Source organism: Notolabrus celidotus, chromosome 7 (genome assembly GCF_009762535.1).
Source record: "Notolabrus celidotus isolate fNotCel1 chromosome 7, fNotCel1.pri, whole genome shotgun sequence".
Taxonomy (NCBI): domain Eukaryota; kingdom Metazoa; phylum Chordata; class Actinopteri; order Labriformes; family Labridae; genus Notolabrus; species Notolabrus celidotus.
In genome coordinates, this window is record NC_048278.1 from 36,340,598 (window position 1) to 36,473,165 (window position 132,568).

At 41.2% G+C, this 132,568-nt stretch overlaps 8 protein-coding genes and 2 long non-coding RNA genes across 10 annotated transcripts in view; 9 read left to right on the forward strand and 1 right to left on the reverse strand.

The window, feature by feature from the left end:
• Window positions 1-378, reverse strand: part of LOC117815600 (B-cell receptor CD22-like) — a 2,585-nt gene extending 2,207 nt beyond the window's left edge. The window contains exon 1 of the mRNA XM_034687409.1: window positions 87-378. Coding sequence (XP_034543300.1) covers window positions 87-378 — 292 coding nt within the window. The remainder of the gene's footprint in view (window positions 1-86) is intronic.
• Window positions 379-15,751: 15,373 nt separating this feature from the next.
• On the forward strand, window positions 15,752-53,813 carry LOC117815601 (B-cell receptor CD22-like). Its single transcript, XM_034687410.1, has 10 exons — window positions 15,752-15,953; window positions 16,484-16,744; window positions 17,134-17,397; window positions 17,943-18,212; window positions 18,690-18,959; window positions 36,618-36,878; window positions 46,535-46,616; window positions 46,724-46,784; window positions 53,098-53,300; window positions 53,440-53,813. The coding sequence occupies exons 1-10, from the start codon at window positions 15,752-15,754 to the stop codon at window positions 53,522-53,524; spliced, it is 1,959 nt and encodes a 652-aa protein (XP_034543301.1). The 3' UTR covers window positions 53,525-53,813.
• Window positions 26,616-31,794, forward strand: LOC117815947. Its single transcript, XR_004631871.1, has 3 exons — window positions 26,616-26,720; window positions 30,823-30,902; window positions 31,653-31,794. It is a non-coding gene; the product is annotated as an uncharacterized LOC117815947 (long non-coding RNA).
• Window positions 53,814-61,589: 7,776 nt separating the features above from the next.
• LOC117815602 (B-cell receptor CD22-like) lies at window positions 61,590-69,135 on the forward strand. The gene is made up of 8 exons (XM_034687411.1): window positions 61,590-61,644; window positions 65,556-65,915; window positions 66,028-66,234; window positions 66,378-66,644; window positions 66,726-66,983; window positions 68,419-68,679; window positions 68,844-68,931; window positions 69,027-69,135. Exons 1-8 carry the CDS (start codon window positions 61,590-61,592, stop codon window positions 69,133-69,135), a joined length of 1,605 nt encoding a protein of 534 aa, XP_034543302.1.
• Window positions 69,136-78,398: 9,263 nt separating this feature from the next.
• LOC117815603 (protein turtle homolog B-like) lies at window positions 78,399-80,943 on the forward strand. The gene is made up of 5 exons (XM_034687412.1): window positions 78,399-78,600; window positions 79,184-79,402; window positions 79,742-80,095; window positions 80,355-80,582; window positions 80,678-80,943. Exons 1-5 carry the CDS (start codon window positions 78,399-78,401, stop codon window positions 80,941-80,943), a joined length of 1,269 nt encoding a protein of 422 aa, XP_034543303.1.
• Window positions 80,944-81,436: 493 nt separating this feature from the next.
• On the forward strand, window positions 81,437-85,455 carry LOC117815951. The gene is made up of 4 exons (XR_004631875.1): window positions 81,437-81,526; window positions 81,630-81,687; window positions 85,172-85,269; window positions 85,362-85,455. It is a non-coding gene; the product is annotated as an uncharacterized LOC117815951 (long non-coding RNA).
• A 1,187-nt stretch (window positions 85,456-86,642) lies between these two features.
• LOC117815605 (junctional adhesion molecule A-like) lies at window positions 86,643-105,092 on the forward strand. Its single transcript, XM_034687414.1, has 8 exons — window positions 86,643-86,661; window positions 93,864-94,211; window positions 94,302-94,511; window positions 96,552-96,821; window positions 99,281-99,365; window positions 99,450-99,513; window positions 104,292-104,470; window positions 104,615-105,092. Exons 1-8 carry the CDS (start codon window positions 86,643-86,645, stop codon window positions 104,676-104,678), a joined length of 1,239 nt encoding a protein of 412 aa, XP_034543305.1. The 3' UTR covers window positions 104,679-105,092.
• Window positions 105,093-106,951: 1,859 nt separating this feature from the next.
• Window positions 106,952-114,012, forward strand: LOC117815606 (B-cell receptor CD22-like). Its single transcript, XM_034687415.1, has 9 exons — window positions 106,952-106,973; window positions 111,275-111,300; window positions 111,469-111,622; window positions 111,715-111,921; window positions 112,019-112,309; window positions 113,308-113,419; window positions 113,534-113,591; window positions 113,699-113,796; window positions 113,889-114,012. The coding sequence occupies exons 1-8, from the start codon at window positions 106,952-106,954 to the stop codon at window positions 113,783-113,785; spliced, it is 957 nt and encodes a 318-aa protein (XP_034543306.1). The 3' UTR covers window positions 113,786-113,796; window positions 113,889-114,012.
• Window positions 114,013-118,267: 4,255 nt separating this feature from the next.
• On the forward strand, window positions 118,268-120,065 carry LOC117815608 (sialoadhesin-like). Its single transcript, XM_034687416.1, has 4 exons — window positions 118,268-118,341; window positions 119,126-119,482; window positions 119,579-119,788; window positions 120,022-120,065. The coding sequence occupies exons 1-4, from the start codon at window positions 118,272-118,274 to the stop codon at window positions 120,063-120,065; spliced, it is 681 nt and encodes a 226-aa protein (XP_034543307.1). The 5' UTR covers window positions 118,268-118,271.
• A 4-nt stretch (window positions 120,066-120,069) lies between these two features.
• LOC117815609 (B-cell receptor CD22-like) lies at window positions 120,070-126,909 on the forward strand. The gene is made up of 8 exons (XM_034687417.1): window positions 120,070-120,286; window positions 122,104-122,364; window positions 122,833-123,102; window positions 124,552-124,812; window positions 126,059-126,146; window positions 126,221-126,278; window positions 126,369-126,454; window positions 126,539-126,909. The coding sequence occupies exons 1-7, from the start codon at window positions 120,070-120,072 to the stop codon at window positions 126,441-126,443; spliced, it is 1,230 nt and encodes a 409-aa protein (XP_034543308.1). The 3' UTR covers window positions 126,444-126,454; window positions 126,539-126,909.
• Window positions 126,910-132,568: the final 5,659 nt, after the last annotated feature.

The window sequence follows — 132,568 nt, forward strand, 5'->3', positions numbered from 1 at the left end:
ATGTCATGCTCATGACCTGCTGCGTAGAGTCAACACAGAAGTATAAACTAGCCTGTAATGTCTGCAGGTGACTGTAGATTTCTTACCCGACACAATGCTCAGATGTAAGGTGGAGTTCTGACGTCCCATTATGTTCTGAGCTTCACAGGAATAATTCCCACTGTGTTCAGCTCTGAAGTCAGTGATGTTGAAGACCGGTCCTACAGCTTTTGGTGAGTCTTCATTCTCCTTGTACCAGGTGTAGTTAGCTGCTGGGTTAGCATCACCGCTGCAGGTCAGATTCACTGAGCTGCCCTCCACTATCTCAGCAGAGGGACTCACTGACACAAAGGGAAGCTGTGGAGCATCTGGAGGAGGAAACACAAACAAATTCAACATTTAGATCCAGGTTTTACACAGTGGCAGTTTTTATAGACATGACTGAAGACTGTCAGACTGCGGTGACATATCACGCTTTTTTCATCAATATATATTGGTCTAAGAGGTCCCCAAAACATGTCTTTAAAGTTTAGCTCAAAAAAACACTTTGAAATCAGATTTTGGTCTGCCTGATAACCCCTCTTCTTTAGTCCTCCTCAGAACAGTCTGTTTTCTCTCTGACCACGCCCCCTCAGGAAGTGGATGTGCCTCGGCTGTCCAGCACGTTGATCTAATGTTTACATGTTGACTGAATATACACGGCTGCTCACAGATAGCGTTACTTCAACCCTCTGAATCTGATCCAGAATCTAATCCTGACGGAGAGGAGCCTGTAGCAGGACCTTTCTGAAGGATTGGTCACAGATTTAGTGTTTCTTGTTGTTTTATTTATCAGTATGTCGACGTGTGTCTTGGTACACAGCTACAGCTACAGTTATGAACATGTAGCTATGTGGCTATGCTAATTAGCGCTAGCACTTATCCATGACAAATAAAAATCATCCACTAGATCTTCAAATCTGCAGACGTGGGGAGTAAAACCGACCTCTGCCAGAAAGGCAGCAGGACCTTTTCTGAAGGATTGGTCACAGATTTAGTGTTTCTTGTTGTTTTATTTGTCAGTATGTTGACGTGTGTCTTGCTACACAGCTACAGCTACAGCTACAGCTATGAACATGTAGCTATGTGGCTATGCTAATTAGCGCTAGCACTTATCCATGATAAATAAAAATCATCCACTAGATCTTCAAATCTGCAGACGTGGGGAGTAAAACCGACCTTTGTGTTTATTAAGACAGCCTACAACTAGCATGCCTCCCTCCTAAGCTCCTTGTTAGCACACATTTGTGCAGGGAATGAAAAACGGAGGAGGGATTCAGTATTATTTTATACAGTCTATGGGCTGAACAAGCTCCGAGCTCTGACTCTGTGACAGACCGGATATTGTTGTTACGTAACAAAAACACGGAAGTCTGAAACGGCTCGTTTCACACACATTTACAGAAAGGTGTAGAAATCAGAACAGGGGCAGAATGGATTCTTTTCATTCTCGGGGGGTTTGTAGACAGGGACACATATTTCAGGTAAAGAACCATTAAAAAGTCAATTTTTGCATGATATGTCACCTTTAAATAATACAAAAAATAGAAATATGGAATTCTGCTTGGAGAATTGTTGCATTGTGTATCTACATGTATATTTACAGAGAGTATTTATCTGACAGGTATGACACTGTTATGGTTTAGTGTTCATCAGAGTGACAGCCTGGGGGAAGAAGCTGTTCTTATGGCGGGTTGTTTTGGCGCACAGTGATCTGTAGCGCCTGCCGGAGGGGAGGAGTTTGAAGAATTTGTGTCCAGGGTGTGAGGGGTCAGCGGTGATGCTACCTGCCCGTTTCCTGGCCCGGGACCGGTACAAGTCCTGGATGGGGGGCAGGTCGACACCGATGATTTTTTCTGCAGTCCTTATAGTCCGCTGCAGTCTGTGTTTGTCTAGTTTGGTTGCAGAGCGAAACCAGACAGTGATGGAGGTGCACAGAACAGACTGGATGATGGAGGTGTAGAACATGATCAGCAGCTCCTGGGGCAGGTTGAACTTCCTGAGCTGACAGGAAGTACATCCTCTGCTGGGCCTTTTTTCTGATTGTGTCTATGTGGGAGGTCCACCTCAGGTCCCGGGAGATAGTGGATCACAGGAACCTGAAAGAGTCCACAGTAGACACAGTGCTGTTCAGGATGGTGAGGGGGGGGGCTTCTCCTGAAGTCCACTGTCATCTCTACCGTCTTGAGCGGGTTCAGCTCCAGATGGTTCTGACTACACCAGAGTGCCACCTGTTCCACCTCCTGTCTGTAAGCAGACTCGTCTCCGTCCTGGATGAGACCGATGACGGTGGTGTCGTCTGCGAACTTCAGGAGTCTGGTCAGAACTGAAGAAGCCTGTCGGAGGAGAGGTGAAATGTCCTCCAGAATCAAATCAAGTCCAGCTGCCTTTTCGGATCAAGCTTTGAATTACCATGACCTGGACACTGCTGCTGTCTTTCAAACAGAAGGCTTCAGGTTCTAATCCTGAATCTGTACCACTATATAATTCTTCTTAATGGTCAGACACCTTCGTATCTGAAAGAGCTCATAGTGCCTTATTACCCCTCTAGAACACTATGCTCCCAACATGCATATAATAAAGCTTACATGAAAACGCTAGACTAAATAAATGGGTCCTTAATTAACTTTTAAATATCCAAATCAGCAGCGAGTGTGTTGGTTATCTTTCTTCTCTCTCTGCCAGGTACTTCATATCCTCATTTTCATCGTAGGGAATTTAGCTCAGGGGATTTATTTATTACACCTACCAAGAACAGACTATCTGTTTATCTGTCTGTGTGAGAGATTAAGAGTATTACACAGTCAGATTAGTTTAGCATAACTTAAGCTTTCATTGTGCATCTGACTGATTCAGTAACTTAATAAGTAATCTATGAGTGTCAGTATTTTTATTATAAGGAAAGATCTTTTAATCAAGGGAACCAAGCTTTGCACATGCATTGACTTTCGTCTTCATGTCTGTGATGTTTCGATTCTCTCTTTATGGTTAACCATTCTCTCTTTCTAACAATAGAAGCACAGTTTCATTTCGTGCCCACACGTCTGAGGTCTGAGGTCTGAGGTCTGACGTCTGAGGTCTGAGGTCTGTGGTCTGTGGTCTGCGGTTCTCTTTCTCTAAACTCTGCACTACTCTGACCACAGAGAGGAAACAACAGAACACCTCACACACTCTCAGTAAGCTGCATGTGCACTCATGTCTAACAGCTCGTCTTTGGCCTTTAAATCTCTGCATTCGCTTTGTCTAAATGCAGAAAGACATTTTATGATTTTAGATTCATCTTTGCCTGTACTTTAAGGCAGTGGTGTACTCAGAGGGTGGGGGGGGGCAGCCATCATGTGTGAAATAAATGTGCTATAGTGCCCTCTTGGATTCCACTGTAGTATATTAAACATTAAAAATGGACTTCTCTGGTGCCCTTTCAGAGGAAAATGCATTAAAAAGTGCCCTCTGGATTCCACATAAATGTATAAAACATAAAGAAAAGTGTCCTCTCGAAGCCCCTTACAGTTTTTCTCCATTTTCTGAAAGCATGCCTCATACTCTCAGAACTCTAATATGACCGTGAGTTGTAGTTACAATAATAATGTAATATAATAATAATAATAATAATAATAATACATTTTATTTATATAGCGCTTTTCACAGAACTCAAAGACACTTTACAAATAGCACACAATAAAAGACACAATAAAAGAAACAAGTTAAAAACACAGTGGAAATAAAAACATTAACAGTTAAAAGCAGTTCTGAAGAGGTGTGTTTTGAGGTGGGATTTGAATGTTTGGAGGTCAGTGGAGTTGCGTATGTGTGTGGGGAGGGAGTTCCAGAGGGCAGGGGCAGCAATGGAGTAAGCCCTATCGCCCCAGGTTCAGTGCTTGGTCCTACAGGGTGGGGAGAGGAGGTTTTCATCAGAAGAGCGGAGAGCACGGGAGGGGTTGTGAGGGTGAAGCAGGTCAGTGAGATAGGAGGGCTTTGTAAGTCAGGAGGAGGACTTTGAAGTGAATGCGTTGGGGGACAGGAAGCCAGTGGAGGTTTTGGAGGACAGGGGTGATGTGATCACGGGAACGGGAGTATAACATAATATAATATGGCAAAGATAATTATATAATACAATATATTATGCATATATAGCATGCAGCAGCAGTCAAGAGAGTTAGTTTGGGATGAGATGATGGAATGTGACAGACAATGCAGGGATGGTGTGGATCTGTTCATCTGAATGAAATGATTGATGAAATGAATGCTGTGAAATGTAAAGATTCCACTGTCAAAGAGAGGCATGTGGGGTTTCATGTTATTATTGGAATAGGACTGAAGTTACATGAGGAGGATGTGGTGTAGAGAGGAAGAGGAGGAAGAGGAGGAGGAGGAGGAGGAAAAGAGCACTACGCGGAAATAAAGTGGACTCTGCAGCGCCAGGCCAGACTGCAGCTCCAGATCCACAGACCGTTCATTTAAAAGTAAAAGTAAAAAAGACAGGAGGAGCTACAAACGAAACTGTGCAGAACACGGATGTTAAGAGAGGATTAACACGGAACACGTGGTGGATACCTCCCACTTTCAACAGAGCGTGCGCTACAGGACTCCACGGCCTTCAAACTAAGTCTTTAAAGTGGATTTCTTCCCCTCCCTGGTGTTGGTGAGATCTTTACCTTCTTGGTGTTTTCTGGTATACCAGTATGAGATCGATCGCCTCTCCTGTGATGGGTGACTTCAGTTCTTTATTGAGGAACTGAAGGGTTTTTGTTTCGGGGGACTGACGGAGGACGGCTGCAGATTTCGGGTAATCTCGGGGGATTTAAAAGACTGAAAACACTCTAAAAAGATAACTGTTGTTTATTTAAATCCATATTTCGTTAGATTAGGACTCTTAGTTTATTTTAAATCTATAAAGATGTAATTTAAATCGTAATTTTTGGAGTAATTTAATTTTTATTTGCCGAGGAGAGCTGAGTCTCTTCCCTGTTTACACACGGTTTCCACATTTAATACAGTGATAATAATATTTATTCGTTTAGCACTTTTCAAAACAGGGTTAGAGAGTGCTTTACAAACTAGGAAGAAACTAAAAGACATTACAAGAGAATAGTGAGGAGGACCATGATTAAAAGTTTAAGACAAAAAGAAGAAGGGAGGGGACAGCAAAAAAACAAAGTGACAGAAAGGTTAAGACTAGGGATGACCACAATTAATCCATTAGCGATTAATTGATTAAGAAATTACTCGAAACACACATTTTTGTTATCAATTTTCCGTCACGTGGAACAAACATCATGTGGTCTCATATTACACTCATCTATCAGGGAGGTGTTTGAAGTTTAAAGCATGTTTGGATGTGAATCAGCTGTTTAAAGGTGTTGCGCAGAAGCGGAGACGCTCAGCTGGCGGCTGCGGCTGTGCGTCAGGTCTCCACGTGCGCTTTTTAAAAGAGGATCAATACAAAACTGCTGCCAACAACAACACGGACACAAAGGTTGACAGCTTTAAACAGGATATTTCCCACCTTTGGATACAAAGGCAACAGACAGGTGGGAAATTCAGGTACGCTATGTTTGCAGATCAGCAACATCAGAGCCGTCTGGGCTTTTCTCCAGCTGGACTGATTCTGACCCGGTTGCGCTCCTGGCTGACACCTGACCGAATACACATGTTTATTTTTCTCAATAAGAACGAGGAGACAGAAAACTGGACACTGTGAGTCTGAAGTACTTTTCTGTTAGTATTATGAGCCTTCACTTTATAATATTATGTCCGCGGAGAATATTTCAATGAGCCTGATCGTTGATATTCTGCGTGTCAAACGTGTGCCCGTATTCAATCCTGTCAGTTTTATGCATTTTGTTGCTGTAGAAAATATAATTTAGGGGGAAAACAACCTATTTGGGATTTTTTTTGACGTGAGAATAATAATGTTTTTTTTTATCAATTAATCGATAATTGATTGTTAACATTTCCAAAAATCGATCACGGAAAATACTTAAAATGTACATCCCTAGTTAAGACTATCAACAAATTAATAAAACATTATAAAACAACGTTGGGAGACTAATAATAACAAAAAATAAAACATTTATTTATTTATTATTTTTGTATTATTTTAACCATTATTTGAATCTTTGCTTCAACATATATGTATCTTATTTAATTGTTTATTTATTTATTTTATTCACCTGATCTTGTTATTTTTAACTTTTCTTTCCACTATTAATTATACTTTATTGATTTTATTTTATTTTTAAGTATTTCATTTATAATCCTGCCTTTTCTAATTTTACCATTGCTGTTGTTTTCTGTCTCTCTGTTATTCTGTGAAGCACCTTGGGCTGCATGTTTTTATGTATGAAAGGTGCTTTTATAAATAAAGTGTATGAGTTGAGAATTTAAACAATTAAAAGATTAGGAATATTAAATGTAAAGATATATAACTACAAAATATTAAATAAATAAAAAAGCCGCCAGTGATATCAGCCTGAAAAAGAATAAAACACCTTAAAACACATTAATCAATAGAAATGTGTTTTTAAAAGAGGATAAAGAAGCTTGTTGGAGCTATTTGTAGTAGTAGTATTAGTTGTTAGATTTATCTAAAACTTTTCTTTTTATAACTCAATAAAGTAAGATTTTTGGGGTTATATTTTTTGTTAGTCACTTGTTTAGTACATTTAGATTTTTTGTATATTTATTGTTTATTTTGTTTGTTTTTGTTTGTTTGGTAATCACGAACTGTGGGCACCGGAGGTTATTTAGGTAGGTAGGTGGCAGAAGGCCGGCATGCACCAGCATGGGCCTATGGTTTTTTACCAGCGCAAGAGAGGCAGCAGGAGCCGTGATTTTCTTTGTTCCTTTTGTTTGCTTGCTTCCATCAAAATAAACCATTGAAAACCGCTGAACCTCTGCATGGACATTAGACTTCTTTTGCCTGCGTACATCACATCCCCACCGTGCATCAGTGACCCTTTGATTAAGTTTAGTTAAAGTTTGAGTTTGATACTTTAATTATTCTTTGAGTTTTTTATGACAAATGGCCACTACAAGCTAATCTGATCTCCTCAGGGAGGTTGTTCCAGAGCAGCTCTGACAGAAAAGGCCCGGCCCCCTTTGGTCTTCAGCCTCAACTGTGGGATGACTAGCAGAGCCTTGGCTGAGGACTTCAGGGTACGACCGGGCACTTAGGGGGGGGAGGAGATCAGAAATGTGCTTGGGTGCAAGACCAGAGCGTGCTTTAAAAGTCAACAATGCCAATGAAGGGAAGCTAAACAGGAGGGATGTGGTCTCTCTTTCTGGCTCAATTAATTATCCCTTAACTGCAGAATGGAAAAATGTTAAAATTAGCTTAAAGAATATAACAATAATGATAAATAGTATTATTCATGGTATGAAAGATTGGGTTCTTAACTGAATGGAAAGTGTAAGTGTTGCCTTGGCCTTCACTTTGGAGATGGTACTAGGGCTAACTCCAAATAATGCTGCAACTTGGTATTGCTGAACACCAGCTTGAAGTTGCCTTATTGCACGGGTGCTATCCAGATCAGTCAAACATGGCATGCCAATTCTTGGAGCAGACACCTACCGACCACTGTAGCAGCGCCCTTGCTCACACCTCACATCTGGGGTTGCCAGAAGCTCAAAACAAGAGTCAATAGCAACAGCAGAATAAGCTGTTTGGCATTGGCAGTAAAGATTAGGGAAATTTACCATGGGCGCAACCCACATACTCAGCTCTGCTGCTCATCCCACAAATGCACGGTCCTTACAAATGTGGCGCCATTTAATAGAGTAATAAACAGGCTTTCCATTGGTGTAAGATTTAATGCAAAGAAGCATCGTGACAACAAATAAATAATCTACCAAAAACAATATACATATTACTTTTTGTGCTATGTTTAGTTCAGCTTGGCATCTAGACTCCTCGAGTGTGCACTTTTCTAGATTTTATGCTGCATATGATTCCAAGCATGCAAACCAATAGAAGATATATCAGTTCTCTTCCCTCTTTTCCAAGGGTTAGCAGTGGCCGAGCCAGACGGTTTTGACCTGGGTGGCCAGACTGGGGCACTGACTGTTAAGGGGGGGGCCGGGCGTGGAAAACATTAGGGGCTTACCCCAAACCTAGGAGGGTTACCTCCAATAATCACATCTACTTTAACTTCTTTTTAAATAATAATTTAACAAATGTTACATTTCAGTACGACAAATCCCGTTCACTTAAGATAAAGTTTATTGCGGCATACAGTATTGTGTTTGGCGTATGGGCTCTGAACCTCATTACTCAGCATACATTATTTAAATGCAGACATTTAGGAGCAATGAGATAGGACTAACCCCGCTCGGAGCCCGCAGGTGGATGCCGGGGAGGAGGTGGGTACAAAGTTTGCACACAGCACTGAGCAGGACAGCAGGAGCACTTGCAAAGCAGAGGCAGAGACAGAGACGGGGAGACATGCAGCTTAAATAGACCGCCAAATGAGGATGTTGAGATCAGCTAGGGAGGATGATGACGTGTCAGTATGACTGAGCGCAGCTCAAGTTGTCTGCCTGAACTAGCTTGCAGGCGGCGCTCCATTTCTGTAGATTTCTAACATTAACATAACAAATGTAACTTGACAGAGTACAACATTTAAGTCTGCTGAACTGAACTCTTTAAGGACTCAAAATGAAGATGATTGTCCAAAGTCAAAGCATCAACAAATATAATATTCAAATGCAAATAAACTACTGTCTCTGCAGCTTGTTAAAACACAACAACACAACAGCTAATTTGAATATAAGTAAAGCCTCTGACATGGCAACTAGCCAATCATGTTTAAGAATTTAAGGGTGGCCACTGGGATGGCCAATCAGTTTTCAGAGGTGGCCATGGCCACCCCCTGGCTCCGCCACTGAGTGTTAGGAGTGTTCAGTGTTTTCCCCAAGCAGCAAACTCCGGTCTCAAACGATGAAGCCAATGCGGAAGTGCTATCAACTGCAATACATTGAAAATCCGCTTGAGGCTGGCTGCAGAAACACCGGAAACCACATTGATATGAATGGGAAGAAGACGATCTTTGCAGCATTAATAAACATGTTTACAGCCTGGTTCAAAAAACGGCTTAGCCCTACAAAGCTAATCTCTCTAATGGCACACACTGTACGGGGGGTGAATTTTTTTCTAACGTGATGGTTCAGAAGATATTAAGATTACGAGTTTTCAATCAATCAATCAAGCTTTATTTATAAAGCACCTTTCATACAAATAAAATGCAACCCAAAGTGCTTTACAGCGATTGAAAACAAGAAAGAAGCAGAAATGAAACAATGCTAAGACATTTTAGTGGAAGATAATAATAATGATAATAATAAAACTAATAAAAATACAAATTAAAAATAAGAACAACATAAAAATAAAATAAAATAGAGACCAATGCACACCAAAATAAAATATGTGTAATTAAAATAAGTTAAAGCATCAAAATTAAGAAATAAAAATAGTTAAAATAAATAGATTTAAAAGGTAAGGATAAGAGTTGAAAAATAAAACTAAGGCTGAAAAATATCAATAAAACTGAGTAGATAAATAAAATTAAATAAATGAATGAATAAATACATAAAAATAGAATAAGATAACAGTTAAAATTACTAGTGAGTTTTGCCCAAATAAGGATATGACTGACGTGACTCCCGGTCGGGAACACACAGCCATTGGCTAAGAGGCTCACACTACGTCACACTCTGCCTAGTTGAGTTCCACATTACCAATATGGCTGCTGCCGTCGATTTGCTTTAAAACAGCTCTCAGGAACAGATGGGTGACGTCACGGATACTACGTCCATATCTTATACAGTCTATGGTTCTGACCAGACTGGGGAAGAGCTTGAAGATATACAGCTCTGGAAAAAATGAAGAGACCACTGCAAAATTAACAGTTGCTCTGATTTGACTATTTATAGGTATGTGTCTGAGTAAAAATAACATTTTGGTTTAATTCTATAAACTACTGACAACATTTCGCCCAAATTCTAAATAAAAATATTGTCATTTAGAGCATTTATTTGCAGAAAATGACTGATGGTCAAAAATAACAAAAAAGATGCAGTGTTTTCAGACGTCAAATAATGCAAAGAAAACAAATTCATATTCATTTTTAAACAACACAATACTAATGTTTTAACTTAGGAAGAGTTCAGAAATCAATATTTGGTGGAATAACCCGGATTTTCACAGCTTTCATGCGTCTCAAATAAGGATATGACTGACGTGACTCCCGGTCGGGAACACACAGCCATTGGCTAAGAGGCTCACACTACGTCACACTCTGCCTAGTTGAGTTCTGCATTACCAATATGGCTGCTGCCGTCGATTTGCTTCAAAACAGCTCTCAGGAACAGATGGGTGACGTCACGGATACTACGTCCATATCTTATACAGTCTATGGTTTTCCCCCATGCATCATCACAAAAATGTTTTGAGTTCTGCATATTTAGACTGGTTATGAAGTATAACTGTAGCTGTTAGTGGTGCATCTGAAGGAGTCAGTGGTGTAAGAGTTGAGTGATGATGTTAGACAAGATGACACCTTCCATAAAAAGAGAGCTAAACTTTGCACATGCATTAAGTGTGTGATGTGTGATGTTTCCATTCTCTTTGTAGTGAACAGTTAAAACCTTTCTAAGAAAAACTTACAGTAAGCAAAGTGTTGATTCGTCTTCACACATCTGTGTTCTACAGGTCTCTTTGTCTCTCTCAGCACTTTTCTGAACAGAGGGAGAAAAAATAAAAGAACACTCCAATAATGAAGAAGCACTTCTAGTCTAGTGAGTTCCTGACCAGGGAGCAAACAGTTTGTCGTTGGCCGTATAAGAAGTTCATCACATAACACCCTAAAGTAAATTCAGTCATGATTTCATGACCCCTGCCTCACTCTAAGGGTCTGACCGATGTGCAGATTCAACACGCTGTGGGTCCAAAGTTGTGTCTTTGTCACCAAGCAACTTCTCCTCTGCTGCAGCTGCTGACTTCACACCTTTCATCGTAACTTTTGTCTGTTTCTTTTGTTCCAACTCTGAAATGATTGCAACTTCAAATGCTTTGAAATAAAGTTACTTGATATATTTGTCCTAATCCTAGTTAACCAACATTACAAGGCCATTGCTTACAAAAAAGCCTCATGTCTTGATGCCAGTCAGTAACTTGGTTCATGCATATTAAACACAGGAAGAGGAAGGAAGGCTGACGAGTTTATCAGCCTGACTTCTTCCTGCTTATGACCACAGAGGAGCGTTTTCTGTAGAGACAACATCTTCTCCCGGCTGTAAGTAGAATTCTTATTTGATATGATTGATATTTATCTGCACAGGTTATGTACAGTCCTTCTGATGATATTTATTTGCTCTGAAGTCACACAGGGATGAGAAGAGCAGCTATGAGCCTGAAAGCAGCAGCGAGTGTGTTGGTTATCTTCTTTCCACATCAGTACTGTTTATCCTCATTTACATTGCAAGGCTTTTATTACACTTACTCGGAGCTTGCTTCTTCTTTTGTGACATTAAAGAGTTAACTCCTTGAGTGTGCACTTTTCTAGATAAATGTTACATATGATTATAAATAATGCAAACCAATAGATGATATAAATAATCATCTTTTTTCTCTCTTTTTTTGTATCAACACATTTATAAGTGTTCGGATGTGTTCAGTGTTTTCCCCCATGCATCTTCTCTGCATCCTTTTACATGAAGATGTTTTGAGTTCTGCATATTAAGACTAGTTATAACGTATAACTGGATATCATAGTGTTGCATCTGAAGGAATCAGTTGTTTAAGAGTTAAGATATAATGCCTGACCAGATAACACCTACTTAAAAAAGGGAACTAAACTTTGCACATGCATTAACTTTTTCGCTGACGACGTGGATGTTTACATTATCTGTTTTGTGAGTCGTTAAACTGTTTTTTCAAGTATCATTTAAAGCAAGCAAAGTGTTTTTTTGTCCTCCCACATCTGTGTTCTACAGTTCTCTTTGTTTAAACTCAGCACTAATCTGACCACAGACTGAACAGAGAGGCAACAATACAATAACATGTTAAAACAAAAGCTGTAAAGGAATGGTAGAATACCTGCAACCGTCGTCTAGACGTGAACTCAGATCACAGCACTGTGTACATCAGCACAATACATTCATACAAGCAGTTTAACTGCACAATACTACTACTGATTACAGTATGATTTTATGTCCTCAGTAAAATCCCAAGGGACTCCTGAAGTGCAGAGTGAATGTTAAGGCTGATTTATACTTCTGCGTCGAATCGACAGAGTAGCCTACGCCGGGGGTCCACACAACTCCCGTACCTACGCAGAGGCCTACGTACGTAGCTGACGTGCGCCTCCTCCAAAATGTAACTACCCATAGAATTGACGCGGACCGCAAGCCCTGTGATTGGCCCGCTCGGCGGCATTGTGTTTCCCACATTTACAGCACTTCCGGGATCCCCGCTCATCGGCTGTGTATTTCATCTCCTCCTCTCTATTCTTCATGTTATCATGTCTGTATGATAAACAGCAACATGTATCAGCTGTAGATTAAAGGTGACATATCACACTTTTTTCATCAATATATATTGGTCTAAGAGGTCCCCAAAACATGTCTTGAAAGTTTACGCTCAAAAAAACACTTTGAAATCAGATTTTGGCATGCCTGACAAACCCTCTTCTTCAGCCCTGTTCAGAACGGTCTGTTTTCTCTCTGACCACGCCCCCTCAGGAAGTGGATGTGCCCACGTTGATCTAATGTTTACATGTTGGCTGCTTACAGACAGCGTTACTTCAACCCTCTGAATCTGATCCAGAATCTGATCCTGATGGAGTGGCGCCTGCAGCAGGACCTTTCTGAACCATTGGTCACAGATTTAGTGTTTCTTGTTGTTTTATTTGTCAGTATGTCGACGTGTGTCTTGGTACACAGCTACAAACATGTAGCTATGTGGCTATGCTAACTAGCGGTAGCACTTATCCATGATAAATAAAAATCATCCACTAGATCTTCAGATCTGCAGACGTGGGGAGTAAAACCGACCTTTGTGTTTATGAAGACAGCCTACAACTAGCATGCCTCCCTCCTAAGCTCCTTGTTAGCACACATGTGTGCAGGGAATGAAAAACGGAGGAGGGGTTGAGTTGTATTTCATACAGTCTATGGGGTGAACAAGCTCCGAGCTCTGACTTCCTGTTACAGACCGGATGGCGTTGTGACGTATGAAAAACACTGAAAACTTACAGAAAGGTGGAGAAATCAGAACAGGAGCAGAATGGATTCTTTTCATTTTCAGGGGGTTTGTAGACAGGGACACATATTTCAGGTAGAGAACCATTAAAAAGTCCATTTTGCATGATATGTCACCTTTAACATAACACACTCTGACTCTCTGTGGAAAAGGAAACAGAGATCGTTGCCGGGCCGGAAGGAGGCAACCGAACTATCAGAGAAACCACGCTGCCCTCAAGCGTTTCGGCTGAGAACTGCTGAGCGACACGGACACATCGACGCACAACTATGTGGGGCTCATGTCTGCGTCAACCCCAGCTGTGTTGGGGCGACGCAGTGGTATAAATCAGCCTTTACATTCCTCGACAACAAAACATTTGAATATTTGTGGGGTTGTGTGACTGAGGTCACCCTAAGGGGTCATTTTCTGTATACTTTCAAACCCTACACCTGTTACTGATATCCAATCATGTGGCATCTTTAATGTTAAAATCATTCACCTTGAATCTCTACAAGCCTACTTGCTCATCGTTTGATTTCTTACTGAAAGCTGAGCTGAAGCACTCCATTAGCTGAACCCCAGACAAGAAGTGTCTCCTTTTTCAGTGTCCTATTTAGGATGAGCTGAGAGTAATTGATATGACTTATATAGCGCTTTTCTAAGTACTCAAAGCACTCGTATCAGAATATCCGCTGAATGTCAGCTGATATAAAGACAACTCTTAATCAATGTCAGTATTTGAGAAACAACCCTTTAGAGCTAGTGTGCATCCCATGACACCCCAAAGTGAATGGACTTGAGCTTTCTGCAAAACCAGGTTAGATCTGCTGCACTCTGAGATCCAGCCAGCCAACACGCAGATTGAACATGTTTTTCCCCAAAGTGTCACTGGTGCCTCTCTAGTAGCTCTGTCTTTTTGTACCTCCACAAGCAGCACATTCTTCTTTGCTGCAGCTGCTGATTTAACACCTTTCTTTGCTTATTTTCACACGTTTTATCATACCTAATGTTCAGTACTTTTGTTCCTGCTCTGTAATGAGTGCATCTTGTTATGCACTTGATTGAAATGAAGTTACTTGATATATTTCTCCCATTCTTTGTCAACCAATATTATAAAGTCCAGATACTGCTTACAAAAAGCCTCATTACTTGATGTCACCGTGTAACTTGGTTCATGCATATTAAAAGCAGGAAGAGGAAGGAAGGCTGACAAGTTTAACACCCTGACTTCTTCCTGCTTATGACCACAGAGGAGCGTCTTCTGTAGAGACAACATCTTCTCCCTGCTGTAAGTAGAATTCTTCTTTGATATGATTGATATTTATCAGCACAGGTTATGTACAGTCCTTCTGATGATATTTATTTGCTCTGAAGTCACACAGGGATGAGAAGAGCAGCTATGGGCCTGAAAGCAGCAGCGAGTGTGTTGGTTATCTGTCTTCTCTCTCTGCCAGGTACTTCATATCCTCATTTTCATCCTAGGGCATTTAGCTCAGGGGATTTATTTATTACACCTACCAAGAACAGGCTTTATCTGTTTTTACTCTTTGTTAGATTTAATGTTTGATATTCTGCATGCTGGCAGATCATAATTTTTTTTTACAAATCAGTTTGTGTTTAATACCTTTACACATGCAGCAACATCTGAGAGATTAGGAGTATTGCACGGTCAGATTAGTTTTGCATAACTTAAACTTTCATTGAGCATCTGAAGGATTAAGTAACTAAAGAAGTAAGCTATAATTGTTAGTATTTCTTTCATTACAAAACAAGATAAAATCTATTAATAAAGGGAACCAAACTTTGCAGATGCATTGAGCTCATTCCCCTGACGTATGTGTGATGTTTCCATTCTCTTTAAGGTGAACAGTTATTCTAAATATAACTAACAAAAGTGTCATTTGTCCTTACACGTCTGTGGTCTGATGTTCTCTTCCTTTAAACACTGCACTGCTCTGACCACAGAGTGAACAGAGAGGAAACAACAGAACACTTCTGACGCTCAATAAGCTGCATTTACACTCATGTCTAATGTTCCTGATCTCAAAGCAAACAGTTTGTCTTTGTCCTTTAAATATCTTCATTCACTTTGACTAAATGCAGGAATAAACCCTTAAAAGTAATAATCCAGTGATGGAAAATATAACTCTCCCTGAGACATGTTTTTTTTTTTATCAAAGAGACTTCTTTGTATTTTAGATCTGCATGGAGAAGCTTCATAGACAAGTAGTTTTGGGAAATGTATCAGAGATCTAGAAAGTATCTGTAAAAGTGTAAGACTCTTTTTGTCTCTCTGATGTTCCAAGTTTGATCGTGTTTCCTGTGCTCTGTGTTTCAGTGGTTAGGGGAGAGGATGACTGGGGAGTGACTTACTCTTCTCATCAGATCTGTGCCTTAAAAGGATCAACAGTGAACATACCCTGCACCTACACGTATCTATCAACAATAAATAATCAAACTACTGAAGTTCAAAGCAGTTTGTGGTTTACTAAAATGAGATCCTCTACACCTGTGGATCTGAAAAAAGACTCAGACTACTCAGGTCGTGTGGAGTATCGTTTCACTAGGAACTACTGCACTCTGAGAATCAAAGACCTGAGAGAGAGAGACTCAGCTCAGTACAAGTTCAGGTTCACAACAAACCAACAAGGTGGGAGTCTTACTGGTGAACCAGGAGTCACTTTGACTGTCACAGGTAATATTTTTTACATCAACATTTGTTCCAGTTCTATCTCAGTCTGTATGTTTGCATGTGTGGACTTAAATAGTTTTCTTAATCTTTCCAGACCTGCAGGTGCAAGTGACAAGATCATTAGACCAGGCAGAGCTGAAGTGTCACAGCAGCTGTAATGTGGCTGATAGTCGTTCATATGTCTGGTACAGAAATGGACAGAAAATGGCTGCAGAGACATCTTCTCTTAGAGTCCGTGTTCATTATTCCAACAGTTATACCTGTGCTGTTAAAGGACATGAGGATTACCACTCTGCTGCAGTCTGTGAGTTTCCTCCACACTGACAGTAAAGACATTCTGTCACTTTTCTTTTGTTTGAACTGTTCTCTACTTGATTTTAACTTCCACTTTGAAAACTCCTGATTTTAGTGAAAATAAATGTATAAGAACTCTTTATCTAATACTCTGCAGTATTATTCATGGTATCAAAGTTTACTATGTAGTGACTTTTTAACTGATTGAAAAGTGTCTGTGTACATTTTGTTTTGTGCAGATGCTCCAAAGATTCCCTCTGTGTCACAAAGTCCCCCTGGTGAGGTGATGGAGGACAGTCCAGTGACTCTGACCTGCAGCAGTGATGCTAACCCAGCAGCTACTTATACCTGGTACACGGTGAACGATGGTCAACTTCCCACTAAAGGAGCCCAGCTTGTCTTCAGGTCCATCCAGTCCTCTGACTCTGGACAGTATTACTGTGAAGCTGAGAATGAGCTGGGAAAGGGGCAGTCTCAAATCATCTCCATTAAAGTGAAATGTGAGTTTAACTATTTGTTCATTGGCAGCAAATTTTCTTAAACTAAATAAAACCCTTCAAACACAAACATGCTCACTCCATTAAGCCCTGTATCAGATTTTCAATGATAACCAGATGTATGTTTTGAGTGTAATCACTTGATGAGAGAGTTGTTTTGTGTATTGAACCATGAATGATCTATTGTTATCTGCAGTTCACAAAGTCTGCCATGAGGCAGTCCAATGTCTACAATGTGTACAATGTAGTTGTAGTTTCTCCTATGAGCTTGAAGGAGAGGAGGAGGAGAACAAAAATGAGCTCTGACTGTTTGTTGTTATTTGGCACCTCTTGATATCACTAAATCCTCCACACAGGTCATTCAAGTATTTATTTTATATTATCTCCTCCAGATGCTCCAAAGTCTTGTTCTGTGTATGTGAGTCCAAATGGTGAAATCACTGAGGGCAGTTCAGTGACTCTGACCTGCAGCAGTGATGGTTACCCTGCACCTGAGTATACCTGGTACAAGGAGTCTGGTCGTGGACTTCAACGTAAAGGATCAGAGCTAGTCTTCAGTAAGATTCAGTCCTCTGACTCTGGAAGGTATTACTGTGCAGCTAAGAATGATCAAGGGAGGGGGAGTACATCTGGATACACCAAGATTGATGTGAAATGTAAGTGAAACATTTTATTTTCAAAAAAAAAAAAAAATTACTGTTTATTGACTTAATTTACTGATCTTATGTGCTTCCTTCACCTCTATCCACTTTATATACACAGTCTGTAACTTTATGACACTGAGCATCTAAGATAAATGACAGAAACGTTCATTGACTCATAATTTGAACACATATTTATCTATTTTGATTAATTGAATGGTCATATTTAGCTGGATGATGGTTTTATTAACATTAAGCAAGAAACTAATGCAGTGTGTGATTGTCTGTAATGTGTGATCAAAGACAAAATCTGAACCCAGACCCTACAAGTGGAGAGAATAGATTATTTAAATTTAGCCATTTTAAAAAGACTAAGGTTATACTCATGTGTACTCCATTACTTCATATTCCTCAGTATTCTGCCTATTGGATACTGAAGTTTGTTTTTGTGAGAAACAGGCTCAACTGAAAACATTTCTATTACCTTCACAGTTTGTTTTAAAATGAAACTTTAAACATTTAAATGTCTAAATGATATAAAAACATGTTTTCTCCTCCAGATGCTCCAAAGATTCCCTCTGTGTCAGTGAGTCCTTCTGGTCCGATAGTGGAGGGCAGTTCAGTGAATCTGACCTGCAGCAGTGATGCTAACCCAGCAGCTACTTATACCTGGTACAAGAAGAACGGCAACAGGGGAGTTCAACAACTCAGTAAAAACACACAGCTTGTCTTCAGGTCCATCCAGTCCTCTGACTCTGGAGAGTATTCATGTGAAGCAAAGAACAAGCTGAGGACAACAAGATCCAACTCCATCTCTATTGATGTGAAATGTGAGTGAAACAGATCATATAGAAAACATACATTAAGATAATAACTGTCAGCATCATGAAGCTTTCTTTGCTGATCATACCTGATTGTTCTGTTGTTTTATAGTATTTGCTCACATCTAGATTAACCTGACGCCTTAGTGTTTTCAACATAAACACATGTTCCCTGTTAGTCAGTGATTCACTGGTTAGATAGAGTAATGTTTATAGGTGGAGGCTGTAGCAGGTGGATAAACAATCTTCACATTTGATGTTTACATGTTTTCCATCTGTTTAGAATTCAAATTTTACAGCAGCTGTAGTCTGGGAGGATCTTCAACATTTACAGAAGATATTAAAGACACTGAGTCTTAGAGGACATGAGGATTAATTAGTCACTGCTGTTACATGAGTTAAAAGACTATTTCTTATTTTTTCTATGTAATCAATATGAAAAGAATTCATTAATGTTTTAAAGAAAGATTTTTTTTTAACCTCCAGATGCTCCAAAGCTTCCCTCTGTGTCAGTGAGTCCCTCTGCTGAGATAGTGGAGGGCAGTTCAGTGACTCTGACCTGTAGCAGTGATGCTAACCCAGCAGCTAGTTATACCTGGTACAAGGAGAATGGAAATAAAGACCCTCACCTTTCAAGAAATGGACCACAACTTGTCTTCAGTTCTATCCAGGCTTCTGACTTTGGACAGTATCACTGTAGAGCTGAGAACAAGCTGGGGAGGAACACATCTGAACACATCACTGTTAATGTAAAATGTAAGTAAAATTTAATTTTAAAATGAAAATAATTTTTTTATGTCAAAAACTCTGCCACACCTCAGACTCATATAACGTGACTTGTTTATTTGTTTCTTTCTTTTGTTCATGTCCTTTCTTTGCTTCATTTTTTTCATACACCTCCAGATGCTCCAAAGCTTCCCTCTGTGTCAGCGAGTCCCTCTGCTGAGATAGAGGAGGGAAGATATGTGATTCTGACCTGTAGCAGTGATGCTAACCCAGCAGCTAACTACACCTGGTACAAGGAGAATGAAGACTCACCAAAAGCTGTAGGACCGGTCTTCACCATCACTGACCTCAGAGCTGAACACAGTGGGAATTATTCCTGTGAAGCTCAGAACTCAAGAGGACGTCATAACTCCACCTTACTTCTGATTGTTGTGACAGGTCAGATATTCATCATTAAATGTTCACTGCACTACACCTGAACAGATTCACATTTTAATAATAAGTCGGAACTCAAAACTGACTGAAAGAAAAGAAATGATTGAAGGAGAAACCTCCATGGTGTCAGACTCTGACTGAATGAGTATCACTCTAATCCTACCTGTGAAGTGTCTCATATACCTTTCTTTAATTCTAGGGAACTCAACATTAATAATGAATATCATGAAGCTGACTCTGATGCTCCTTATGATGACTCCTCTGCTTGTCCTGACTCTGTGGATGAGGTAAAACCACATCAAATCATCAGTTGAAGCACTTATCACTTATTGATCACCTTGAAATGGTTTCTTTAATCCAGGAAGAAGAAAACTCTGAACTCCACCACCAAACCAAATGAACCTGCAGAGATGATAGAGGTGAGACAGAGAGAGAGAGACTTTCCCTACATAACTGTTATGATAACTTGAACTAAAACATCATCATCTGTCATCAGCTGGACTCTGGTTCTGAGTATGAGAACGTCTTAGCCGTCCCTGCAGCACAGACAGAAGACGCAGAGGAGCAGGAAGACCTGGTGTGAAGTCCAGAGAGGTGAGAGCCTCCTGCACTGAAGACAACAGACTGAGTTCAGATTCATGGTCTCAGGTACAACTGTAACTCTAGTTGTATTCCTTTTTCTTCAGATGCAGCTGAACCAGAGGAAGAACTCACTGTGGAGGATGTGGAAACATTTACCTGAATGCATTTAGTGTTCTGCAAGTTCCCACTAAAATTGAGCTCACTGAAAGTTCAGTTCACAAAGACTAAAATGAACTAGTTCAAATAGTTACTTCTTATCAATTTTGAACTAAGTTCATGGTCCCAAAAATGAACGTTCATTTTTTCTTAGTTGCGCATAAATTATTAGAAAAGCCTTTTATGTTTCCATGATAAGAGAAGTATTCTACTACAGAATCAGAGATAGACATTAAGTTCAACATCCAAGAAAGTCACAAGTCAACATGGGATTTAATCTGCTGCTTTGAAAACTTCAAAACACACATGTAATGATCATTTGTTGGCTGAATATTTGGCTATAGGTTTCAACTTTAACACCCATTAAAAAGGGTGAGATGGTTTTAACATCCCCTAAAGTAAAAGGGGCTAAGGGTAAAGAAACACTGAACAAACACAAACAGTGAATTATTCTCCATTATCAGAAAGCTACACCTCTCTAAAACCATACTAGTTATTGCCTGTTGGGATCCGTCCTGATGCGTTCATAAAACTCCAAATGTTCACAAGAGCTAGCTTCATCAGCAACGCTAACTACATCTGAATTTGTAGCAGCATAATCCACGCCAAGTGCCGTAAATTTGACTTCAGCTGCCGTAAAACACCGGAGTTAACTACGCTCACGAACCTGTTGATGAGTTACAAGTACTAACATACACTTTGTTAGATGTTCAAATGTTCAGAGTTTCTGTGGCTGATTCAAATAAAAGCCAGTTTTCACAACAAGTCAAGGCCTGTAGGACAAAGCTGTGAAACATTAGTGTGTAACATGCTTTTGAATGGACTTCAAACTATATGCTTTTTAGGTTAGTTTGCTAAGGAATGTTTAATCTACTAACAATTAAGACCAAAAAAATGACAGTACACTCTTTTTTTTGTCTTCTTTCCAATATTCTCAGATTTTATGTGTAAGGATGAAATGTGTCAGTTTATTTTGATGTAGGATGTTTATAAAACAAGAGATGCACAACTTTTTACTGAAGAAGCTCAAGACCTTTCATTTATGTTGGATCTTCAAACCAGGTTTTAGTTTTCTTTCATTCTTCAGTCTTATATCAAGCTGAGTATATTTTTTTAACCGCTTAAATAATTAAAGCTTGTGCAACCCATAACTTTGATCGTACATCCAGTTGTCACCTTTGCAGGACTGTATGTCAAAGATACTGATGAACAAAGTTAACTGTGGATCAGGGAAGAGCAGAGGATTCTAGAGGGGAATATTCACAATATTGCTTTTTTTTCCTTCCAAATATTTAAATAAATATGCCCGGAATGTTTGTTTTGTTTGTTTTTATTTGTCCATTCATCACATTAAATTGTAAATAGCTCTCTGTTGTCTGGATCAGTCTTTGTCTGTTTTAAAACTGCTTTCGTTGAACTATTTATTTAAAAACCTCGCTTAGATCCCAACACTCTTGACAATTCCAGATCTCTTTTCAAACTCGTGTTTTTAGCTAACATCCTGGAAAAAGTAGTTTTCAATCAACTTAATGCTCCTTTTAATTCATAATAATCTATTTGAAATATTCCAGTCTGGCTTTCGATCTCTCAATGGCACGGAGACAGTTCTTCTAAAAGTTTGTAATGACCTCCTGTTAACTGAAGATGCTGGTTACAGCTCCATCCTGGTTCTTTTGGACCTTAGCACTGTGTTTGACTCAATAGATCATAGCATAGTAATTGTGAGACTGGAGAAGTGGGCAGGTAAGTGATGTGAACCTTGAATTGGTTCAGGTCTTACATGGAAAACATATGTTTTGCAGTGTCAACAGCTGTTTTAGTTTCATCTTCAGCAAATCAATCCCATGGGGTTCCACAGGGTTAAGTTCTGGGTCCAGATGTTTTTTCAATTTACATGTTTCCTCTCTGTAAGATAATTCGTAATTATGTCCATTATCACTGCTTTGCTGATGACACGCAACTTTACATCCCAATTAGACAAACATAATAACTCTCTCTAACTGTCTAGCAGAAATAAGATCATGGATGTCAGACAACTTTTTAAAACTGAATGAGTGTCGGCTTTAACAAGAACCAAAATGTTCACCCCAATTTTATCTCGTCTTCATTGGCGACCTGTTGAATTAGGGACTTCTAATCACATTTAAGACCCCACATGGACTCTCCCCTTCCTATGCCATGAGCTTTTATCCCTGTATGAGCCAGAGCAAGGATGACAAGAGCAGCTTTGACTTTGAAAGCAGCAGCAAGTGTGTTGGTTATCTGTATTCTCTCCGTATCAGTACTGTATGTTCTAGTTTACATCACAAGGCTTTATTACGCTTGCACAGAGCTGGCTTCTTTTTATATATATATTAAAAACTACACTCCTTGAGTGTGCACTTCTCGATTTTCTGTTGCATATTATTCCAAAAAATGCAAAACAATAGAAGATATTTTCATTTTCTTTCCTCTTTTCTAAATGTTAGGATGTGTTCAGTGTTTCCCCCCATGCATAATCTCTACATCCTTTTACATGAAGATGTTTTGAGTTCTGCATATTTAGACTGGTTATGATGTACAACTGGAGCTGTTAGTGCTGCATCTGAATGATTCAGAATTTTATATGACTTAAGAGATGCTGTCAGACAAGATGACACCTATAAAAGGAGAACTAAACTTTGCACATGCATTAAGTGTGTGATGTGTGATGTTTCCATTCTCTTTGTAGTGAACAGTTAAAAGCTGTCTAAGAAAAACATACAGTGTCTCTACGGGTCTCTTTGTCTCTCTCAGCACTTTTCTGAACAGAGAGAGAAAAAATAAAAGAACACTCCAATAATGAAGAGATGCACTTCTAGTCTAGTGAGTTCCTGACCACGGAGCAAACAGTTTGTCGTTGGCCGTATGGAAGTTCATCACATAACACCCTAAAGTAAATCCAGTCATGATTTCATGACCCCTGCCTCACTCTGAGGTCTGACCGATGTGCAGATTCGACACGCTATGGGTCCAAAGTTGTGTCTTTGTCTTTATGCACCTAAAGGCTGATTTATACTTCTGCGTCTCCCCTACGCAGCAGGGGCTGACGCGGATATGAGCCCCACAGGCTTGCGCGTCGATGTGTCCGTGTCGCGCAGCAATTCTCCGCCGAAACACTAGAGGGCAGTGCGGTCTCTCTGATAGCCGGTCGCCTGCTTCCGGTCCCGCTACGATCTCTGTTTCCTTTTCCACAGAGATTCAGAGCGTGTTATGTTAATCTACAGCTGATACATGTTGCTGTTTATCATACAGACACGATTACATGAAGAATAGAGAGGAGGAGATGAAATACACGGCCGATGTGCGGCCGATGTCCGGGATCCCGGAAGTGATATGAATGCGGGAAAGACAAAGCTGCCGAGCGGACCAATCACAGAGCTTGCGGTCCGCGTCGGCTCTACGCGTAGTTACATTTTGGAGGAGGTGCACGTCAGCTACGTGCGTAGGCCTCGGCGTAGGTACGGGAGCTACGCGGACCCCCGGCGTAGGGTACGCCGTCGATTCAATGCAGAAGTATAAATCAGCCTTAAAGACACACCAAGCAACTTCTCCTCTGCTGCAGTTGCTGACTTCACACCTTTCATCGTAACTTTTGTCTGTTTCTTTTGTTCCAACTCTGCAATGATTGCAACTTAACCCTCTCATGCATGACTTATGAATACCTCATTCAGGGTTTTTTTTCTGTGCTTTTGACCATATTTAGACATTTTTTTTCAAAGAGATTTTCATATGTGTGCTTCATCCAGCTGCCTACAGACCTTGGTTTCCGGTCTACCACTGTGCTCTGAGGTTTATCACTGGTTGTAGCCGCCTCACCCACCACTGCGAATTGTACACTAAAGCTGGCATGCCTTCCTTAAATGTAAGGAGATATACACACTGGATGACTCTGGTTTATAAGGCTCTCCTTGGCTTGGCTCCTACTTATTTAGGCACTTTTCTCCAGAGAACTGGAAGCCGTTATGCCCTACGATCAAATGACATTTTGCATCTTTCTACTCCTCGTGTTCGAACTGAAACGGGAAAAAAAGCATTCAGTGTCTCTGCCCCCTCTGCTTGGAATGCCCTCCAATCTGAACTGAAACTGTCAGCATTTGTTTCATTGGAAGCTTTCCCCTCTATCTTAAGAAAACGACAACGGAAATCCTTCGAGCAGTGCCTGTGTTCTTAAACTGTAACTGTAAAATAACTTCGGCACTTTATTTTATCAAATTGCTTGTATTTTATATTTTAATGTTTGTTGTCGTTGTTATCTGTCTGTTTTGTTTACTATGACGTGTGTTGCTGCCTCTCTTGGCCAGGTCACCCTTGCGAAAGAGGTCTCGATCTCAATGGGTCTTTTATCTGGTTAAATAAAGGTTAAATAAAAATATGTCCACCAGAACAAGATCGCGAATACAAGCGGCCGAAATGGGCTTTCTCCGCAGGGTGGCTGGGCTCAGCCTTAGAGAGAGGGTCAGGAGCTCAGACATCCGGGAGAGGCTCAAAGTAGAGCCGCTGCTCCTCCGGATCGAGAGGAGCCAGATGAGGTGGTTCGGGCATCTGGTTAGGATGCCTCCCGGGCGTCTCCCTGGGGAGGTGTTTCGGGCATGTCCGACTGGGAGGAGGCCACGGGGAAGGCCCAGGACACGCTGGCGAGACTATGTCTCTCAGCTGGCCTGGGAGCGCCTCGGTATCCTCCCAGAAGAGCTGGTGGAAGTGGCCGGGGAGAGGAGTGTCTGGGCTTCCCTGCTGAGACTGCTGCCCCCGCGACCCGGACCCGGATAAGCGGAAGAAGATGGATGGATGGATGTCCACTGGAGTGGACACCATGCGTTCTGGTTTACGAAAATATCCTGTATCAATAATAATACAGTAATAACAGGGTTACTGTGTTTATTTGTATCCTGTATGGCTTTCTATCACACTCTGCTATTGAGCAATACAAAACATAAAGATATAAAAATGGCTGCAATCATGTTTTAACAACAGAAATATATTAACTTATAGCCAAAAAGAGTGACTGATGATGAAGTATTGGAACAAATTGGAGCTGAAATATAGCCAGTGATGCATGTCCACTTCAGTGGACAGATGATTAATAAGAATTTCCTACTAATCTAAAATCCATACTTTGAAAATGTAAGAATAATATGACTCCTAAGATTGTACTTGATGCTACAATATTTCTTTTTACCTGCAAGGCTCCCCTAAAATAGAAGGATTGAACAGATATTCAGGCGGATCTTGGCATTTCTGATTGGCTGTCGGCCATATTGGATTGGAGGGGGAAAAATGCACATAGAGTGGCTGCTCATTAGTTGACATTGTATAGAATGATGCACTAGTTGCCACTGTAGTGACTGATGCACAACTTTACCATCAAAACCAATCTATATGCAAGAGTTGTTTTTTGAATAGCTACCCATAGGAAAATAAATTTAGAGAGGAGATCTCAAAAGTGTTTCATTGATGTCTCCTAGACAACAATGAGATCTGTTTGAAAGCAAAATGAGTCTATAGCTTATGTCTCCTGTTTCTCATTCTTGCCTCCAGAAAAAAAGTTGTAAAAAGCTTAGTCTCCCTTTCAGTTCAAAAGGAGATCTCGTCAGAATTTGAAATGATTCTCAGGTATTTCTCAAGTGTTGTGACTCCTTTTGAGCTCAGGTGGAGAAATCAGGGAGCTCTCTCAATCTAACCTCATCCATTTGTTTTTGTCAGACTCAGTTTTTGTGTCTCAAGTTGAGCTCAGATGGAGCAAAGAAAGAGCCTGAGCTCATCTTTTCATGAACATTTATAGTGCCCTGCAAAATTAAGATTTCAATGTATTTGTCCACAAACTTACAATTCTCATTAAAACATTCGAACCACTTCAAGATCAGATATTTAGATGTGAAATGATCTCTTCTTTGACTTCACAATATGGTCCTTCCTTTACAAGTCTGTTTGGAACAAAACAACTTCACAAAGATTTAGTGGATTTGAGAGAAATTGCAAAAGATAGAGATTTCATACCAGGTATAACCGACCATTTATTTAAAATATGGGCCGCAAAAGGGCTGACCAGATTTAGCCAGATTGTTACAATTAAAGGGGTGGATTCTTTAGGGCGCTGGTGGCCTAGCAGTCTAAGCGTCCCAAATACAGAGGCTACAGTCCTCTCTCATGAGATCTCTCATTTAAGTCTCAAATAAGACTCATGTCATGGTCTCAACTATTTCTCCTCGTGAATTTTAGGAGAAACCAATGAGAACAATTTGAAACTTGAATGAGGCTGAAGTGAGAATCTCAATTTTGTCTCTGGAGACTTAGAAGAGAAAGCCTTGAACAGTCACATTTTCCTCTGGGTGTCCACTGTAGTTACCACTATGCATGAAAGGGTTAAAATGCTTTTTAATAAAGTTACTTGATATATTTGTCCTAATCCTAGTAAACCAACATTACAACGGCCAGATATTACTTATAAAAAGCCTCATGTCTTGATGCCAGTCAGTAACTTGGTTCATGCATATTAAAAGCAGGAAGAGGAAGGAAGGCTGACGAGTTTATCAGCCTGACTTCTTCCTTCTTATGACCACAGAGGAGCGTCTTCTGTAGAGACAACATCTTCTCCCTGCTGTAAGTAGAATTCTTATTTGATATGATTGATATTTATCTGCACAGGTTATGTGAAGTCCTTCTCCTGATGTGTTTGATTTTCTATGAAGTCTTACTGGGATGAGAAGAGCGGTTATGAGCCTGAAAGCAGCAGCGAGTGTGTTGGTTATCTTCTTTCCACATCAGTACTGTTTATCCTCATTTACATTGCAAGGCTTTTATTACACTTACTCAGAGCTTGCTTCTTCTTTTGTGATATTAAAGAGTTAACTCCTTGAGTGTGCACTTTTCTAGATAAATGTTACATATGATTATAGAGGTTGCAAACCACCTAGTTCAGGCAAGCAACTCGCTCTGCACTGATCATCCTCTCTATTAGCTGATCTCCACATCCTTTCATTCTGTGCTCTATTTAAGCTTCAGGACTTCCTGTCTCTGTCTCAGCCTCTGCCTTACCAGTGCTCCTGCTGCATGCAAACTTTCAACCCCATCTCCATACCAGAATCCATCTGTAGGCTCCAGGGGGGTTAGTCCTATCTCTTTACTCCCCATGTCTCACTATAAGTAGCTCTGTGAGGAGTAATGAGGTGCCTATAGACGCCAGACACAAATAGACAGTAAATATGATAGACTTTTAATTTGATGCAAACTCTTTCCGGGCATGGTGTGTCTGTCTCCAAGCTGATAATTCATGTTATGTTGAACCATCACTGATTAATCATGACATGTTTTAAAATAGTATTATATTAAAGACAGTTCTTGTTAAAAAAAAAAAAAAAAAAAAAAAAAAAAAGAGGTTGCAAACCAATAGATGATATAAATAATCATCTTTTTTCCCTCTTTTTTTGTATCAACACATTTATAAGTGTTTGGATGTGTTCTATGTTTTGCATCTTCTCTGCATCCTTTTACATGAAGATGTTTTGAGTTCTGCATATTAAGACTAGTTATGATGTAAAACTGGATATCATAGTGTTGCATCTGAAGGATTCAGTAGTTTAAGAGTTAAGATATAATGCCTGACAAGATAACGCCTACTAAAAAAAGGGAACTAAACTTTGCACATGCATTAACTTTTTCGCTGATGTCAGTGTGATTTTCCATTCTCTTTTTGATCAACAGTTAACAGCTTTTCTAATTTAAACTTACAGTAAGCAAGGTTTTTTTTTGTCCTCAAACATCTGAGTTCTACAGTTCTCTTTGTTTAAACTCAGCACTAATCTGACCACAGACTGAACAGAGAGGCAACAATACAATAACATGTTAAAACAAAAGCTGTAAAGGAAGAGTAGAATACCTGGTACAGCTGTAACTGTCATACCAATGAACACAAACTACAAAATACTGACATTATTGGTGCAAACTTGATGTTGTGGAGTTTAACTCTCACTCCAACTCCCATTCAGAGGTTTGCGATGGCACCCAGTGTGGAAAAACCTCCATGTGAGCATGCAAACTGAAGGGAAGTGGGTAGGAAGAGGTTGTAACAGCCCAATTCCACCAGATCTGTGTCTGGTCCGTCTCCGATCAATCATGGCACTGGATCTGATAGGTTTCTATTCTAGTCTGTGTTAACTTCCACTGGATCTGTTCTGTTGCGTTCCGGCTGCGTCTCTGATCCGGCAGGTTGGAGCCCTCCGGATCAGATACACAAGACTTCTGTCTTTGCCGGATGCCGGAGCACGACGCATCAATCTCAACAGAGTAGATGGAGTGGGACAGGAAGTCAGGGGTCACCAAAACAAAATGAAAACACCCGGTTAATTTTCTGAATAAAAGACTCTGTGTTATCACCAGATCGTATTTCACTTAACTACAACAACAAACCAAAGTCATGATGAGCGGAGCCAGGCCTGGAGTCAACAGGTCAGAGGTTTTCAGAGGACCAGAAAGACAACATGGATGAGGAGAGGAGGAGGAGGAGAATCCTTGATTCAGTGATTACTGTAGGAAAACCTTGGTCACATGACTCCAGCTGTCCAGGTGTCCGGCGGTCCTGCTCTGTGCTCTGTTCTAAAAAAACGCAACTGGTGGATGTTGAGAAAGAGAGAGCAAGGAGACAAACTGCAGCAGATCAGAGACGGACCGGATACACATCTGGTGGAAGTCCAATGTAAGGAGTGGACTGAGAAAGTGCTGTGAAATGAGAAGCTTTACAGGAAGAGTAGAATACCTGGTACAGCTGTAACTGTAGTCTACACAAAAACTCTCAGCAGTAAAATCCCATGAGACTTCCAACGTGCAGATCCATATTAAAAAACAACAAACATTTTTTGGGGTTGTCTTAGTTACCCAGAGGAAAATTCTACTGCTCAAGGCTTTCTCTTCTAAGTCTCTGGAGACAAAACTGAGATTCTCACTTCAGCCTCATTCAACTTTCAAATTGCTCTCATTAGTTTCTCCTAAAATTCACTAGGAGAAATAGTTGAGACCATGACATGAGTCTTATTTGAGATTTAAATGAGAGATCTCATTAATGGCTTATTTTCTTCCCTTTTTTAAATTATATTTTTGGCCTTTTTGCCTTTATTTGACAGGACAGCTGAAGAGAGACAGGAAATGTGGGGAGTAGTGAGCGGGGGAAGACATGCAGGAAATGGTCAACCAGCCGGGAATGAAACCGGTGACCCCTGCGATGAGGACTGTAGCCTCTGTATGTGGGACGCTTAGACCGCTAGGCCACCAGTGCCCAAAAGAGTCTACCCGTTTAATTGTAATAATCTGGCTAAATCTGGTCAGCCCTTTTGCGGCCCATATATTAAATAAATGGTCTGTCATACCTGGTGTATCAAATCTCTATCTTTTGCAATTTCTCTCAAATCCACTAAATCTTTGTGAAGTTGTTTTGTTCCAAACAGACTTGTAAAGGAAGGACCATACTGTGAAGTCAAAGAAGAGATCATTTCACATCTAAATATCTGATCTTGCAAGTGGTTCAAATGTTTTAATGAGAATTGTAAGTTTGTGGACAATTACATTGAAATGTTAATTTTGCAGGGCGCTATAAATGTTCATGAAAAGATGAGCTCAGGCTCTTTCTTTGCTCCATCTGAGCTCACCTTGAGACTCAAAAACTGAGTCTGACAAAAACAAATGGATGAGGTTAGATTGAGAGCTCCCTGATTTCTCCACCTGAGCTCAAAAGGAGTCACAACACTTGAGAAATACCTGAGAATCATTTCAGATTTTGACCAGATCTCCTTTTGAACTGAAAGGGAGACTAAGCTTTTTACAACTTTTTTTTCTGGAGGCAAGAATGAGAAACAGGAGACATAAGCTATAGTCTCATTTTGCTTTCAAACAGATCTCATTGTTGTCTCGGAGACAGAAATGAAATACTTTTGAGATCTCCTCTCTAAATTTATTTTCCTATAGGTAGGCCTCTCTAAGGGGTCATTTTAAGTAATATTGTGTATTTATGTCAAAGCCTACAGCTGTCCCTAATATTCGATCATGTGGCATTTTTAATGTTGAAATCAGTTACCCTGAATCTTTACAACTCAATGTGCATCACATGACACCCCTAAATACATCCATTCATGATTTCTGCAAAAATCATGAATGGATCTGCTGCACTCTGAGATCCAGCCAGCCAACATGCAGATTGAACATATTTTTCCCCAGAGTGTCACTGGTGCCTCTCTAGTAGCTCTGTCTTTTTGTACCTTCACAAGCAGCACATTCTTCTCTGCTGCAGCTGCTGATTTAACACCTTTCTTTGCTTATTTTCACACCTTTTATCATAACTAATGTCCATTACTTTTGTTCCTACTTTGCAATGGTTGCATCTTAGTATGCACTTGATTGAAATGAAGTTACTTGATATATTTCTCCCATTCTTTGTCAACCAATATTATAAAGTCCAGGTATTGCTTATAGAAATCATCATGTCTCAATGCCAGTCAGTAACTTGGTTCATGCATATCAAAAGCAGGAAGAGGAAGGAAGGCGAGACGAGACGAGTTTATCACCCTGACTTCTTCCTGCTTATGAACACAGAGGAGCGTTTTCTGTAGAGACAACATCTTCTCCCTGCTGTAAGTAGAATTCTTCTTTGATATGATTGATATTTATCTGCACAGGTTATGTACAGTCCTTCTGATGATATTTATTTGCTCTGAAGTCACACAGGGATGAGAAGAGCAGCTATGAGCCTGAAAGCAGCAGCGAGTGTGTTGGTTATCTGTCTTCTCTCTCTGCCAGGTACTTCATATCCTCATTTTCATCGTACGGCATTTAGCTCAGGGGATTTATTTATTACACCTACCAAGAACAGGCTTTATCTGTTTTTACTCTTTGCTAGATTTAATGTTTGATATTCTGCATGTTGGCAGCTCACAATTTTTTTTCACACATGCAGCATCTATCTGCAACTATTTAATAAACATTATAGAGATTAGGAGTATTACACAGTCAGATTAGTTTTGCATAACTGAAACCTAAATTGTGCATCTGAAGGATTTAGTAACTAAAGAAGTAAGCTATGATTGTTAGTATTTCTTTCATTACAAAACAAGATAAAATCTATTAATAAAGGGAACCAAACTTTGCAGATGCATTGAGCTCATTCCCCTGACGTATGTGTGATGTTTCCATTCTCTGTAAAGTGAACAGTTATTCTAAATATAACTAACAAAAGTAGCAAAGTGTCATTTGTCCTCACACGTCTGTGGTCTGAGGTTCTCTTCCTTTAAACTCTGCACTACTCTGACCCCAGAGTGAACAGAGAGGAAACAACAGAAACAAATGCAGAAATAAACCCATAAAAGTCAATCCAGTGATAGAAAATATAACTCTCCCTGAAACATGTTTTTTTTGTATCAAAGAGACTTCTTTGTATTTTAGATCTGCATGGAGAAGCTTCATAGACAAGTGTATGTAAGGTTATAACTGTTTATGTCTGTCTCTCTGATGTTCTAAGTTTGATCGTGTTTCCTGTGCTCTGTGTTTCAGTGGTTAGGGGAGAGGTTGTCTGGGGAGTGACTTACTCTTCTCATCAGATCTGTGCCTTAAAAGGATCAACAGTGGACATACCCTGCACCTACACATATCCATCAACAATAAATCATCAAAGTACTGAAGTTAAAAGCAGATTGTGGTTCAATAGTAAGAGTTCCTCTACACCTGTGGATCTGAAAAAAGACCCAGACTACTCAGGTCGTGTGGAGTATCATCTTCATGAGAGTGACTGCACTCTGAGAATCAAAGACCTGAGAGAGAGAGACTCAGCTGAGTACAAGTTCAGGTTCACAACAAACCAACAAGGTGGAAGTCTTACTAGTGAACCAGGAGTCACTTTGACTGTCACAGGTAACATTTTAGTTTCAACATTTTTCCAGTTCTATCTGAGTGCTTATGTTTGCTTGTTTGGGCTTAAATGATTTACTTCGTCTTTCCAGACCTGCAGGTGCAAGTGAAAATATCCCTGACCCCGGCAGAGCTGAAGTGTCACAGCAGCTGTACTGTGGCTGATAGTCCTTCATATGTCTGGTACAGAAATGGACAGAAACTGGCTTCAGAGTCATCTTCTCTTAGAGTCCGTGTTCCTGATTCCAACAGGTATACCTGTGCTGTTAAAGGACATGAGGATCACCACTCTGCTGCAGTCTGTGAGTTTCCTCCACACTGACAGTAAAGACATCCTGTCACTTTTCTTTTGTTTGAACTGTTCTCTACTTGATTTTAACTTCCACTTTGAAAACTCCTGATTTTAGTGAAGAACTCTTTATCTAATACTCTGCAGCATTATTCATTGTATCAACGTTTTATTATGTGTCTTTTTAACTGATTGAAAAGTGTCTGTGTACATTTTGTTTTGTGCAGATGCTCCAAAGATTCCCTCTGTGTCACAAAGTCCCACTGGTGAGGTGATGGAGGGCAGTCGAGTGACTCTGAACTGTAGCAGTGATGCTAACCCAGAAGCTACTTATACCTGGTACAAGGAGAACGACGGTCAACCTCACACTAAAGAAGCCCAGCTTGTCTTTAGGTCCATCCTGTCCTCTGACTCTGGACAGTATTACTGTATATCTGAGAATGAGCTGGGGAAGACGTGGTCTCAAATCATCTCCATTAAAGTGAAATGTGAGTTTAACTATTTGTTCATTGGCAGCAAATTTTCTTAAACTGAATAAAACCCTTCAAACACAAACATGCTCACTCCATTAAGCCCTGTATCAGATTTTCAATGATAACCAGATGTATGTTTTGAGTGTAATCACTTGATGACAGAGTTGTTGTGTGTTGAACCCAGAAGGATCTCTTTTTATCTGCAGTTCACAAAGTCTGCCATGAGGCAGTACAATGTTTCTATAGTGAACCAAGACAAACCAAATGCTGACTCTAGAGACGCCTTTTGTTGTCTTCACATGTTTTATGACCAGTGTAGTTTCTCTTATGAGCTTGAAGGAGAGGAGGAGGAGAACAAAAATTAGCTCTGACTGTTTGTTATTTGGCACCTCTTGATATCACTAAATCTTCCACACAGGCCATTCAAGTATTTATTTTATATCTCCTCCAGATGCTCCAAAGTCTTGTTCTGTGTCTGTGAGTCCAAATGGTGAAATCACTGAGGGCAGTTCAGTGACTCTGACCTGCAGAAGTGATGGTTACCCAGCACCTGAGTATACCTGGTACAAGGAGTATGATCATGGACATCACAGTAAAAGATCAGAGCTCGTCTTCAGTCAGATTCAGTCCTCTGACTCTGGGAGGTATTACTGTACAGCTAGGAATGATGTAGGGAGTGGGAGTACATCTGGATACACCAAGATTGATGTGAAATGTAAGTGAAACATTTTATTTTAAAAGCAACATTCAACTGATTACTTTTTTTTAAACTTAATTTTCTGATCATATGTGCTTCTTCTTCACCTCTATCTGCTTCACATACACAGTCTGTAACTTTATGACACTGAGCATCTAAGATAAATGACAGAAAGTTTCATTAACTCATAATTTGAACACATATTTATCTATTTTGATTAATTGAATGGTCATATTTAGCTGGATGATGGTTTTATTAACATTAAGCAAGAAACTAATGCAGTGTGTGATTGTCTGTAATGTGTGATCCAAGAGAAAATCTGAATCCAGACCTTACAAGTGGAGAGAGAATAGATGATTTAAATTCAGCCACTTTAAAAAGACTAAGGTTATACTCATGTGTACTCCATTACTTCATATTCCTCAGTACTCTACCTATTGGATACTGAAGTTTGTTTTTGTGAGAAACAGGCTCAACTGAATACATTTCTATTACCTTAACATTTGAATCTCTAAATGATATAAGAACATGTTTTCTCCTCCAGATGCTCCAAGGCTTCCCTCTGTGTCAGTGAGTCCTTCTGGTCTGATAGAGGAAGGCGGTGCAGTGACTCTGACTTGTAGCAGTGATGCTAACCCAGCAGCTACATATACCTGGTACAAGAAGACTGGAAATCAAATACTTCAAACTGACAGCAGAAGCAGAAAATATTTCAGGTCCATCCAGGCCTCTGACTCTGGAGAGTATTACTGTACAGCTGAGAACGAACTGGGGAGTAAAACATCTCAATCAGTTTTCATTAATGTAACATGTGAGTAAAACAGCTCATTTATAACATCACATTTCTAAAGCCTGTATAATTAATATTGTAAGTTACTGATTTTAAGCTGGTCTGTTCAGGGCTTTCAGGTCTTAAAGGTGACATATCACGCCTTTTTCATCAACATATATTGGTCTAAGAGGTCCCCAAAACATGTCTTTAAAGTTTATGCTCAAAAAAACACTTTGAAATCAGATTTTGGTCTGCCTGAAAAGCCCTCTTCTTCAGTCCTCTTCAGAACAGTCTGTTTTCTCTCTGACCACGCCCCCTCAGGAAGTGGGTGTGGCCTCTGCTCTCCAGCACGTTGATGTAATGTTTACATGTTGGCTGAATATACACGGCTGCTCACAGACCCGCGTTACTTCAACCCTCTGAATCTGATCCAGAATCTGATCCTGACGGAGAGGCGCCTGCAGCAGGACCTTTCTGAACCATTGTTCACAGATTTAGTGTTTCTTGTTGTTTTATTTATCAGTATGTCGACGTGTGTCTTGGTACACAGCTACGGACATGTAGCTATGTGGCTATGCTAATTAGCGCTAGCACTTATCCATGACAAATAAAAATCATCCACTAGATCTTCAAATCTGCAGACGTGGGGAGTAAAACCGACCTTTGTGTTTATTAAGACAGCCTACAACTAGCATGCCTCCCTCCTAAGCTCCTTGTTAGCACACATGTGTGCAGGTAATGAAAAACGGAGGGGGGATTCAGTATTATTTTATACAGTCTATGGGCTGAACAAGCTCCGAGCTCAATGGCAGAATGGATTTTTTTCATTCTCGGGGGGTTTGTAGACAGGGACACATATTTCAGGTAGAGAATCAATAAAAAGTCCATTTTGCATGATATGTCACCTTTAAGAAATCTTGTCACTAAACATGTGTTGTTCTACTTTTATGGTCAATCTTCAAGACTTCATCTTTCTGGATGCATTAAGGCTTCACTTTGTGTCAGCTGGTCAAGTGGAAGAAACTTCTCCTCACCTCCACACTAACCTTTGTTTTATAGCTCTGGTTATTAACCTCTAAGAGTTCACATTTGACTTCACCTGCAGTCTGGGAGAATCTGAAACCTGGACAGAAAACAGTGAAAGATACCAATTCTTTAAGGACATGATGACAGGGGCTCTCTGTCACTGTTTATTTACTTCACTGTCATAGTCTGAAATAAAGAGTCAGGGACATCAGTCATGAACACAGTGTGTGAAAGGCTGTAATATATAACTCAAGTAATGAAAGGAAATAATGAACCCAGAATTAAGAGATGGAGGAAAATGAGATTATAAGATTTGAGCCGTTCCGATTGTTCTGAGATAAAAGGTTACTCAAGTGTACAGCATGTCCTCGTGTTGGTGGAGAGAATGTCAGAGGTGTAACATAAGATTTAGAGATGATGTAGTTAATTTATCAGTTCCATTACATTTGTGTTAAAAGATTTAAAGATTAATACGTGTATAGCGACTACTTAGAGCAAAAAGCCCCTGAGAGGCTGACGCTGGGCCCAGTTATTGTCAGACGCGCTAAAGCAAAAAACACTATGCACAAAAGTAAGTTTAACCTTTTAGTACCAGAAAAGGATGATAAACTCATGATAAAGTGCACAAACAAAAATAGGAAAAGTAAGTGATAAATAAGCGTAAAGCAAGCGCAAAGCAAGCGGTCAACAAAAAGTACGGAGACCCAGCTCACCCCCTCTCCCTACCTGCCAAACAAAGGAACACAGGTGGCCTAAATGAACTCAGTATCCCCGCCCCTAACACATGACCCATAAATAACCTAATTAACTAATCCCACAATAAACTATATTGTAAACAAACACCATAATAACACCACAAAAAGTATACAAACAATATCCTACCCTAAACCTCAAAATAACATAATATAAACACTTGAACTCCCTTCATGGCTCCAACAACGTGATTTATTATTACCATTTGTTTCCCCAGATGCCCCAAAGAAGACCTTGGCGTCGGTGAGTCCCTCTGGTGAGATAGTGGAGGGCAGTTCAGTGACTCTGACCTGCAGCAGTGATGCTAACCCAGCAGCTAACTACACCTGGTACAAGGAGAATGGAAATACAGACCTTCAACTTTCAAGAAAAGGACCACAGCTTCATTTCAGTTCTATCCAGGCCTCTGACTTTGGACAGTATTACTGTACAGCTGTGAACAAGCTGGGGAGAAGGACATCTGATCTCATCACTGTTGATTTAAGCTGTAAGTAAACCAGCTAATAAGAAAAGCTACATAACAATGACGCCTTCATGGAACGTGTTTCATATAAAAAAAACTCTGCTCTTTGCTTCATTTCATTTTTTCATACACCTCCAGATGCTCCAAAGCTTCCCTCTGTGTCAGTGAGTCCCTCTGATGAGATAGAGGAGGGCAGTTCAGTGAATCTGACCTGCAGCAGTGATGCTAACCCAGCAGCTAACTACACCTGGTACAAGGAGAATGAAGACTCACCAAAAGCATCAGGACAGATTTTTACTATCGGCAGCTCAGGACCTGAACACAGTGGGAATTATGTTTGTCTTGCTGCAAATGTCAAGGGACATCATAACTCCACTTTACATCTGACTGTTGTAGCAGGTAAGTTTCACACTGACTACTTCATGAGTCATAACATGCTAACTGAGTCAGATTAAACAATCCAGGGGAGATATGTGAATCAGACCTGCAGCAGTCATGCTAATCCAGCAGCTACTTATACCTGGTAGAAGGAGAATGAAGACTCCTTAAAAGCATCAGGACTGGTCTTCACCATCACTGACCTCAGAGCTGAACACAGTGGGAATATTTCTGTGAAGCGCAGAACTCGAGAGGACGTCATAACTCCACCTTACTTCTGATTGTTGTGACATAAAATATTCATCATTTGATTTCCACCTGCATCCTCACAAATGTTCACTGCACTACACCTGAGCAGATTCACATTTAAATAATAAGTCGGAACTCAAAACTGACTGAAAGAAAAGGAATGATTGAAGGAGAAACCTCCATGGTGTCAGACTCTGACTGAATGAGTATCACTCTAATCCTACCTGTGAAGTGTCTCATATACCTTTCTCAATTTCTAGGGAACTCAACATTAATAATGAATATCTTGAAGCTGACTCTGGTGATCCTTATGATGACTCTTCTGCTTGTCCTGGCTCTGTGGATGAGGTAAAACCACATCAAATCATCAGTTGAAGAACTTATCACTTATTGTTCACCTTGAAATGGTTCCTTTAATCCAGGAAGAAGAAAACTCTGAGCTCCACCACCAAACCAAATGAACCTGCAGAGATGATAGAGGTGAGACAGACAGAGAGACTGCTGAAAAAACTTTCCCTGGAACACTGTTATGATAACTTGAACTAAAACCTCATCGTCTGTCATCAGCTGGACTCTGGTTCTGATTATGCAAACGTCTCAGCCGTCCCTGCAGCACAGACAGAAGACGCAGAGGAGCAGGAAGACATGGTGTGAAGTCCAGAGAGGTGAGAGCCTCCTGCACTGAAGACAGCAGACTGAGATCAGATTCATGGTCTCAGGTACAACTGTAACTCTAGTTTTATTCCTTTTTCTTCAGATGCAGCTGAACCAGAGGAGAGCGAGGCTGTGGAGGATGTGGAAACATTCACCACGACATCCAGCTTTACATTTCAACCACATCCATCACCGCTGCTTCCCACACCACCCTCACAAACTGCCTCACTGAAATAAACTCCTGAATGCAAACAAACTTCCTCAAACTCAATTGTAATAAATCCGAAATTCTTATCATCGGCCCAAAATCCCTCACTTCCACCTGCTCGGACTTCTCACTCACTAATGATAAATCCACTGTTTCAGCATCCACCCACATCCGTAACCTTGGCATCATTTTCGATCAGTCCCTCAACTTTCAACAACACATTAACAATATTTCAAAAACGGCTTTCTTCCACCTCAAAATCATCGCCCGTCTCCGCCTCTCCCTTTCCTTCACTGCCGCTGAAACTCTCATCCACGCCTTCATCACCTCAAGACTCCATTATTGCAATAGCATCCTCTACGGTTCACCCATCACCCTCTTCAACAAATTACAATACATACAAAACTCAGCTGCACGCCTCCTCACTCATACCCGCTCCAGAGACCACATCACCCCAGTCCTCCAGAACCTCCATTGGCTTCCCATCACCTCCAGAATACAAGATCCTCCTCCTCACCTACAAAGCACTCCATAATCTAGCTCCCTCCTACCTCACCGACCTTCTGCAGCCATATAATCCCTCCACCAACGGCAACTTCCTCACCCCTCTCACCAAACCCAAGCACCGAACCTGGGGGGACAGGGCCTTCTCTGTCGCTGCCCCCACGCTCTGGAACTCTCTCCCCCAACACCTCAGATTCTCTCCCTCACTCACCAACTTCAAATCCGGACTCAAAACCCGCCTATTTAGAAAGGTTTTTAACCTATCATTGATGCATTTTTGTTTTGTCTTGTTTTGCTGTCTTTGCTTTCTTGCACCGTTTTCCTTTGCTTTTCTATTGTATAATTTATTTTCTTGTAAAGTGTCTTGGAGAATCTTTTAAAGCGCTTTTTTAAATAAAATGTATTATTATTATTATTATTATTATTATTATTATTACCTGAATGCATCACATACTTCATGGAGGGTTTTCATTTGACACTTTGTTTAGAGGTGAAAATGTTCAGTTTCTGCAGCTGATTCTAATAAACAGCCAGCTTTCACAACACGTCAAGGACTGTGTGAAAAAGCTGGGAAACATGAGTGTGCACCATGCTTTGAAATGTTGACTCATTTCCATCATTCTCAAATTGTATATATATAAGGATGAAATGTGTCACAGTTTGTTGTGTTTTAGTATGTTTGTGAAACAAGGGATGTATGTAGTTTTTACTGAAGGAGCTAAAGAGCTTTCATTTATGTTGGAGCTTTAAATCTCTGTTGTCTTTTTTAATTTCTTCACAGCATCGAGCAGCACAGTCAACAATTTATTCTGTATATAACTTATTCTGTGAGCTCTATGTCATTTAACTTAAGCTGTTTTCAACATTTCAGTTATCATCATTTACTGTCGTTTTTTATAACCATAATCATTTGTTCATATTGACTTCATCATATATTTCTATTAAATCTTCACAGAATCACTGAGTGCTTGTCTTTGTGTTCTTTTTGAGAGAAAAATAATCTACAGAAGCCACCAGCTTCATTTTTAACGCTAATCCATTCATAATTTATTTTAATTGTATATATAAGGATGAAGTGTGTCACAGTTTGTTGTGTTTTAGTATGTTTGTGAAACAAGGGATGTATGTAGTTTTTACTGAAGAAGTTAAAGAGCTTTCTTTTATGTTGGAGCTTCTTTTTTAATTCTTCAGAGCATTGAGCAGAAGGTTTTTTTTGGCCACTCTAAAGGCTGATTTATACTTCTGCGTTGAATCGACGGCGTACCCTACGCCGGGGGTCCGCGTAGCTCCCGTACCTACGCCGAGGCCTACGCACGTAGCTGACGTGCACCTCCTCCAAAATGTAACTCCCCGTAGAGCCGACGCGGACCGCAAGCCCTGTGATTGGTCCGCTCGACGGCTTTGTCTTTCCCGCATTCACAGCACTTCCGGGATCCCGGACATCGTCCGCACATCGGCCATGTATTTCATCTCCTCCTCTCTATTCTTCATGTAATCATGTCTGTATGATAAACAGCAACATGTAGCAGCTGTAGATTAACAGAACACGCTCTGAATCTCTGTGGAAAAGTAAACAGAGATCGTAGCGGGACCGGAAGCAGGCGGCCGGCTATCAGAGAGACCACACTGCCCTCAGGCGTTTCGGCGGAGAATTGCTGCGCGACACGGACACACCGACGCACAAGTATGTGGGGCTCATGTCCGCGTCAGCCCCTGCTGCGTAGGGGCGACGCAGAAGTATAAATCAGCCTTAAGAATACAACTCCATTCATCATAGCCCATAGGAAAATAAATGTAGAGAGGAGATCTCAAAAGTGTTTCATTTATGTCTCCTAGACAACAATGAGATCTGTTTGAAAGCTAAATAAGACTATAGCTTACGTCTCCTGTTTCTCATTCTTTCCCTCCAGAAAAAAAGTCTCAGCTTAGTCTCCCTTTCAGTTCAAAAGGAGATCTGGTCTAAATCTGAAATGATTCTCAGGTATTTCTCAAGTGCTGTGACTCCTTTTGAGCTCAGGTGGAGAAATCAGGGAGCTCTCTCAATTGTCTCAATCTAACCTCATCCATTTGTTTTTGTCAGACTCAGTTTTTGTGTCTCAAGGTGAGCTCAGATGGAGCAAAGAAAGAGCCTGAGCTCATCTTTTCATGAACATTTATAGTGCCCTGCAAAATTAACATTTCAATGTAATTGTCCACAAACTTACAATTCTCATTAAAACATTTGAACCACTTGCAAGATCAGCTATTTAGATGTGAATTGATCTCTTCTTTGACTTCACAATATGGTCCTTCCTTTACAAGTCTGTTTGGAACAAAACAACTTCACAAAGATTTAGTGGATTTGAGAGAAATTGCTAAAGATAGAGATTTCATACAAGGTATGACCGACCCTTTATTTATAATATGGGCCACAAAAGGGCTGACCAGATTTAGCCAGATTATTACAATTCAAGGGGTGGATTGGCAGAAGCGCTGGTCGCCTTGCAGTCTAAGCGGCTACAGTCCTTGTCACAGGGGTCGCCGGTTCGAATCCTGACCGGTCAACCATTTTCTGCATGTCCTCTCCCGCTCACTACTCCCCACATTTCCTGTCTCTTTTCAGCTGTCCTGTCAAATAAAGGCAAAAAGGCCAAAAATATATTTAAAAAAAGAGAAGAAAATTAGCCATTAACAAGATCTCTCATTTAAGTCTCAAATAAGACTCATCTCATGGTCTCAACTATTTCTCCTAGTGAATTTTAGGAGAAACTAATGAGAAACCAATGAGAACAATTTGAAACTTGAATGAGGCTGAAGTGAGAATCTCAATTTTGCCTCCAGAGACTTAGAAGAGAAAGCCTTGAGCAGTAAAATTTTCCTCTGGGAGTCTGCAACACCACTAAATGTAATACCAGCACAAATTCAATTAATTAAAAAAAAAAACATTTTTAAAATGATTTGAGTCCCCTTTGTCAGGATTTACAAAGTTCTAGTTTAGTTCTAGTTTAGTTTAGAAAACTTTAAAATCCTCCAAGAGGCAATTTGTGGTACAGCACAGCTTTAAGAAACACAACAACATGAAAGGTACATCAGACAAACAACAACATGATCCAAACAACCCAGAGTAGCTGTTTCACAGTAATATTCATTGCTAGCCTAATTTAAACAACAATCACAGTTTTGAGAAACAATCCCTCTGAGCCAGTTTTCATCAGCCTAAAGTAAGAAACTTTAGGCCAGGTTGGCCTTACTCCCACTCTGAGATCTGGCCAACGTGCAGATTCAACATGCAGTGTCAGTGGTTCCTCTCTTGTATCTTTGTCTTTTTGCACTTATAGACAGCCCCGGAAACTCCGTCTCTGCTGCAGTTGCTGACTTAACACCTTGAGCTGTATTTTCACACCTTTCATCGTAACTTCTGTCTGTTTTTTTTGTTCCAACTTTGCAATGATTGCAACCTTGACATGCATTTAAATGCAAAATTGAATAACATGATGTATTTGTCCTTTTCCTCGTCAACTAAAATAAAAAGGGCCAGTTATAGCTTACAAAAAAACATGTTACTTGATGTCACCGCGTAACTTGGCTCATGCATATCAAAAGCAGGAAGAGGAAGGAAGGCGAGACGAGTTTAACACACTGACTTCTTCCTGCTTATGACCATAGAGGAGCGTCTTCTGCAGAGACAACATCTTCTCCCTGCTGTAAGTAGAATTCTTCTTTGATATGATTGATATTTATCTGCACAGGTTATGTACAGTCCTTCTGATGATATTTATCTTCTCTGAAGTCACACAGGGATGAGAAGAGCAGCTATGAGCCTGAAAGCAGCAGCAAGTGTGTTGGTTATCTTTCTTCTCTCTCTGCCAGGTACTTCATATCCTCATTTTCATCGTAGGGCATTTAGCTCAGGGGATTTATTTATTATACCTACCAAGAACAGGCTTTATCTGTTTTTACTCTTTGCTGTATTTATGTTGGATATTCTGCATGTTGGCAGATCATCAGTTTGTGTTCAATGTTTTCACACATGCTGCATCTATCTACAACTTTTTAATAAACATCTGAAAGAATAGGAGTATTACACAGCCAGGTTAGTTTTGTAAAACTGAAGCTTTAATGTTGCATCTGAAGGATTTAGTAACTAAAGAAGTAAGCTATGATTGTTAGTATTTCTTTCATTACAAAACAAGATAAAATCTATTAATAAAGGGAACCAAACTTTGCAGATGCATTGAGCTCATTCCCCTGACGTATGTGTGATGTTTCCATTCTCTCTTTATGGTTGTTAACTGTTTGTCTTACTAAGAACACAAGCAAAGTTTAATTTCATGCCAACACGTCTGTGGTCGGCAGCTCTCTTCCTTTTAACATTGCACTACTCTGACCACAGAGTGAACAGAGAGGAAACAACAGAACACTTCACACGCTCTCAATAAGCTGCCTTTACACTCATGTCTAATGTTCCTGATCTCAAAGCAAACAGTTTGTCTTTGTCCTTTAAAAATCTTTATTAACATTGTCAAAATGCAGAAATGTTAAAGTCATAATCCAGTGATGAAGACTGTAACTTTCCCTAAGACATGTTTTTTTTTGTATTAAAGAGACTTCTTTGTATTTTAGATCTGCATGGAGAAGCTTCATAGACAAGTGTATCTAAGGTTATAACTTTTTATGTCTGTCTCTCTGATGTTCTAAGTTTGATCGTGTTTCCTGTGCTCTGTGTTTCAGTGGTTAGGGGAGAGGTTGGCTGGGGAGTGACTTACTCTTCTCATCAGATCTGTGCCTTAAAAGGATCAACAGTGGACATACCCTGCACCTACACATATCCATCAACAATACATCGTCAAGCTACTAAAGTTGAAGACAGATTGTGGTTTGCTAAAAAGAGATCCTCTACACCTGTGGATCTGAAAAAAGACTCCGCCTACTCTGATCGTGTGGAGTATCGTTTCACTCGGAACGACTGCACTCTGAGTATCAAAGACCTGAGAGAGAGCGACTCAGCTCAGTACAAGTTCAGGTTCACGACAAACCAACAAGGTGGAAAGTTTACTGGTGAACCTGGAGTCACTTTGACTGTCACAGGTAACAGTTTTCACTGTAAAACTTTTCTTCATAGTTTCAGTATCTGTGAAAAAAGTATTTGAATCTCTGTGTTTGTATTTGTGAATTGCATGTTCCAGTTTTAATAACATATAATTTCTTCCCCCATCCAGACCTGCAGGTGCAAGTGACAAGATCATCAAACCAGGCAGAGCTGAAGTGTCACAGCAGCTGTAATGTGGCTAAAAGTCCTTCATATGTCTGGTACAGAGATGGACAGAAAATGGCTGCAGAGAGATCTTCTCTTAGAGTCCGTGTTCCTGATTTCAACAGGTATACCTGTGCTGTTAAAGGACATGAGGATCACCGCTCAGCTGCAGTCTGTGAGTTTCCTCCACACTGACAGTAAAGACATTCTGTCCCTTTTCTTTAAGTGAATGAAAAGTTTCTGGAGCATCTCTGTCTCCGACTCCGTCTGTGAAGGCTCCACTCACCATGAAGCATTAAAGCCTTACATCTTGTCAGTGAGTCACTGGTGAGAGAGGATTAGGGTTATAGATTGAGGCTGAAGCAATCTTCACATGTGTTGTTTACCTGTGTTTTTCAGTCAGGGAGGGTCTGCAATATTTACAGAGGATAATAAAGTATACTGATACTTACATGATAGGATTAACAAGTCATTGCTGTTAAAATACTGAATTTCTTATTTTCCCTTTGTAATGCATATTATAAGATTTAAATAACGTGTTTAAAAAAATATTTGTATTTCCCTGCAGATGCCCCAAATCTTCCCTCTGTGTCAGTGAGTCCCTCTGCTGAGATAGTGGAGGGCAGTTCAGTGACTCTGACCTGCAGCAGTGATGCTAACCCAGCAGCTAACTACACCTGGTACAAGGAGAATGGAAATCCAGACCTACAGTCTCTAGGAAAAGAACCACAGCTTGTCTTCAGTTCTATCCAGGCCTCTGACTTTGGACAGTATTACTGTACAGCTGAGAACAAGCTGGGGAGAAACACATCTGATCTCATCACTGTTAATGTAAAATGTAAGTAAACCAGCTAATAAGAAAAGCTACATAACAATGACACCTTCATGAAACATGTTTCATATAAAAAAAACTCTGCCACTCATAAGAATTATATCAAACAGGTGTGTTTATTTTATTTAGTTGTTAGTTGTTCTTTGCTTCATTTTTTTCATACACCTCCAGATGCTCCAAAGCTTCCCTCTGTGTCAGTGAGTCCCTCTGATGAGATAGTGGAGGGCAGTTCAGTGACTCTGACCTGTAGCAGTGATGCTAACCCAGCAGCTAACTACACCTGGTACAAGGAGAATGAAGACTCACCAAAAGCATCAGGACAGATATTTACTATCGGCAGCTCAAGACCTGAACACAGTGGGAATTACGTTTGTCTTGCTGTAAATGTCAAGGGACATCATAACTCCACTTCACATCTGACTGTTGTAGCAGGTAAGTTCAGCTTTTCAGAATATTAATAAGCAGCAAAAAGAGACATTGTTGAAATCATTGATAGCAGATGATGATCTTATACGATTGAAAGAAAGGAAAGAGAAAATGTAAAGCCGGTTGATGATTGACCTTTTGGCAGATGAAAATTGAACTTTGGTGGCCTGCCCCTGTGTTTATTGTGTGCTGGAAACACTACATTAAATCTCAACAATGACACAAAGTATTGCAAACAAACTGACATGCACTCTATTTAAAGGTGACATATCACGCTTTTTTCATCAAAATATATTGGTCTAAGAGGTCCCCAAAACATGTCTTTAAAGTTTATGCTCAAAAAAACACTTTGAAATCAGATTTTGGTCTGCCTGAAAATCCCTTTTCTGCAGCCCTCCTCAGAACACTCTGTTTTCTCTCTGACCACGCCCCCTCAGGAAGTGGATGTGGCCTGGGCTCTCCAGCACGTTGATCTAATGTTTACATGTTGGCTGAATATACACGGCTGCTCAGAGATCACGTTACTTCAACCCTCTGAATCTGATCCTGATGGAGAGGCGCCTGCAGCAGGACCTTTCCGAAGGATTGGTCACAGATTTAGTGTTTCTTGTTGTTTTATTTGTCAGTATGTAGACGTGTGTCTTGGTACACAGCTACAGCTACGACATGTAGCTATGCTAACTAGCGCTAGCACTTATCCATGATAAATAAAAATCATCCACTAGATCTTCAAATCTGCAAACCTGGGGAGTAAAACTGACCTCTGCCAGAAAGGCAGCCATACCTTTCTGAAGGATTGGTCACAGATTTAGTGTTTCTTGTTGTTTTATTTGTCAGTATGTCGACGTGTGTCTTGGTACACAGCTACAGCTACAGCTACAGCTACAGCTACAGCTACAGCTACAGCTACAGCTACGACATTTAGCTATGCTAACTAGCGCTAGCACTTTTCCATGGTAAATAAAAATCATCCACTAGATTTTCAAATCTGCAGACGTGGGGAGTAAAACCGACCTTTGTGTTTATTAAGACAGCCTACAACTAGCATGCCTCCCTCCTAAGCTCCTTGTTAGCACACATGTGTGCAGGGAATGAAAAACGGAGGAGGGGTTGAGTTGTATTTTATACAGTCTAAGGGCTGAACAAGCTCCGAGCTCTGACTTCCTGTTACAGACCGGATATTGTTGTGACGTAACAAAAACACTGAAAACTGAAACGGCTCGTTTCAGCACACATTTACAGAAAGGTGGAGAAATCAGAACAGGGGGAGAATGGATTCTTTTCATTCTCGGGGGGTTTGCAGACATGCCAGGGACACATATTTCAGGTAGAGAACCATTAAAAAGTCCATTTTGCATGATATGTCACCTTTAAGGTGCCACTGCTCAAGCATGTCCTCCATGGTGGTCTGAACTTAGTCACTATGTGTGATCTGTGAAAGCTTTTAGCTTGTAGCACTGGGAGGTTGAACTCATGTCCAACAATGTCAGATTTAAGAGTGACATCATTTGGGGTGCCATTTCTTAATTAACTGTCTTTTTGTTTTTTTAATTCAATCACTTTTTTTTCAGGTCCACGGAAACTGATAGCTGCGGCCACAGTCCCCGTCATCATGATCATTCTCATTCTCACCTGTGTTGTCATATGGATCATGTGAGTAATTAAATTCCTCCATATGATGGTTCAACTTTAACATGAAATCATTTCAGCACACACAGGACGACCATGGTTTAATTATTATGATGAATGTGTCTGACTAGGAAAAAGAGGACCTGTAAGCAACAGTCTGAGCCCAGAGAGAGACCAGACAACAGTGAACAGGTGAGGAAATTCATACATTCATGAAATATAGTTATTTGAACACTTGATGTGTGACTTTGAGGTCCACACTTCTCAATAAAAGTTACCCTGCTGTTTATCTACCTTTATAAACTTCCTAAAGTATCCAAAAGTATTTTCCTTTGCTTTCTCTATCATGTTGGCATCAGGCTCAAAACATCCTTGTTGGTGTTCACGCATGAACTGACAGACTTCTGAAAGTCTCAGCACAAGTAAACTGAGAACTTTGGAGGTATTGTGCTTTCATAGACATGAACCCAAATAATAATAATAATAATAATAATACCTAAGTTTTATATAGCGCTTTTAAATAACTCAAAGACGCTTTACAAGAGAGACAAATAAATAAATAAATACAAATAAAGACATACAAGACAAGCAGACGACAAGGGAAGAGGTGGAATAATGAATGTGTGGGGAATGCCTGTTTGAAAAGGTAAGTTTTTAACTGTTTCTTAAATGAAAGAAGTGAGTCAGAAGCACGGATGTGTGGGGGGAGAGAGTTCCAGAGGGTGGGGGCGGCTATGGCAAAGGCCCGGTCCCCCAAGGTACGGTGCTTGGATTTAGTAATGGGAGGGAGGAGGTTGGAGTCAGAGGATCGGAGGCGGCGGGAGGGGTGGTAGTACTGGAGAAGGTCAGTGAGGTATGGGGGGGGGGGGGGGGGGGGGGGGGGGGGCAGGTTATTGAGGGATTTGTACGTGGTGAGCAGGATCTTGAATTGGATGCGCTGTTTTACGGGGGGGGCAGTGGAGCTGTTGAAGAACAGGGGTGATGTGGTCTCTGGAGCGGGAGTGGGTGAGTAGCCTGGCAGCAGAGTTCTGTACGTATTGTAGTTTTTGTAGATGGGAGGAGGGAAGACCATACAGGAGGCTATTGCAGTAGTCGAGTCGTGAGGATATAAAAGCATGAATTAGGGTTTCAGCAGCGGATTTGGAGAGAGTGGGACGGAGGCGGGCGATGTTGCGGAGGTGAAAGAAGGCAGTTTTGGAGATGTGACGGATGTGGGGTTGGAAGGAGAGAGTCTGATAGAAGATGACGCCAAGGTTCTTGATCTGAGGGGAGGGGGTGACTGAGTGACCGTCTATGGAGAGCTTGAAGTCCTGGGTGGAGGGTAGGAGGGATTTGGGGCCGATGATGATGATTTCAGATTTGTTACTATTGAGTTTTAGAAAATTGGTGGTCATCCATGATTTTATTGCAGATAGGCAGGTGGTGAGGGTGGAAACAGTGGCAGCGCTGATTGTTTTGGTGGAAAGGTAGAGTTGGGTGTCGTCGGCGTAACAGTGAAATTGGAGTCCATGATGGCGAATGATGTGACCAAGGGGTAGGATGTACAGAATGAAAAGGAGGGGACCAAGCACCGAGCCTTGAGGGACACCATGGGTTACTGAAATGGAGTGGGATGAGCAGTTGTTAATGGAGATGAATTGCTGTCTGTCTAAAAGACTTAAATCTTGGCCTTCTTCTTGAGATGCTGGTTTGTGATTTGTGAGAAAATGGGGGTATTTTTTACCCTACTTTTTCAAATCATCAATGTATGAAGCAGCAATGATAAAGGACCCAATTGCAGGCAAGTGAGCACAAAGCCAGAGTTCAAGTCTATTTTTAGGTGAATATCACATAGAGCTGATTTTAAACCACTAGATTTATGTTGCAAACTTCTGTTAAAACAGAAATCTGGATGCATTGCGCTAAAGTGCTGCAGGGTTCCCATGCGTCCTGGAAAACCTGGAAAACCTGGAAAACAGTTGACCAGTTTTGCAGTACTGGAAAACACCTGGAAAATGGGAGAAAAAGTAAAATGTCCTGGAAAATCACATATAGTCCTGGAAAATGATTCCAACATGGCTGCGTTTGACCTGACCCTATTAACAAAACACATCCCCATTCATTGAAAGTTGAGTGCACGCTGTGCTGGAACAGACAGCGACACTGCACAACTTTTTTCACATCTTTTCTCCTTCACTTCATAATCATGCATTCACAGAAAACGGGGGTATGTTGTTTATGTTTTATGGTACATTTGGCTCAATTAACGTACTCTAGCTCAGTTGTTCTCAAAGTGGGGTCCTGGGACCTCTGGGGGTCTGCGAACCATAGCGTGGGGGTCCGTGAAATAATTTGAATACATTTCTAGTAAATCATTGTCATTACAAAACAGCATACACACCATTGTTATGATACCATTTGGTGGCTCAAAGGGATATGTGAGTCTTGTGACTGTTAATTTTCTGAAAGCGTTTAAGGTCAATTACTTGAAAAGTCTAAATGCTGTCATGTTGAGTCCACAAGGAATAAAATGACCCTCTGTTTTAAAGTATACAAGTGGTGTTTACTTGATTCAAATTGAAGTGTTATCTGTTTATCACTATGGTACAGGTCTGAAGTATTTACATTGATACGTTTTACAATACAAATAGTTCCAAGGGCAACTAAGAGTGCAAATGGTAGAAAGCATGTGCTTTAGTGATGGGAAGTTGGGCTCTTTTCAGAGACCCGGCTCTTTTAACTCAGCTCCCAATAAGAGCCGGTTCTTTCGACTCCCGACCGGCTCTTAATTTAGGATCTTTTGTAGCCGTATATTTTACCTTAATTTTGCGTTAATGGTTTGTGTTAAAAACCCTTTTACGTACAGTGTTTTTATGAGAAGCCTTATAATTGCCCAACTGTGTGCATTTATTCTGTTACAAAATCTTTATCACCCTGATCCTAGGGTTATGATTAGAGTTAGGGTTTTGATAAGGGTAAGGGTTGTGATTAGGGTTATGATTAGGGTTGTGGTTAGGGTTAGGGTTGGGGCTAGGGTTAGGGTTGTGTTTAGGGTTAGGGTTGTGGTTAGGGTTAGGGTTGGGGCTAGGGTTAGGGTTGTGTTTAGGGTTAGGGTTGTGATAAGGGTTATGATTAGGGTTGTGTTGAGGGTTAGGGTTGTGATTAGGGTTATGATTAGGGTTGTGTTTAGGGTTAGGGTTGTGATTAGGGTCAGGGTTAGGGTTGGGGTTAGGGTTAGGGTTGGGGTTAGGGTTATGATTAGGGTTAGGGTTGTGATTAGGGTTATGATTAGGGTTGTGTTTAGGGTTAGGGTTGTGATTAGGGTTAGGGTTGGGGTTAGGGTTATGATTAGGGTTAGGGTTAGGGTTAGGGTTATGATTAGGGTTGTGTTTAGGGTAAGGGTTGTGGTTAGGGTTAGGGTTGGGGTTAGGGTTATGATTAGGGTTAGGGTTGTGATTAGGGTTATGATTAGGGTTGTGTTTAGGGTAAGGGTTGTGGTTAGGGTTGGGGCTAGGGTTAGGGTTAGGGTTGGGGTTAGGATTAGGGTTAGGGTTGTGATTAGGGTTATGATTAGGGTTTAGGGTTAGGGGGTTAGGGTTAGGGTTGGGGTTAGGGTTAGGGTTATGATTAGGGTTATGATTAGGGTTGTGTTTAGGGTTAGGGTTGTGATTAGGGTTAGGGTTGGGGTTAGGGTTAGGGTTAGGGTTGTGATTAGGGTTAGGGTTGTGATTATGGTTAGGGTTAGGGTTGTGATTAGGGTTAGGGTTATGATTAGGGTTAGGATTAGGGTTGTGATTAGGGTTTAGGGTTAGGGGGTTAGGGTTAGGGTTGTGATTAGGGTTAGGGTTAGGGTTGTGATTAGGGTTAGGGTTAGGGGGTTAGGGTTAGGGTTGTGATTAGGGTTAGGGTTGTGATTAGGGTTAGGGTTAGGGTTGTGATTAGGGTTAGGGTTGTGATTAGGGTTAGGGTTGTGATTAGGGTTAGGGTTGTGATTAGGGTTAGGGTTAGGGTTATGATTAGGGTTAGGGTTGTGATTAGGGTTAGGGTTAGGGTTGTGATAAGGGTTAGGGTTGTGATTAGGGTTAGGGTTAGGGTTGTGATTAGGGTTAGGGTTAGGGTTGTGATTAGGGTTAGGGTTAGGGTTGTGATTAGGGTTAGGGTTGTGATTAGGGTTTAGGGTTAGGGTTGTGATTAGGGTTAGGGTTAGGGTTGTGATTAGGGTTAGGATTAGGGTTAGGTTTAGAACCAGCACTAAACTTAAGCATATAGAACCAGAACGAAACTCATGCAAACAGAAACCAGAATCAAACTCAACCAGAACCGTACCAGGACCGAACCAGAACCGAACCAGAACCGAACCAGAACCGAACCAGAACCGAACCGAAACCGAACCGTACCAGAACCAAACCAGACTTGAACCAGAACCAAACCAGAACCGAACCGAACCAGACCCGAACCAGAACTGAACCAGAACCAGAACCATACCAGAACCGAACCAGACCCGAACCAGAACCGTACCAGATCTGAACAAGAACCGAACCGAACCAGAACCGAACCGAACCAGACCCGAGCCAGACCCGAACCAGACCCGAACCAGAACCGAACCAGAACCATACCAGAACCAGAACCGAACCATACCAGAACCGAACCAGAACCGTACCAGAACCGAACCAGATCCATACCAGAACAGAACCAGACTTGAACCAGACTTGAACCAGAATCGAACCAGAACCGAACCAGAACCAAACTCAAGCAAACTGAACCAAAACCAGAACCAAACTCAAGCAAACAGAACCAGAACCAACTCAGGTAAACAGAACCAGAACCAAACTCAAGCAAACATTATTAACGTCTTCAGGTTGGCATTGAGAAAAATCAGATGCCTCAGCTTGGATGGGCTGGTCCGATTTCTCCTCTCAGTTAGTATTTGCCCGGTCTTCAAGAAGGCTCTCTCTGAAGGAACAGATGAAGCCACGATACACAGCCTCCCCTCCATCACCTGTATCCTATATCCTCACATATGATTGGCTGCATGGCCGCCATGCTGACCAATCAAAACAAAGTTCTGCTGTGAGCAGAGCTGGGGCTGAGCACTGAGAGAGCTAAGCAGGGAAAGGAAAAAACTGGGAGCCGGCTCTCTCTCGATGCGAGCCGGCTCTTCTGATTCACTATAAAGCATCGACTCTCAGAGCCGCAGCTTTTGATCATGACACATCGCTAGCTAACAGAAGTACTTTCAGCCATGAGCCTGTTCAGAGACAATTAGGAAGAAAAGGAAATGCGGACAAACAACCACCGAGAAAAGTGCTTTACATCGGTTCACCAGAGGAAGTGAAAACTTCATGTCTGCAACGATATTGTGGTTTCTTCTGAGATTACGCTCGAGAACTGAAAACACATCTGACACATATTGGTAGCCACTGGATTTGAATACAGGAAGTGTTCTGGTTAATGTTTTCAGTCTGAGTAGTACTGACAAATCTCACATCGGCATGCTTTAGTGTCTGCAGGAAAACAGTCTGTATGGTGGAACTCTGACCACAGTAGTATTCTGACTGCCAACTATACAAGCAAACAAATATTTTTAAAGTTGTTTTCCCCTCCTCTTGAAGACCGGGCCTGACAAAGATTGCATTTTTGCTTTTTATAAATCTCCATCAGGATGTTAATGTTTAGTCATCCATGACTAAAAGCAAGCCAAGAGACGCACATCTTCAAACAAATACAATACGACTACACGTTAAAAGATGTTCACACACTCTGCAGCTGTAGCTCAGTGGTAGAGCGGGTCGTTTCTCAATCAGAAGGTCGGTCGGGGGTTTGATCCCAGGTCCTGCTGTCCACATGGCAAAGTGTCCCTGAGTAAGACATTTAACCTCAAACTGCCTGGTGGCTGTGCCAGCGGTGTGTAAATGGGATTAGTTAATACTGTACTTTACAAAGCTGCCTGTGCCACCAGTGTATATATGAGTGAGTGTGACAGGTACTGAACATAGACTATATAATAAATGGACGTAGTATCCATGACGTCACCCGTCTGTTTCTGAAGCGCTGCTTATCATTGCCGGCTGCCATATTGGAAATGCTTGAGGGTTATATAGTCAATAGTTTGAGGGATCACAGAACTGAGAGAGTTTTGATACAGATGGTATCTGTTTGATCACTTAATAATGGAAGCCAAGAGAGACACTGAAATTCACTTGTTGAGGAGAAGAAGGAAGTGACTGGAGACCACTGGAGAAATAAAATACTGAGGAGGCCAACATGACACAACCCAAGGCTTTCCCAAACTTCAACACTGCTTTGAGAGGAAATAATACAATTATTTAGCGTCTTCTGTGAATAACCAGGAACCATTACAACACTAACAGCTTTGATTTTTAAGTTTCTAGTTGTTTTGATATTTTTACTTTACCTTTCTGTGAAATCTTAACTTCTGTCTTTGTTAGTGACCCGAGCTGAAACTTCTGTCTTTCAAAAGTCCTCCCACAAAGGAAAAATCTTCTCATCTGTTCAATGTGCACAGATCCAACTGGCAGAGCAGCAGAATGATCTTCGCTATGTGACTGTTCACTTTGCTGAAAATCAGGAGGATCCTGTTTACTCCAACATCAAACCAGATAAACCCAAAAGAAACAAGAAAACAAAGAAGGAAGAAGAAGAAGAAGAAGGAGGGATGATGGTTGAGTACTCTGCTGTTAGATTTAACACCGCCAGAACAGCCCAGAGGTAAGCAACTCCTCACAGAACGTTAACTTACATCGTAATTATTATGAAAACTCTTGTTTATGACTTTAATGTGATCACTGTTGGGCTGTAAACATTCAATCTGAACACCCTATTTATTTCATGTTTCTCTTAAAACCAGCGGTCAGGAAACTGTGGAGGATTCAGCTGCATTGTACACTACAGTCAACAAACCCACCAAAGTACATGGACGCAGAAACCTCTAGTCTACTTCATCCTTTGAATCCTGATAAGAAGTCACTCTGAGCATCAAACTCAAGATCATTCGGACATTGTAAACAGTAAGGCCTGCTTTGCTTTGACTGTGAACGGACAAGGAGAATCATCTTTATATGTTTTCTCCTTTTGCTCTGAAATAGTCTTACCAAGTTTTACATTCCAGTTAAGCAATCTCTCTTTTTATTTAAAAAAAATCTATTTCTGACTTTTTATCTTGAATACATTTTTATATTGCTCTGAAAAATGAGTAGATGTTAATAAACATATAGAACACCATGCATTGTTGCATTATATTAATTGGTGTTGAAGGATGGGGTTAGGGAAAAGGGGTTTTACTGGCTGTTTTCATGACTTCCCTCCATACATGGATGATGACTTTAACCTGTTTCAATACTTTCATTTTCATTAACAGCAGCTAACAGTAGTGATGGGAAGTTCGGCTCTTTTCAGAGAGCCGGCTCTTTCGACTCCCTGTTTGAAAACCCTTTTACGCACAGTGTTTTTATGAGAAGCCTTATAATTGCCCATTTTTGGGCATTTATTCTGTTCCAAAACCTTTCTTACTTTTGTTTAGTGTTTTAATCAAACTTTTTTATTGCACGATTTAACAAAGAACTGCGAACAAATCCACAGAACAGAACCAGAACCAAACTCAAGCAAACAGAACCAGAACCAAAACTAAACCCAAGCAAACAGAACCAGAACCAAACTCAAGCAAACAGAACCAGAACCAAACTCAAGCAAACAGAACCAGAACCAAACCCAAGCAAACAGAACCAGAACCCAACTCAAGCAAACAGAACCAGAACCAAACTCAAGCAAACAGAACCAGAACCAAACTCAAGCAAACAGAACCAGAACCAACTCAAGCAAACAGAACCAGAACCAAACTCAAGCAAACAGAGCCAGAACCAACTCAAGCAAACAGAACTAGAACCAACTCAAGCAAACAGAACCAGAACCAAACTCAAGCAAACAGAACCAGAACCAAACTCAAGCAAACAGAGCCAGAACCAACTCAAGCAAAGAGAACCAGAACCAAACTCAAGCAAACAGAACCAAACTCAAGCAAACAGAACCAGAACCAAACTCAAGAAAACAGAACCAGAACCAACTCAAGCAAAGAGAACCAGAACCAAACCCAAGCAAACAGAACCAGAACCAACTCAAGCAAACAGAACCAGAACCAACTCAAGCAAACAGAACCAGAACCTAACTCAAGCAAACAGAACCAGAACCAATTCAAGCAAACAGAACCAGAACCAAACTCAAGCAAACAGAACCAAACTCAAGCAAACAGAACCAGAACCAAACTCAAGAAAACAGAACCAGAACCAACTCAAGCAAAGAGAACCAGAACCAAACCCAAGCAAACAGAACCAGAACCAACTCAAGCAAACACAACCAGAACCAAACTCAAGCAAACAGAGCCAGAACCAACTCAAGCAAACAGAACCAGAACCAAACTCAAGCGAACAGAACCAGACTGGATCAAACATTATTAAAGTCCTCAGGTTGGCATTGAGAAAAATCAGATGCCTCAGCTTGGATGGTCTGATCCGGTTTCTCCTCTCAGTGAGAATTTGCCCGGTCTTTGAGAAGAACCCTAACCCTAACTCCCTCAGAAGGAACAGATGAAGCCACGATAAACAGCCTCCCCTCCATCACCTGTATCCTATATCCTCACATGTGATTGGCTGCATGTCCGCCATGCTGACCAATCAAAACAAAGTTCTGCTGTGAGCAGAGCTGGGGCTGAGCACTGAGAGAGCTAAGCAGGGAAAGGAAAAAACTGGGAGCCGGCTCTCTCTGGATGTGAGCTGGCTCTTCTGATTCACTATAAATTATCAACTCTCAGAGCCGCAGCTTTTGATCATGACACATCACTAGCTAACAGAAGTACTTTCAGCCATGAGCCTGTTCAGAGACAATTAGGAAGAAAAGGAAATGCGGACAAACAACCACCGAGAAAAGTGCTTTACATCGGTTCACCAGAGGAAGTGAAAACTTCATGTCTGCAACGATATTGTGGTTTCTTCTGAGATTACGCTCGAGAACTGAAAACACATCTGACACATATTGGTAGCCACTGGATTTGAATACAGGAAGTGTTCTGGTTAATGTTTTCAGTCTGAGTAGTACTGACAAATCTCACATTGGCATGCTTTAGTGTCTGCAGGAAAACAGTCTGTATGGTGGAACTCTGACCACAGTAGTATTCTGACTGCCAACTATACAAGCAAACTAATATTTTTAAAGTTGTTTTCCCCTCCTCTTGAAGACCGGGCCTGACAAAGATTGCATTTTTGCTTTTTATAAATCTCCATCAGGATGTTAATGTACAGTAATCCATGACTAAAAGCAAGCCAAGAGACGCACATCTTCAAACAAATACAATACGACTACACATTAAAAGATGTTCACACACTCTGCAGCTGTAGCTCAGTGGTAGAGTGGGTCGTTTCTCAATCAGAAGGTCGGTCAGGGGTTTGATCCCAGGTCCTGCTGTCCACATGGCAAAGTGTCCCTGAGTAAGACATTTAACCTCAAACTGCCTGGTGGCTGTGCCAGCGGTGTGTAAATGGGATTAGTTAATACTGTACTTTACAAAGCTGCCTGTGCCACCAGTGTATATATGAGTGAGTGTGACAGGTATGACAGGTACTGAACATAGACTATATAATAAATGGACGTAGTATCCATGACGTCACCCGTCTGTTTCTGAAGCGCTGCTTATCATTGCCGGCTGCCATATTGGAAATGCTGAACTCAACATAACTGCGTCTGTGAAGTAAAGAGGCGGGCCTTTAGCCTTTTCGCTCACAGCTACAGTGTTCCCGCCTGTCAATCAAGTCAGCCACGCCAAGTGGTGGACAGTAACAAAGTAAATTTACTTGAGTACTGTACTTAAAGCTGGGGTTGGTAGTCTCGGAAAACCAGCATGAATTTGAATGTAGCTTTTCCTCATGACTCCGTCTAACCCCTCCCCTCCTCCCTCGGAGCTCCTCCAAAACGACGCCCCCCCGCTCACATGCACGAGCGCCGCTGATTCTCAACCATATGATGGTGACTGATTCAAAACCGGTCCTCACCAAAACATTATCATAGTGAAAGTTAAAAACACAAACAAACATGGCTGCTGTTAGCACTCACAACTGTCATGCTAGCATTATCCAGTTGTACCGGTGACACGATATCAGGAGAAAAGTTATAACACATATATAACACTGTAACAGCTCTACTGTTTGTTAAACGTGTTCAGTGTAGATGTTCTTAATTCCTACAGTGTTGACGGTCAGTGAAGGCATCAGGAGAGGTGTAGAGTGTGCGAGTGGGAGAGAGGAGAGGAGAAGTTTTTCATTCATTCAAACATTGATTGTTGTTTTGTTGGTTGGCGTGATCACAGCCGACAGTGACCGGTTATTAAAGATCAACGTGTTCACCAATCGGCTCGTCATCACTACAGCGTCCGGACGGACGCTACAGTACATCTACATTTTCTGTAGGACTTACTGAACGTCATTTATTATTCTGCTTGTTGGTGAGAGCTTTTTAGACTCTGATCCGGACTACAGTCCTGAGCAAAGCACCTCATCAGGTCAGAGGGGACAGGCCCGAGGACGAGCGAGAGGGGCAGTCAGTAGAGTCAGGGGAAGTAGAGGCAGGAGACGGGGACTCAGAGGAGTGCACGCCGGGGAAATGTACGCGCAGGAGGAGGGCAGAACGGCTGGACGGGATTTGATTGGTTTAAAATTTGGGGAGCCAAAAAACGGTGATTGGTTGGTGTTTTCCCAGGTTTACTCCGGCTGTAGATAGCAGTTTTTTTCCACTCTTTTTTATGAACACATCATGTAATGATTGCCATCAGGACATAAAGATCATTTTAACCAGTATAACAAAAAGTGTATCTAAATCTGATTACCAACCCCAGCTTTAAGTACATCTTGTGAGTATCTGTACTTTACTTGAGTATTATTTTGGGGGAAAACCTATTACATTTACCTAGTTACTCACTACTTTTGCTTTGACGTCAGCTCATGAATTTCCTTCTCTTTTCTGAAATCAGATCCCTAAGACTGTAAATGTGTTTGTAGAGGTGGTAATGATTTTTTAAGTTCTCCACCTAGGCACCCATGTCCATATCTTTAGCCTGTTTTAGAGGTTTTAGAAATGAAGAATGATACGTATCGTTTAAAATGTTCTCCCTGTTTCCCACTCTGCACAAACGTACAAACATTCACAGTCCAACCTGAGAGAGCGTGTTGAGCTACGTAACATTTGTTTCATGCCAGATGAACATTTCAAACTAAGTTGTCTGTGCTTGAAGTTACTTAGCTGCTGTTTTTATTCCGTGGTATAGTTTTTAGAGATTTCAAGTATTGGTTTCTAAATAAACATAATGTAACATAATGTACTCCTATGTATTCTTGACTTCAGTTATGTATTGTGAAAATATCTTTAGAAATTTTTGAAGAAGTACTTTGAATACTTAAAGGTGACATATCATGCAAAATGGACTTTTTAATGGTTCTCTACCTGAAATATGTGTCCCTGTCTACAAACCCCCCGAAAATGAAAAGAATCCATTCTGCCCCTGTTCTGATTTCTCCACCTTTCTGTAAATGTGTGCTGAAACGAGCCGTTTCAGACTTCCGTGTTTTTGTTACGTAACAACAATATCCGGTCTGTCACGGAGTCAGAGCTCAGAGCTTGTTCAGCCCATAGACTGTATAAAATAATACTGAACCCCTCCTCCGTTTTTCATTCCCTGCACACATGCGTGCTAACAAGGAGCTTAGGAGGGAGGCATGCTAGTTGTAGGCTGTCTTAATAAACACAAAGGTCGGTTTTACTCCCCACGTCTGCAGATTTGAAGATCTAGTGGATGATTTTTATTTATCATGGATAAGTGCTAATGCCAGTTAGCATAGCTACATAGCTACATGTCGTAGCTGTAGCTGCGTACCAAGACACACGACTACATACTGATAAATAAAACAACAAGAAACACTAAATCTGTGACCAATCCTTCAGAAAGGTCCTGCTACAGGCGCCTCTCCGTCAGGATCAGATTCTGGATCAGATTCAGAGGGTTGAAGTAACGTGATCTCTGAGCAGCCGTATATATTCAGCCAACATGTAAACATTAGATCAACGTGCTGGAGAGCCGAGGCACAGCCACTTCCTGAGGGGGCGTGGTCAGAGAGAAAACAGAGTGTTCTGAGGACTGCTGAAGAAGAGGGTTTTTCAGGCAGACCAAAATCTGATTTCAAAGTGTTTTTTTGAGCATAAACTTTAAAGACATGTTTTGGGGACCTCTTAGACCAATATATATTGATGAAAAAAGCGTGATATGTCACCTTTAAGTATTTTCAAAAGCAAGTACTTCAGTACTTTAACTCAAGTAATAATTTGAGAGAGCAACTTTCACTTATATTGGAGTAATATTTAACCAGGAGTATCTTTACTTTGACGTAAGTAATGAAGCTGTGTACTTTGTCCACCACTGACCACTTCCTTACTTGGGAAAAACTTGTCAGTTAAAATCTACAAAAACACCAAGTTATAAAAAAAATTACCCCCATATAGTGTGTGCTTATAGAGAAATAAGCTATTCAGACCTAATCCGTTTTTAAACCAGGCTGTAAACATGTTTATTTCTGCTGTAAAGATCGTCTTCTTTGAATGGGTGTGTATGTGGTTTTCAGTGTTTCTGCAGCCAGCCTCTAGTGGACGCTCCATGAACTGCAGTTTATAACACTTCAGCATGGGCTTCATATTTTAAGACCGGATGTTGCCGCTTGGTACTGAACAAGCTCTTTGAGTGTGTGGAATCTTGATTAATATCCTCTATTATAATCATGCATTTTCTTTTCAATATAATCATGTTTTTCTTATTATGCTCATGTATTCTTCTTTTAACAATTATATTCATATGTTTTCCATTTTATATGTTTTATTGAAGAAACCAGCAAATAGTAAGGCATAAGGCCAGAGATCTGTGCAGATCTCTGAATAAAGGTGAGACTGAGGTCAGAGCCCCAGCTTCTGCAAGATTCAATGTAGGTTCAGCTTAGAGGTGGAAAAGTTCATCTATTTATAAGTTGTATTGCAAAGATCAAAGAACCAATCCTAGCTTTATATTACATTTAAAGCTAAGCGAAGGGGATTTTTGGTAACTATGCTAAATGTGTTGGTAGATAAAAGAGCCGATGTACGCTTTTAAGAGTTGTTGATATGTGCTTTTGATAACCGAATGTCATAAGATGAATAGGAATATCAATCAATCAATCAATCAATCTTTATTTGTATAGCGCCAAATCACAACAAACGTTATCTCAAGACGCTTTTACAAACATAGGAGGTCTAGACCACTCTATGTCAAATTATGAACAGAGACCCAACACCAAGACAGGGTAAGACTCAGTCTGACCCCACCTTAATCCATCATGAGCATTGCACATCGCAGTATTTAGCTAGTTACAGTGGTGAGGAAAAACTTCCTTTTAACAGGCAGAAACCTCAGGCAGAACCAGACTCATGTTAGACAGCCATCATGCCTCGACTGAGTTGGGTCTGGAAAGACAGATAGAGGGGAGTAAGAGAGAGAGGTGATAGTGATGAGACGAGTCGTAGAAGCTGTTGCTGCTGGAGTCCAGCACGTCCGTATCAGCTGGAGTCCAGATCGTCCACAGCAGGAGGACGTCTACGGCAGCTCAGAGGAATCTACGAGACAATGGTGCTCAGGGACTCCAGAAAGGTCTATGGTTAGTAACTTTAATGGGACAGGCAGAGTTAAAGTAAGTGATGAAGGGGTTGGGGGGAAGAAGGTGAGCTAGGATCCCAGTGTCAGTGTGCCAGTTCCCCCGGCAGTCTAGGCCTATAGCAGCATGACAAAAGCTGGTCCAAGCCTGATCCAGCTTAACTATAAGCTTTATCAAAAAGGAAAGTTTTAAGTCTACTCTTAAAAGTGGTAATATGTGCAGACGTGCGCTTTTTGAAAATCACTAGACCAAAGTAAATGTCCCTGTTGCTTCCTGAGTATTGTATTTACCCGACATGACCTTTGTCTCACCCTTGATTGCAATTCACCCACACCTGTTCCCCCCCCCTTTTTTTCCCCCTTTCTTTTCTTTTTCCTTACGTATAAACAACTGTATTAAAGGTCACACGTACACATGTTTTCCCCCCTCCCTTTTTCCTCCCTTATTTTTGAAGAACTATAAAGTATTGATCATCTCTGTCACTCAGCGGAGAACTTCAGATGCTCTTGAGTATGCTGTAACTTCTCTCTCATGCTGCATGAATAAACTCTGTGTGTAAACTTTGATACTGAGTTCGAAGCCTCATTTCTGGTCACTGCTCCGCTGGACGATCACCTCACGGCTGGGTCACCCCACCACAAGTGGCCAGAAGACTGGAGGAAGCACTATAAAAATCTAGTTCATTCACCATTTTTTTTCCTCTCTGTTTTATGAAGATGTGTCCACTCACATGTCAAAGCAGATGAAAATGCATGTGAAAGCATGCCAGGCCAGCAGGTGGTGGAAATGTGTATCCAGTCTGTCACATTTAACACCATTAAAGAACATTCTGCACATGTGTATTGAGTGTCCCAATAAATGTGTGAATCAGGTCATTTAGCCAGCAAAGCCCTGGTTGTACGTCTTTTTGATAACCCTGCTCCATTATCAGCCATGAGGACAAAACATTATATCAAAAGGAAATTAACTAAACGTTAGCAGCAAAGCAGGTTTAGTGCCAACAGGCTGTAACTTGAGTTAATCTCTTGACTTTAAACTGATGTGTTTTTTGAACTGGCCCATCCTTGATGTTAATCAACTAGAGAGGAAGGAAATGTAGTCATGTGACGCCCTGATATCCGTCTTCTGCTCTCTGAAACACATCTGCAAAGACGTCGTGCTTCATCATTGTAAGTTAAATACTTCATCATTAAGTCTGATGCTTTTTATTTTAACTTTAGTGTAGTTACTTCTATAACTCTTTGTGGTTTATTCTCTAAGGTCACAGAGTCAGATGAGAGGAGCAGCGATGAGTTTGACTGCAGCAGTGAGCGGATCTGTCGTCTTCCTTCTCTTCGTGTCAGGTACGCTAAATGTGCAGTTTTTGGTGTATCTCAAACGTGACAGATTTTAGGATTGTCTCTTTTCATCCAGGATTTGTAACTGTTGTTTTTTTTGTTAAGTCTGCTCAGCACTATCACATGCTCTGAACTAAGGGTATTATGGGTGTTATTTGAGGGTGTTTCCATCAGTATTGACGTCTGTTTTTATGTCTTTGTGTTGTAAAAATGTTGCATTATCAATATTAGTGATGGGAATACAGTTCTTTTGGCTGGGCTCACTACAAAGAGCCGGCTCTTTCAGCTCCCATGTGGCTCCTCAGATTTTTTCTTGTTTGAATGACTGTATTACCTAAAATAATGTTAAATGATATGTCAAATGAATTACTAATGTAAAAAAACATACATTATATCAGATGTATTGTGTATCATTTAAAAGGCTTTATTTATATTCTCAACACAGAGCAGAGTTCTACAGAAATTAAATTATAAAGTACAAAAACAAGACTCATCTCAAGTAGACAAAAAGGTCCGATCTCTGATGTCTGTATATTATTTATAAACTTTTGAACACCTTCATTAACAGCAGGTTCCCTTCACTGTCTTTATTCTTCACTTATTGCACTGATGGATAAACAGTTCTAATGTCCATGACCTGGATGACTGAGATCCTTCACAGACACTTCTAATGTGCAGGTTTTTTGTGGACCCAGATTGATGACATTTTCACCTTACACAGTCTACACTCTGCCTTTAAACTGTCTATGCCGTTTAAATGTGTCTAAAGTTTACTGTGTTTCCTGCAGTCACTCGTTTTCACACCTTTCCAGTGCGTTCTCTGTCTGTCGCGCATGTTCTCCCTCTCGTCTCCCTCCTGTTGGTGCTCACTGTGCTGTGTGTGTCTGTAACCCCTCCCCTCCCTGTTCTGCTCAATGTAGACACGTGATTGGTCAAGACGCCACCATGTCTTGACCAATCACGTGAGCCTTTAACAAAAAAAGACGAGAGAAAGAAAAAAAAAAAGGCTCCCATCGTTCACTTCAAAGAGCCGGCTTTTAGACCCGGATCGTTCCAACCAACACATCACTAATCAATATCAAATATAAATGAATAATATGTAGTTAGCTTTAAGGATAGTTCTTATGTTTGTGATGGATTCCTAGTCCTAGTGAAAACAAGTTAAACCATGCAACTAAGTACACATGCTTTTTAATTTCAAGAGCTCTTACCAGCAGCAGAGCGTCTGTGGTTTCTGTGATGAGGTGATAACTTTCTATCAGCAGGAACTTTGTAGATATGTTGAAATGTGCAGCATTCAGAATCAATCTGATTAAAGATTTCAAATTCACAGTTTTCATAAACGCTGAATAAAGTGATCAGATTAAGGTGTGTGTGAACATGCGTCAGTCCTTTTTGAGCTGAAATGTTCTCCAGTTTAATGTGTCTAAAATTACTGAAGAAGATGCTTCCTCCACATGCTCCTCTTAAAAAAAGTTATATTTAAAAGCAAAGCTATTTTGCCACACACCTCTGCATGTCGCTCCCTCCACAAGAGATTGCATTGTCCTCCTCTCATGTGGGTATATGTTTTGAACTTGGTTTATTTTTTTAGAGTCTCTGGTAAGAAAAGTTGTTGACTGCAGATGAATTTTGCTTTGCTGCTCCATTCCAGCAACAACAAGAGTGGAAACTTGTACTAATAGTTTTACCCCAACCAGGAAGACATGACCACATGTCCTAGGTTTTTGTCCGATCAACTCCAAACGATGTGCATTCTATAGTAGACACATTAAAGATGAAAATTTGTCAAACAGAATTTCCTTCATCAAAAATTGTGGGCGTGGCAGAGGGTCAAAGTTGGAGCTTTTTTTGGCAATCTGCCAAAACTTAAAACCTCAGTAACTCACATGCAATGTTGGAGCAGGACCAAATTTCAATATTTTGGTGGTCCCGTGAAAAAACTCCCAAAATTGGCTCATTAGCGCCCCCTTCAGTTTGCAAATTTCAAAAGGCTAGCCCTTCAAGACAGTTGAAGATACATGCATGATATTTGTTTTGCATATGTATCATGCCAAGACCTACAAAAAAGCCTCTTGACGCCATAGTGAAATCCTAACAGGAAGTCAGCCATTTTGATTTGAAATCCTCACACCCGATTCGCAAGGGTACGAAACAGTATTTAAACAGACTTTTCCTACAATTTTGCTCCGATCAAGTCCCAACCATGCACATTCAATAGTAGACGCATTGAGGATGCAATGAAGTCAATGAATGTGGGCGTGGCAGAGGGTCAAAGTTGGAGGTTTTCTTGGCGATCTGCCAAATACTTAAAACCATTATATCTCTCACATACAATGTTAGATCAGGACCAAATCATTCATGCATGATAAGTGTGCACGTCTGAATGCATCTGAATGCAAATATTCACTTATATCTTATAACGCCCCGTACTGGCAACAGGAAATCACGTTTACTTTGTGATGTATAGCTCCTCCTCTTTTGAATGTTACTCATCTAATGTGCTCAGAAAAGCTCTTCACACCTCCATTAAGCATCACTGCTCACACTGTGACCTGTCATTAAGGGGCGTGTCTCTGGTGACGCCTCAAACTATGACGTCTCGCCATGAAACTAAAACATTTATACTTCAATCATACAGCATTCATTCTCATTCAAATTTCAAGGTGCACCCCTCAACACACCTATGGGTTATTTTCTCTGATACAGTCATAGCACCACCTTCTGGAAATACATGGTACCGACTTTTACATACAATCTCAAATCTCTTCCAAATTTGACATATTTCATCGCGGTCCCAGCCTGAACTCATCTACATATTCAGTTTGCTCATAGGACTAGCGCCACTTGTTGGACACAAGAGGTATTTCCTGTAATAAAGTGTTTTTAACTGTCTAGTCAAAAGCAGTACTACAACGTACGCTGTGCTTCAAACTGCACAGGTATGCTCACAGTTTGAGCCGAGGCCTTATTAAGGTCGAGTTTGTCTGTACCTGCAGCACAGTAACGGCTTGTGCGAAGGCAGGTTGTGCTGCACATGAGGCGGTTGTTGCAGGTGTGCGAGGGCTTGTTCCATGCTGCTTGCAGCTTTCATTTAAATTTCCTTTTTTTATTCCAGCCTGTAAACTGCATGATAGGTTACAGCTACAACATAGCATTAAAATCAGGCAAATAATCTTTAGTCAGCACGTGTTTTTGTGACAATTTGGTAAACATGATCTGTAATAGGATGTCTGATGGTTTATGATAGTGAAGCTAGTCAAATATCATATTGATTCACTTTGCATCTTTAACCCTCCTGTTATGTTGTGAGTCAAATTGACCCTTTATACAGTTAAAACATCTAAAAAAAAAATGTAAAAAGTATTTTTTCAATATGAAACGTCTTTGCTTGGCTTAATTGGTGAAATCAACATATAAAATTAAAATGGTTCATTTCACATTTTAGGCAATATATGCCTTCCAAACCAGCTAAAAACAGCCTAAAAATCTGGGCAGCATGTGACAGAGGAGGTGTTTCCTGTAAATGTATCAACATCACTTCATTAAAAAAAAAAATCAAAAAAAAAAAAAAAAATCTATGTCTATTTAGGTCTTTCCAATGTACATTAAAAAAATTTGAATGTGAATTTTCATTAAAAACAAGTGAGTTATCCTCATTGAACCATGATCTGTGAGAATAAAGAACACCATTGCACCAAATATTGATTTAAATGGTTAGTAATGGAGTTAATAATGAGATTAAAAAAAAATGTTTATTGGGATTTTTTCAAAGTTCTGACACTTCTGGATAATTAAACACGCCCCGGGTCAAATTGACCCAGGAACATTATAGCTGTTCCTGAGAAAGGAACATAACAGGAGGGTTTAGTAATGTTTAATTGTTATAAATGTTGTTTCTTTCTCTTTTGTTTCAGTGGTACAGGCTCAGGATGACTGGGGAGTGACTTACCCTTCTCTTCAGATCTGTGCCTTAAAAGGATCCACAGTGGAAATACACAGCACCAACACATATCCATCATCCACAATCCATGACCCGAATATTACAGTTGAGGAAATACTCTGGTTTACAAAACTGAAAGATAAAGAGCCGTTAGACCTGAGGGTGGACTCAGATTACACTGGTCGTGTGCAGTATGTTTGGGATGAACGCATCTGTACTCTGATCATCAAAGACCTGAAAGAGAACGACTCAGCTGAGTACAAATTCAGTGCCAAGACAAACCAACCAAATGGAAATGTTACTGGTGAACCTGGAGTCACTTTGAAAGTCACAGGTGACATTTTCATACCAATCATTCCCACATACTGTAATTATCAAGGAAAGACTGATTCCTTCGTTATTAGCCGTCGTGTATAAAATTGGACTTGTTTTATTCACATTTCTAGATCTGCAGGTGAATGTGTCGGGATCAACAACTCATGCAAGGCTGACGTGTCACAGCAGCTGTGAGGTATCTGATAATCCGTCGTATATTTGGTTCAGAAATGGAAAGGAGATCTACAGAGGCTCTTCTTTTCGAGCCCCTGTCAATGAAGACAACACATATCACTGCGCTCTTCAAGAACATGAAGACTACCCCTCTCCTGCAGTGTGTGAGTTTTCCCTTTCTTAACATAAACTCCACCATACAGTTCATGGATTGAATGTCAACTGTGATATTTTAAAGGAGTTTCTATTCATTTTACACATTTTAAAAGTTTCCATCTCACATGAAAATGCTTGTTTCCTCCTTCAGATCTTCCAAAAGATGCCTATGTGTCACTAAGTCCCTCTGATGACATCGTAGAGAGAGAATCAGTGAATCTCACCTGTAGCAGTGATGCTAACCCAGCAGCAGAGTACACCTGGTACAAGAAGAACAGCCGTAGACAGCATCCTTTAGTGACAATAGTACAACCGAACTTCACATCCATCAAAACCTCTGACTCTGGAGAGTACTTCTGCACAGCTGACAACGGGCTGGGGAGTATAGCCTCTGGATCCGTCTTTATTGATGTGCAATGTGAGTGAAACAGCTCAGTAATAGCAGCAAATAGCTTACAATGTCAATACGATACTAAGACTCCCTTTTTACCCCATTCAGATGCCCCCCAAGAGACTTTGGCGTCAGTGATTCCCTCCTCTGAGATAGTGGAGGGCAGGTCAGTGTATCTGGTGTGTAGCGGTGATGCTAACCCTGCAGCTAGTTATACCTGGTACAAGGAGACAGGAAAACGGAGAAGCAAAGTCTTGCCATCTTACTTCCTTTCTATCAAGTCGTCCGACTCTGGAAAGTATTACTGTGAAGCCGAGAACAAGCTGGGGAACAAGACATCAAGACGCGTCATTATTGATGTGGAATGTGAGTGAAACTGGTCCTTTAAAACGCTACATTAAGATCATAGCTGACAGCGTTTTGAGGCTACCTACTTTTTTCTTTCATTTCAGTTTTGGGTAATTTATGAGTGACCACCTAACGTCAGTGATAAGGCAGCACATTGGCATTAGATGAGTAAAGTTTAATTCATCGGATTTAGTGAGCCGCTACGTGACATCCAACTTGTCGTTTAGGGCATTATTAAAAAGAAGATGACGTTCAACTCTGATCTGTACGGTGCTACATGATGAGGCAGAGCTTAGAGCAATCGGGTGTTTGTCTAGTTTAGGTGTTGCTGTGCTTTCGAGTACTGTTGTCGTCAGTTGCTCCCATAAGCCAAAGGATTTTTAAGGGCGGGGTTGAAAGAGGAAAGAAAGAAAGAAAGAAATGTACTTTATTAATCCCCTGGGGGAAATTCAATTTTTCCACTCATGTTATTTTTTGGTCACGCTACATGCACAGTTTGGTGTATATACATACAATTTAATGCACAAAAATGCAGTGGACATGCACTTAGGGAGAGATGTCAGAGTGAGGATGCTGCCATCAACCAGCGCACCCCTAGCAGTTGGGGGCTCGGTGCCTTGCTCAAGGGCACCTCGGCACTGCCCAAGCAAGAGAACCAGCACCTCTCCAGCCACCAGTCCACCTGCCACACTTCGTCCATGCTGGGACTCGAACCGGCGACCCTCCGGCTGCCAAGCCAAGCCCCCATGAACTGAGCTACTCATGAGCCCAAAAGGGGGGCATGATGAAGAATGGGAGCCTTCTTAGCCTAACCCTGCCCCTTACAATGCGGCAACAGCTTCTACGACTCATCTCATCACTATCACCTCTCTCTCTTACTCTCCTCTATCCCTCTTTCAAGACCCAACTCGGTCGAGGCATGATGGCTGTCTAACATGGGTCTGGTTCTGCCTGAGGTTTCTGCCTGTTAAAAGGAAGTTTGTCCTCGCCACTGTAACTAGCTAAATACTGCGATGTGCAATGCTCATGATGGATTAAGGTGGGGTCATACAAATAAAGATTGATTGATGATTGATTGATTTGCAATGGTAAAGAAGGCAGATCTGTTACAGCCAGAGCATCTTTGCAAGAGCGTACAGTTTGCTACTACTAATGAATGTAAACAGGAACAGACAGAGAAGGAAACCAGATACAGGCGGTCCTTTAAGCTTGGAAAGTTAGAATAAATGTATGACTCTACCTTAGTGGGGCCTCCGGAACTGGGACGCTTGCACTCAGGAAACACTCGTTACGCAACTTCACTGTCTCTTTAAGACTTCTCGTGTTCAGCATGAATGTGATTGAAGTGATAAGATGCTATCGTTGCAGCCTTGGTGTTAGGCCCTTTTGCATTTTATACAAAAGATTAAAATGCCTATATCGTGTCAAATCGAAGAATTGTTTCCCCCTCCAGATGCTCCAAGGCTTCCCTCTGTGTCAGTGAGTCCCTCTGCTGTGATAGTGGAGGGCAGTTCAGTGATTCTGACCTGTAGCAGTGATGCTAACCCAGCTGCTGGTTACACCTGGTACAAGGAGAATGAAGACAAACCAAAAGCATCAGGACAGATCTTCAACATTAGTAACTTCAGAGCTAACAACAGTGGGAATTACTACTGTGAAGCCCACAATAAGAGAGGGCGTCATAGCTTCAACTTCCGTCTGACTGTAGCTTCAGGTAAGCTAATAGTTGAATTGTTTTCACCTGCATCAGACCAGATTCACGTGTTTCTATGTACGATCTTATAACTGAGGAACAGACGAGTTAACACAAAGTATGAAAAGGATATATCATATTTATCCTGCCCGTCAAGAGCCTCATACTGCTCTTTTTATTTCTAGGGATCTCAACATTCAAAATAAATATCACCAGGTTAATGCTGTTGGTCTTGGTGTTGATTCCTCTGCTTCTCCTGCTTCTGTGGATGAGGTGAAACTTAAGAAATCATCAATTCAATCACGTCTCTTTTATCATTTTCATCACATGCTTTGCTTCAAGGTTCACGACTTTGTTGTTTTTTTTAGTCGATCCTGGATGAAGAAAACTCTGAGCTCTGCAACTGAACCGGCTGATCCTCCAGAAATGATAGAGGTGAGAGAGACAGAAGTGATGAAGATGCAAAAAAGCATTTAAGATTTAAATGAAACGTTCAGAGTAATTGAATGAATAAGATTGAATATCTTTTAGAATAGATTTTAAGATTATTTTATTGGTTTTTAAAGCTCTTAATGGTCTTGGCCCTTCTTATTTATCAGATTTGCTTTTATCATATGAGCCAGTGAGAGCCCTCAGGTCTTCAGGTAGTGGACTTTTAATTGTACCAAACGTAAAAACTAAGACCCACGGTGAGGCAGCTTTTTATTATCACGGCCCACGCCTGTGGAACACCCTGCCTGAGGATCTGAGGGCTGCACAGAGCATAAATATTTTTAAAGGCAAACTCAAGACCGACCTTTTTAGTTTTGCTTTTAAACTAAGTTTTATTTTTATTCTTAACAGTTTTATCAATTTATTTATTTATTTATTTTAAGTCTCACATCTTATTTTTTTTTTAATGGTTTAATATTTTAGTCTTTTATCATCTTAGAAATGTATTTTACTTTGGTGATTTTAATTTCCTGTTTTGAGTTTTAACATCTTATTTTACCTCCAGTGTTTCCTCATTAAGATAACATGAGAGCGTTTCCTCAGTTCGTTCAGCAAATTATTTAGATTTTTTATTTATTTATTTTATTGTTTTTATTACTATTGTTGCATATTGTGTTGTTAACCTTAGTATTGTGGGGTGGGTTTGGGGTCGGGGCTAGGGGTGGGATCTATTTCTTAATTTATTCTATTTTGAGTTGTTTTTCTTGTACAGCACTTTGTGTTACAATGTCATTGTATGAAAAGCGCTCTATAAATAAAGTCTGATTGATTGATTGATATATTTCTAAAATAACTCTCATCCTCTGTCATCAGTTAACCTCTGGGCCAAAGTGTGAGAACACCGCACACATTGAAGACGGAGAGGAGCAGGACGACGTGGTGTGAGGTTCAGTCAGGTCAGAGCCTCCTGGATAAAGCAAGCAGACTTCAGATTCATGGTCACAATTCGAACTATAACTTTATTTTTTTTCATGATTTCCTTCAGATGCGTTTGAGACAGAGGCGGGACAGTGGATTGTAGAGCGAGGCTGACGGCCAAATTCCACCAGATCCATGTGCGGTCCGTCTCTGATCCGTCACAGCACCGGATCTGATAGGTTTCTATTCTAGTCAATGTGTTAAAGGGGACATATCGCGCTTTTTTCATCAACATTTATTGGTCTAAGAGGTCCCCAAAACATGTCTTTAAAGTTTATGCTCAAAAAAACACTTTGAAATCAGATTTTGGCATGCCTGAAGAGTCCTCTTCTTCATTCTTCATCAGAACACTCTGTTTTCCCTCTGACCACGCCCCCTCCGGAAGTGGATGTGCCTCGGCTCTCCAGCACGTTGATGTAATGTTTACATGTTGGCTGAATATACACGGCTGCTCAGAGATCGCGTTACTTCAGCCCTCTGAATCTGATCCTGACGGAGAGGCGCCTGTAGCAGGACCTTTCTGAAGGATTGGTCACAGATTTAGTGTTTCTTGTTGTTTTATTTATCAGTATGTCGACGTGTGTCTTGGTACACAGCTACAGCTACAGCTATGAACATGTAGCTATGTGGCTATGCTAACTAGCGCTAGCACTTATCCATGATAAATAAAAATCATCCACTAGATCTTCAAATCTGCAGACGTGGGGAGTAAAACCGACCTCTGCCAGAAAGGCAGCAGGACCTTTTCTGAAGGATTGGTCACAGATTCTGTGTTTCTTGTTGTTTTATTTGTCAGTATGTCGACGTGTGTCTTGGTACACAGCTACAGCTACGACATGTAGCTATGTAGCTATGCTAACTAGCGCTAGCACTTATCCATGATAAATAAAAATCATCCACTAGATCTTCAAATCTGCAGACGTGGGGAGTAAAACCGACCTTTGTGTTTATTAAGACAGCCTACAACTAACATGCCTCCCTCCTAAGCTCCTTGTTAGCACACATTTGTGCAGGTAATGAAAAACAGAGGAGGGGATTCAGTATTATTTTATACAGTCTATGGGCTGAACAAGCTCCGAGCTCTGACTCCGTGACAGACCGGATATTGTTGTTACGTAACAGAAACACGGAAGTCTGAAACGGCTCGTTTCACACACATTTACAGAAAGATGTAGAAATCAAAACAGGGACAGAATGGATTTTTTTCATTCTCGGGGGGTTTGTAGACATGCCAGGGACACATATTTCAGGTAAAGAACCATTAAAAAGTCAATTTTGCATGATATGTCACCTTTAACTTCCACTGGATCCGCTCCATTGCGTTCTGAAGTCAGGCACCAAAACAAAATGAAAACATCTGGTTAATTTTAAGAATAAAACACTCTGTGTTGTCACCAGATCGTATTTCACTTAACTACAACAACAAACCGTCATGATGAGAGGAGCCAGGCCTGGAGTCAACAGGTCAGAGGTTTTCAGAGGACCATGAATGAGAAGAGGAGGAGGAGAATCCTTGATTCAATAATTCAGGGAAATACCTTGCTCACATGAAAACACAGCTGGTTGTTGTTGACAGATGAGAGAGCATGGAGCCGGACCACAGCGGATCGGAGACAGACCGGACACGGATCTGGTGGAAGTCCAATATAAGGAGGATTTGGGGGAACCAAAATGAAGAAATCTTTCAACCAAACCAGATACCTGACGTAAAATGTCCACATTTTGTTCTGAATTCAACCCTTCAACTAAATCAACTTAGAAGTGGAACTATGCAACAACTTGAACTGAACATTTAGAATACAAAAGAGTAAGCAGGAATAATTAGTCGTGTGTTAACGGGATGTGATGTAATCCTGATTCTTGCATGATGTTGTAGGACTACACTGAAGAAGCCTGAAATTAAGACACATGAGGCAAAGGTGCCTCTGAAAGCTGTATGTAAATACTGATCGTAACCGAAAACAATCAACAGTAGTGATGATAGCACTGGATTGGTCTGATTGGTTGTGGCTATTTCAGTCATTAAAGTAGGTTTTCTTTATAACTAACTTCAGTTATATTCACTTTTTGCAATATGTGCAGTCATGCTTTCTTGGCATATTAGTCAAGCGTTAGTCTTTTGAGTTCATTTGATCAAATGTGTAAATAGATTAAATTAATAGTATGCTTTAAAGCTCCTGTGAGGAGTTTTTAACTGTTTATGTAACAGACTTAAAAATTAATATTGATGTCTCTTTATGAGCTTTAAAAGCAATCAAGATCATCAGGAATGAGGCTGATCATTTTTATAACGTTATTTTTAATGCCTAAAGCTGCTGTCGCGGGGTAGCCTCTGTGTTGCAAAATTGTATTCACCAATCTTCATTCTTCTACCCTTATCTCATCCATTTATCCCATGCTGGTGTTATTATGTAACCATTAACATTGTAACCATATTACCTGTTCATTATGCAAATAAATACTCCATCTACAAGTCACTGTCTGTGCGTACTCTTTCCAAAAAGAATCCACATCACTGATGGAGAGTTTAATAGCTCAGATTATGTAATAGTTTGCTCCAAACTGATACTATAAAGTAAAAAGGTTGTATTTTCTGTCAAATGATTTGGTGCAATTCATAGTTCAGAAGCGATCATTTGCTCCTTATTTTAAATTTTTTTTAATTCAAAAAGTTGTGTTGAAATATTAAAGTGACAAGTCTGTTAATCTTTTCTTTAATCTGACCCTTCACATGTTTCTCTTTCCTCCACAATAAGATATGAGTTTTTACAAGCGTCATCTTGTTTATCAGCCACCAGAGGGAGTAAATCCTGTCACACATCACCCAGCACCCTAGAGTGAGACTTGTTTAAAGACGCTCTCTTTAAGCATCTTGCACTGAAGTGATTCTTAATATTTCTGGGGCTGTTTAATTTCGTTAATAATTCATCAGCTGACTTGTTTTGTCATCTCTAAAGTTGCGATAGAGATAGTGTGATAGTGCTTAGGTCTCAGGTAGTGGGAGGTTGCTTAAGTCTGAGGTAGTGGGAGGTTGCTTTAGTCTGAGATAGTGAGAGGTTGGTTTGGTCTGAGATAGTGAGATGTTGGTTTGGTCTGAGGTAGTGAGAGGTTGCTTTAGTCTGAGATAGTGAGAGGTTGGTTTGGTCTGAGATAGTGAGAGGTTGCTTTAGTCTGAGGTAGTTGGAGGTTGCTTTAGTCTGAGATAGTGAGAGGTTGCTTTAGTCTGAGATAGTGAGAGGTTGGTTTAGTCTGAGATAGTGAGAGGTTGGTTTAGTCTGAGATAGTGAGAGGTTTCTTTGGTCTGAGATAGTGGGAGGTTGGTTTGGTCTGAGATAGTGAGAGGTTGGTTTGGTCTGAGATAGTGAGAGGTTGCTTTAGTCTGAAGTAGTGGGAGGTTGGTTTGGTCTGAGATAGTGCTTTGGTCTGAGGTAGTGGGAGGTTGCTTTAGTCTAAGGTAGTGCTTTGGTCTGAGGTAGTGGGAGGTTGCTTTGTACTGAGGTAGTGGGAGGATGGTTTGGTCTGATGTAGTGGGAGGTTGCTTTAGTCTAAGTTAGTGGGAGGTTGGTTTAGTCTAAGTTAGTGGGAGGTTGGTTTAGTCTAAGTTAGTGGGAGGTTGGTTTGGTCTGAGGTAGTGAGAGGTTGCTTTAGTCTAAGTTAGTGGGAGGTTGGTTTGGTCTGAGATAGTGGGAGGCTGCTTTAGTCTGAGGTAGTGGGAGGTTGGTTTAGTCTAAGTTAGTGGGAGGTTGGTTTGGTCTGAGATAGTGAGAGGTCTGAGGAAGCGAGAGGTTGCTATGGTCTGAGATAGTGAGAGGTCTGCGGTAGTGGGAGGTTGGTTTGGTCTGAGGTAGTGGGAGGTTGCTTTAGTCTGAGATAGTGAGAGGTTGCTTTAGTCTGAGGTAGTGGGAGGTTGCTTTAGTCTGAGGTAGTGAGAGGTTGGTTTGGTCTGAGGTAGTGGGAGGTTGCTTTAGTCTGTTCAACCCCAGCATCTTTTTTTAAAACTACATTTGGTTTAAATGTCGAATTTAAAAACACGACTGCAGGGTAGTGTATGTGCTGAAAGTTCAGCCTCTGTTAATACACAGTACAGAGCGAACACAGGAAGAGACTGACTGCAGGCAGGTTTCTACTGAAGTCACAACAGGGGACAAACAGGAAGTGGGTGACCACAGCTGCAGTCCTGCTAGCAGGTGTGAAAATATGAACACCTCTTTAACTGGGTCTAAAAAGACTTATTCTTTTCATTATGTCTAAAATCATACTTGTTTTCAAGTTCAAAAGAAACAAACCAGAAATTAAAGAAATATAAAACCTAAAATAGTAACATGATTAAGATGAGTCTTGCATCTTGAGTAGTTTTGCAGACATTGTGAATGTGATATATCATGGATCATTATGTTATGGTTGAAAGTAAGATAATAATATTTAATAGTATTGTTAAGGTGTTAGTGGGAGGTTGCTTTAGTCTGAGATAGTGGGAGGTTGCTTTAGTCTGAGGTAGTTGGAGGTTGCTTTGGTCTGAGGTAGTGGGAGGTTGCTTTGGTCTGAGGTAGTGAGAGGTCTGAGGTAGTGGGAGGTTGGTTTGGTCTGAGATAGTGAGAGGTTGCTTTGGTCTGAGGTAGTGAGAGGTCTGAGGTAGTGGGAGGTTGGTTTGATCTGAGGTAGTGAGAGGTCTGAGGTAGTGGGAGGTTGGTTTGGTCTGAGATAGTGAGAGGTTGCTTTGGTCTGAGGTAGTGGAGGGTTGGTTTGGTCTGAGATAGTGAGAGGTTGGTTTGGTCTGAGGTAGTGGAAGGTTGGTTTGAAGGTTGGTTTGAAGTTGGTCTGAGATAGTGAGAGGTTGCTTTGGTCTGAGGTAGTGAGAGGTTGCTTTAGTCTGAGGTAGTTGGAGGTTGCTTTGGTCTGAGGTAGTGGGAGGTTGCTTTGGTCTGAGGTAGTGAGAGGTCTGAGGTAGTGGGAGGTTGGTTTGGTCTGAGATAGTGAGAGGTTGCTTTGGTCTGAGGTAGTGAGAGGTCTGAGGTAGTGGGAGGTTGGTTTGGTCTGAGGTAGTGAGAGGTCTGAGGTAGTGGGAGGTTGGTTTGGTCTGAGATAGTGAGAGGTTGCTTTGGTCTGAGGTAGTGGAGGGTTGGTTTGGTCTGAGATAGTGAGAGGTTGGTTTGGTCTGAGGTAGTGGAAGGTTGGTTTGAAGGTTGGTTTGAAGTTGGTCTGAGATAGTGAGAGGTTGCTTTGGTCTGAGGTAGTGAGAGGTCTGAGGTAGTGGGAGGTTGCTTTTGTATGAGGAAGCGAGAGGTTGCTCTGGTGTTCTCACCGTAGTGCGTCTGCATAAGCACAACATTCTTCTACTGTACAGTGTGTCTCACTTGCAAATTTCAGTTTGCAGTTGTTGTCAATGGGCCTCTGTTCAACCCCAGCATCTTTTTTTAAAACTACATTTGGTTTAAATGTCGAATTTAAAAACACGACTGCAGGGTAGGGTATGTGCTGAAAGTTCAGCCTCTGTTAATACACAGTACAGAGCGAACACAGGAAGAGACTGACTGCAGGCAGGTTTCTACTGAAGTCACAACAGGGGACAAACAGGAAGTGGGTGACCACAGCTGCAGTCCTGCTAGCAGGTGTGAAAACATGAACACCTCTTTAACTGGGTCTAAAAAGACTTATTCTTTTCATTATGTCTAAAATCATACTTGTTTTCAAGTTCAAAAGAAACAAACCAGAAATTAAAGAAATATAAAACCTAAAATAGTAACATGAGTAAGATGAGTCTTGCATCTTGAGTAGTTTTGCAGACATTGTGAATGTGATATATCATGGATCATTATGTTATGGTTGAAAGTAAGATAATAATATTTAATAGTATTGTTAAGGTGGTGGGTTGTGTATGATGAAGTTCAGTGACAGCAGTCTACATGAAGATACTGAAGTCATCTTTGTAACCTGCGTTTGGTGTGTGCTTCACAAAGACGATCGAAACTGTGAAGAGGGAGGAAGTGGGGTGTATTTTAACAGCCCATCTCTGTCTCCTGCTCACACGCCTGACCATAAACGAGCGTAACAAGTCAAGACAACTCTGAACTGGAAGCATCTGATGCGATACATCTTGTGGATTTTTATCAATCTTCTTTTATGTTAATAGCTTTTGAACCCACACAGAGGTGAAAGGAGAAGCTATGAGTTCAACAGCAACTAAGAGTGGATTAGTCATCTTCCTTCTCTCTATAACAGGTAACGACGTCTCCATTTTCAAATCAAATCTGAAGAGGAAGTCTTTTAAGCCTTTGTCTTTGCTGAAGTCTCTGTAAGCTGACTCAATGCATCTTTAGAACAAGTTTTATAGCTGATAAAAGTCCTCAGATAAGCCTTTTTTATAGACAAAAAATAGGTTGTGTGTTTTTTATGGCAGCAGTTTATAAAAGTTTTATCTCAAGCCACTTTACAATAAGAGCAGGTCAAGACTGTACTCTTTTTTATATTATTCACAGAGACCCAATATTAATTCATCATGGTAAAGGAACTTTGCAACATTTAGCAACGAACAACGGAGAGGAGAAACTTTGTTTAACAGACAGAAACCTCGAGCAGAACCAGACGCATGTTTAACACTCACCTGCTGCAGCTGTGTCGAGCTTACAGGAAGAGAGACGAATAGAGACACGAAAATAGAGGAACAACAAAAGAAACCACAACAACAGATACAACACATTCATGGCTACAATGGCAACATAGTAAAAGTCAAAAGTATGAGTGGTATAAGCAGGAACAGGAAGTATGACAATCCACTGATCAGCCTGTTAGAAACATCAACCACTATCATGCTGTTAAAACAGGAAGGAGTGATAATGTTGATAATATCAGCTAAGGTTGAGCAGCTGTAAGATGCATTAACATTTACAGTAATGATACTAAAGGTAAGACTGATATTTATATTTGTAGCAGCTGAAGTCAGGCACGACCAACAGGCCATCTTTAGCAACGATCCAGAAGAACCTCAAGAACTCCTGGGAAGATCTAAAGTAACTCTAAAGGGACACGGAGTTTCAAAGTTATTGACATACAAACAGATAGAGGAGAGAGAGACAGGAGCTTAGTGTGCTAGTTCCCTGGCAGTCTAAGCCTATAGCAGCATAACTATGAGCTAGTTCAAGCCTTAGCCAGCTCTAACTATAAGCTTTACAAAAACGAAAGTTTTAAGTATACTCTCAAAAGTAGAGAGGGTGTCTGCCTCCCAGACCCTGACTGGTAGATGATTCCAAAGGAGAGGGTCCTGATAACTGAAGGCTCTACCTCCCATACTACTTTTAGAGACTTTTGACAAACGTTAATAAGTTTGTAAGAAATATAAAAAAGTGTAGACACAGATACAAACTAAAATCATTATTTATTATTTAAAAAAATGTCTAATTAGTAACAGAAAAAGACAGACAGTGAGGACAGCTCAAATCCCTAGCAGTCTAAGCCTATAGCAGTACAACAAAGGGGCTAGTCCAAGTCTACAAACCAGAGTCAGCCCTGTCTATAACCTTTATAAAAAAAGGAAAGTTTTAAACCTTTTATGGCAAGCACAGACAAAGAAGTGCAAAGGAGTGTAGTTGGGACAAATATGACCTGTTTTGGTCCTGCCACCTTTTTCTCGAGAGTACAAGTTCTCAGACGTGTGGGAGAATCTTTAGAGACATGTAAGAACAGGGTGATAATAATGGATAGCAATAATCCAGCATTGAAGTCACACATCGGATTCTGCAGAAAAATGCATGATCTGTCAGAACAGGACTGGAGCTCAGTATCATCAGGGTCTGGCTTCTGTTTGTAGTCCTCGTAGTGATGTTGGCTACAGCGATTCAGCAGGCTTGAGCATTAATACAGCCTGTATGTGAATCAAAATGGGCAGAAACAATCTGCCATGATGCTTCTCTGCACCCATCAGCAGTCATCTAACCACAGTTTAGTTCTAACGCTTGTCTATTAATAGATATCTGCATGCAACAAACACAGGATGTCCCTAGAAGTTGGTAGATGCTTCCGGATTGAGAAGTACCACATGCATGGTCTAGGTTTCCAGCATGTTTCTAAGACAGGATGGGCCTGAGTTCTTTTCTCTTATCATGATTTACATCAGCCTCCATAAACAATCAAAATGAATAGTCAAGGTCATGATTATAGTTTCTAATCTGCTTTCTGTTACAGTGGTACACGGTCAGCATGGCTCAGGAGTGACTTACTCTTCTACTCAGATCTGTGCCCCTAAAGGATCAACGGTGGACATACCTTGCACCTACACATATCAACCCAGATGGAATGAGCGTGCTGTGGTTGTTGAAGCTTTCTGGTTCAGAGAAATGAATGGAAATGACCCTGTGGACCTGAGATCAGACTCAAACTACACAGGTCGTGTGGAGTATCACTTTCATGTGAACGGCTGCACTCTGAGAATCAAAGACCTGAGAGAGAGCGACTCAGCTGAGTACAAGTTCACACTGAGAACAAACAAACCGGATCAGAGCTTGACTGGGTCACCTGGAGTTTCTTTGTCTGTCACAGGTAAGATCTTTAACTGAGTGTCCTTATGAAGATCTAAGCTCATCTAAAGCACAGATATAGGTGACAGACTGAACCAGCTGTCTTAGTACCCTGATCTAGTCTTGGTTCTGGTATTCAGACAGCTGTTTGTGCTGGTCCTGACGATGGCATCACACTGAAATGACTGAATCATAAGAGGTGCCTTTTAGATCAGAGTACTCTCATCGTATCAACCAACACGAACTGAAAAGCACAGAAGCACAGTTCAGTTGTACAATTTGTTGAACAGATTTTCCTAAAAAAGCACACCTCAAGTGTTTTCATGCTGCAACTAACAGCTCTGATTATGATTAAAACCACTTACAAATGCTAACACATTGCATACCTATATAAGATGTAAACATAGACTCTGTGGTCTGCAGTTTTGAAGCCTAAGGTATGATGGCCAGATCTTGGATAAGATAAGAGGGTGGATATCAAAGAGTTAGCAGACATTAGGCATAGACATCAGACATGTAACTAAGCAGTGTTGTTCCTTTACAGTCACCAGAATATCTTTTTACTGTTAATCAAAGATTTTTTTTATCCTGGCTCAAACATCCAGCTCTACAGGTGCAGGTGACCAAAGTTGACTGGAATGCTGGCACTGCAGAGCTGAAGTGTCACAGCAGCTGCAGTCCAACTGGTCAGCTGTCCTACATCTGGTTCAAGAACGGAGAGAAGATTCAGACAGAAACATCTTCGGTTTCAGGATCCTTTGATTCTTTAAACAGCTACACCTGTGCTCTGAAAGGACATGAGGATTCTCCTTCTCCTCCAGTGTGTGAGTTTAACATCACCACCTGCTGGTGCCTGGAACCGGACTGTTTACTTTGACTGCTCACAATTCAGCAGCAGCCGGTGGCTCAATAATCTCTGAGAGTTTTAGTGGAGAGTTATAGTTAATGTCCTGTGAGAATGTGAGATGTGTTGTTTTTAAAAAACACAACTAAAAAGTTTGACTGCTAACAGCCAGTGACTGTTTCCTCTTAGCTTTGCTTTAACAATACAAGCTTGAGCATGAATTTAAAACATGTGCATTAACAACCATTTAGCAGGTCTACATGTGAAGGTAATTTATTTTTCCAACACAAAATCAAAAAGACTTTCTTTATTATTTTAGGTGTCTATGGTGGATCCTGCAACAGGGTGATGTACAACAAGAGGAGGATCTGTGCCCTAAAAGGCTCATCAGTCAACATTTCATGCACATACTACAGTCATTGGGCTCCTAATTCAGTCTTTTGGTTCAGTCCTGCACGTAGTCATCACTGGCAGACTCAAACACAGCCTGAGGACCTAAAAGCAGACTCCCAGTATGCAGGCCGTGTTCAGGTCTTTGAAACACAGAGACGACGCTCCACTCTGATCATCTCTGACCTGAGAGAGAGCGATTCAGCAGAGTATCGCTTTAAGTTCAAACGACTGAACTCGGAATGGGGGAACAGTTTCCCTGGTACAACTCTGACTGTCACAGGTACTGAAGAACACACCTGGTACAGCAGCACCATGCAAGCTTTTACCACCTTCTATTAAGGCTCCTTTCCCTCAGTTTTGATTATTAAGCTGAATACACTTCACTCATGACAAATTCTTTGATTCTATGATTCAAACTTTTGTTTGTGTTTGTTGAAGTCACTGAAGTCTTGAACTAAGACGCTCTAACTACAAAGATTACAATGTAAGCACTGTCACAGTCATCTGTTGATATGTTGTGTTGTTCCTCATGTGTCCAGCTCTGCAGGTGCAGGTAACCTCAGTAACAGTCCACCAGGATTACACTGAAGCAGTGCTGAGGTGTCACACCAGCTGCTCTCCTGCTGGTGACATGTCATACATCTGGTTTAAGAATGGAAAGGAAATCCAGAATGAGGAAAAGTCCTCTCATGAGGACCGGTTTTCCCCAGGAGACTTCATCTCTTGTGCTGTGAAAGGACTTGAGAAGTCTGTCTCTCCCTCAGTGTGTGAGTTTGCTCTGCTTTCTGAGAACTGTTTTCTTTGCATCACAGCATTAAGGGCATCTGGGTCTTATATTTGTTTCTCCACCTTCCTACTTTAGATGCTCTGAAGGCTCCCTCTGTGTCTGTAAATCCTCCTGGTGAAATAACGGAGGGCAGTTCAGTCACTCTGAACTGTAGCAGTGATGCTAACAGAGAAGCTAACTACACCTGGCTCAAGAGGAACCAAACACTGCCCAGAGAAGAACCACAGCTTGTCTTCAGTTCCATCCAGCCCTCTGACTCTGGAGAGTATCGCTGTACATCTGAGAACGAGCTGGGAAAGAGAACATCTGAACCCGTCTTCATTGATGTCAAATGTGAGTAAAAAACAAACAACCTACAAGTCTGAATGATGAGGTTATAAATTCAGTTTTGGGGGGGGTAGGTGCTAGAGTAGGTAGCATCACTGTTGTCATTACCTGGAGCTTGCATGTACGGAGCCTGGGTCTGTTGAACGTGGCAGTACTGCATGGGTTGGGTTATTAAACTGGGGTGGATGCTGGTGGATGCTGGTGGATGCTGGCATGGAGTGGGGTTGCTCTGGGACGCCAGAGTTATCTGTTTGGTGTCTCCGAGGTGTCATGGGCCTGAATAAAGGAGCCCACTTGATAACCTCAGTGATATGCTGTCCCTCGCTTCGGATTAGATTAACATATTGATAAAGATCTTATAAATGAAGGACAGCAAAGGAGAACTTCAGGGAGGAGCCTCCATCATGTCAGACTCTGAACTAATGACTAACAATTATCATCCTTAAATGTCAAAGTGATTTATCTTATCCTACCAGTAAAGTGTCTCAAATATCTCTCTTTAATTCTAGATGAATCAACATTAATAATGAACATCATCAGGTTGACTCTGTCTGTCCTGATGCTGATTCCTCTGCTTCTCTTGACTCTGTGGAGCAGGTAAAACCATGACAATCCATCAGATCAATCATCTCAGTTTCTAGTTTTAAATCTGTGCTCTTCATTTTTAAATTTTGATTTATTGCCTTTGGATTTAATCCAGGAAGAAGAAAACTCTGAGCTCCACCTGTGAACCGAATGAACGTGTGGAGGTGATAGAGGTGAGAGAGAGAGAGAGAGAGACAGAGAGAGAGAGAGAGAGAGAGAGAGAGAGAGAGAGAGAGAGAGAGAGGCCTGACTGACTAAACCTTTCTACAGAGGCGTTGAAAGATTTAACACATCGGTGCCTTCAAATGGGCTTGTGTTTAACGTGATCACGAGAAATGGCCATATGATGTTGGAGCCCATGGACTCCAGTTTGACACAGATACATTACGTTATTTTGTAACTGATGGGGTCTGTAGTTAGAGGAGCAAAATTAGCTAACATTAGCGACACCGCAGCTTGTACAACACGGTTTGATCAACGCTAGCAACGTACGGGACCAAGATGAGTCATGGCAAGTGGTAATCTAGATCCAAGCGGCAACCTCCGGTCTAAAAATATGAGTCCAATGCGGAAGTGCTGAAAACTGCAGTTCATTGTAAGAATCCGCTTGAGTCTGGCTTCAGAAGTACTGGAAACCACATACACACAAATTCAAAAAAGCCGATCTGTACAGCAGAAATAAACATGTTTACAGCCTGGTACAAAAAACTAGTGTAGTCTGGATAGCTCATTTCTCCATCGGCACACACTGTACGGGGGTAGGGGTGAGCCCGACTGAGGATTTGCTTAGTCGAATCTGATTCATCAGATTTTGCCCATAGTCGACTAATAGTCGAATGCTTGTTGTTTTTCCTTATTGACCCAAAGTCGGCATGATATGACAATATTACGCATAACCATTTACAATAAAGAGACTCGTAGCTTAAAGTAAAAGGGACAACAGAATATTATAAGTATAAAACTTAGATTTTTTAAATCTATATTGCAAAAACAACGAGGTGATGAAGGAGAGAAAACTCAAATAAGGCCACCATCTGTTAAACATGGAACAACGCGCCGTTATAGAAGAAGGAACCAGGAGATATTTAAACAGTGTTCACACAGCAGAGAGCAGCACTGCAGAGGGTAGTTTGTCCAACTTCAGGCTAAACATTTGTATAATGTTCATAATCAAACCTGAACCAGCTAAAGGGTTTTTAAATCTCTTAACAGAACCTTTTAAAACAGTCTTTCATCTCGTCTTTGTCCGCTTGAGTCTTTTCAAACTGTACGTGAGGAAACCCATCGTGTGTACGGGCAGAAGTGCGCTCCTGTCTTTGTTGACTGTAAATCCTGTCTTTGAGAATATCCTCTCTGATGGTGTGGAGGTGGATGGGATGCTGTGGATTGTTTTTGAGGCTTCAGACAGCTTTGGGTATCCCTCCTCATACATTTGGCCCCGTACAGCTTTTGTGTGGTCCGTTAATCCTTCATCTCACAGCCCTCTTCATGAAGCTGCTCCTCATCTTCATCACTATTTTTTAGGATCATCTGAAGTTTTATTTCCTGACATTTTGAGCTGCCATGAACGTAGAAAGATTTAAAGACCAGCTGAGGTACGTCTGCTCCACAGCTCCCTGCTAAATGGGAGAGTCCACCTTTAATTACCAGGGGAGATTTAATTACCCCTTTAAGGAGATTTAACACTTCAAGAGCTGTTCTCAGAATTACATTAAATAAGTCTATATTTATATCAAAATAGGATATATGAGACACTATTTTTACAGGAAACAGGAAAATAATAAAATTAGACATTAGGCACCCCCATGGTTTGAATGAAATGATCCACATTTCATATGCAAATATTCGACTATGAGATTGGCAGTCGACTAATGCTAAGGTTAGAACGAATCGTCCAATATTCGACTATTTGGGGTCACCCCTAACGGGGGGTGAATTTTTTTAGAAAGAAAGAAATGTACTTTATTAATCCCCAGGGGGGAAATTCAATTTTTTCACTCGTGTTGTTTTTCGGTCATGATACACACACAGTTTTTTGGTATATATACATACAGTCACTGCATGCACTTTGGGAGAGATGTCAGAGTGAGGATGCTGCCATCAACCAGCACACCCCAAGCAGTTGGGGGTTCGGTGCCTTGCTCAAGGGCACTTCAGGCAAGTGAACCAGCACCTCTCCAGCCACCAGTCCACTTGCCAAACTTTGTCCATGCTGGGACTTGAGCCGGCGACCCTTCGGTTCCCAAGCCAAGTCCCTATGGACTGAGCTACTGCCGCCCCCAATGCGGCAATTTCAAAGCTATTGAGATTACGAGTCTTCCAATGAGAGGCACAGCTGACTTGATTGACAGGTGGGAACACTGCAGCTGTTGGCAAGGAGGCTCAAAGCCCGCCTCTTTACGACAGCAGCAATATGGCTTCCGCCGATGATCGGCCTCAAAACAGCACTTCAGAAACAGATGGGTGACGTCACGGATACTACATCCATATTTTATACAGTCTATGTCTAGATCTAAAAGGTGACATATCATGCAAAATCGACTTTTTAATGGTTCTCTACCTGAAATATGTGTCCCTGTCTACAAACCCCCCGAGAATGAAAAAAATCCATTCTGCCCCTGTTCTGATTTCTCCACCTTTCTGTAAATGTGTGCTGAAATGAGCCGTTTCAGACTTCCGGGTTTTTGTTACGTAACAACAATATCCGGTCTGTCACGGAGTCAGAGCTCGGAGCTTGTTCAGCCCATAGACTGTATAAAATACAACTCAACCCCTCCTCTGTTTTTCATTCCCTGCACACGTGTGCTAACAAGGAGCTTAGGAGGGAGGCATGCTAGTTGTAGGCTGTCTTAATAAACACAAAGGTCGGTTTTACTCCCCACGTCTGCAGATTTGAAGATCTAGTGGATGATTTTTATTTATCATGGATAAGTGCTAGCGCTAGTTAGCATAGCTACATGTTCGTAGCTGTGTACCAAGACACACGTCTACATACTGATAAATAAAACAACAAGAAACACTAAATCTGTGACCAATGGTTCAGAAAGGTCCTGCTACAGGCGCCTCTCCGTCAGGATCAGATTCAGAGGGTTGAAGTAGCGTGGTCTGCTAGCAGCCGTGTATATTCAGCCAACATGTAAACATTAGATCAACGTGCTGGAGAGCTGAGGCCACATCCACTTCCTGAGGGGGCGTGGTCAGAGGGAAAACAGAGTGTTCTGAGGAGGACTGAAGAAGAGGGTTCTTCAGGCATGCCAAAATCTGATTTCAAAGTGTTTTTTTGAGCATAAACTTTAAAAACATGTTTTGGGGACCTCTTAGACCAATATATATTGATGAAAAAAGCGTGATATGTCACCTTTAAAGTTAGTTGTTCCTCCGCATGGCATTTCAGCACTTGCGGAAACAGTAATATTAGCATTTCCACTTATAAAAGAAGGAAGACAATGATTGGACTTTTGGCCTTCATGTACCACTAGAACGCCAAATCACTCATTCACAGCACTTCACGAATTCTATTTGAAGGCAGCATATGTCATGATTTAAAGTAGAAAATGCAACAAGTAGATCCACAGAATGTTTTTTTTTCTAAACAAAACATCAACATAGAAAAGTCCTTTTAATTATTTTGAAATAAACCTCATCGTCTGTCATCAGCTTGACTCTGGTTCTGGGTATGAGGACGTCTCAGCCGTCCCTGCAGCACAGAGGGAAGACGCAGAGGAGCAGGAAGACCTGGTGTGAAGTCCAGAGAGGTGAGAGCCTCCTGCACTGAAGACAACAGACTGAGTTCAGATTCCTAATCACAGTTCCAGCTTTAACATTAGTTTTTGTTGGTTTGTTTCAGATGCAGGGCTCGGTGTGGAGAGCGAGGATGGGGTCAAGTTTTCAGCAGCACAGGAACCAGACGCACAACTGTTAACAAAGACCTGTTGATAGTCCAAGAGAACACCTCCTCATCCACAGAGGCTACATGCAGAGCAGAATAATGGCAATCAGGGATCCCCTCTATCTTGTGCTCCAGAACAAAAAATATATCAATCAATCAATCATCAATCAATCTTTATTTGTATAGCGCCAAATCACAACAAACGTTATCTCAAGACGCTTTTACAAACATAGGAGGTCAAAAAGGAAAGTTTGAAGCCTACTCTTAAAAGTGGAGAGGGTGTCTGCCTCCCGGACCCTGACTGGTAGATGATTCCAAAGGAGAGGGGCCTGATAACTGAAGGCTCTACCTCCCATACTACTTTTAGAGATTTGAGGTACAACTAGCAAGCCTGCATGTTGGGAGCATAGTGCTCTTTAAGATACGAGGGTGCCTGATTTTTAAGGGCTTTGTAGGTTAAAAGAAGGATTTTAAATTCTATTCTACATTTTATTGGGAGTCAGTGTAGAGAAGCTAACACTGGAGAGATGTGCTCCCTCTTCCTAGTTCTAGTCAATACTCGAGCTGCGGCGTTTTGAACTAGCTGAAGAATCTTTAGAGACTTATTGGGGCAGCCTGATAAGAGGGAGTTACAGTAATCTAACCTGGAGGTAACAAATGCATGGACTCGTTTTTCCTGCGTCGCTCTGAGATAGGAAGTGTCTAATTTTAGAAATATTGCGCAAGTGAAAATAGGCTGACTTTGAGATTTGCTGAATTTGGGAGTTGAAGGATAAATCTTGATCAAATAGGACTCCTAGATTCCTAGCCGATCAATACAATAATCCGTAATCAATAAACTATCTTCCAAATCTCATTCTGTTGTTGGTGTGGTCCTTGCTAGTGAAACGCAACATCAACCGCCTCCGCCCGTCCCTTCACACCCAACAGTACCGCCGTTCTCATTCACACCCTGGTAAGTGTAGTTACCTCCTCTCTGGTCTCCCTCTCAAATCCATCCAGAAACTCCAACTGGTCCAGAACTCTGCAGCTCTCATCATCACCAGAACCCTGACGTCCTTCAGCAGCTTCTCTGGCTCCTGGTCAAAACTTGCATCAATTTCAAGATCCTGCCGCTCACCTTTAAGGCCCTCCATAACCTGGCTCGTCCATACCTCTCTGAACTTCCCCACATCAACACACCCGCCGCGCTCTCAGGTCTTCTTCTTCTACACTACATCACCTGCCTGCTTGACCACCATGGGGTCCAGAGCCTTCAGTCAGTCTGGATCTCTCTTACCATTTTCAAAATGTATCTCAAAACACATCTTTTTAAACTGTTATATTCACTCTACATGCACCTCTTCGCTGCACTGTATCTGATCCTGTTCATTATTAATAATATTATTATTATTATCTATTCACAGGACATTGAAACGTTACATCATTAATACTTTATAACATCCTGACCAGCTTCTTCTTCTTCTTCTTCTTCTTCTTCTTCTTCTTCTCCTTCTTCTTCTTCTTCTTCTTCTGCTTCTGCTTCTGCTTCTTCACCACCACCAGCTAATAAAGTTTGTTCCAAACAGACACAGGAAGCTGAATGAATCATTCTTTAATGTCATATTTGTGCTTCCACACTGTTTTCTGGAAGTAAAGGACTGCTGGGGAAATCTTAGGAATACTGGTGTGCAAAATGAATTAAATGTATTCTTTTAAATTCAACTCAACAGTCAGTGATTGAGGCTAAAAATCTATTTCAGTCTCTCTATGTTTCACTGTCCTCTAGCGGTGATGTTTAAGTGTCGCAATCAGGCTTCACCAGTCTGAGTGCTCCACTTATTCTCTGCTTTAAAGGATCATGTAACTCAAAATACAAAATAGGCTTTCTTCTCTTTTTTAATCCAAGCGTTTCTGTTCCTTCCTCCAGTTAGTTCTTTTATTTTTTTACTGGTTTTATCCAAAGTACAAAAAACAAAGAAAGCAACAGGAACCTCTTCGTTTCATTGCGTATCAATGCCTACCAGAGATGTGATTCTTTGTTCTTTTTTACTTGCATTTCAGTTTCTCACTTCTCTATTCTGCATTACTCTACAAATAGCAGCGACCTGACCGCAAAGTGAAAAGAGAAGAGTCAAAACGAGAGCAAAACAGCAAGTCATTTAACTTCCTGTTTAAATTCACTTGTGGTTCTCAGCTCTAATGCACCCCTGTTCCTTCATCACGCGTGCAGCCTGAGTGACATCCTGACTCGGTGCACACATGGAGACGATCTGTACAGGACATCTGACTTTACAGAAATAAAGGAATCTTTCTTTCAGTTGGATAAAATATCAAAAGAACAGTGAGTGACTTGTCTATTTGATTCCCTTTATCATCATTGCATCATCAGCAAACACGTTTTTATATGATTCCTGAAACATAAATGAAATGCTATGCTGATGATGCCACTTTTTAAATCTAAGTCTCCTGCAAAAGGTTTCTCTGGACTCCTGCTGGCGTAATTGTAATATAAACTTAATCCTTCAAAATTAAACACGTGTCAAATGATGCATCCACGCAAGGTTTGGAACCAACAATGTGTAACGCTTATGTCTTATTCTCTCTGGGGTGTAAAAAAAAAACCCCACCACTTTAGTGTGATGTGGGTTTGGCTCATCCTGTGTTAGTCACTGAAAGAGGAAGGAAACAGTCGTTCCTCAATTACCTGAAATCATCACTCTGCTCAGCGACTGCAGAGGAGAGGCAGCAGCTTTGAGGACGACATCCTTCACCAGAGTAAGCTCAGTAATTTATTGATATGTTTCAAGCTTTTTCACTTCTGTGTGTTTGTTATTCATCATCTGACTTGTTGTATTGTCTCTTAGGCTGTGCAGGAAGAAGAGAGGAGCAGGGATGAGTTTAACTTCTGCAGCTGTGTGTGGATTTATCGTCCTCCTGCTCTCTGTGTCAGGTATTTCACATCTACAGTTTAATTATCAGATGTTTTTTTAAATGATCTTCACACAAATTCAACAAGTTATTACTTTTTCATGACTTCCTGCCTTTTAATCCTCATCCTTTTTCTTTATTTTCATAGCTTGTATCAGTTTTACTCGATAAAAGCAAGATTTTACTTTGGTTTGCCTTCTTTTACTCCTCACATTTCATAAAGTATGTTTAATAATCACTTTCACATGAAGTAAATATTGTGATTTTTATCTACCTGTGTTCACTTTTGCTTCGAAGCTGACCCCGGTTGCAGAAACAGCAGATTTCTCAGTGGAAATTGAGTTTTAAACCTGCAGATATTTGATCGCGTGCTACCTTTTTTTTGAATCGATACTTGAGTCCCACACAGACGCTGTCTCAACTTCTCCTTTATCATTGCACACTACGCACCAAACTTTCACAGTTCCTTTTGTGGGTGTGATATTTCCACATTGCGGTGACGCCTTTTATCTCCTCTGTATCGCAACAGCCGCTTTACAGGTTTCCCCACACCTCAGTGTTACTAACGCGGCTTTTGGTAGTCACAATTCACACAGCAGCAAACTTACCACAGGTTGAGCTCTCTAAGAAATGAAGCACTCTCTAATAATCAATGCTTCTCTTATTTAGGTAAGTAAACTGCATATAAGGTGAGATTCATGAATGTTTGCTACTTCAGACTGCATGACTTCCTGCCTCAGTGCACAATCAGATGAGCTGTAAAAAGCACTCAGGGAACTTCCCTCTTCGTTTTGCACATAACTGATCTGATCTGATTTTAATCAAGAAATTGAATAGCATTTTTCATATATGAGTTTTAATTTGTGTCATTATTTTATTTTATTTAAAGGTGACATATCACACTTTTTTCATCAACATATATTGGTCTAAGAGGTCCCCAAAACATGTCTTTAAAGTTTATGCTCAAAAAAACACTTTGAAATCAGATTTTGGTCTGCCTGAAAAACCCTCTTCTTCAGTCCTGCTCAGAACAGTCTGTTTTCCCTCTGACCACGCCCCCTCAGGAAGTGGATGTGCCTCGGCTCTCCAGCACGTTGATCTAATGTTTACATGTTGGCTGAATATACACGGCTGCTGAGAGATCGCGTTACTTCAACCCTCTGAATCTGATCCAGAATCTGATCCTGATGGAGAGGCGCCTGCAGCAGGACCTTTCTGAACCATTGGTCACAGATTTAGTGTTTCTCGTTGTTTTATTTATCAGTATGTCGACGTGTGTCTTGGTACAGCTACAGCTACAGCTACAGCTATGAACATGTAGCTATGTGGCTATGCTAACTAGCGCTAGCACTTATCCATGACAAATAAAAATCATCCACTAGATCTTCAAGTCTGCAGACGTGGGGAGTCAAACCGACCTCTGCCAGAAAGGCAGCAGGACCTTTCTGAAGGATTGGTCACAGATTCTGTGTTTCTTGTTTTATTTGTCAGTATGTCGACGTGTGTCTTGGTACACAGCTACAGCTACAGCTATGAACATGTAGCTATGTGGCTATGCTAACTATGGCTAGCACTTATCCATGATAAATAAAAATCATCCACTAGATCTTCAAATCTGCAGACGTGGGGAGTAAAACCCACATTTGTGTTTATTAAGACAGCCTACAACTAGCATGCCTCCCTCCTAAGCTCCTTGTTAGCACACATTTGTGCAGGTAATGAAAAACGGAGGAGGGATTGAGTTGTATTTTATACAGTCTATGGGCTGAACAAGCTCTAAGCTCTGACTCCGTGACAGACCGGATATTGTTGTTACGTAACAAAAACACAGAAGTCTGAAACGGCTGGTTTCACACACATTTACAGAAAGGTGGAGAAATCAGAACAGGGGCAGAATGGATTCTTTTCATTCTCGGGGGGTTTGTAGACAGGGACACATATTTCAGGTAGAGAACCATTAAAAAGTCCATTTTGCATGATATGTCACCTTTAACTTTTATTTAACCAGGTGAGTTAATTGAGAACCAATTCTCATTTGCAATAACGACCTGGGCGAGGAGGCAACACAGGTGGCATGACAATAAATAAAAGACAAAACAAGAAACAGAGAGGACATACATAGAAACCTAGAGACAGAACAATACAATACAAAAATATGACAGCAGTGAACAACTTAAAAGCAATTTAAAAGCAAGTGTAGTGATGTTGAGTTATGGGGTGTATTAGTTTTTTGAAAGTGGCGAGTGGAATGAGAGAGGTCAGCTTTAGGGATTGTTGAAGGTGATTCCAGTTATTTGCAGCGGAAAACTGGAAGGAGGTGCGACCAAAGGAGGTCCGGGCTTTGGGTGGGATGAGTTTGATAAGGCTACTTGAGCGCAGGCTCCGGTTTGTGCTGTGAAGTTGGATTAGTGACTGTAGATATAACGGGGTTTTACCAGTGAGGGATTTGTAAATGAATGGAAACCAGTGTGTTTGTCTGCGAGAGTGGAGTGAAGGCCAGTTCAGCTGAGAGTGCAGGTGACAGTGGTGAGTGGTGAATGGGGCTCCAGTGACAAAACGGATAGCAGCGTGGTAAATGACATCCAATTTGTGAAGGAGGGTGTTGGAAGCGGACCTGTAGACTATGTCACCGTAATCAAGAATAGGGAGGACTGTCATCTGAACCAGAAGCTGTTTAGCAGAGTGTGTGAAGGAGGATTTGTTGCAATAAAGAAAACTAATGCGGGATTTGACCTTAGTGAGTAGTGTGTTGATGTGTGCTTCGAAAGAAAGTTTGCAGTCAAGCCAGATCCCTAGGTATTTGTAACTGTCAACAAACTCAATCTCCGACCCATCCAGGGAGGAGATTTTGAGGGGGCTGTTGGGCAATGGCATGTTTTTGTTAAAAACCATACATTTAGTTTTATTGGAATTTAAAACCAAATGGAGCCTCATGAGAGCGTGTTGGACACTAAGGAAACTGGCCTGTAATGCGGACAGTGCTGTGGTCAGGGAGGAACTAGATGTATAAATAATTGTGTCATCTGCATATAGATGGATATGAGAATCACCTGCTGCAAGGGCAATGTCATATTTGATACATGCGGCATTTTGGTGCAATTTTTTTTGCTCAAAGTTTCTTCTTTTTAAAAACAAAAAACTAAAACATACAAATGAACATTTTTAGCCTTTAAACTTTGAGTTTCCTTCAAATGTTTCCTTTCAAACCTAGAAATGATTTTTTTTCCATATTGCACGACAACATCATACATATTTTGTAGCACAAAAAACTAATTTATTGTATATTTCTTCTCTGAATTGTTCAATTTTTAGTGGAATTCAATGAGCAAAAGACAATTATTTACTAGGGAGCCATGGTAACATTCAACTACAGTCATCAATCATCATGATACAGCAGGTTGCATATATAAAAATACAATATAGGCTATGAATATCTCAATTTATACTCTAAATATACCTAATTATGTAATTTAAACATGTTCTTAAATAACAAAAAGACTGTATGTTACTTTATGGAATGCATAATGTATGAAATGTAATAAAATGATGATTGAGAGGTCTGAAAATAAATACCTGTTGTATCAATTTTGACGCACACATTTTCAACACAATTTGACTATAAATAAAGTAATGAAATATTAATTAGTTTTACATTGCATCAATCCAGTAACTATTCCTCTTGAAATTTCAAAAACAATTTGAAAGTTTTTTCATCCAAACTTTTTCAAAATTGGTAAAAATATCCCTGAAAAACCTCGAGTGGGTCTCTGATCCACAGCTGACATTTTGGATGTCTCAAGTGACGTCCTTCTGGTGCATGAATCACTCACACCTGGTGGATTATCCGTGCACTGCATGTATCTGATTGTATACAGACATGGCCAAAAGTCTGCTGCTTCAGGGTTTTTAGGTGTTTTTGTCAGATGTTTCTATGGTATAATGAAATACAATTAGAAGCATTTCATAAGTATCAAAAGCTTTTATTGAGAATTACACAGAATTCATGCAATAAGTCAATATTTGCAGTGTTGACCCTTCTTTTTCTAGACCTCTGCAATTCTCCCTGGCATGCTGTCAATCAACTTCTGGACCAAATCCTGACTGATGGCAGTCCATTCTTGCATAATCAATGCTTGGAGTTTGTCAGAATTTGTGGGTTTTTGATTGTCCACCCGCCTCTTGAGGATTGACCACAAGTTCTCAATGGGATTAAGATCTGGGGAGTTTCCTGGCCAAGGGCCCAAAATCTTAATGTTTTGTTCCCCGAGCCATTTTGTTATGACTTTTGCTTTATGGCAAGGTGCTCCATCATGCTGGAAAAGGCATTCTTCATCACCAAACTGCCCTTGGATGGTTGGGAGAAGTTGCTCTCGGAGGACGTTCTGGTACCATTCTTTATTCATGGCTGTGTTTTTAGGCAAGATTGTGAGAGAGCCCACTCCCTTGACCGAAAAGCAACCCCACACATGAATGGTCTCAGGATGCTTCACTGTTGGCAAGAGACAGGACTGATGGCAGCGCTCACCTCGTCTTCTCCGAACAAGCCTTCCTCCAGATGCCCCAAACAATCGGAAAGGGGATTGATCAGAGAACATGACTTTACCCCAGTCCTCAGCAGTCCAGTCCCTGTACCTTCTGCAGAATATCAGTCTGTCCCTGATGTTTTTACTGGAGAGAAGTGGCTTCTTTGCTGCCCTCCTTGACACCAGGCCTTCCTCCAAAAGTCTTCGCCTCACTGTGCGTGCAGATGCACTCACACCTGCCTGCTGCCATTCCTGAGCAAGCTCTGCACTGGTGGTGGCCCGATCCCGCAGCTGTAACACCTTCAGGAGACGGTCCTGGCGCTTGCTGGACTTTCTTGGGCGCCCTGGAGCCTGTTTGGCAACAATTGAACCTCTCTCCTTGAAGTTCTTGATAATTCGATAGACGGTTGACTGAGGTGCAATCTTACTCGCTGCTATAAACGTCCCTGTTAGGCCCTTTTTGTGCAATGCAATGATGGCTGCACGTGTTTCCTTGCAGGTAACCATGGCTAACAGATGAGGAACAATGGTGTCATGCACCATCTTCCTTTTAAAGTGTCCAGTCACTCAATCATGACAGATTGATCGCCAGCCTTGTCCTCATCAACACCCACACCTGTGTTAATGTGTGTTACACCTGTGTGTCATTGAAATGATGTTAGCTGGTCCTTTTGTGGCAGGGCTGAAATGCAGTGGAAATGTGTTTTTGGTGATAAAGTTCATTTTCAAGGCAAAGAGGGACTTTGCAATTAATTGCAGTTGAGCTGATCACTCCTCATAACATTCTGGAGTATATGCAAATTGCCATTATAAAAACTGAAACAGCAGACTTTGTGAAAATTAATAGTTGTGTCATTCTCAAAACTTTTGGCCATGTCTGTACATCAGGTTTTTTCAGAAAAAATGTAACACACTGATGATGTAGAGGTCTCAAAAACTGATGTATCAAATATGATATGTTATAGGGTTAACACGTGACTATTTTTAAAAAGGTTGACTGTGTTTCCTGATGTGCTCTGTGTTACAGTGGTTCAGGGTCAGAATGGCTTTGGAGTGACTTACTCTCATCTTCAGATCTGTGCCTCAAAAGGATCAACTGTGAAGATAAACTGCACCTTCACATACCCTGGAAGAATAGCAGGAGGAGAGGAAGAACTTTCAAAAACATTCTGGTTTGCTAACAGAGAAACTTTAAGTCAAGACATTGAAACATCCTCACAGTATTCAGGTCGTGTGAAGAACACCTGTGAGGAGAATAGATGTACTCTGAGGATCACAGACCTGAGAGAGAGCGACGCAGATCAGTACATGTTCAGAATAATAACAAAATCTAACAAATACTTTGGTCGACCTGGAGTCAAACTGTACATCCCAGGTAAAGTTATCAATGGATCATTTCAACATGTGTTTTTGAGTTCACCTTTTTGATATCAATGTAAATAACTGACATTTCCACACATTTTAGATCTGGAGGTGGTGATTGGAACGAAAAATTCAGGTTTGCAGCTCAAGTGTCTCAGCAGCTCTCCTGCCGACACTGCCTTCATCTGGTTCAAGAATGGAACGAGAATTAAACAAGAAAACTCACAATATCATTCACCAGGCCTGGTTCTTCACGCAGACAGATATTCCTGTGCTGTACGAGGATACGAGAAGTGCCCGTCTCCTTCAGTGTGTGAGTTTAGGTTCAGTCTTCCTCTGACACGACACCATGACACCCTTTGATGGAGCTTTAAACTGATGATCTGTACCGTCACAGAATCTTAAATGTCTCAGTTTATGTTCTTAATCACAAAAACAAGCTTGGATAACAGAGAACACAAGTCATCATCATCATCATCATCATAGTTAGATTATAAAACATTCATGCAGGTTGTCAGAGATCTTGATGAACTCATCTCTAGTTTAGATTTGCTTTGGGGATTTTAATTAGCTGCCATGATGACCCTTTATTTCAGTTCAGAGCAAGCGGCAACCTCCGGTCTTAAAATATGAAGCCCATGTGGAAGAGTTAAAAACTGCAGTTCCTTGAGTCTCCACTAGAGGCTGGCTGAAGAAACACCGGAAACCACACACACACATGCACTTTGTGATTTTATTCTGTGAAAGGTGCTATACTAAATAAAATGTACTTACTTACTTACTTACTTACTTACTTACACCCATTCAAAGAAGACGATGTGTTTAATAGCTCGGCACACACTGTACAGGGCGTGAAATTTTCTATAACTCAGTATTTTCAAAGATATTGTACAAGTTTTGCCGTCAAAAAAGGATGACGTCACGGATACTACGTCCATTTATTTTACAGTCTATGTTCAAGACACATAAGGCAGTCCCTCCAGGATTTCGCAGGATTTTTTTGTGATTGTTGCGTCCCCAAAAAGCCTGAATTTGCGACAGCTTTTTGAAAAAATTGCGGTGAAAGTTGCAATTTTTTTTTTTTTGCTTTTTTCCCCCAATAACATCTCAGGGGCAAGTAAATACGCTAAATTACAGTTGTTTTTAGAAAGCTTCCTTGATGTGGCCACTCTTGATTCACAGAAAAATGCCATGAAAGGACCGTATTGCACATTTACGACGGTCCCTGAATGCACCTCGCAGCGACTGATGCACAGTCAGTTCACGGCACTCTGAAATTAATCTGCATCTTTGATGACGAGGAGTTGATCAAAACTTACTGAATGTGTCTGATGTTTCACCAAACTGGATTAAATCAAGCTGTAGATGCAGAGCTTTTTACGGTAACCACGGCAACAACGTCAAACATCAAATAGTAAACAGACGTCCCCCCGGTTGTGTCTTTGTCACTAACGCACACCTGGGGGGTAAAAATCATCAATGAAGATGAGACAGATGCATGGAGGTGAGGAGAGCTGGTTCATAAAGCACACCTGCTGCAGGTAGAGACCAAGCTAACACTGAGCCCCTCAATCTATAAATAACAACGTTGTCATGGTCACTTGTCCTGCCTGCTGTCCCCTCTCTTCACCCGTTCTCTGTGCGTGTTTTGTTGTTGAAAAGTGCCGATCAAGTGAGGACTTACGTTTATGTTCCAAGGAAGTCAAATTGATGACAAAACCGATGACGTGCAGGGGCTGAGATGGAGGTAATTGGTCAAATTTGCGGGAAAGTTGCGCTGATTTAAAAAAATTGCAGGGCCGCGAAAAAATCGCGCTGATTGGTTGAATTTGCGTTGATAGTTGCGATCGCGAAATCGCAACTTCCTGGAGGGACTGATAAGGGGTTCAACTTCTTGATCGACGTGTTACCTGCATGTTTTTCTTCCTGGTCTATCCAAAGAACATCAATGAAACTATGAGAGCAGGTGTTTAAAATATCATAAAAGTGTTCGTAATCCAGATTTCTATCCCCAAAACCACACACAGACACTGATGCACATGCCTGACCACATGAATAATGACGAGGGCGTGTTAACGCAGTGCATCCATAACAAACTGTGAAACTTGTTTTTAATGTAAAATGACACCAAGTGGTTCCCAAAACAAGACAATCAAGCTCCACCTACTTTTAGTTTTCATGCAGATTAGATTTTAGGTTTATATATTTATTGTCTGTACTGTCTTGTTGTGTCCTTACTGTCTTGTTGTCAAGTATCAGTCTTCCAATCACCACGTCAACTTCCTTGTGTGTGCCAGCTCACTTGGCAATACAGCTTGCTTGATTCTTAAATATTTGTGTTTTCATCCTCCAGATGCTCCAAATCCTCCCTCTGTGTCAGGGAGTCCCTCTGCTGAGGTAAAGGTGGGCAGTTCGGTGACTCTGAACTGTAGCAGTGATGCTAACCCAGCAGCTAACTACACCTGGTACAAGAAGAATGGAACCCCTGACCTTCACCTCTCCAGTTCAGAAGCACAGCTTGTCTTCAGCGCCATCCAGTCCTCTGACTCTGGACAGTATTACTGTGAAGCTGAGAACAGTTTGGGGAAAGCAACATCCGAATCCATCTCCATTGATGTAAAATGTGAGTAAAACACAGCTGATTCAGAAGTATCATTAACCCTCCTATTATCCTTGGAGGTCAATTGGACCCCATTCAATGTTTAACGTCTCTAAATGAAAGACTAACATCATATTTTTGGCTTCATACTTCAGGACTTTTCCTAATTTAATGGGGACAACTGGGAAAACATAAAATCAAAATGTTGATATGTTCCAATTTCCTGAAAAAATATTACACATCAGTGTTCCTTGGGGTCAATTTGACCCCAGGCTGTTTTAGCTGTATATAACATCAGAAATATCAACATTTTACACACATTTGTTTTGGTTGTTTTGGATGATATTGAGGTCACTATAACCAAGGACACTTCCACATGTGACTGCAGGAGCTGGGATTGAACCGCCAACCTTTAGATTGAGATATAATATTTCCAGCCACCATGTCTCTAAAGACATTCAATGACGTCATACGTTTTGATAACATAGAAACAAGGCAGGGCCGACGAGAGCATGACAAACTTGCAGCAGTTTGATGTTCTGTTTTACAAATTAAGTCCTTCTGAATGCTTTAAATTGTGTTTATGCTTGAAATATATTTTTTTAAAAGGGCTATTTAGATAATAATAATAATAACAATTGTAATTTATTTATAAAGGGCTTTCAAAACAAATTACAAAGCACTTTACAAACAATTTTAAAAAGCAGTAGGCAGTAGTTAAAAGCATGTCATTATCCAGCAGAAGCAATAAACAAGGAACAAAGCAATAAACCATAAAATCAATAAAAAGCAAGTCTAAAATATTGAGTTTTTAAAAGCGACTTAAAAGACGACAGTGTGTTAGCTTCCCTGGTATCATTCCACAGCTTAGGGGCACGAACAGAAAATGCTCAATCACCCTTGGTTTTTCTGTTTGAGCATGGATAGTAAAGACCTACCGGAGGATCTGAGGTTACATGATGGCTTGTAGGGAGTCAAGAGGTCAGCAATGTAGTCTGGAGCTGACCCCCCTACGAGCTTTAAAAGTCAACACCATCATTTTCAAATCAATTCTAAAACAGACTGGGAGCCAGTGAAGTGATTTTAAAATGGGTGTAATGTGTTCTCTCCTGCTGGACCTGGTTATGAGTCTGGCTTCTGCATTCTGGATTAGTTGGAGTTTGTTGAGGTTATTTTGTGAGAGACAGAAGTAGATAGTCTACAAAGAAACATAAAGTACCTGACACATAAACCTGGGTAACAATCAGTCTCTGGAGGTTTAAAGGTGACATATCATGCAAAATTGACTTTTTAATGGTTCTTTACCTGAAATATGTGTCCCTGGCATGTCTACGAACCCCCCGAGAATTAAAAGAATCCATTCTGCCCCTGTTCTGATTTCTCCACCTTTCTGTAAATGTGTGTGAAACCAGCCGTTTCAGACTTCCGTGTTTTTGTTACGTAACAACAATATCCGGTCTGTCACGGAGTCAGAGCTCGGAGCTTGTTCAGCCCATAGACTGTATAAAATACAACTCAACCCCTCCTCTGTTTTTCATTCCCTGCACACATGTGTGCTAACAAGGAGCTTAGGAGGGAGGCATGCTAGTTGTAGGCTGTCTTAATAAACACAAAGGTCGGTTTTACTCCCCACGTCTGCAGATTTGAAGATCTAGTGGAGGATTTTTATTTATCATGGATAAGTGCTAGTAGATAAGATAGTTAGCATAGCTACATAGCTACATGTCGTAGCTGTAGCTGTGTACCAAGACACACGTCGACATACTGACAAATAAAACAACAAGAAACACTAAATCTGTGACCAATCCTTCAGAAAAGGTCCTGCTGCCTTTCTGGTAGAGGTCGGTTTGACTCCCCACGTCTGCAGATTTGAAGATCTAGTGGATGATTTTTATTTGTCATGGATAAGTGCTAGCGCTAGTTAGCATAGCCACATAGCTACATGTTCGTAGCTGTGTACCAAGACACACGTCTACATACTGATAAATAAAACAACAAGAAACACTAAATCTGTGACCAATCCTTCAGAAAGGTCCTGCTGCAGGCGCCTCTCCGTCAGGATCAGATTCTGGATCAGATTCAGAGGGTTAAAGTAAAGCAATCTGTGAGCAGCCGTGTATATTCAGCCAACATGTAAACATTAGATCAACGTGCTGGAGAGCCGAGGCCACATCCACTTCCTGAGGGGGCGTGGTCAGAGAGAAAACAGACTGTTCTGAGGAGGACTGAAGAAGAGGACTTTTCAGGCAGACCAAAATCTGATTTCAAAGTGTTTTTTTGAGCATAAACTTTAAAGACATGTTTTGGGACCTCTTAGACCAATATATGTTGATGCAAAAAGCGTGTTATATTTCACCTTTAAGCTTTATTGGCCACTCCAATGTTTGGCTGAACTTGCACTCTCTTTCTTAAGCAGTCACAGCACAGTAGAGCAGGACTGATAATAAAAACCTCTGACGTGTTTTCTGTGATCACTTTTTCAGGGGATGGGGTACTCCTGGTTGTTGCGGGATCAGTCGCTGTTGTTCTCCTGCTCATTTTGTCACTTTTCGTCTTCTTGTGGATCAGGTGAGTAGCCCTGTTTCACAGAATCAATAACAGTCAGCTGTTCATACCTAAAGCATTGAACTCTTTTATTCTTCTTGTGAATAGAAAAAAAAAGAGAGCTGTCAGTGAATCTTCAGTGGCAGAGGAGAGACCGAACGACACAGAGCAGGTAAGAACGTAACTGTAAATGTTACTTCCTGTTTTATTTTGTCATCCTGGTGTTACTTCCTGCCATTGCTCAGTTTCACGCCTTTTTCCACACACACCTGTGCCTCTTTTGCAATTAACCTGGCCTGTATATAAACCCCTGTGCGTTCACCCACCCTCTACTATACTGTCATTGTCACCCTTGTGTGTTCATGCGCTCCAGCCTTGTTTTTTTCCCTTGTGTTCCTTTGACTGTTTTCTGACCTTTGCTTGGATCTTTGGATTTTGAATTTGTGGATCAGGCCTCTAGCAGAGATTTATCTGCCTTTGCTGACTGACGTGTATGACCCCTGCCCTCCTGGGCTTCTCTCTGCACTTGAGTCTCAGTTCTGTCTTGAATTTCTCTCAGAGAAAAGGTTAACTTTATTATGAAGACAACTGATAAAATAAAGAAACATTTGTCCACTTTTGGGAGGCACAAGGTAGAAACTTTTCTTTAATTTGCAAGTGCAAATGTTGAAGGCCACTGGGTCACTGCACACTCCCTGGAAGTCAACCTTTAATAGCACAAAAGAAATCCCCACCTTGTTTTGTTCATTCACACTGATGTTACAAACAGGTGGGGTGTGAATTGCCAGATGGGATGGGGCTAATTTCCCCTCCTCTGGTCCTTGAGTTTTTATCTCTGGTGGGTCTAACCCAGGACTTCCGCCAGATCTGTATCCGCTCCATGCTTTCTCATCCGTCAACACCCACCTGCTGCGTTTTCGGATTGCAACGCGGAGTAGGACTGCCGGACAGCTGGAGTCACGTGACCGAGGTTTTCCAGCGGTAATCACTGAATCAAGGATTCTCCTCCTCCTCCTCTCCTCATCCATGTTGTCTTTCTGGTCCTCTGAAAACCTCTGACCTGTTGACTCCAGGCCTGGCTCCGCTCATCATGACTTTGGTTTGTTGTTGTAGTTAAGTGAAGTACGATCTGGTGATAACACAGAGTGTTTTATTCAGAAAATTAACCGGATGTTTTCATTTTGTTTTGGTGAAACCTGACTTCCTGTCCCCCTCCATCTGCTCTGTTGAGATTGATGCGTCATGCTCCGGCATCCGGCAAAAATAGAAGTCTTGTGTCTCTGATCCGGAGGGCTCAGACCTGCTGGATCAGATACACAGCCAGAACGCAACAGAGCGGATCCAGTGGAAGTTAACACATTGACTAGAATATAAACCTATCAGATCCAGTGCCGTGACGGATCAGAAATAGTTCAGACAGGGATCCGGTGAAAATTGGCAGTCACAGCCCCCCTCCTCTAGTCAGACTTCATTAAATGCATCAGGTTGTGTCGAGCCTGCCCGCTTCTATAGATGGAGAGAAGAATGCGAATGGAGTCCTGTTAACGAAGATCGGTCAGTGAAGTGTCTCATTTGTTCTGAAGTCTGCGTGTTAACTGACACAGTAAGATTAAGTTTCATATGCTCTTATTCTGATAGCATGAATCTGTAGAAGTTGCACCAGTGGGCATGTGCAAAAATTAAGTTTTGCTTTTGCGCTCTGTTCCAGCAGCACTGATGATGAGCATGTTCAGACATATTAGGGCCATTTAAAAAAATAAATAAACAGAACTGGAGGGGAAGAGTCATTTTCTGAGATTAATAAAGACTAAAGGTGACATATCATGCAAAATTGACTTTTTAATGGTTCTCTACCTGAAATATGTGTCCCTGTCTACAAACCCCCCGAGAATGAAAAAAATCCATTCTGCCCCTGTTCTGATTTCTCCACCTTTCTGTAAATGTGTGTGAAACCAGCCGTTTCAGACTTCCGTGTTTTTGTTACGTAACAACAATATCCGGTCTGTCACGGAGTCAGAGCTCGGAGCTTGTTCAGCCCACAGACTGTATAAAATAATACTGAATCCCTCCTCCGTTTTTCATTACCTGCACACATGTGTGCTAACAAGGAGCTTAGGAGGGAGGCATGCTAGTTGTAGGCTGTCTTAATAAACACAAAGGTCGGTTTTACTCCCCACGTCTGCAGATTTGAAGATCTAGTGGATGATTTTTATTTGTCATGGATAAGTGCTAGCGCTAACTAGCATAGCCACATAGCTACATGTTCGTAGCTGTAGCTGTAGCTGTAGCTATAGCTGTGTACCAAGACACACGTCGACATACTGACAAATAAAACAACAAGAAACACTAAATCTGTGACCAATCCTTCAGAAAAGGTCCCGCTGCCTTTCTGGCAGAGGTCGGTTTTACTCCCCACGTCTGCAGATTTGAAGATCTAGTGGATGATTTTTATTTATCATGGATAAGTGCTAGTGCTAGTTAGCATAGCCACATAGCTACATGTTCGTAGCTGTGTACCAAGACACACGTCTACATACTGATAAATAAAACAACAAGAAACACTAAATCTGTGACCAATGGTTCAGAAAGGTCCTGCTACAGGCGCCTCTCCGTCAGGATCAGATTCAGAGGGTTGAAGTAACGCGATCTCTGAGCAGCCGTGTATATTCAGCCAACATGTAACCATTAGATCAACGTGCTGGACAGCCGAGGCACATCCACTTCCTGAGGGGGCGTGGTCAGAGAGAAAACAGAGTGTTCTGAGGAGGACTGAAGAAAAGGACTTTTCAGGCAGACCAAAATCTGATTTCAAAGTGTTTTTTTGAGCATAAACTTTAAAGACATGTTTTGGGGACCTCTTAGACCAATATATATTGATGAAAAAAGCGTGATATGTCACCTTTAAGGAATGACGGCTAAAACCTCCAACAAGTTAAATGACAAAATCAGTAATCTAGGAAAGTTTAAGTCACTTTTAAATGCATGGAAATTGTAAAAATAGAGGGTAGAAGACGTTATCTAACGGGGCATGGAAAACGCTGCAGCACTGGAGGAAAGCTGATGAGCGGCATAGATTGAAAGTAATGAAAAGTGCATGAATATATGAACCAATTAAGAGACTTGGTTGTTTCAGAAAAAGGATTTTTTCACAAATCAATATGGACAGCTCCGTCAAACATGTTATAGCTTGATTAATCAAATGTATTGGATTACTCTCTTTGCCCATTGGCAGTATGTCCACCTCTGCTACGGTAGGTGGCGATATGCCTCCTTTCAGCTAGACCTGCCTCCAGTTGACCTCTAATGTCACTACCAAAACAATCAACCACAAGTCAGTGTGAGGCTGAATAGCTGCACTTCTTCTGTTGTGGTTTTGCTTGCGACTCGGCTTCCTTCAACGCTACGCTGCTTGACCTCAAAGCCTGACAAGTGAACTGTGGAGCATGCACAGTGTTTAGGTGTATGAAGTTTTATGCATGCACGAGCAAATCAATCCCTGACAGCATAATCTAGGTATGTTAGTCTGACTCAAGGTTGTTAGAATTTTGCATTTTTCATTAGTTTTTATTTTCATTTAGTTTTGACTTTTTGTTTTCAATATCAGCTTAGTTTCAATTAGTTTTTAAAGCGGGTTTGCTAGTTTAGTTTATTTTTTGGGAAAATGCTTCATTATTCAGTCCCTCCAGGAAGTTGCGATTTCGCGATCGCAACTATCAACGCAAATTCAACCAATCAGCGCGATTTTTTCGTGGCCTTGCAATTTTATACAATCATCGCAACTTTCCCGCAAATTTGGCCAATTACCTTAAAGGTGACATATCATGCAAAATGGACTTTTTAATGGTTCTCTCCCTGAAATATGTGTCCCTGTCTACAAACCCCCCGAGAATGAAAAAAATCCATTCTGCCCCTGTTCTGATTTCTCCACCTTTCTGTAAATGTGTGTGAAACGAGCCGTTTCAGACTTCAGTGTTTTTCATACGTCACAACAATATCCGGTCTGTCACGGAGTCAGAGTTTGGAGCTTGTTCAGCCCATAGACTGTATAAAATAATACTGAATCCCCCCTCTGTTTTTCATTACCTGCACAAATGTGTGCTAACAAGGAGCTTAGGAGGGAGGCATGCTAGTTGTAGGCTGTCTTAATAAACACAAAGGTCGGTTTTACTCCCTACGTCTGCAGATTTGAAGATCTAGTGGATGATTTTTATTTATCATGGATAAGTGCTAGCGCTAGTTAGCATAGCTACATGTCGTAGCTGCAGCTGTAGCTGTGTACCAAGACACACGTCTACATACTGGCAAATCAAACAACAAGTAACACAGAATCTGTGACCAATCCTTCAGAAAAGGTCCTGCTGCCTTTCTGGCAGAGGTCCGTTTTACTCCCCACGTCTGCAGATTTGAAGATCTAGTGGATGATTTTTATTTATCATGGATAAGTGCTAGCGCTAGTTAGCATAGCCACATAGCTACATCTTCGTAGCTGTGTACCAAGACACACCTAGACATACTGACAAATAAAACAACAAGAAACACTAAATCTGTGACCAATCCTTCACAAAGGTCCTGCTTCAGGCGCCTCTCCATCAGGATCAGATTCTGGATCAGATTCAGAGGGTTGAGGTAACGTGATCTCTGAGCAGCCGTGTATATTCAGCCAACATGTAAACATTAGATCAACGTGCTGGAGAGCCGAGGAACATCCACTTCTCGAGGGGGCGTGGTCAGAGAGAAAACAGAGTGTTCTGAGGAGGACTGAAGAAGAGGGCTTTTCAGGCAGACCAAAATCTGATTTCAAAGTGTTTTTTTGAGCATAAACTTTAAAGACATGTTTTGGGGACCTCTTAGACCAATATATATTGATGAAAAAAGCGTGATATGTCACCTTTAAAATCAAAATAAAAGACCTATTCATGTAAAATATGTAGCTCAAAGTTATTTTGTCAGCTTGATCAGGCACAACCGGAGGAGCAGAATGAGCTCCAGTACGCCAGCATCCACTTCTCCAGAAACCAGACAAACTTGTACAGCAACATCACACCAGCTCGACTCATCAGACACATGGAGGAGCAGGACTTCTCTGAGTACGCTGCTGTCAGATGTGCCAGTACCAGCACCGCCAACAGGTGAGGAACTCTTCACACACAGGAACACTATCATCAACACAAAATAAAAGATGCTTTTTTCACTTTAATCACGAAACGTAAATGTTGATAACTTTATCTTGTCTGATTAATCTTCATTGTCACTTTGTTTTTTTCCACCATCAGAACCAGAGGACAAGAAGCCGAAGAAGATCCTGCTACGGTGTACAGCACAGTCAAAGCCAAATGAGCACAACAAGCACTGCATTCATGTTTAACTTTAAGAGAGAAGCTGTCTTCACCATATCAAAGTAAATGAACAAATCAGCTGTTCAGTAATGCTTCATGTATTTTAACTAGTCGGCTTCCTGATCATTTATTCCTGTTTGAGGAAAACTCAACAAAATGATGTTGAAGGAATTCAACAAGTGGAGTCTCAGAGAGAACAGAGGACCATGTGAGGAGACTTGATCTGCTCACAGCAGACTGGATACTCTGACAATGCGTTTTACATCAGACTTCCACCAGAAACTTGTCCGGTCCGTCTCTGATCCACATTGGTCCGACTCCATGTCATCGTGTCCGTCAACACCCACCAGTGGTGTTTTCAGAACGCAGCATGGAGCGGGACCGCTGGACAGCTGGAGTCATGTGACCGAGGTTTTCCCGCTGTAACCACTGAATCAAGGATTCTCCTCCTCCTCCTCTCCTCATCCATGTTGTCTTTCTGGTCCTCTGAAAACCTCTGACCTGTTGACTCCAGGCCTGGCTCCGCTCATCATGACTTTGGTTTGTTGTTGTAGTTAAGTGAAATACGATCTGGTGATAACACAGAGTGTTTTATTCTGAAGATGAACCGGATGTTTTCATTTTGTTTTGGTGAAACCTGACTTCCTGTCCCCGCTCCATCTGCTCTGTTGAGATTGATGCGTCGTGCTCCGGCATCCGGCAGAAATAGAAGTCTTGTGTATCTGATCCGGAGGACTCCGACCTGCCGGATCAGAGATGCGCAACTCGGTTTAGGCATGATGGCTGTCTAACATGAGTCTGGTCCTGCTCGAGGTTTCTGTGTTACGGCTTGAGCAAAGGACTAGGACCCAAATGCAGAGTACAGGGAAAAAGTATTTATTAAGCAAAACCCAAGGTTCAACAAAAAGCGCCTTGCGGGTAAAAACAACTGAGAAAAAGTACAAAACTAGGAGTAACACAAAATCACCCAAAAGGGGAAAAAGGTTCTATCAAAAATTCACAAACAAAAACTAGGAATCAATCCTCTGGAAACAACTCGAGATAAGTAAACAGAAAAGCGTGGCTTGAATCTCCTCAGGAGCAAGGCTACAACGGGACATGGAGCATGCGGCTAGAGGAATAATCTGGCACTGGAGGAGTGTTTGGTGGTGGCTTAAGAAGCCAGTGCTGATGAGCAGATCAGGGACAGGTGTGCCTGATGAGCCTCACTGCTGAGGAGACCGGCCCCGCCCCTACCCATGCAACCTGCAGGCAGAGAGAGAGAGGGTTAGGGCAAATCACACAACAAATCAGGACCATAACATTCTGCCTGTTAAAGGAAGTTTTTCCTCACCACTGTAACTAGCTAAATACTGCGATGTGCAATGCTCATGATGGATTAAGGTGGGGTCAGACTGAGTCTTACCCCGTCTTGAAGTTGGGTCTCTGTTCATAATTTGACATAGAGTGGTCTAGACCTCCTATGTTTGTAAAAGAGTCTTGAGATAACGTTTGTTGTGATTTGGCGCGATACAAATAAAGATTGATTGATTGATTGATTGAACGGAGCGTATCCAGTTGAGGTTAACAGCATCTAATTTAGTCTAAGTAGGACATTCAGGATCATCAGTCATTTGATGCTCTGCTTTAATTCATCAACATCACTTCTTAAAAAAAAAAAAGATTCCACATGTAAAATAAATTAAGCAGAAATATATGTCATGTAAAACTATTGTATTTATATTTAGGGCTTTCAAATGTACATTAAAAAAAGAGTGAATTATCCTCATTGAACCATGATCTGTAAGAATTAAAGAACACAATTGCACTAAATATTGATTTAAATGTATATGTGTCAAACTCAAGGCCCGCGATGGTATTTTTGCACGCATCACTAAAACTACAAGTCCCACAATGCACTGCATGTCAATCGAGGGCCCGCACGCGAGAGCCGTTACCCGACTCCGCTCATCATCAGCCTTATGAAGCTAGTCACCTGCAGTCAACTTTCAGATATCCCTCTCCCCCAAAAATGACTAAACGAAAGGTGGACTTTGAAAACAGGGGGGGTTCAAGACAGCTGGGAGGCAGAGTATATGCATGTGCGCAACAGAGGAACTTTTGGGATTAAGATCAATGCATGGCACAACTACGGGGAAAGATCTCTTTGAAGAGGTATCCAGGTGTGTAAATGAAATGAGGCTGCCTTTGGATAAGCGTGTGGGACTGACGACGGATTGAGCGTCCGTGAAGTGCAGGCAAAAGAGTGGATTAGTGGGCAGGATCCGGGAGAAGATGTGGGAGGAAATCAGCGGAGGTGAGCTGACAGTTTATCACTGCATCATACATCAGGGATCACTGTGTGGCAAAGCCTTGAAAATGGACCATCTGATGAGCACCATAACACGAGCAGTTAACTTCATAAGAGCCATATGTTTAAATCAGCGCCAGTTCAAGTCCTTTCTGGAGGAGTTGGGTTCAGAATATGGTGACTTGCCCCATCACACAGAGGTGCGATGGCTAAACCAGGGAAAAGTGCTGTAAAGGTGTTTCGAGTTGCGTGAGGAGATCTGTCAGTTCATGGAGAGCAAAGGGAAAGACATAGCAGAGCTCCGTGATACAAAGTTTCTGTGTGAAGAAGCGTTTCTGTGTGACGTCACGAGCCATCTCAACACGCTCAACCTGCAGCTTCAGGGGCGGGGCCGTGTGATCACAGACATGTATTGTACGCTGCAGTGAGGGCTTTTAAAACCAAGCTGCACCTGTGGGACACGCTGATGCTGCAAGAAAACTTGAGCCATTTTCCGTGCTGCCGAACTACCTGTGTGAACAACTGTTCTCTTTGATGAAGTTAAACAAAACATCTCACAGGAGTCGTCTCACTGATGAACACCTTCACTCAATCCTGAGGATTTCCTCAGCTCAGAGCCTGACCCCAAACATTGATGAACTTGCATCCAAGATGAGAACCTGAGTATCTGGCTTAGACTAGTGTGCATCACAGAGCAGCAGACTGAGCTGAAATATGTTTCCTTTTTGCACTTTTTCTCACTACCACAGGGCATTTTTGCTTTTTCTTTGTAGAATTATTTTTTGCTAATGTTGTTGGCCTGTAGAAAAATATTTTCATAAGAAATTAGTAAAGCTCATTCATTAGATAAGCTGCAGATTGAGCAATAAGAAATGAACGCAACATATTTTTTCATTTTTTAAATGTTTATAGCAATAACTTAAAGGCCCTGTGAGGAGTTTTTAACTGGCTGAGAAACAGACTGAAAATGATACTGATGCGTCTTTATGGCCTTCAATAGCAAACAGGACCATCAGCGGCAACACTGGCACCTTCTCTGTTGTCATTTTTAATGCCTGAAACCGCCCTGAGGGGGTAGGTGTCAGACCAGATGATGGACATCTCGTTCAGAAACAGCCTTTATTTGACTGTTTTCATGGAAAATAATCACATTGCCTGATAAAGTTGACTGTTAAATTACAACAGGATGAGGTTTTTGTTGAAAACACAACTTTTGCATGTATAGGACAAGAGATAAGAGGTATCGCTTTGTCCACAAGGGGGCGCCAGAATCGATACAAGCTAAAAGTTCCTCACAGCAGCTTTAAGCTTTGCTAATTCAATGTTCAATATGTGCATTAAGTTCATTTCAATAAGTTTTGCAATAAACATTAAACCAGTCCGGCCCTTGACTTGCACCGTTTTTTTTATTTTGGCCCTCTGTGTATTTGAGTTTGACACCCCTGATTTAAATGGTTAGTAATGGAGTTAAAACTTAGATTTAGGGGCGCTGGTGGCCTTGCGGTCCAAGCGCCCCACATACAGAGGCTACAGTCCTCGTCGCAGGGGTCGCCCGTCCGATTCACGGCCATTTCCTGCATGTCTTCCCCCACTCTCTACTCCCCACATTTCCTGTCTCTCTTCAGCTGTCCTATCAAGTAAAAGCTCTAGTTCATTTTTACTAACATGCATTTGAGTTTCTCACGTCTCTGTTCTATATTTCTCAACAAACAGCGGTGACCTGACCGCAATGACAAGAGACAAACCAAAAGAAAAGTTACACATCATTTGACTTCCTGTCTGATAATAAGCACTCTGATCTTCATCCGGTTAAACTCACTCATGGTTCTCACGTTCAGTGCACTCCTCCTGTTCCTCCATCAAGCCTGCAGACTGAGTGACATCCTGACTCAGTGCACAGGGAGATGAACTGTAGGGCCATGTGTGGATATCCTCAGTCAATGCAACTCTTAACCTATTGACATCTTAAAATCTTCATTATCAATCAGTAATGAGATTTGTATCTGGTTCTTAAAACTAAAATAAACTCTGTGCTCAGCTTGTGACTTTTTGAATCCGGTTCTGCTGCAGAACATTTTTTAAACTCAAAGTTAATATGAGCTTTTTCTTTAAACACTTCAACAATTACTTAAAGTATCACGTGATGTGGTCTTCTAAGGAGCACACATTTAAAGTCTGCTCAGCAGAACAACCTCTTTGTGGTTTGGCTTCTCACTGACATTCAAATCAGCATGTATGTTAACCACTTAAACAGGAAGGACTACAAGTCTTTTTATACTTCATTTCCGTCTTCTGCTCACTAAGTGCAGAGGAAAGGCTTCTTTAAAGACGACGGCGTTCATCACTGTAAGTAAAATGATCATTAAAGTGTGTGATACTGTTTAACTCGTCTGATTATTTGACCTGCTGACTCGTGTTGTATTCTCTAAAGCTGACAGAAAGAAGAGAAGAGCAGTGATGAGTTTAACCACAGCTGTGAGTGGATTTATGGTCCTCCTGCTCTCTGTGTCAGGTACGTCAGATCCACACTTCAGTTCATGCTTTTAAAGACAGACAGCTGTGCAAATGTGAGGCTGATTCATAAAGGCTTCAAATAACTTCTATAGAAAGTGGATCAGAGTTTTCTTTATCTTCTCAGAAAGATACAAACGTTGTTTTTTCACTGTTGTGTGACGTTTCAAGACCTTAAAGGTGACATATCATGCAAAATTGACTTTTTAATGGTTCTCTACCTGAAATATGTGTCTCTGTCTACAAACCCCCCGAGAATGAAAAAAATCCATTCTGCCCCTGTTCTGATTTCTCCACCTTTCTGTAAATGTGTGTGAAACCAGCCGTTTCAGTTTTCAGGGTTTTTCATACGTCACAACGCCATCCGGTCTGTAACAGGAAGTCAGAGCTCGGAGCTTGTTCAGCCCATAGACTGTATAAAATACAACTCAACCCCTCCTCCGTTTTTCATTCCCTGCACACATGTGTGCTAACAAGGAGCTTAGGAGGGAGGCATGCTAGTTGTAGGCTGTCTTAATAAACACAAAGGTTGGTTTTACTCCCCATGTCTGCAGATTTGAAGATCTAGTGGATGATTTTTATTTATCATGGATAAGTCCTAGCGCTAGTTAGCATAGCTACATAGCTACATGTCGTAGCTGTAGCTGTGTACCAAGACACACGTCGACATACTGACAAATAAAACAACAAGAAACACAGAATCTGTGACCAATCCTTCAGAAAGGTCCCGCTGCCTTTCTGGCAGAGGTCGGTTTTACTCCCCACGTCTGCAGATTTGAAGATGTAGTGGATGATTTTTATTTGTCATGGATAAGTGCTAGCGCTAGTTAGCATAGCCACATAGCTACATGTTCGTAGCAGTGTACCAAGACACACGTCGACATACTGACAAATAAAACAACAAGAAACACTAAATCTGTGACCAATCCTTCAGAAAGGTCCTGCTGCAGGCGCCTCTCCATCAGGATCAGATTCTGGATCAGATTCAGAGGGTTGAAGTAACGTGATCTCTGAGCAGCCGTGTATATTCAGCCAACATGTAAACATTAGATCAACGTGCTGGAGAGCCGAGGCCACACCCACTTCCTGAGGGGGCGTGGTCAGAGAGAAAACAGACTGTTCTGAGGAGAACTGAAGAAGAGGGATTTTCAGGCAGACCAAAATCTGATTTCAAAGTGTTTTTTTGACCATAAACTTTAAAGACATGTTTTGGGGACCTCTTAGACCAACATATATTGATGAAAAAAGCGTGATATGTCACCGTTAATGCTCTGCTTTGATTGTTGTTCTGTCTGTGGAAAGATTTTGTGAAGGTCAGCATCTTTTGATCATGTCTTTTCCTTTAGGTTACTACTTTGTTATCACTTCAGCAAGCAGTGAAATGAAAATAATGTGACTTTTATTCATATATGTTCCCTTCTCACTCTGTGAAAACCTACAACCCTGTTTCATTTATTCTCAAACTGGCGCTATTTGCGGAAACATCAGCTTTTACAGAGGAAAATATTGTTTCTCTCTGCAGATATTTGATCACTTTGTCAGTTTTCTGAGTGGATACGTATCTCTCAGTCTAGACTATGTCTCAACTTCTCCTTTATCTTTTGCCATCAGCACCAAACACTGCTAGTTCCTGTTTTTAAGGTGTGATGTTCTCACAGTGACAGCTTTTTTAAGCCTTTACCTCCTCTTGAAGTCATACCTGCTGCTCAGTTTTTTTTACACCTCCGTATCCTGTATTTGGTTTTAGTTTTCACACTTTATGCTGACTGTGTTTCCTGTTGTGCTCTGTGTTCCAGTGGTTCAGGGTCAGGATGGCTGGGGGGTGACTTACTCTTCTCTTCAGATCTGTGCCTTTAAGGGATCAACTGTTGAGATGAGCTCCACTTTTTCATACCCAGGAAGAATAGATGGAGAAGAGAACAAACTTTTAAAAACATTCTGGTTTGCTGGAAAACTAACTTATAATAAAGACATTGAAACATCCTCACAGTATTCAGGTCGTGTGAAGAACACCTGTGAGGAGCATAAATGCAGTCTGAGGATCACAGACCTGAGAGAGAGCGACGCAGATCAGTACCAGTTCAGAATAATAACAAAATCTAACAAATATTTTGGTCAAACTGGAGTCAAACTGTACATCAGAGGTAAAGTTATCAATAGAACATTTCATCATGTAATCTATAAGTTCACCTTTTTTGATTTCGTTGTAAATAACTGACATTTCCACACATTTTAGATCCGGAGGTGGTGGTGAGAAGGGAAAATTCAGGTTTGCAGCTGGAGTGTCTCAGCAGATGTCCTGTTCCCACTTCCTACATCTGGTTCAAGAATGGACGGAGAGTTGAACATGAAAACTCACAATATTATTCACCAGGCCTCCTTCATACAGACAGATATTCCTGTGCTCTACGAGGAAACGAGGAGTTCTCCTCTCCTTCAGTGTGTGAGTTTACCTTCAGACTTCCTCTGTCGTCTGCTTTGTCCTTTCAATACATCTTCTTTCGTTGTGAATGACAGCTGTCTCTCTGAATCTTCTGCAGATGCTCCAGAGTTTCCCTCTGTGTCTGTGAATACCTCTACGGAGATAGAGGAGGGCAGTTCAGTGACTCTTACCTGTAGCAGTGATGCTAACCCAGCAGCTAACTACACCTGGTACAAGAAGAATGGAACTCTGCACCTTCATCTCTCCAGTTCAGAAGCACAGATTGTCTTCAGCTCCACCAAGTCCTCTGACTCTGGAGAGTATTACTGTGACGCTGAGAACGAGCTGGGGAGATCAACATCCAAACACATCTCTATTAAGGTTCAGGGTTTAAGGTTCAAGGTTCCAGGTACTTAATAGTCATTTCCATGTTCCCACATGAAAACAAAATCTGTCCTCAGGACTAGCGTACATAATCGTATAATACCTTAAAGGTGACATATCATGCAAAATGGACTTTTTAATGGTTCTCTACCTGAAATATGTGTCCCTGTCTACAAACCCCCTTGAAAATGAAAAGAATCAATTCTGCCCCTGTTCTGATTTCTCCACCTTTCTGTAAATGTGTGCTGAAACCAGCCGTTTCAGTTTTCAGTGTTTTTCATACGTCACAACGCCATCCGGTCTGTAACAGGAAGTCAGAGCTCGGAGCTTGTTCAGCCCATAGACTGTATAAAATACAACTCAACCCCTCCTCCGTTTTTCATTCCCTGCACACATGTGTGCTAACAAGGAGCTTAGGAGGGAGGCATGCTAGTTGTAGGCTGTCTTAATAAACACAAAGGTTGGTTTTACTCCCCACGTCTGCAGATTTGAAGATCTAGTGGATGATTTTTATTTTTCATGGAAAAATGCTAGCGCTAGTTAGCATAGCCACATAGCTACATGTTGGTAGCTGTGTACCAAGACACACGTCGACATACTGATAAATAAAACAACAAGAAACACTAAATCTGTGACCAATGGTTCAGAATGGTCCTGCTGCAGGCGCCTCTCCGTCAGGATCAGATTCTGGATCAGATTCAGAGGGTTGAAGTAACACGGGTCTGTGAGCAGCCAACATGTAAACATTAGATCAACGTGCTGGAGAGCCGAGGCCACACCCACTTCCTGAGGGGGCGTGGTCAGAGAGCTCATTCTCATTTAAAGGCACAGACACAGAAAACAGCCTGTTCTGAGCAGGGCTGAAAAAGAGGGGTTTACAGGCAGACCAGAATCTGATTTCAAAGTGTTTTTTGAGCATAAACTTTAAAGACATGTTTTGGGGACCTCTTAGACCAATATATATTGCTGAGTAAGTTGTAATAAGTAGGAACTTACTGATTTAAGTTATTTCCTTCATTTTAGAGAAGCATCCACCATATCTCTTTGATAAATCTGCATCAACGATGAACATCATCAGGTTGACTCTGTCTGTGGTGATGTTGATTCCTCTGCTTCTCTTGACTCTGTGGAGCAGGTAAAAACATAAACATCCATCTGTTCAATCATCTCTCTCATGTTTCAAAGTTGAGTTTAATGACTTTCATCATGTAAAAAGTTTGATCAATACTTTTTTTTTTACATAATCCAGGAAGAAGAAAACTCTGAGCTTCACTAGTGAGCCAAGTGAGCGTGTAGAGATGATAGAGGTGAGAGAGAGAGAGAGAGGCCAAACTGACATTTATTTTTGCATGCTAATAATTTCAAACATGGTTCAATTGATTTTTTTGGATAAAATCTCATCATCTGTCATCAGCTGGACTCTGGTCTTGAGTTCAAGAACGTCTCAGCCGTCATTGCAGCACGGACCGAAGATGCAGAGGAGCAGGAAAGCATGGTGTGAAGTCCAGAGAGGTGAGAGCCTCCTGCATTGAAGACAACAGACTGAGTTCAGATTCATGGTCACAGGAACAACTGTAACTCTAGTTTTATTCCATGTTCTTCAGATGCAGCTGAACCAGAGGAAGAACTCACTGTGGAGGATGTGGAAACATTAACCTGAATACATCTAGTGTTGTGCAAGTACCCACTAAAAATGAGCTCTAGCCCTCAATCATTGACGTTTCCTAAGCTAAGAGAAGTATTCTACTACAGAATCAGAAGTGTGTAACATGATTTAACTTCAAACTATATACTTTTTAGGTTAGTTTGCTAAGTAATGTTTTATCTACCAGCTATTAAGATAAAAACAATTACAGTACACTCTTAAACTTTTGGCTTATTTCACTGTTTAGTCTTCTATCATTCTTATTTCAGTCTTTTATTGAGCAGAGTATGTTTTTAAATCCATCCATTATCTTGACCGCTTATCACGGGGGGCTGGAGCCTACCCCAGCTGACTTCGGGCGGAAGGCAGGGTACACCCTGGACAGGTCGCCAGCCAATCACAGAGCTAACACAGAGAGACAGACAACCATTCATGCACACACTCACAACTACGGGCAATTTAGAGTGATCAATCAACCTGGTGAGCAAGTTTTTGGACTGTGGGAGGAAGCCGGAGTACCCGGGGGAGAACCAATGCATGCATGGGGAGAACATACAAGGCACCTGCCTGACCGGGGATTCGAACCAGGAACTTTCTAGCTGTGAGGCAACAGCGCTACCCACTGCACCACCATGCAGCCCTGTTTTTAAATCACTTAAAGACTTAAAGTAGCTTGTAGCTTGTAGCATACCATTACTTTGATTGTTTCTCCAATACATCCAGTTGTTGCATTTGCAGGGCTGTATGTCAAAGATGAAATGTTGATCAGGGAAGTGAAGAGGATTCTAGAGGAGCAGGGGTCAAAATTCACAACATTGATTTTTTTTTTTTTTCAAATAATAAAATACAAATGCCTGGAATGATAAATTGTGTCTCTTTTAAAAGAACCATAAAATACATGTCTTAAAACAAATTCCTGACTATGGTTGGAAAATTTGACCAAACGACTTAAAGCTGGGGTTGGTAATCACGGAAAACTAGCATGAATTTGAATGTAGCATTTCCTCAGGACTCCGTCTAACCCCTCCCCTCGGAGCTCCTCCGAAATGACGACCATATGATGGTGACTGATTCAAAACCAGTCCTCACCAAAACATTCTCATAGTGAAAGTTAAAAACACAAACAAACATGGCTGCTGTTAGCACTCACAACTGTCATGCTAGCATTATCCAGTTGTACCGGTGACACGATATCAGGAGAAAAGTTATAACACATATATAATACTGTAACAGCTCTACTGTTTGTTAAACCTGTTCAGTGTAGATGTTCTTAATTCCTACAGTGTTGACGGTCAGTGAAGGCATCAGGAGAGGTGTAGAGTGTGTGAGCGGGAGAGAGGAGAGACAAGAGGAGAAGTTCTTCATTCATTCAAACATTGATTGTTGTTTTGTTGGTTGTCGTGATCACGGCCGACAGTGACCGGTTATTAAAGATCAACGTGTTCACGAGTCGACTCGTCATCACTACAGCGTCTAGACGGACGCTACAGTACATCTACATTTCTGTAGGACTTACTAAATGTCATTCATTCTTCTGCTTGCTGGTTAGAGCTTATTAGACTCTGATCCGGACTACAGTCCTGAGCAAAGCACCTCATCAGGTCAGAGGGGACAGGCCCGAGGACGAGCGAGAGGGGCTGTAAATAGAGTCAGGGGAAGCAGAGGCAGGGGACGGAGACTCGGAGTGCACGCCGGGGAAATGTACGCGCAGGAGGCGGAGAGAACGACAGGATGGGATTTGATTGGTTTAAAATTTGGGGAGCCAAAAAACGCTGATTGGTTGGCGTTTTCCCAGGTTTACTCCGGCTGTAGATAGCAGCTTTTTTTCACTCTTTTTTAAGAACACATTATGTATTGATTACCATCAGGACATAAAGATCATTTTAACCAGTATAACAAAAAGTGGATCTAAATCTGATTACCAACCCCAGCTTTAACCTCAGCCCCTGTATGTCATCGGTTTTGTCATCAATTTCACTTCATTGAAACATAAACGTAAGTCCTCACTTGATTGTCACTTTTCAACAGCAAAACACGCACGGAGAACGGGTGAAGAGCGAGGACAGCAGGAAGGACAAGTGATACTAGAGTTATTATCTGAGGGGCTCAGTGTTAGCTTGGTCTCTACCTGCAGCAGGTGTGCTTTATGAACCAGCTCTCCTCACCTCCATGCATCTGTCTCATCTTCATTGAGGATTTTTACCCCCCGGTGTGCGTTAGAGACAAAGACACAACCGGGGGACGTCTGTTTACTATTTGATGTTTGACGTTGTTGCCGCCATCACCGTAAAAAGCTCTGTGTCTACAGCTTGATTTAATCCAGTTTGGTGAAACATCAGACACATTTAGTAAGTTTGGATCAACTCCTTGCTGAAAGATGCAGATGCATTTCAGAGTGCCGTGAACTGACTGCCTGTCCAGTGCGCCTGTAACTGCAGGTGCATTCAGGGACCGTCGTAAAAGTGCAATACAGTCCTTTCATGGCATTTTTCTGTGAATCAAGAGAACCAAAATACAGTCACAGAGGTCACATCAAGAATGTTTTCTAAAAACAACTGTCATTTAAAATATTTACTTGCCCCTTAGATGTTATTTGGGGAAAAAAGCCACACACAAAAAAATCGCAACTTTCACTGCTGTTTTTTCAAAAAGCTGTCGCAAAATCAGGCTTTTTGGGCCGCAACAATCACAAAGACAACCCGCAAAATCCTGGAGGGACTGTTCGGTGTCTTTAAGAGACTGATCAGCTATTTATGATATGCATGTCTCACTCTGAGGGACAGCTGTCACTGTGCTCCTCTTCAGCACCATGAACAGCATCACTAACCTACATCCCAAAGCTCTTGAATATTTTTACCTCAGTGTTTGGTCAATGTCTTTTGGACATTACAGGCCTTTAATATCAATTCTAGGGGCTTTCCCTTCTTTTTTATTACATCTACTCAATTGGCACCGATGCCTATGGGACCCTGGGAGACCCTAGGAACCATTATGGAGGCTTTTCCTTCACTTTGAATGTAATTTGTTAATATGCAATCAATGGCCCCCAGTGTGCAGTCTAGGGAATACTTGGGGACCATGATGTGGAAGCTTTTCCTACACTTTGAACATATTGACTCAATTGGTCCCCAGTGTGCAGTCTATGGGGCACTATCGGCCTCTAGTAACCATTATGGAGGCTTTTCCTTCAATTTGAATGTAATAAGTTGATTGGCCTTCAGTGGCCTAGAGAACACAAACTCTCTATCTGAGCATGAAAACTGAGGAGAAGTGTGAAGGAAGAGGTTATAGGGAGGGGACTGAGAAACGAGAAGCTTTACAGGAAGAGTAGAATACCTGGTCCAGCTCAGATCACAAAAAAATTGACCTACACAATACATTCATGCAAGCAGTTTTATATTCACCATAAGCCCCAGTGTGATAAAGATCTGAGTCATGTAATATTCTACCACAGCACTGATTTCAGTATGTCTTTGTCCTCAGTAAAATCCCATGAGACTCCTAAAGTGCAGAGTGAATGTTACATCCCTCAACAACAAAACATTTAAATATTTGAATACAGTTCAGTCAGAGACAACTCTTTATCAATGTCAGTATTTGAGAAACAATCCCTCTGAGACAGTTTGCATCAGCCTAAAGTAATAAACTTCATGATTTCCTCAAGACCAGGTTGGCCTCACTCTCCCTCTGAGATCTGGCCTACATGCAGATTCAACATGCAGAGTGTCAGTGGTACTTCTCTTGTATCTTTGTCTTATAGACACACCCAGTAACTTAGTAAATTCAGTCATGATTTCTGCACGACGATGTTTGAGCGGGCCGTACCCCTGCCTCATTCTGAGGTATGACCAATGTGCAGATTCAACATGCAGAGTGTCAGTGGTACCTCGCATGTATCTTTGTCTTTTCACACCTAGACACACCCGGAAACTTCGTCTCTGCTGCAGTTGCTGACTTAACAAGTAATTTCGGTCTGTTTCTTTTGTTCCAACTTTGCGATGATTGCACCCTTGATATGCACTCAAATGCAAAATGTAATAAAATTATATATTTGTCCTGTTCCTCATGAACTTAGACTACAAAGGCCAGATATCGCTTACAAAAGAACGCCACTTTACCTGATGTCACCGCGTAACTTGGTTCATGCATGAAGAGGAAGGAAGACTGACAAGTTTAACGCCCTGACTTCTTCCTGCTTATGACCACAGAGGAGCGTCTTCTGTAGAGACAACATCTTCTCCCCGCTGTAAGTAGAATTATTCTTTGTTATGATTGATATTTATCTGCACAGGTTATGTACAGTCCTTGTGATGATATTTATCTTCTCTGAAGTCACACAGGGATGAGAGGAGCAGCTATGAGCCTGAAAGCAGCAGCGAGTGTGTTGGTTATCTTTCTTCTCTCTCTGCCAGGTACTTCATATCCTCATTTTCATCGTAGGGCATTTAGCTCAGGGGATTTATTTATTACACCGACCAATAACAGGCTTTAACTGTTTTTACTCTTGTCTAGATTTAATGTTGGATATTGACATCAGATAAGGGAAGTAGTGAACATAAATACTATCTGCATGCTGGCAGCTGATTTCTTCCAGATCAGGTTGTTTAGTGAAGGTCTTCAGATGTGTCTGATCTTTTCACACATGAAGCATCTCTCATTATTTTTATAAACATTTGAGAGATTAAGGGTATTACCCACATTGCATTTGAAGGATTTAATAACTTAAGAATTAATATATGAATGTCAGTATTTTTTTTGTTAGAAAACAAGATAACGTCTATTTAAAAAAGGGACCCAAACTTTGCAGATGCATTGAGCTCGTTCCTCTGACGTATGTGTGATGTTTCCATTCTCTATATGGTAAACAGTTAACAGCTTTTCTAAATATAACTTATGACAGAAGCAAAGTGTCATTTTGTGCTCATACATCTGTGGTCTGAAGTTCTCTTCCTTTAAACACTGCACTACTCTGACCACAGAGTGAACAGAGAGGAAACAACAGAACACTTCTGACGCTCAATAAGCTGCATTTACACTCATGTCTAATGTTCCTGATCTCAAAGCAAAGAAGACTTCTTCGTATTCTAGGTCTGCATGGAGAAGCTTCATAGAGAAGTGTCTGTAAGGTTTTAAATGTTTGTGTCTGTCTCTCTGATGTTCTAAGTTTGATCGTGTTTCCTGTGCTCTGTGTTTCAGTGGTTAGGGGAGAGGTTGGCTGGAGAGTGACTTACCCTTCTCATCAGATCTGTGCCTTAAAAGGATCAACAGTGGACATACCCTGCACCTACACATATCCATCAACAATAAATAATCAAACTAATGAAGTCCAAGACAAATTGTGGTTTACTAAAATTAGTTCATCTACACATGTGGATCTGAAAACAGACTCAGACTACTCAGGTCGTGTGGAGTATCATTTCAATGAGAGGGACTGCACTCTGAGAATCAAAGACCTGAGAGAGAGCGACTCAGCTCAGTACAAGTTCAAGTTCACAACAAACCAACAAGGTGGAAGTTTTACTGGTGAACCTGGAGTCACTTTGACTGTCACAGGTAACATTTTCACTACAAAACCTTTCTTCATATTTTTGGAAAAAAACGTATTTGAATCAGATCCAGTTTTAATGTGTAATGTCTTCCACAATCCAGACCTGCAGGTGCAAGTCAAAAGATCATCAGACAAGGCACAGCTGAGGTGTCACAGCAGCTGTAATGTGGCTGACAGTCGTTCATATGTCTGGTACAGAAAGGGACAGAAACTGGCTGCAGAGACATCTTCTCTTAGAGTCCGTGTTCCTGATTCCAACAGGTATACCTGTGCTGTTAAAGGACATGAGGATCACCGCTCTGCTGCAGTCTGTGAGTTTCCTCCACACTGACAGTAAAGACATTCTGTCACTTTTCTTCTGTATGAACTGTTCTCTACTTGATTTTAACTTCCACTTTAAAAACTCTTCTGAATTTTAGTGAAAATAAATGTATAAGAACTCTTTATCTAATACTCTGCAGTATTAGTCATTGTATCAAAGTTTTACTATGTAGTGACTTTTTAACTGATTGAAAAGTGTCTGTGTACATCTTGTTTTGTGTAGATGCTCCAAAGACTCCCTCAGTGTCAGTGAAGTCCTACTGGTGAGGTGATGGAGGGCAGTCCAGTGACTCTGACCTGCAGCAGTGATGCTAACCCAGCAGCTACTTATACCTGGTACCAGTTGAACTACGGTCAACTTCCCACTAAAAAGGCCCAGCTTTACTTTGGGTCCATCCAGTCATCTGACTCTGGACAGTATTACTGTGAAGCTGAGAATGATCTAGGGAGGGAGAGGACATCTGGATACACATACATTAATGTGAAATGTAAGTAAATGAAAAATATTTCAACAGCAGTATTCAACTGGTTATTATGTTTTGCTTAATTTGATGATCATACAGTATGTGCTTCCTTCACCTCTATCTGCTTAACATACACAGTCTGCAGCTTTCTGACACTGAGACTTTTTTAAACACAGATAAGCTCTTTGAAGAATTCTAGTCTGGGTTCAGGGTAAAGCAGAGACACTGCTCCTCAAAGCATTAAATGGTTCACTGACTGCTGCTGATGGAACATCCTCTGTTTAGTTCTTTTGATTTAAGTGCTGCCTTTGATAGTGTCGATCATTGTATCGATCATGCTGAATTGGCCTCTCTGTTTCAGTTTTTACTTCTTTTTTTACCCTATTTACATAGATAGATAGTAGGGGTGCAACAATACGTGTATCTGTATCGAACCGTTCGATACAGTGGACATGGTACGGTTCGCCCTATGACCTGAACAATACGCTATTTTATATTTATTTTATCAACTTCTGACGAGGCGCTCTGTGCTGAAAGTTAAAGCTGGGGTTGGTAGTCAGATTTAGATACACTTTTTGTTATACTGGTTAAAATGATCTTTATGTCCTGATGGCAATCAATACATAATGTGTTCTTAAAAAAGAGTGAAGAAAAGCTGCTATCTACAGCCGGAGTAAACCTGGGAAAACACCAACCAATCATCGTTTTTTTGGGACCCAAAATTTTAAACCATTCAAATCCCTTCCTGCTGTTCTGCCCTCCTCCTGCAGAGCGTACATTTCCCCGGCGTTCACTCCTCCGAGTCTCCGTCTCCTGCCTCTACTTCCCCTGACTCTATTTACTGCCCCTCTCGCTCGATCTCGGGCCTGTCCCCTCTGACCCGATGAGGTGCTTTGCTCAGGACTGTAGTCCGGATCAGAGTCTAAAAAGCTCTCACCACGGGGGCTCTGACAAGCAGAAGAATGAATGACATTTAGTAAGTCCTACAGAAATGTAGATGTACTGTAGCGTCCTGTCCGGACGCTGTAGTGATGACGAGCCGATTCGGTGAACACGTTGAGTTTTAATAACCGGTCACTGTCAGCCGTGATCACGCCAACCAACAAAGCAACAATCAATGTTTGAATGAATGAAGAACTTCGCCTGCTTGTCTCTCCTCTCTCCCGCTCACACACTCTACACCTCTCCTGATGCCTTCACTGACCGTCAACACTGTAGGAATTAAGAACATCTACACTGAACAGGTTTAACAAACAGTAGAGCTGTTACAGTATTATATATGTGTTATAACTTTCCTCCTGATATCGTGTCACCGGTACAACTGGATAATGCTAGCATGACAGTTGTGAGTGCTAACAGCAGCCATGTTTGTTTGTGTTTTTAACTTTCACTATGATAATGTTTTGGTGAGGACCGGTTTTGAATCAGTCACCATCATATGGTCGAGAATCAGCGGCGCTCGTGCATGTGAGTGGGGGGGGCGTCGTTTTGGAGGAGCTCTGAGGGAGGAGGGGAGGGGTTAGACGGAGTCCTGAGGAAAAGCTACATTCAAATTCATGCTAGTTTTCCGAGACTGCCAACCCCAGCTTTAAGTGGATCTGCGCTCGATTCCTCCGGGCTGCATTGTCGAGCGCAGGTCCACTGAACTGCACGCTCCTCCCACATTCATTCAGTCCAACCTGGTCACGTTTCTTTTAACTGAACTTTTTTATCTTGTTTATTTCCTGTATTCCTCACATTTCTCTTTCATTCTCTCATTTGTAAAGCACTTTGTAACCCTGCTTTGAAAAGTGCTACATCAACTTATGAAGTATGTTTTTTTTTCTTCATATCTCCTCCAGATGCTCCAAACACTTGTTCTGTGTCTGTCAGTCCAAATGGTGAAATCATTGAGGGCAGTCGAGTGACTTTGAGCTGTAGCAGTGATGGTTACCCAGCACCTGAGTATACCTGGTACAAGGTGAACGATCATGGACATCACAGTAAAGGATCAGAGCTCGTCTTCAGTCAGATTCAGTCCTCTGACTCTGGGAGGTATTACTGTGCAGCTGAGAATGATCTAGGGATGAGGACATCTGGATACACCAACATTAATGTAAAATGTAAGTGAATCATTTTATTGTAAAAGCAAAATTCAACTGATTACTGTTTTTATAACTTCATTTATTGATCATATGTGCTTCCTTCACCTCTATTTTATTCTTTTTGAGCATTGTACATGAATGAATTTAAGGATCATATTAAGCTGGTTTATATCTTTAATAACTGTATTCCTTAAAGCCCTGCAGAGTTTGATTGTCAGTACTGTGTAACCCAAGAATCTGAACCAAGCATTTACACATGGAGAGAAAATAGATTTAAATGTAGCCACTTTAAATAGACTAAGGTTATACTCAGGTCTACTCCATCTCCTCATATTCCTACGTACTCTCTCTGTTCCATACTGATGTTTGTTTTTGTGAGAAACCGGCTCAATTGAATACATTTCTATTATCTTCACAGTTTGTCTTAAAATGAAACTTTAAAAATGTGAATGTCTAAGTTATATAAAAACATGTTTTCTCCTCCAGATGCTCCAAAGCTTCCCTCTGTGTCAGTGAGTCCCACTGCTGAGAAGGTCGAGGGCAGTTCAGTGACTCTGACCTGTAGCAGTGATGCTAACCCAGCAGCTACTTACACCTGGTACAAGAAGACCGGAAACTGGAGAGGTCAACAACTCAGTATCAACACAGAGCTTGTCTTCAGGTCCATCCAGTCCTCTGACTCTGGAGAGTATTTCTGTGAAGCTGAGAACAAACTGGGGAGTAGAACATCTGAACCCTTCTCTATTGATGTTAAATGTGAGTGAAGCAGTTCATATAAAAAGCTTCATTAAGATGATAACTGTCAGCATCATGAAGCTTCCTTTGCTGATCATACCTGAATGTCCTGTTGTTTTATAGTATTTGCTCACATCTAGATTAGCCTGACTTCTTAAGGCTGATTTATACTTCTGCGTCTCCCCTACGCAGCAGGGGCTGACGCGGACATGAGCCCCACATACTTGTGCGTCGGTGTGTCCGTGTCGCGCAGCAATTCTCCGCCGAAACGCCTGAGGGCAGTGCGGTCTCTCTGATAGCCGGCCACCTGCTTCCGGTCCCGCTACGATCTCTGTTTACTTTTCCACAGAGTTTCAGAGCGTGTTATGTTAATCTACAGCTGTCACAGTTATCACCTGCCACACCTGCTCAGCCCACTACATTTCCACTCCCCTTCGTTTACCTGAACCACACTCTCCTCATTAAGCCAACACAAATCACCTGTTTCTCATTACCTGCTGCCAGGTATTTAAGTCCCGGTTTCAGCTCACTCAGTGCCAGATTGTTCTCTCTGCAAATGCAAGACTCTCCAGCACTTTGCCTCTGACTGATCTCCCGGTTTCGACCCTGCCTGTCCCCGACCTTCCTTCCTCGTTTCTGCCCTGGTAACTACCTCAGCCTTCTGTCCCCGACCAAGAGATTTGCCTGCTCCTCGTCTGTTTCCAGCCTGATCCTCCACACAGCGAAACCAGCTTCTCAACAGACATTGTGTGACCGGGTTAGTAAAGACTGTTACCTGCTGTTTCCTCCGGGCTCCAGTGTGCTGCTTTTGGGTTCACCCTCACACCCGTAACAACAGCTGATACATGTTGCTGTTAATCATACAGACATGATTACATGAAGAATAGAGAGGAGGAGATGAAATACACGGCCGATGTGCGGCCGATGTCCGGGATCCCGGAAGTGATATGAATGCGGGAAAGACAAAGCCGCCGAGCGGACCAATCACAGAGCTTGCGGTCCGCGTCGGCTCTACGCGAAGTTACATTTTGGAGGAGGTGCACGTCAGCTACGTGCGTAGGCCTCGGCGTAGGTACGGGAGCTACGCGGACCCCCCGGCGTAGGGTACGCCGTCGATTCAACGCAGAAGTATAAATCAGCCTTTAGGGTTTTCAACTGTGAAGAAATATGATCACAAAACATGTCTATGTGTTATTTCATGGTTTATTATTTCACCATAAAACATTAAACCATCTACACATTTTCTGTTTACCTCTGTGAAGAATTCACATTTTACAGCAGCTGTAGTCTGGGAGTATCTGCAACCTTTACAGAAGATAATAAAAGACACTGATTCTTACAGGACATGGGGATTAACGAATCACTGCTGTTATATTAAAGTTAAAGCAATGTATTTCTTATTTTCACTTTGCAATGAATATTAAAATATTTAAATAATGTGTCTAAAGAAAGATTTGTATTTCCCTCCAGATGCTCCAAAGCTTCCCTCTGTGTCAGTGAGTCCCTCTGGTGAGGTCGTGGAGGGCAGTTCAGTGATTCTGACCTGTAGCAGTGATGCTAACCCAGTAGCTAACTACACCTGGTACAAGGAGAATGAAGACTCACCAAAAGCTGTAGGACCGGTTTTCACCATCACTGACCTCAGAGCTGAACACAGTGGGAATTATTCCTGTGAAGCTCAGAACTCAAGAGGACGTCATAACTCCACCTTACTTCTGATTGTTGTGACAGGTCAGATATTCATCATTAAAGGTTCACTGCACTACACCTGAGCAGATTCACATTTAAATAAGTTATATATTTTAGGCTTTTACATCTTTATTTTCGAAAGGAGAGGACAGTGCATAGAGCAGGAAACCTGGAGAGACTTGGGGAATGGCATGCGGGAAGGGGGGCTGCAGGATGGAGTTGAACCTGGGCCCGGGCGATTAATTTGACCATTAGGCTAAATCAGAGGACAGCAGAGCAGATTCACATTTAAAGATGACATAACACGCTTTTTTCATCAACATATATTGGTCTAAGAGGTCCCCAAAACATGTCTTTAAAGTTTATGCTCAAAAAAACACTTTGAAATCAGATTTTGGTCTGCCTGAAAATCCCTCTTCTTCAGTCCTCCTCAGAACACTCTGTTTTCTCTCTGGCCACGCCCCCTCAGGAAGTGGATGTGCCCTCGGCTCTCCAGCACGTTGATCTGATGTTTACATGTTGGCTGAATATACACGGCTGCTCAGAGATCACATTACTTCATCTGATCCAGAATCTGATCCTGACGGAGAGGCGCCTGTAGCAGGACCTTTCTGAACCATTGGTCACAGATTTAGTGTTTCTTGTTGTTTTATTTATCAGTATGTCGACGTGTGTCTTGGTACACAGCTACGAACATGTAGCTATGTAGCTATGCTAACTAGCGCTAGCGCTTATCCATGATAAATAAAAATCATCCACTAGATCTTCAAATCTGCAGACGTGGGGAGTCAAACCGACCTTTGTGTTTATTAAGACAGCCTACAACTAGCATGCCTCCCTCCTAAGCTCCTTGTTAGCACACATGTGTGCAGGGAATGAAAAGCGGAGGAGGGGTTGAGTTGTATTTTATACAGTCTATGGGCTGAACAAGCTCCGAGCTCTGACTTCCTGTTACAGACCGGATGGCGTTGTGACGTATGAAAAACACTGAAAACTGAAACGGCTGGTTTCACACACATTTACAGAAAGGTGGAGAAATCAGAACAGGGGCAGAATGGATTCTTTTCATTCTCGGGGGGTTTGTAGACAGGGACACATATTTCAGGTAGAGAACCATTAAAAAGTCGATTTTGCATGATATGTCACCTTTAAATAATCAGTAGGAACTTAAAACTGACTGAAAGAAAAGGAATGATTTGAGGAGCCTCCATGGTGTCAGACTCAGACTGAATGAGTATCACTCTAATCCTACCTGTGATATGTCTCATATACCTTTCTTTATTTCTAGGGAACTTACAATTCAAAATAAATATCACGAAGATGGCTTTGATGCTCCTTATGATGACTCCTCTGCTTGTCCTGACTCTGTGGATGAGGTAAAACCACATCAAATCATCAGTTGAAGCACTTATCACTTATTGTTCACCTTGAAATGGTTTCTTTAATCCAGGAAGAAGAAAACTCTGAGCCCCACCATCAAACCAAATGAGCCTGTAGAGATGATAGAGGTGAGACAGACAGAGAGAGAGACTGCTGAAAAACTTTCCCTACATCACTGTTATGATAACTTGAACTAAAACCTCATCGTCTGTCATCAGCAGGTGTATGCAAACGTCTCAGCCATCCTTTCAGCACAGACAGAAGATGCAGAGGAGCAGGAAGACCTGGTGTGAAGTCCAGAGAGGTGAGAGCTTAAAGACTACAGACTGAGTTCAGATCTATAGTCACAGCTCCAGCTATAACATTACAATTTGGTGGTTTGTTCCAGATGCAGTAAACAGAGGAGGGATTCAAAAGTAAGGCTGTGGAGGATGTAGAGGAAGTGGAAATATTTAGCTTCAACTGTTTTCAAAAGTTTTCAAGTTGACTTTAAATCATTGCCTTAACTATGTACGCTTCTTTATTCTTGAAAAGTTATATTATTCTTGAAATGACTTCTTTACTCTCTCTGTTTGCTCTGATAGAGTTCCACTCTTCATGTTTATATTTTGCAAATATTAATCATATTTTCTGAGTTATGTGACTTCAAGTCCGTCATGAGCAGCTCAACACTGTGATCCAGTCCCTCCAGGAAGTTGCGATTTCGCGATCGCAACTATCAACGCAAATTCAACCAATCAGCGCGTTTTTTTTCGCGGCCTTGCAATTTTATACAATCACCGCAACTTTCTCGCAAATTTGACCAATTACCTTAATCTCAGCCCCTGTACGTCATCAGTTTTGTCATCAATTTCACTTCCTAGGAACATAAACATAAGTCCTCACTTGATCTACACTTTTCAACAATAAAACACGCACAGAGAACGGGTGAAGAGAGGGGACAGCAGGCAGGACAAGTGACCATGACAACGTTGTTATTTATAGATTGAGGGGCTCAGTGTTAGCTTGGTCTCTACCTGCAGCAGGTGTACTTCATGAACCAGCTCTCCTCACCTCCATGCATCTGTCTCATCTTCATTGAGGATTTTTACCCCCCGGTGTGCGTTAGTGACAAAGACACAACCGGGGGACGTCTGTTTACTATTTGATGTTTGACGTTGTTGCCGCCATCACCGTAAATAGCTCCACGTCTACAGCTTGATTTAATCCAGTTTGGTGAAACATCAGACACATTTAGTAAGTTTGGATCAACTCCTGGTCAACAAAGATGCAGATTCATTTCAGAGTGCGTGAACTGACTGCATCAGTCGCTGCGAGGTGCATTCAGGGACCGTCGTAAATGTGCAATACAGTCCTTTCATGGCATTTTTCTGTGAATCAAGAGAATCAAAATACAGTCACAGTGGCCACATCAATAATGTTTTCTAAAAACAACTGTAATTTAGCGTATTTACTTGCCCCTGAGATGTTATTGGGGGAAAAAAGCAAAAAAAAAAAAAAACTCCAACTTTCACCGCAACTTTTTCAAAAAGCTGTCGCAAATTCAGGCTTTTTGGGACGCAACAATCACAAAAAAATCCCGCGAAATCCTGGAGGGACTGGTGATCTCTCCTCCTGCTGACTCACTTATTGATGCAGCTGCTAATCTTTTTAGCTTATAACCTGTAAATATCTTGTTCAATTTCATTCATTCAAATGAACTAAAATCACAGAAATGTGTTTCCTTGAAGTGTTCATGAATATCATAATGCTTTATAACAACCTGACCTGCCTCTTGTTCATAAGTATACAATAAAGTTTGTTCAAAACACACACAGGAAGCTGAACAAATCATTCCTTTAATTTCTTGTTTGGAATTCCACACTTTTTTTTGTGAAAGCTGGAAAAAATGTTGGAACAATCTTGGAAAGATGAGAGTGCAAAATGATAAGAATCTGACACTGTCACTTGTTTTCGAGTCTATTTATTAACCCTTTATGGTCATAAGTTAGATCATTGTGCATTTTAGTTTCCTGACTGGTTTTTAACTCTGCTCCCCCTGCTTTTTAAAAACCTGTGTTTTTTTAAAGAGTCCAAGGCTCAACATTTTAAATACTCAGTGGCATTGTTGGCATCTTTTATTATTATCAGTGCTTTTAACTGTACAAGTTTTTAGCCCGGCCACACTGTAGCCTCTTTATTGATCCTTTGTCATGCATTGCTGTTTGGGTTGATGATCACAACTTTGCTGTTGCCTTTATTGTATTAAAGGTGACATATCATGCAAAATGGACTTTTTAATGCTTCTCTACCTGAAATATGTGTCCCTGTCTACAAACCCCCTGAAAAGGAAAAGAATCCATTCTGCCCCTGTTCTGATTTCTCCACCTTTCTATAAATGTGTGCTGAAACCGAGCCGTTTCAGACTTCAGTGTTTTTCATACGTCGCAACGCCATCCGGTCTGTAACAGGAAGTCAGAGCTCGGAGCTTGTTCAGCCCATAGACTGTATAAAATACAACTCAACCCCTCCTCCGTTTTTCATTCCCTGCACAAATGTGTGCTAACAAGGAGCTTAGGAGGGAGGCATGCTAGTTGTAGGCTGTCTTAATAAACACAGAGGTCGGTTTTACTCCCCACGTCTGCAGATTTGAAGATCTAGTGGATGATTTTTATTTATCATGGATAAATGCTAGGCGCTAGTTAGCATAGCCACATAGCTTCATGTGGTAGCTGTAGCTGTGTACCAAGACACACGTCGACATACTGACAAATAAACAACAAGAAACACTAAATCTGTGACCAATCCTTCAGAAAGGTCCTGCTGCAGGCGCCTCTCCGTCAGGATCAGATTCTGGATCAGATTCAGAGGGTGTAAGTAACGCGGGTCTGTGAGCAGCCGTGTATATTCAGCCAACATGTTAACATTAGATCAACGTGCTGGACAGCCGAGGCCACATCCACTTCCTGAGGGGGCGTGGTCAGAGAGCTCATTCTCATTTAAAGGCACAGACACAGAAAACAGCCTGTTCTGAGCAGGGCTGAAAAAGAGGGGTTTACAGGCAGACCAGAATCTGATTTCAAAGTGTTTTTTTGATCATAAACTTCAAAGACATGTTTTGGGGACCTCTTAGACCGATTTATTTTGATGAAAAGGAGTGTAATATGTCACCTTTAAAAAACATCAAAGAGAGATCTTGTGTATGCCCTCTTTGTTGTAAGGATTTGTGTTGATGATGACATGTGTAAGATGTTGATTAGCAATCAAAGGACAGTGCATCTCAGCCACATTCACACCAATTCAATAAAAAGGCTGATCTTTACAGCAGAAATAAACATGATTACCGCCTGGTACAAAAGACGAGTGTAGTCTGGATAGCTCATTTCTCGATCGGCACACACTGTAGGGGAATTAATTTCTTCACAACGCAGTAATTTCGAGATATTGAGATTAGGAGTCTTCCAATGAGAGGCACAGCTGACTTGATTGACACTGGAACACTGTACTGTAGCTGTTAGCTAGGAGGCTCCAAGCCCTCCTCTTTACATCACAATCGCTCATCAGCAGCAATATGGCCCGACGATTAGCCTAGAAACAGAGCTTCCAAAACAGATGGGTGACATCATTCATAGTACGTCCATTACTTATACAATCTTTGGTCTTCCCCTGCTTTCTGCTCCCCACATGTCCTGTCTCTCTTCAGCTGTCCTGTCAATAAAGGGAAAAATGCCCCAAAAAATTACTTTAAAAAAAGAAGTCTGAGGATGTTCAAATCTTCTGATTTTACCTGATGTGTGCTCTTTATTTGGTTTTTAAAAAGCAATGTTCTGAACCTGATTGAAGATAATCCATCAAAATCACCCTACTTTTTTTTTTACTTCGTTTCAGCATTATGATTAATGTTCAATCTTTGAAAAGGTTGAAAGGTTTTATGGTTTATTCATCTGAAAAGCTTGAAACCTATGAATACTAATGTTGAAAATGCAGGTGCAAACACAATGAAACTACACAGGTCTAGCAAAAGAAAAAATGGTACCAATTACTCCTTTATATGTATAAAAAAAAAGTCAGCACTGCTTTTTCAATTTTCACATCAATATAAAAATGCATAAAATATTTAAAAAAGTCAGAAAAATCATGTATAAAAAGACAAAATATAGTACAAAGTTAGAATATAAAGCTTGGCAAGGTCACTTAAAGGCTAAAAGAAGCAATAATTAAAGATGGAATGACATTTTTTAACTCCTTGAATCATAATCAAGAATCAATAAGATCTGGATCTCTACAAAGCTTCATACTTCCATATAATCTCAGCTTAAAAATGCTGGCTGTATTTTGTACTTGGAGCATCAAAATCAAATCTATCAGGTCATTATTGTCAGAGAGACTTCTAAGCAGGATTCCAAGGATAAAGTAGACTAGAGGTTTCTGCGTCCATGTACTTTGGTGGGTTTGTTGACTGTACTGTACAATGCAGCTGGATCCTCCACAGTTTCCTGACTGCTGGTTTTAAGAGAAAAATAAGATAAATAAAGTGTTCAGATTGAATGTTTACAGCCCAACAGTGATCACAATGAAGTTATAAACAAGAGTATTCAATAATAATTATGATATTAGATAATGGTCTGTGAGGAGTTTTTTGTAGTTGTTGTTTTTTTTTACCTCTGGGCTGTTCTGGCGGCGTTAAATCTAACAGCAGAGTACTCAACCATCATCTCCTCTTTCTTCTTCTTCTTCCTTCTTTGTTTTCTTGTTCCTTTTGGGTTTATCTGGTTTGATGTTGGAGTAGACAGGCTCTTCCTGATTTTTGGTGAAGTAAACAGTTGCATAGCGAAGCTCAGTCTGCTGCTCTGCCAGTTGGATCTGTGAACATTGAACAGATGAGAAGATGTTTTCCTTTGTAAAAGGACTTTTGAAAGAAAGAAGTTTAGGATGGAGGTTAAGATTTGCATATTCACAAATACAACTTTTTTGAAATATTGTTTTAGGTGCATTTCTTAGTCATGGACGATGTGTCCAAATTTCTGTTTTAAATAAGGTTTGCGATACAATCTTGTTTTTTTTTTAAATCAGCTCTGGGTTGTAAACAAACTAAAGAGCAAACACCTGACAAGTTCAGGATGTATGGGACTAAATATGACAAAAAAAAAATCAGTCATCAATCAATTATTGATTTAAGCTGTGCATTCTAAATAAAATGGATAATATCTGTTTAGGAATATGGGCCCACAACAGAACACTGATACAAGTAAACATGTTCAATACAGACCTGATCAAAATCTTAAAGGGGACATATCACGCTCTTTTCATCAACATATATTGGTCTAAGAGGTCCCCAAAACATGTCTTTAAAGTTTATGCTCAAAAAAACACTTTGAAATCAGATTTTGGCATGCCTGAAAAACCCTCTTCTTCATTCCTCATCAGAACACTCTGTTTTCTCTCTGACCACGCCCCCTCAGGAAGTGGATGTGCCTCGGCTCTCCAGCACGTTGATCTAATGTTTACATGTTGGCTGAATATACACGGCTGCTCAGAGATCACGTTACTTCAACCCTCTGAATCTGATCCAGAATCTGATCCTGACGGAGAGGCGCCTGCAGCAGGACCTTTCTGAAGGATTGGTCACAGATTTAGTGCTTCTTGTTGTTTTATTTATCAGTATGTAGACGTGTGTCTTGGTACACAGCTACGAACATGTAGCTATGTGGCTATGCCAATTAGCGCTAGCACTTATCCTTGATAAATAAAAATCATCCACTAGATCTTCAAATCTGCAGACGTGGGGAGTAAAACCGACCTTTGTGTTTATTAAGACAGCCTACAACTAGCATGCCTCCCTCCTAAGCTCCTTGTTAGCACACATTTGTGCAGGTAATGAAAAACGGGGGAAGGATTCAGTATTATTTTATACAGTCTATGGGCTGAACAAGCTCCGAGCTCTGACTCCGTGACAGACTGGATATTGTTGTTACGTAACAAAAACACAGAAGTCTGAAACGGCTGGTTTCACACACATTTACAGAAAGGTGGAGAAATCAGAACAGGGGCAGAATGGATTCTTTTCATTCTCGGGGGGTTTGTAGACAGGGACACATATTTCAGGTAGAGAACCATTAAAAAGTCCATTTTGCATGATATGTCACCTTTAAGACCAGTTGAAAAATTGCTAGAATTTGCATTTTGCACATTTGGATCTTAATGAGGTTTTAAGTAGAGCTACAATATGCAAAAGCAAGAAGGGGGAGTGAGACAAAAAGCACTTTGAAAAAGTAATTGATTGAAAACAACAATTAAACTGAAATAGGCTGTTTATCAGCTGATCAAAAGTTTAAGACCACAGGCTATAAAAGCCAAAATCTGCTCCAAATTTTCATTTTCTGTCAGGCATTCACACTGTCATGCCCTCCTGATGGCTAAAGCTAAGAAGCTTTCTCTT

Coding starts and splice junctions, on each gene's coding strand:
- LOC117815602 (XM_034687411.1), top strand. CDS start 61,590: ATGAGTTTGACTGCAGCAGTGAGCGGATCTGTCGTCTTCCTTCTCTTC. Junction 61,645..65,555: donor CTTCCTTCTCTTCGTGTCAG/GTACGCTAAATG, acceptor CTTTTGTTTCAG/TGGTACAGGCTCAGGATGAC. Junction 66,645..66,725: donor CGTCTTTATTGATGTGCAAT/GTGAGTGAAACA, acceptor TACCCCATTCAG/ATGCCCCCCAAGAGACTTTG.
- LOC117815601 (XM_034687410.1), top strand. CDS start 15,752: ATGAGATCCTCTACACCTGTGGATCTGAAAAAAGACTCAGACTACTCA. Junction 36,879..46,534: donor ACATCTGACTGTTGTAGCAG/GTAAGTTTCACA, acceptor CTTTTTTTTCAG/GTCCACGGAAACTGATAGCT. Junction 46,617..46,723: donor TGTGTTGTCATATGGATCAT/GTGAGTAATTAA, acceptor GTGTCTGACTAG/GAAAAAGAGGACCTGTAAGC.
- LOC117815606 (XM_034687415.1), top strand. CDS start 106,952: ATGTGGGAGGAAATCAGCGGAG. Junction 113,420..113,533: donor CTCTTGACTCTGTGGAGCAG/GTAAAAACATAA, acceptor TACATAATCCAG/GAAGAAGAAAACTCTGAGCT. Junction 113,592..113,698: donor AGCGTGTAGAGATGATAGAG/GTGAGAGAGAGA, acceptor ATCTGTCATCAG/CTGGACTCTGGTCTTGAGTT.
- LOC117815609 (XM_034687417.1), top strand. CDS start 120,070: ATGGAGGGCAGTCCAGTGACTCTGACCTGCAGCAGTGATGCTAACCCA. Junction 122,365..122,832: donor CACCAACATTAATGTAAAAT/GTAAGTGAATCA, acceptor TTTCTCCTCCAG/ATGCTCCAAAGCTTCCCTCT. Junction 126,147..126,220: donor GTCCTGACTCTGTGGATGAG/GTAAAACCACAT, acceptor TCTTTAATCCAG/GAAGAAGAAAACTCTGAGCC.
- LOC117815605 (XM_034687414.1), top strand. Junction 94,212..94,301: donor AGTCAAACTGTACATCCCAG/GTAAAGTTATCA, acceptor CACACATTTTAG/ATCTGGAGGTGGTGATTGGA. Junction 94,512..96,551: donor GTGCCCGTCTCCTTCAGTGT/GTGAGTTTAGGT, acceptor TTCATCCTCCAG/ATGCTCCAAATCCTCCCTCT.
- LOC117815608 (XM_034687416.1), top strand. CDS start 118,272: ATGAGAGGAGCAGCTATGAGCCTGAAAGCAGCAGCGAGTGTGTTGGTT. Junction 118,342..119,125: donor CTTTCTTCTCTCTCTGCCAG/GTACTTCATATC, acceptor TCTGTGTTTCAG/TGGTTAGGGGAGAGGTTGGC. Junction 119,789..120,021: donor TCACCGCTCTGCTGCAGTCT/GTGAGTTTCCTC, acceptor TGTTTTGTGTAG/ATGCTCCAAAGACTCCCTCA.
- LOC117815603 (XM_034687412.1), top strand. CDS start 78,399: ATGAATGGAAATGACCCTGTGGACCTGAGATCAGACTCAAACTACACA. Junction 80,096..80,354: donor TACAACTCTGACTGTCACAG/GTACTGAAGAAC, acceptor TCATGTGTCCAG/CTCTGCAGGTGCAGGTAACC. Junction 80,583..80,677: donor GTCTGTCTCTCCCTCAGTGT/GTGAGTTTGCTC, acceptor TTCCTACTTTAG/ATGCTCTGAAGGCTCCCTCT.